Source organism: Rhipicephalus microplus, chromosome 8 (assembly GCF_043290135.1).
Source record: "Rhipicephalus microplus isolate Deutch F79 chromosome 8, USDA_Rmic, whole genome shotgun sequence".
In the NCBI taxonomy this organism is placed as follows: Eukaryota; Metazoa; Arthropoda; class Arachnida; order Ixodida; family Ixodidae; genus Rhipicephalus; species Rhipicephalus microplus.
In genome coordinates, this window is record NC_134707.1 from 73,279,482 (window position 1) to 73,423,660 (window position 144,179).

At 45.8% G+C, this 144,179-nt stretch overlaps 2 protein-coding genes and 1 long non-coding RNA gene across 4 annotated transcripts; 1 reads left to right on the forward strand and 2 right to left on the reverse strand.

The window, feature by feature from the left end:
* Nucleotides 1-19,926: 19,926 nt before the first annotated feature.
* LOC142768607 (uncharacterized) lies at nucleotides 19,927-45,258 on the reverse strand. The gene is made up of 4 exons (XR_012885356.1): nucleotides 45,141-45,258; nucleotides 24,536-24,583; nucleotides 24,251-24,429; nucleotides 19,927-20,380 (listed from the first exon to the last, which is right to left on the reverse strand). It is a non-coding gene; the product is annotated as an uncharacterized LOC142768607 (long non-coding RNA).
* On the forward strand, nucleotides 23,291-44,768 carry LOC119186260 (uncharacterized). The gene is made up of 6 exons (XM_075870620.1): nucleotides 23,291-23,438; nucleotides 24,236-24,342; nucleotides 33,713-33,863; nucleotides 37,732-37,911; nucleotides 41,017-41,145; nucleotides 44,501-44,768. The coding sequence occupies exons 1-6, from the start codon at nucleotides 23,310-23,312 to the stop codon at nucleotides 44,720-44,722; spliced, it is 918 nt and encodes a 305-aa protein (XP_075726735.1). The 5' UTR covers nucleotides 23,291-23,309; the 3' UTR covers nucleotides 44,723-44,768.
* Nucleotides 45,259-78,969: 33,711 nt separating the features above from the next.
* Nucleotides 78,970-96,908, reverse strand: LOC119164550 (BTB/POZ domain-containing protein 3). 2 transcript variants are annotated; one of them, XM_037416759.2, is made up of 4 exons: nucleotides 96,696-96,906; nucleotides 84,390-84,466; nucleotides 80,732-80,952; nucleotides 78,970-79,943 (listed from the first exon to the last, which is right to left on the reverse strand). In XM_037416759.2, the coding sequence occupies exons 1-4, from the start codon at nucleotides 96,700-96,702 to the stop codon at nucleotides 79,358-79,360; spliced, it is 891 nt and encodes a 296-aa protein (XP_037272656.2). In that variant the 5' UTR covers nucleotides 96,703-96,906; the 3' UTR covers nucleotides 78,970-79,357. The 2 variants fall into 2 exon arrangements, with proteins under 2 accessions (XP_037272656.2, XP_075726736.1); XM_075870621.1 differs by lacking the exon at nucleotides 84,390-84,466 and having other exon boundaries at nucleotides 96,696-96,908.
* Between the last annotated feature and the right edge of the window lie 47,271 nt (nucleotides 96,909-144,179).

Here is a 144,179-nt window from a genome sequence, read left to right on the forward strand (position 1 = left end):
TCTTGGGACGTCAAACCCCACATATCATTCAATAGTACCCCTGAAATAGTATCGCGATACTATTGTACTTCGATACTGTTTAGACTAAGCACGTACTGCACAGCCACCTACGGAGGCCTGGGCTTGGCGATGGCGTCAGCGTACGTAATTGAGCTGTTGCTCGAACTGGCTGATAAGCAAGTGGTACCATGTCCGCAACTTGTTCGTGCATGATCTGACGGACATAAAGAAAGGACGATCGGTGCAATGGTAGCAATGCTTCCTCAATAAGGTTGTTTTGGTTCATGAATGGGTAATGCCAAAAACATCATGGTTTGTTTGTTTGTTTGTAGCCTGATTCTTTATCATATACCCACTCTGGTGGATTGGCAAAGAAACATATAATATCCTAGAGACGATAACTACACTGTTGCTTACAAAAAAAAAAGAAAAAAAACAAGTGGAAGGAAGACTCTATATTAAAGAAAACAAAAATTGAAGAAGTGAGAAAAAACAACAAGAAAATATTCACTAAAGTAATAAATACACCTTGACTCTTGGAGTAGACGAGACATCTTGGTAGTAGATCAAGAATCACTTCATTTTCTTCTCTTCATGATGAAGCATCCGCATACGTGATGTATCATTGAAACGATTGGACGCGTCGCTCCAAAAAGCAGCGCCTAGGCTCCCTTTAAATCTGTATTTATACAGGTCTGATCTGATGATATCACCTATGTGCTAATACTGCCCAAAGCTTAAAAATATTGGTGGATTTTCGGCAAGGTGTCACTATTTTACTCGTCAAAAAAAGGACTTCAAAAAGTTAAAACCTAAAGATTACTTAACTTAACCTAAAATTACTTAAAAACTTAAATTTACTTTGAATTCTCAAAATAGTCTTTCCCTTCGGGCGTCTTGTTGGAGAATCAGCAACGTACACGTCTGCTCAGCCGTATGCAAATTTATTGTGGACAGAATAGCCGGTTAGCAATACTCGCTGCGAAATTTTAGTACTTCGGAATTCCTTTCAGTTTTCAATTGGTTTACATATTATTGTGATATGCTATGTAGATGGGTAATTCTCAAACTATTATTTAGCCCCGTGGTGGCTGTTTTTTTTTCTCATGTGTTTTTAAATTAGGAGAGACACTCTTATTTTAACTTGATTTCCTGACATTGAAGTCGCTGCTGCAATCTATGGCACATCCCGCAGAACCTGAATAAAGTTCTTCCAACAAACCAGCCAGCCTACAGCTTTCGTAGCTCCGTAGTGGGTAGGAGCTTTAGATCAAAGAAAAATCAAGCGTACAATCTCCGCTTAAAGCTGCATTTATTGGATATACTACCAAGTAGTCTTTTTATGTCACTTTTCGTTATCATTTAATGTTGTTCAATGCATCTACTAAACTTAAAAATACAAAATCTCGACTACTCCCCTAAAGTGGGTACGTGTCATATCCTGTAAGGGTCAAACAAACAAACGATTTTGCGCTGCAACCGCCAACAAACCTTTCTCCCCGTCGCCATTTTCAGACAACGCGTCTATTGCCTGAGTGACAGGTCGACTCAGCAGCTCGCCTCCAATCATGGGTAAGCGCACTGCACTTTTCTGTCCAATACCGTGAGGGTGACTACTTTTGTTCGAACTTGTTATTCTGCGAACAGTCAAGTGAAGAACCGCCAGTCCTATTAGCGCCACAAACTACAATCCTTAAATTTTCGGTGGCTTAGTGCACAGATAACGGCCGTTTGGGAGCCACAGTTGAGCTGAATGCGAAGTGTAACACAGAAAGAGACATAGCCAGCAACTCTTTGCTATTTTGTCGGTGCGCCTGATGTAACGTTTTGTGCAGGCAAGTGCAACGTGCTTTTGTTCACTCTACGTTCGGTATGACTACTCTGTTTGGAAGAAACAGTGTCAACAATCTCAGCTACAGGTTGCGAACCTACTAACATTTAATCGATTCCATATGCATTATACTTACTACGGTGCCGTGTTGCCAGAGTTTAACGCACTCAGTTGTTTTAATTTGGATTAGCGTACAAACTTTATGTCAAAATGTGATCTGATCTTCACAGTCTGCGTGTCTCGCCATGTCTGTAGTGGTGTCAGCGTTTGCGAGGCTCTACGTGAGGCTTAATGATGAAAGATGACTGAAACTAGCCTAAGTTGGTTTATGTGGTGTGTACTCCGATTCGTTATTTGAGTATTATACGTTTAAAGCACGTGTAGTCTCTGCAGCTCTCTTAAATAAAAAACAGCACAGGCAACGTTCATGGTGGAGCCGCTTTTACACGGCTGCAGGCAGGACTAACGCTTAGCGTGGCAGCTCGAGATGCGGCACGAGTATATTTTTTTCGCTGGGCTCCCAACAAACAGAGTATTGCTCAGTACGCAGAAGCGCACCACCTCTATGCACTTCTTTATTAAGTGCCTGGCTGATAGTGTGTTAGGTGTGTAAAACACTTTCCACTGTATGCATACCACCGATTTTATTCACCGCAATATTCTTATCCCTCAAATACTGGTTCAGAACTTCTCTAGCACGAAAAGGCAACTCTTTATGCTAAAATTGCTTAGGCTACTTGAACAACGAATTTCGGCAATCTTCATACCTCTCATTTGTTGCTCTTTCCGAAATATTGTTTTATTTGTCCCTAATTACGGTTTATCTACCATTTCTCAGCAGTGCAGATGCCCCAATTATAGTTTTTCTGGCAATGACAAACGAAGTATACTTTTTATACGATAATGACATGACGAAAATGGGCAACCAGTCCATTCCTGTATGAATGCAAATTATTGAGAATAAAGGTAAGTACTTTAGCCGAAGACATAACTACATCGTAGGTACCATTGTAATAAGGTCTTGCAGCATCAACTCCATTATACAGTAGAATATCGTGGAATTTTCTTAAATATAATGGACACTGAGTCAATCAGGGCTGCAACTTCAACGGTTCTCTGTTTTAAGCAGCAAATATAGTAGGTCACCTACCACGTTTGCGCTTCTATTTTGTTTGCAGAATGTTTCTTGCGCTTATTTAGAGTGGAATTGCTTCGCAGTGCTGAAGGGGTAAACACATATCTGAATACCTACAGATTAAGCACCAAATCTATAAAGCTTAAAAAAAGTAGCGCAGAGAGTTCACCCGTACTACTCTCTTTAAGTAACCATATTGCAAGTTGCATTACAAAACAAGCAGAAGGCGGAAATCATACCTACTCTTCAATATGGGGAAACAGTTCAGTCTGGATTCGATCAAGTAACTAAAACGTCGCGATGTACCCTTATTGGTCTGTGTGCATGAATGCTGAGCACAAATATTTCAAAGAAATGAAATAAATCTTTCATTTTACGTATAGCTGTTGTGTCCTTCGCTTCGTATAATGAGTGTCCTTATTTAGTTATTTAGGTATTTGTTGACTGTTTCTGGTTAACGATCTCCATTCGTAATTTTACAGTGATTGATGAGCGGTCGGAGAGCTCTTCAACTATGGCGTAAAATATAGGGCAATGGTTTGCTTTTCGAATAGCTTATTTATTGCTTGTATAGAATGTTGCGATGTGCTGACATGTCTGTGATATTGTGGAGCTATCTAGACAGCTTTATTTCCCAGGCCCTCCTGGTCAGTATTTCGTCTATATAGAACAGAACTTTTTTTGGCAAGCGATTAATTACTAATAGCACAAAAATACGAAAAAGTGCAGCAAAAATAAGGCGCAACAACGATATTGATCGACTATGCGTCAATCCCTTAGTGTTTTCTTATCTTCTTGTTCTGCAAACTAGCAATCTTTACAAGAATTTTTTTCGCCTAGAGGGTGATTTAAGAAAATTACCTTGCTGTGTTTGTTTTGTTTTTCCCGTAACGCAGACTCAACAATCTCATCTGCCATAGAAAGCTCTACGGGTAAGATATTTCTTTGGTTATTTGTTACACGTTGTTAATATATGTGTTTGCGTGACTTCATTATTGTGTGCCACACATCAAATGCTCACAAAAGCCGCCGTGTTCGGCAGCCGCTTGTTTTGCTCGACTGTCATTAAGTTGAATCATGAAATAAAAGTTAGCATGTAAAATCTTTTATTGCTATAGTGAAAATCATTCTCATTTACTTTTGTGTGTGTACCTTGATACCGACAAAGCAAGGCAGTATTCTGAAAAAGCAATTGAGTGTTTTTTTTTCTAATTTTCTCAGTCATGTATTAGTGTATGCTTGCCTGGAATAAATACTACCCACTACATAGCTCCAGTGGATAAGGCACACGGCTGCTGACCCGTAGGTCGCCCAATAAATTGTGGCCGTGGCGGCCATACTTCTGATGGAGGTGAAAATGTTTGAGACGCCTGTGGTTAACATTTGGGGCACGTTAAGGAACTCCAGCTGGTTGAAATTTCCGGAGCCCCCCACTACGACGTTAAACGTAAGAAATATTGTTATTATGAATAATACTCAGAATACTGCTATTCCTATTGCGGTGCTGTTGATGTTTTCTGAGAGATTTATGCGATGGCCTGAACAGCCGGAGTGTTTGCAATTGTCGACACGCCTCAAACAATTGTGCATGATACGTTTTGCCGAGACTTCCCCTTTCGAATCTTGCCCAGCTCTAATGTACCACTTGATGCACGATTTGGCAGGCGCGTGCCCACAGTAACATGTGTCGACGAGTTGACGCACGTAAATGCTCAAAACTGCCTCCGAGATTCCCCGACACAATCTCGTAGGCTACGACCACTCAATCCCACTCCAGTGTAACAATGGTGTTTTTTTAAGCCGCGATTCCCACAAGATGGCAGCATGGTGCAGATGGGTTTGGATCAGCGCACTCGCAGGTGCTTGTCACGTTTTTCGTGAAAACACAGGACACGGGGTCTTGGCCGGAGCGAAAGAAAAATTCGTATAACAAGGATATACCCTTGCGAGTCATCAATGTTTCACAGAAATTATACTGTGCACACTGTGCAGAAGAGCACTGCCTCGTTTTTGAACACGAATTTTCACTACGAAGGGGGTTGTAGTTAAGACAGTACTCGCATTCGCGAAAATTGACTCGCGTCTTACACATAATATGTTTACGTTTATTTTCAGTTAAGTCGGATATTTCAACAGTTTGTAAGTATTTTGGCAGACTTCGCTGCTTTTATCGGGCATGACAATGTTACCGAGGCTTTTTTTATTTGCAGCTGAGTCAGAGTAAGTATGCGTATTTAAGTACTAAATTGTGAATTCTCGTTAATACTTACTAGACTTATAATGCAGTGAACGTTTTTTTAACTTTAATTCACTACCTGACTAATATCTTGTGCGTCCAACATCGGCCACACGCACTAACAGCATGCATTGATGAAGTTCACATAAAACAAACACGCATGATTGAAGGAAACTCATAAACTTAAGCAAAGGCTAACGTCCTACAGTAACGTTACCGAGCCTAGCGTTTAAAAAGTAAGCCTATAAGAGATGTGTGTGGGTCAACTGAGCAATATGTATTTCGCAAACGGGAAGGTAGCGGAGTACGCAACATATCAATTGAAAGTTCTTTGCTTCTACTTTGTCCCTCTATCAAGCTACTTTGCAGAACTGCTTACTCTAAAATATTTTTCGGCAAAAGCTGTTTTGAAAAGGTTGTCTCCTGAGAAACATTACAATGTAAACAAGATAGGTTGTTTGGTTTGTTTCTCTGAATTGATCATAAACTTCATATATTGTTCATATGCGAGCAAAATAAAGCCTAGCTTTTACAAATCATATCGCAATGTAGAACTCATATCAAATAATTAGGAGCCTCTGTTAGGCAATACGGCCTTTAGCTCTTACTCCTCTTTCTGTATCAGAAAGAAATAAACTTCAGTTCAATTCAATTCAATTCAATAATGTGAGGTTTAACGTCCGAAATTATAAGAGGTGCCATGTACGAGCATAAAAAATTTTCGATCATCTGTGATTCTTGAACGTGCCCCCAAACTTGAGCACATGGACCCACAGCATTTTCACCTTCACTGAAAATGCAGCCACCGCACGCAGGCTATGATCCAACGTCGCACTCAACAGAATATAGGAATAAAATTCATTTATTACTTGTGCCCCCTTTAACGCGATATTGTGAAAGAGCTTGTTTTGATGAAATTCCGACATCTGCATTAGCGTGAGCATCGTTGGTTCTCAGCGAAAAATCAGCTTTGCCTGCCTGAAAAGTCAAGAAATATCTGAATAAAATAAATGGCAGAAAATTCTGTGCCTGATCGGGGATAAAACGTGGGTCGTTTGCGCGGCAAGGGGTGTTTCTACCACGTATCCACGACCCTGCGTGTGAATGCAGTGAACATAGCTTCCTCTGCTCGTAAATTCAGTAAAAGTAACTTTCATGCTCTACAAACACACGCGCCCTGTATACATGCTTCACAATACAATACAAATTATTGCTCCGATAATGTGTCATACAGGTGTACAATGCCATTGAACGTGAGAACTCGGGATTATCATTTCTACTTCAGAGTTCAAAGCCAGTCACACACTAAGAAAGGCCCACACGCTACTGCACCTTTAAGGTCAAGTAGTGGGTGCATATCAAGTTTGAAAAGAATACACAGACTAGGTATACTAAGTATGCGCTAGTAACAGAGTATCGCTATCGTGTTCAACTCCTAAAGGCGAAGATTGAGGGTCCCCCAATTTTTCAATTGCTAATCCTTCCACGTTTGTGTGTTTAGAAAAAGTGATTAACGGTATACAGTGTTACTGTACTATGGAAGAGCTCAACGCCGTCCCGTTATAAGGGAGTTGCACTTAATGGTTCCAGAAATTTTCCTTCCACGTTTAATGGCACATATATACCTCATATGTTGAACGCAAGCATGGGCGCCAGCGTAGCTTTTTTTGGTAGGGCATCGGGCGTATTTTTCGAAGATTCGCAGGTTAGATCCCTGCCTGCGTGAAGTTGTCTTTTTTGTCAATTTCATGTAATAACTCCCGCTAAAATTTTTTATGTTATAAGTTACTGTTAGTTTTCATTGACATTCAGTCTAACAAAGAAAAATGAGCTGTCATAACTGATCAGCTCATTACGCACAAAAGCGAACGAAATATGTTGTCTTCGATTTCCTTTTTTAGGGACTAATTATTTCTTCGGTAATATCATTTGATGTATCTAGTTTTCTTTTAAAAAAACGTGCGTTTGGTCAAAAAATTAAAACACACCGCTTCACTATGATGAACGTAGATGTTATTTCATGCAAATTGGCAACGTGTTCTAAGATGACGCTAACTAGTAATCAACTAAATAATGGCTTTCAGGAGTACCCTTCAGTTTAGCACCATCCCAGTGATGAAATAAATTTTGTTACAGGGCTCAAACTTCATCCCAGCGGATGCTCGCGGTCACCATCACACTTTTTTGTCTCATCGCCTGCATTTGTTTTGGGATATTTATCTTCGTTATGACAATATCAGGTAAGAAGGAGTTGTAGATATTGTGTTTATAAATGTACGCCCAATGTGCAATGTGTCAGGAATCAATAAAAATAACACACATACGTGAATGCGAAAGGTAGAACGATAATAAAAGGCGCTATTTATGGCGTTTTCATGCAAGACTAACTAAAATAAGATATAAGCCTAAAGAAAATGTAAATGGCCATTTCGGAGTTATATATTGTGATTATATATTATGTTTATATATTATGGTTTGGCGAATACTACTACACTCGGGGACAACTTTCTGTGGTGCCCTCCGCGACGGTCTGGTGCCTAAGGTACTCGCCTGCTGACCCGCAGGTCGCATATCAAACTCTGGCTGGCGCGGCTGCATTTCCGATGGAGGCAGAATTGCTCTAGCCCCGTGTGCTCAGATTTGGGTGCACGTTAATAGACCCCAGAAGGTCGAAATTTCCAGAGCCCTGCACTACGGTGTATTCATATGGTAGTTTGGGGACGTTAAACCCCACATATAAATCAATCAATCAATCAATCAATCAATCAATGTTCTGTGGCAGTGACAGGAAGGCTACATGGGCGCAGCTGCTGCTTCTTTGCTCCTCAGTGAACTAGTCTGAGTCGGCTAGCGTTTCGAATGATAGCCACGTAACAATATAATTCCACTGCACACAATTTGATACGCCTGATTACACAGCCATTCGTGAGAGAAATTCGACACAAGCTCCTTCGGCGAGTCGTCAGAATAACTGGATGGCGACACGCACTCGCCTAAAGACGAAGACACCATTATCACTTTGAGGTGCACCTAAAACATGCGACGTTTGCAGACGCGCAAAAACGTAAACTCTAGTAATCTAGAAAAAAAATACATCTAGTAGAAATTAATGTTGTTATTTTTCATTACTTTTACGTGGGAAACATGAATGAATTCATGGCACTATATTCTACAGTGGTAGAACATGTCCACTTTGGCTACACTGTCTTTCCTTCATTGCCACACATAGCTGTTTCCGAGTATAACATCGTGGCTCAGGCGCAACAAAGCCAAAAGGGATGTATTAGAAAGGAAGTTCTCTGCATAAAGAACATAATGGGAACTACGTGCTGCGTAGATAGATTGGAAAATAAATATATGCTGAACTACCGTGAACTTCAGATTCGACGTTGATTGATATGTGGCGTTTAACGTGACAAAACCATCATAACATTATGAGAGACGTCGTAGGGAAGAGTTCCGCAAAGTTCGACCGCCTGGGTTTTCGTAACGTGCACCCAGATCTGAGCACATGGACCTGCAGCGTTTCCGCCTCTATCGAATATGCAGCCGCCGCAGCCGAGATTCCGTCCCACGACCTGCGGGTCAGCAGACGAGTAACTTAGCCGCCAGACCACCGCGGTGGGGCTTCATACTAAGAATGTGGCCACAATATGAAGTCAAAAGTAGAGATTACTATTGGAAAAAGATGGTTGATGGTTTCATTATACGATTCTGTGAACATAAGAATAAAACGTGTGCTAACAAAAATAGTTTAGTGTTTACTGTTCATAGATATAAGAGAGCTTGTAGCTGTAGCACCGCTTACCGTGAATGCATTCCCGTTAACGCTTAACCATACATCTCTATGCTAACAACTAACGTTCATCATTAATGTTCAGACAAACCCTTGTTCTCATAGATCTTTGTGGTGCCTGTAATAGTTAATAGTGAGAGTGGAACCAGAAAAAGTGATGTGAAAGCGACAACAGCATGACTCATTCAATGTCGAACTAGGAATAAGGTCGCTTACTCGCGGCATGTTGATGTTCTTGAACAACGCCACCAGGCCAGGTTGCGGCGATGGCGTAGTGGTTAGAGCATCCGCCTCGCATGCAAGAGGTCCGTGGTTCAAATCCCGGTACCGCGCAGTTCCCAACCGGATTAAAAAAAAAAATCCGCGTGTTGATGGAACTGCATTAAGAGGCCTGGGGTGCGGCCTCACCGGCAAACACCGCCGAGAACGCACTCCCTCACCAGAGAAGGATTGGCCACCCTGGTGCAGTATCTGGCCACTACCTCCCACATGCTTACGTCAAATAACTCACGGCCCTCAGTCCCCAGCAGCTGCGAAGCAACTGACCATGGCGGCGGTCAGATCTGCAACGCAGCAGAGGGTGCTAAGAATCTCTGGATCCGGACAGGCCGCCATTGGAACCTGAACTTGGCAACGTTTAATGCTAGAACCTTATCTAGTGAGGGAAGTCTAGCTGTACTATTCGAGGAGCTAGAGGGTGTTAAATGGGATATAATAGGGCTCAGTGAGGTTAGGAGGACAGATGAGGCCTATACGGTGCTACAGAATGGGCACGTCCTTTGCTACAGGGGCTTGGCAGACAGAAGAGAACTGGGAGTGGGGTTCCTAATTCACAGAAACATAGCTGGCAACATAGAGGAATACTATAGCATTAATGAAAGGGTGGTAGGTATCGTAATTAAACTGAATAAAAGATACAAGATGAAGGTAGTACAGGCTTACGCGCCTACATCTAGCCATGATGACGCTTCAGTTGAAAGCTTCTATGAAGACGTGGAATCGGCAATGAGTAAGGTAAAAACACAGTATACTATAGTGATGGGCGACTTTAATGCAAAGGTAGGGAAGAAGCAGGCTGGAGACCAGGCAGTAGGAGATTATGGCATCGGTACTAGAAACGCCAGAGGAGAGCTACTAGTAGAATTCGCAGAACGCAATAATTTACGGATTTTGAATACCTTCTACCGAAAACGAGAAAACCGCAAGTGGACATGGAGGAGCCCTAATGGCGAAAATAAGAACGAAATAGACTTTATAATGAGTGCACAACCTGGAATCGTGCAGGATGTGGAAGTGATTGGCAAGGTACGATGCAGTGACCATAGAATAGTACGGTCTCGAATTCGCCTAGACTTGAAGAAGGAACGACAGAAACTGATACGCAAGAAGCCAATCAATCAGCTAGCACTGAGAGGGAAAGTACAGGAATTCAGAGTGTCGCTGCAGAACAGGTACTCGGCTCTTAGTGAGGAAACGAACCTTAGCGTAGATACAATGAATGATAATCTAACGAGTATCATTACGGAGTGTGCAGTGGAAGTTGGAGGCAGGGTAGTTAGACAGGACACTGGCAAGCTTTCCCAGGAAACGAAGAACCTAATTAAGAAGCGTCAAATCATGAAAGTGTCAAGTACAACAGACAAAATAGAACTGGCAGAGCTTTCGAAGTTGATTAATAGACGTAAGGTATGCGATGTAAGAAGGTATAACATGGAGAGAATTGAACACGCTCTGAAAAACGGAGGAAGTGTCAAAGCATTGAAGAGGAAACTTGGGATAGGCAAAAGTCGGATGTATGCACTAAGGGACAAAGAAGGCAAAATAACTACCAATATGGATAGGATAGTTAAAATAGCAGAGGAGTTTTACAGAGATCTGTACAGTAGCCGTGACAACCACGGCCTTAATACTATAAGAACTAGCAGTAACCCAGATTACACCCCACCAGTAATGATAGAAGAAGTCAGGAAAGCTTTGAAGAGCATGCAAAGGGGCAAAGCTGCTGGTGAGGATCAGGTAACATCAGATCTGCTGAAAGATGGAGGACAGATTGTGTTAGAAAAACTAGCCACCCTGTTTACGAGGTGTCTCCTGACGGGAAGAGTACCAGAGTCTTGGAAGAACGCTAACATCATCTTAATACATAAGAAAGGAGATGACAAGGACTTGAAGAATTACAGGCCGATCAGCTTGCTCTCTGTAGTATACAAGCTATTTACAAAGGTAATTGCTAACAGAGTAAAGAAAACATTAGAATTCAATCAACCAAAGGAACAAGCAGGATTTCGAACAGGCTACTCAACAATTGACCACATTCATACTATCAATCAGGTAATAGAGAAATGCTCAGAGTATAACCAACCCCTATACATAGCCTTCATAGATTACGAGAAAGCGTTTGATTCAGTAGAAATATCAGCCGTCATGCAAACACTGCGGAATCAGCGCGTAGATGAAGTATATATAAACATTCTGGAAGAAATCTACAGGGGATCAACTGCTACCATAGTGCTTCATAAAGAAAGCAACAGAATACCAATCAAGAAGGGTGTAAGGCAGGGGGACACAATTTCCCCAATGCTATTTACCGCGTGCTTACAGGAGGTTTTCAGAAGCCTAGAATGGGAACAGTTAGGGATAAGAGTCAATGGAGAATACCTTAGTAACCTGCGCTTCGCCGATGACATTGCATTGCTGAGTAACTCGGGGGACGAATTGCAACTCATGATTACGGAGCTAGACAAGGAGAGCAGAAAGGTGGGTCTTAAAATTAATCTGCAGAAAACGAAAGTAATGTACAACAACCTCGGCAAGGAGCAGCGCTTCGAGATAGGTAATAGTGCACTTGAAGTTGTAAAAGACTATGTCTACTTAGGGCAGGTAATAACCGCAGAGCCGAACCACGAGACTGAAGTAACTAGAAGAATAAGAATGGGGTGGAGCACATTTGGCAAGCACTCTCAAATTATGACAGGTAGTTTGCCACTATCCCTCAAGAGGAAGGTATATAACAGCTGTATCTTGCCGGTACTTAGCTACGGAGCAGAAACCTGGAGACTTACAAAGAGGGTTCAGCTTAAATTGAGGACGACGCAGCGAGCAATGGAAAGAAAAATGGTAGGTGTAACCTTAAGAGACAAGAAGAGAGCAGAGTGGATTAGGGAACAAACGGGGGTTAAGGATATCATAGCTGAAATCAAGAAGAAGAAATGGACATGGGCAGGGCATGTAGCGCGTAGACAGGATAACCGCTGGTCATTAAGGGTAACTGACTGGATTCCCAGAGAAGGGAAGCGGGTTAGGGGGAGACAGAAGGTTAGGTGGGCAGATGAGATTAAGAAGTTTGCGGGTATAAATTGGCAGCAGCAAGCACAGGACCGGGTTAACTGGCGGAACATGGGAGAGGCCTTTGTCCTGCAGTGGACGTAGTCAGGCTGATGATGATGATGATGATGACCAGGCCAGAAGGAAACACTACATGCGTCTCGTCTTCTCTTTGGCCGGACACAATTGTTCGCGGGGCGAGCATAAGTGGGGAACGTGAAGTTAAAGGGAGACGACGTGGGTTGGCGTTCCGCTATCTTTTTTGGATGAGTGGATGCTATGAGCTATTCCGACGCTTCTGATGAGTCGCCATCTTGGGGTGTGTTAAGCCATTGACAAAATTACACTTCTATTGTATACAGCGCGATTGGGACAGACGCTTAGCAACGATGTGGTGAAGTAACTAATTGCGGGTGCCACAGTAATGATGCGTTTTCCCACTTAACCAAGAATGATGCGAGAGAACACTGGTAGACAGAAAAGGCGTATTTTCAAGACTTGCACACCATGTTTATACGAAGCAGTGGAGAACGTGCCCGGCAGCAGTTGTCACTAATCCCGAGATCATGTGTACAACTCCCACTAACGAAACGTTTTGTCTTATGATCGTTCGTGTTTTTTAACGACCTTTCCGTGACGGATATACGTCACTGCAGTCTTGGTAGACCCAGGCTTAAAACATTGTCGTAGTTGTATTGTAGTAACAGTCCGACAACTGTAGGCAGAAACAGAATAGACGGAAAAGTGCGCTGGATGTCAACTGAATTTTTTTGATGGTTAATTTTAATAAAAGAAACTTTTTGAAAACAAATTGAGAACAAAAATTGAAATAGAGATTTTAGAAGCATTCTTTATTAGGAAGGCCGTGGAATAATGCATAGATACACCATTACTTCTCAATTGCACGAGAGAGCATTCTTTTCTCAGTCAAGAATATTGTTTCATGGTCCCACTTGTGTCATCGCACATGAGCACTGTTCTTGCCCTCTGTATGAAAGTGTTAGCAAGAACTTCAATAGGATAACGTTGACAGTCAGTGCTCTTCCCAATCAATTTTGTCCCCTCTTCTAGTTGTTGCGCTGTTATTAAAATACAACCACAATGAACCTACTCACCCAAATGAAGCTCTTGTTGAAAATACTTTCGTGTAAAATAATGTTTTCTTAATAGCAATTATCAACGTGTAATTTCGCTTACGTTGCGCGGATGACACTAAGGTGCTGCATGTATTTAAATAGGTAATGACCATCAATCTAAGCAATTAAACCCCCCCCCCCCATAAAGTACTTCTACAATTCCGGCATGAGGTCAATACGAGCATAATACGATGCTCCTGAAAGCAAATTTGAGTGCTGACACCACCACCAAGGCAACATATCTTGAATAGACAGAGAGGAAGAGAGAGAGAGAAAACTTTATTCGATATGGCAAGTTTTACAGGAATTATATTCTCTCCCCTAGACGGCAGCTAAGAATTCTTGGGCCCTACTAGCATCTTCGGCTTGCCCGATCACTTCGAAATAATATATTTTCATGGGTCTTTTTCTTGTAGAGAGTTTCCTCGCTAAGCACTGTCACCCTCTTTTGTATTTGTATTCAGATGAGCATGAGACGACAGTGCTAGACGAAAATCTCGAAATAAGTGGTGGGAATGAAGACACGGTAACGACAACCGAAACTGAGAAAATCCCCGCGGATTCTACCAAGAAATCGCCCACGAGTAAGAAACCCGTGGTGACTACGGCAGTCCTTAAACCCACATCGACGCTTCCGCCAGTCACTACTACTCCTGCGACCACAACAACACCAGAGACCACAAGTACCCGCAGAACCACCGTAACCCCGGTGACCACGACTACCCGGAGAACTAGTACAACGGCGACCACGAGTACACTGAGGACAACGAGGACCTCGAGGACCACACGTACCCCGAGGACAACACGTACCCCGAGGACCACAAGTACTCCTTCTACCACAACTACTTTCACTACCAGAACTACACCGAGGACAACTACAATCGCGACCACAACTACCCGTGCGACCACAACTACCCGTCCGACCACAAGTACCCGTGCGACCACAACTACTCATGCGACCACAACAACTCGTGCGACCACAACTACCCGTACGGCCACCACAACACTGCCGACTACGAGGACATCGACTACCACCAGAACTCGGGCCACCACTAGGGCCCTGAACACCAGGTCAAAATCGACGACGACCTCGACTACCACCAGAACTCGGGCCACCACTAGGGCCCTGAGCACCAAGTCAAAATCGACGACGACCTCGACTACCACCAGAACTCGGGCCACCACTAGAGCACTGAGCACCAAGTCAAAACCGACGACGACAGGCACCCCTGCTCCAGGTAGGCCAACAGCATCTAGTGAAACCAATAACTATAAAAAAAGGCAAAACAAGCTTCCACTTTCTGCCATGTTTTCTGCATGTAACTACACTTGTCAATGTGATCAAGTCGACTCGTTTTAATTATGAAAAAAGCGTGGCCGGCATTTACCTAAAAATATTTGTTTTATTTACTGAGCATTTTGCCTGTCCTGAAAAAGCTAATGCTGTCGCATAACAATAGTTCCGCATTTGATGGCCGTATTTTTGATACCCGTGAGTCAATTAGCTTCATTATAAAGATATGTATTCCTCGTTTTTCACAGAGCGTTGTAGAAACCAGCTGTTGTGCCCGTAGTCCTTTCACCTGTTTTAAGCAAGTATTCTTATTAACCATTATAGAAACACAGCCAGCCTTTAGAACCCATATTCTACCGTTAAAAGTGCTTGCTTTGTCTTCTTTTGTTTTGGTGTTCTTATATCTTGTAGTTTGGGCCGTCTTGAGGTGGTCGGGCGTCACTCCTTGCTCAGTATGTAATGGCAAAAAAGAAAAAAAAAATGGGAGAGGGGGGATGGTGGTGCACGGGCTTGTTGTGCCTTTCTAAAGCTACGCAACTGAACTCAAACTGATTCCACTCCAAGCTTTCGGTAGGAGGCGCCTATACTAAACTGGAGCTTCGCAAAATTGTGAAGGGACCTGAATGTAAACATTCGACAGATATTTGTCTGGTTGGGTATGAAAACTGGTAAACTGGAAAACTGGGAAACTTGGAAATGAACTGCAAGTTACGGTGAATTATCTTTGGCGCTGTGTCACGCTAGCTACTTTCCAAGATGGATAAAATCGCACATGATTGATTTCTTTAAGACTGCGGTCGTGCTATTTCCAAATAACTGTTTATTTCACGTGTGGGGGCATTGAGCTGCCTACAAAAAACACTCTCACGATTTCGACCCAAAGTTCATTACTGTTTTGCCTTTGAAATGCGGAGACTGCGATGCAAGGATATCACCACAATTTCGCCATTGAAACATGCACACTGCAATGCAAGGATGTCACGAGCGTTCCATTCATAACGGGAAGTATTCTTTGCAATGCGCCACCATTCCCTCTCAGGGATCGTCGAAAAACCAGATTCACCACACACTCTCACATAAAAATGTGCTTTTCAACTGGGCAAAAAAAACGTCCATATATCTAAGTAGTTAAGGGTGGTATTGTATTCCAAAGGGTAATAATTACCCATTCTTATTACTATGCATACCCCTCACATGAGCGGCCCTTTTTCATAGTGACGTGTAAAGAAGAATGCCCGCTTTTGGCGACTTCTTTTCCGCGATTAGACGACATTGGCTGAAAAGTGAGTGGAAACCTTGGTCGCTGCCACAAGAATTTTGAGCTCAAGTCTCAGCGAACAGCCACTGCTGCACAGGTGCGAAGAGCCGAGAAACACAAACCAGCCTGCGCCTCGCCAAGTGATGACTCAGTGAGCAGGTGTAAAATGTAGGCGGCGAAAACAGAAGCCCAACATCGTTAAAGCTCAGACCACTGTGACTGTGTTAGCATCATCAAGTCAATCCTAAACTCAACGCAATACGTAGCGAAACAATGCGAAAGGACACGACAGTAAAGAGCCATACACATCATGTAGCGCTGTCGGCAATAGGTGTTTATTGCGTCGACGAACGTAAATACGTGTTCATCTGCGCAACAGCCCTCGTTTATGTATAATCAAGAATAGAAAAAAACGAAGCAAAACATACAATTGGACAACAACGCAACAAGCTTTGGGCACACGGCGATAAAGGGTAACTGGTGTAACAGCAGAAAGGTACGCAACATACTTGTTCGGTAATAAAACAGAAGGAGTGATTACACATCTGTCGTTTGATAGGGCAATCTTGTGTGTGCCTTTAATGTCTCGGTTTTTTGCACTGCGTCCCTGCAAGATGTTCAAGCAGCTAGCCAACAAGTGTATTGACTCCACGGAAAGCAAGCGCTAGCGGCGCGAAAAATTGGGCTAATCGGTATAGGTCCTGCTGATGGTATTGTGCCTATACTTGGTAGTGTTGGCTAGTTAACGCTATCCAGTCAACTTTGCGTGACTAATCTAACCATTGTGCGTGAGGAGGCAGCTGTCGCGAATCGTAAACAGCACCAAAATAACTTAACCACCTCTTCCGTGCTCGAAAATCCAATCACAGTATAACAGCATCTAATCGTCATTATATTTTACCGCACACCGCATGCCATTAAAACTACACAATGCAACACTTCCCACATTGTAATAACAGAAATCATAGCAGCAGCAGCAGCAACAGCAACATAATAATAACGTTACCACGTTAATCGATGTGGGTGGGCGCGCTACGCACTTCCCGCGGTTTCACTTTTCACTTTAGTTCTCGTATTTAAACGCGAAAATCTTGGTCTTTTTGTTGGTGTCTGTTCAACGATTCAGCCACACGGCGAAGCCTACCCATATTGATTTTGTGGCTTTGTTGATACTTGTGAACATTGTCCATCAGAAAGTAAATATTATGAATTTTTAGGCCCAACATCAACACGTAAGTGTCAAGCAGTGTGTCACTTTATTTATAAAATGCATATTATGCAATTCTACAGCCCGAAGTGTTGACAATGCTGTCCTGGTAATGCGGCGCTGTGAAAGAAACTGCAGGCATTTTTTACGTTACGCTGAAAAAACATGGCTGATAACCCTATATACAATAAGGTATAACACTATAGTTGAACATGTCTTCACAGAGGTAGTTGAGCGTTTATTGTTCCCTTTTTCAACAATAGGTTAGAGTAGCGAATTGCAAGGTCATGTTAAGAACAGCAGGCAGCTTGAAACTTGCAGCGCACAACTGAAGCAGAAAGCACACACGAAATCGACAGACACTAAAAGAGCGCGGACCAACAACTTTATTAGCTCGACGCTTAAAGCGCGTTCTTCAAAGAGAAAGACAGATGCACGAAACTGCAGCACTAGTATACAGAGAACAAGCTCAAGCAACTGTCACGATTCTTCTATTGTCGTGGGGCAGCAAGGCGCTCCCTTCGTAAACGCGGCAGTGGCACCAAGCGAAGTGAACTTTGTCCTCTTCAGAATTACGAATCTGATAAGCTGCCATGCAGGAGAGACCCCACTCCGCGGAAGCAGCGCTTCGTAAAGCCAACGACGTTGAGAGCGCGCCCAACGCTGCCCAACGTTAAAGTTCCAGTGACTTTGCCCAATGTGAGCCTATCGCGCCATTTCGCGGCTGATGACAAAAACGCACTAAAGTTTCAAAGCTCTGAGGGCCACTGCACGGTGTATGGTGTATTTATACTTTTTGCCTTTAGCACTCCCAACGTACGCTCTGTGACGTAGTGGTTAGCGCCGGGCGTAGCAAACAGACAGGTACCAGGTTCGTGTCCACGCGACAAGTTCTTTCCTTCTAATTTTCTTTCTTTGCAGTCTGTTAGTGTGAATTTTACAATGTCATGTCCGTCACGGAAATACGTCAGTAGAAATACGTCAGTAAAGATTTTTGACATGAAACAGTTACGTGCGGTAATTGAGAGGTTCTACCATAAACGACCCGGTGCTAGCTCCTACCAGTGCATCTGCGCTCTAAAAGCGCTCCTTTTTTCATATTACTGGCACATGGCGCGCCGTTTCACTCGTCGCCTCTAGGCAGAAGGCTGTCGTTTTTTGGTGTCTTATGCACCGAAGCATGAATGTACGCGGCCACTTTTTTTACTTGCCGGAAAGGCCTTTGAAGTAGTTCCGTAAGATATCGCGTTGGTACTATTTTCCATTAGGCATTACGATCCAAAATATCCAAGTTTTGTTATTTCACAGAGGCGGCACCAGCGCCTCCAGGTACCATGGTCTGTGTAGTCTCCTCCAAGATACGCGCGGAGGTGTCTTCATACCCGCCTGACGGCCTGTGTGGCCTACTCTTCTTCGAGTCCTTCTACAAAGACAAACGTAACATCCTTGCTGAAGGCTTCAGGAGACTTCAGCCGAACGCACGCTTCTTCCTGGGTCAGGCGCAGATAGCAAGGAGGACGAAGTACGGTGCCTCTTTCGCCTTTCCGTAAGTGCGCACTTGCGCCGGTTATTGTTGCGTAAGCGTGTGAAGTAAAACTGAATAGCGAATGAGATAGAACCATTCAAACTCAAGGGAACAGGACACGCGCTAGTATAACAAGTGCAATTTATTGGAAAGAATGCGTGTACACACAAAAAAACATGTGTCATGCAAGATTAATTTTGCGTGGCGCCTGGTTTTTGTGCGTATAGGCATTCCTTCCAATACATTTTCATTGTATGAACCAGCGCGTGTAATTTCTCTTCTTTTGTGTTATTAATGTGTGCTACCCAATGATGAATTCTTTCGTGTGGTCTTCGGGAAAATAGCCCCCGTATTCACAAACACTCCTCGACTCGACTTTCACCCTTCACTTGACGCCCCGCCGCGGTGGTCTAGTGGCTAAGGTACTCGGCTGCTGACCCGCAGGTCGCGGGTTCAAATCCCGGCTGCGGCGGCTGCGTTTCCGATGGAGGCGGAAATGGTGAGGCCCGTGTGCTCAGATTTGGGTGCACGTTAAAGAACCCCAGGTGGTCAAAATTTCCGGAGCCCTCCACTACGGCGTCTCTCATAATCATATGGTGGTTTTGGGACGTTAAACCCCACAAATCAATCAATCAATCAATCAATCAACCCTTCACATGACAGAGTTGAGCACTGCGCCACCACTCGGCTGAAAATAACACTGCGCTACTGAAGAATCGCAGCATATCATCGGTGGTATGCAGTTAGTTGCTGTGCCTAGAGAAGGCGCTCCCATCGGCTTTCTCAAGTGAAGGTGAAGCGTTGAGTGAAGAGACGTTCGAGAATACGGGGGTAGGTCTCTACTTGCGGGGATTCGTGCATAGCTGGAGTGGCCCGAGAGAGTAGTCATACAAAAAAATAATAAACACATCTCAACGAAGTGAAAAATGACGAGTGGGCGAAGCTCAATATATCGTATAGGTTGGTGAACGTACGTTGACTCATTGTTGCCCCGTATAATGTACTGAGCGACATCAGGCGGCAGAGTGTCGAGGGCATAGCTAAGTTCTAAGGTGCATAATGTTTACGTTGATGTCGCCGACTAGCGTGAAAAGCTTGTGCTTGCAGAAGTTTTGTATAGTTTTGTCAATTACAATATAGTCACGTAGTCTTGCGACCAGCGCACCAGAAAGCAGAAGACGATCTGGGAAGCAACCACTTTATTCTGTCTCGAAATCCCCGATGGTAACGTCGACAAGTGTTACTGCTGGTCGGCGCAACAGGAATACCATCACTACGTGTTGCGTGCTCTTCCTATAGATAACATGAACAATGTGAACCTTCTTATCGATACGTCACACGAAAAGTTATACAGAAAAACAGGCAGTAGCATAATGCGTGCAACGAAACGAACAGATGCAGCAAATGATAGCGCGTCTGCAGTGACCAACTGCAGACATCACGGGATGTTTATTCATTGATAAACACCTTTTTTGATTTACATAAACACACTTTTCAGCTGCAGAAACGGTGTTTTTTGTATACCGTAACAGCGGAAAGTAAAAGTGTGTGACAAAGCTTGATTTTAAGGTATAGCCGTCAAAATCTTTAGCGGTTGTGCATGAGCGGCAATTTCTTCTCTGTATCTTTGTCATTGGACTGAAACAATTAAAAAAAATCAGGGTAAGTGTATGCGCACAAAGTACATGTTCACGAAGCAATTTTTTGTAACTTCATTCGACAAGATTGCATTGACGGACAAAAAAGTGGCCTCTGTGCACAATACCTAAAGTTTTGGCCAATATACACATTGTGTATATTGACGTCACTGACTAATGTAAAGAGTTTATGCTTCGAAGTGTTTTAAATTTTTTTCTTAATTACGATTGATATTACTCTATTGTGAAACTGTTTTTTGGTTTCTCGTTTATGCTGTAGTGCCATCATCACCATCGTCATTTTTTCCATCACCGCGCCGCGTCTCTCGCGCAGCTGGCGCGAGCTCGAGCTGCGCGAGAATTAGAACGAGCTGACACGCCTGGCGTGGCGGACGCTGGTAGCCGACGTGGCTCCGCCTCAGGCCTGGAATAAAGTGGCGAGATCGGCACGGCCCCATCGGCCGCCTTCGACGTCATCTCACGTCTCTCCTTCTCTCGCCGCTACAATGCTTTCACTATCCATGACAAAAGACACCATAGAAGAAGCCTCGCTATAATATGCTTAAGCACTAAAAACGAAGACACCACAATGTTAAATTATAATGGCAAATGCAGGTCAACTTTTTCTACTCTGAGTGGAGCAATCATATTCGAATGGCAGACTGAGAGTGCGAACTGTGTTATCCAGTGACATGTTGAGAGCAACCGCAGACCACGTATTGCTCCTAGTATTAAGAATTCTTTACCCACAGAAATCGGCGGACCTTACCATAAGTTCGGGTAGTGTGTGCGCCCGCATTTCACCATATCACGACCGGATGTTTGAAGTTGCTGGCAGCCATGAACGGGCACGAAAACGCTGCGCGTCCCTCTACCTCACGCTCTCTCATGTCTTCTCGAAGATTTCCGAGTACCAACAGCATCCGTTGGTTCACAAGCGTTCTGACCACAGATTTCCAGATAGCAATCCTGCTCGGATTTACACGCTTCGTTTACAATCCAGTCGAACGCTCGTGATGAGTAATTGGAATTGAACATAAGGAATACGTAGCAATACTTACGAGAAGCAAAGCTGTGCAAAACTATTGGCCCAGTTTGGCTTTGCCAGAATAATACGTAAGTGATTGCCTTATAAGTAATAACACTTCGAATGTGATGTTTACTACATACAACACGATTCAACATGAGACAAAACGTAACCGACATTTTCCGCTACTAGAATACAACAAGTTAAGGACAAAGATATGTGAATTGTTTTCCCCTTTCTAGAACATTTCGAAGCAGTTTAAAACACCATTTGAAGAGAAGCCAGGCAGTTTCCAAGGGCTGACGTACCAACCCCCTTAGGCGCACCGTGAGGAGCATCAAAGTACCAGCAAACACTGGTTGTGGTAAAAGGACCGAGTTAGAGTAAACCGTTTACCACACAAACATAAATAGTTAGAGTGACAATAAAGAAAAAAACCATGTTTTGGCTATTAGTCAAGTACGTGTTCACAATCCCGATAACACCACTCCTAGCGCGAGATGATGCCTGTTCAGGGAAACAACATGGAAAACAAAACGTGGGTCGCAACGGAATCGTCACATTCCCGCAACAAAAGCCGTGACGTTGTGGATTTCAAAGGTGTCTTCTGGGTCCTACGTGCCTTCGAATCGCAAAAACGCACACTGCTATCCGTGTGTGCCATCACCCTAGCATACGAATTTTCAGAAAAATTTCAATGGGTCAATATCATAAAGTTAAGAAATATACATTCTTGTATTGATGACATGACGTCCGCAGCGCTCGGAATAAAATTTCAGCCTTGAGTTTATTCGCAAGTATTAAACTTATGATAGTAAAACTTATTACATTAGAGTTCTTAGAGAGCAGTTTATTATTCTAAACAATGTAAGTGTTTTTTTATTGTCCCCTTGAGGCTGTATTTAAAGCATAAGATGAAAATGTATTCTTGGCTGGATCATAACAATAATTCATCATCATAACCGTCATCATCTGCCTTACTGTGCCCACGGCAGTGCATAGGCCTCTCGCATGATCCGACAATCAATCGAGTCTTGTACTTTCTGCTGCCACGTTATACCTGCGAACTATTTATTCTCATCAGCCCACCTAGGTTTCTGTCTTCCCTTCATGCATTTGCCTTCTCTGAAAATTTGGTCAGTTACCCTTAATGACCAACGGTTATCCTGCCTAAGTGCTAAGTGCTTAGCCTAAGTTCATTTCTTCTTGATTTCAGCTGCGATTTCTATAGCCCCATTTTGTTACCTGACCTACTCCCCTCTGTTCTTTTATCCTGAAGTTACACCTATCAGTCTTTCCTTCTATCGGTCGGTGCGTCACCCTCAATTTAAGCTGAATTCTCTTTGTTAGCCTCCAGGTTTTTGCTCCGTAGGTAAGTACTGGCAAGGTGCACCAAAACAACTCACACGATTCTAATAAACCACGGAGAACAATAATTGGCATGCAATAAAGTCCGATTCTCGACTAAAACAATGACCGGCTTTACTAGTTCCTTCATGCAGGGAGTTTCTGTTGATGCAGTGGTTCGCAATATTTCTAAATAAGGGACAAACGTGCTAAAACTTCTTGTTCCAAATGAAGTATTCTCACGTTCGTTCATTATATTAAACGATAGATAAATAGATAGATAGATAGATAGATAGATAGATAGATAGATAGATAGATAGATAGATAGATAGATAGATAGATAGATAGATAGATAGATAGATAGATAGATAGACAGATAGATAGATAGATAGATAGATAGATAGATAGATAGATAGATAGATAGATAGATAGATAGATAGATAGATAGATAGATAGATAGATAGATAGATAGATAGATAGATAGATAGATAGATAAGAATACTGGCATGCACGTGCTGCATGTTTGTGCAGGACCAACGGCTCAGCAGCAGACTTCATGACGCTGCAGTTCGACGTGGGAATTCGTATGGCCACGCGGTACAACATGCGCCAGTTTGGATTCCTCAACTTGTACCGTGAATTCTCCACACCAACAGTCGTGACGAATGCGCTGCTTGTGCTTAAGGTGATTTTCGCGCCATATTACGCTCTCCAATCCACTTGACATTGAGACCTCTAAGGACGTGGACATTGGGAAGTCGCTATGCCGCTGAACGTCAAAAATGAATACGTTGATTAGTTTAAAGAGACGCTAATTTAAGTTGTCCCCGTAAATCAGATTGTTTTTATTTGATTAGGAGTTTATCAGGAAATCTATCGCTTTTGTTCATTTTCCTTTGTCTTGTATTTATACCACTCCAGCAAGAAACAAGTGACGCTCCTCATACAATCCTGTATGGTACTGCCGTCTGGTTTCTGATGTACACCAGTGTCCTTTACGAAAGGGAACACTCGAGCACGTCGCCTACGCTCAGCGACGGCTGAAGAAATCGCGTCTGCTTTTGCTGGCACCACCTGTTATGAGGCCGGAGTGGGAGTGTTATCTAGCAGCACTTGTCTAACGGCCATGATTTGTTACATTGTTTGCCAATACATAAAACCAACAGCCGACGTGCTTTTCTCGGCTTTATGATGCTGCAGTCGGCCGCAGCAGAGTGCTGGCCAAGCGCTTGTGTGTTTCCTTTTATGAAGGACGACAGCGTACTTGACCAGAAGCGCTTGCAATGGAGACGTGAGGAGGAAAGCGACTACAAAAGACTAGCGCATACTGAAATGCTATATAAATCCATTGACAGCAATCACAACCTTCAAGTTGATACTCAACCAATAAGAAAGATATTAAATGAGCACCTGTATTTATTCGTACTAACCTGTCGAGTCAAACGGTGCAAGGGTAAACAGAATGCTGAATTGGATTTTCAGCGAATCAATACTTACATCAAGAGGCGGCGTGAGGGGTGGAGCCCCTTGCTTGTACTTGGCCTGTCCATCGACTTCTTCGACGATTACGATACAGTCGATGTGATGAGGTGAGTGGCCCGTTGGCTCAGCTTCGTGCTTAGGTTCTTCGTGACCCCCTTTGCAAGTTGAGCTTCCAAAGTATAGCGATTTGAAGACTGTATGGTGAAGCGGTGGGATAATGTGCGGCACATTAATTGACAAACGTTCCAGTTTCTTTCCCTTGTTTTCTGCTGAGTAGAAATGTAATTAATGCTAACTTACCTAGACTTCTGGTGACCCTGTAGTCGACTCTTTAGACCCTCACCACGACTGAAAAGGTTTAAATAATATATTACATTAGAAGTTACGGTTGCAAGCATGCAACGCGAAAAAATAGCGACATTTCTAATGAAAGTTCAATTTCAAGTTGCTATTACTTGAGAGGTCCGCTGTGCATCTTATTCACGAATATCATGCTACGTGATCACTCTCGAAATAAAAGGTTCCATTCAGGCCTAAAACCAACTGAAACTCTCAACATGTGAATAAAAAAAACAATGTCTAAAATAATATGAACAATTGAAATACAAAAGTTATCAGCACAATTCACTTCAAATCACCAATAACAATTGGCAAGTGTGCGGTTTACGCCGCGCTAAAAACGGCGCCATTGCTTCTCTGAGCAAGCGGTTGCTCCTTCCATGGGTTCTTCGGTGCTACGGCTTAAGGGGCAAACAACCAGATGATTCTCAGATCAGACTACAACACGTACCTAAACCGCCGTACAGGCAGAAAGTTGATAGCGAGGGGTTCCAGCCGGCTACTTGTAAGAGAACAGATAGGTGACACAGCACTTCAGTAGCAAATAACGTTTATCGAACAATTTCTAGCCTATACATAGCAGTTGCTGCTCAATGCAACGCTCACTCACTGCCAGGTCATTTGTCACATAATTATTTCCTGTTAGTAGTATGAAAGGTGCGCTGATGCATGTTTGCCCCTTGCTAAATGGCCAAGACTCCTAAAATTCCATGCGTTACCTTGTTATCACTTCTTGCTGAGATCTTCATGTCATGCAGTTTGACTGTGCATTTACAGTGGTGATTGTGGAAGTCGAGATGTAAAACAGGGATTCTTTCAAATAACCCAACATGCTCGCTTCTGGTGTAATCAGTGCATCTGCCCGTCTGTCCTCTGTATCATTGGTCGCGTGATGATGTGACGTCCAAAATGACTCTAGTTTAGCACGCATTGCACATTTCTTTGTTGCCTTTGCTCGACTGGTTCCACGTACGACTATTGTTTTCTTGCCGGCACGTTTATAAGCCTTGTTCGGGGCCGACCATACTACTCTGTATACCATACTATTGTGTATAGACCATACTAGTACTTTTCCGGCTATTTTCTTCACCTTGTGCGCCGTGCCACGCCAATAGGGACATGTGGCGACCATATTTCTCTTTTTCTGTTCATACCTTCTTTTTTACCTGGGCTTTTGCTGCTTGAACATTCTTCAATAGCCTATCGGCAAATGCTTTGAATAGGCTACTTGGGTAGTCTGCATCAATTAGGCGCGTTACTGGGTGCACAAAACTCTTTTGCTTACTATGGTGGCACGGCTTTCTTTAGGGAAGGGTTGAGATCCATATTCACGATAGTCCGATGAATATTTCACACACCAAGCGTCTCTTCATGCACGAAGCTTCACGTGATTGCCACTGAATGTGCGCGTGTTCGCTCGCACTCAAAACTGTGCGACACGTGAAGGCAACCCACGCATTGCATTATAAAAAAACGCGTGGTACGAAGTAAGAGAGAGCAGGTGAAGGCACCAGGCTGGTGCTAGCGGGTGCACCCACCACAACGACGCGATACGGAAAATACGCGATCCAAGCCCTGCATAGGCCGAGCCCGCCCCGAAAAACACCATGCCTGAGCATGACCCGGTGCTTTCAATTATGGCCCATACCCGGCTCGGGTTCCGGATGTTAGCGCCCGGCCGGGCCTGGCCCATTTAATCGAAGTATGCCTTCATTGTAAACGAGGTAATGTCCGATCTTTGGTTACTGTGAAGACTCCTGCCTTAAACAAAATATTTTTATATTGTTTTGAGAATTCTTTGAGTGTCACGACTCACTATGGTACTATGTATACTTTCATTTTAATGCAGTCGTAACATTTTTGCAGAATCACTGTACGGGATTATAAACTATATATGCAGACATACTCCTATTTGGCTGTCCCATTCATCCAGTGGAAGCTATGAAGCTATACTTTGAAATTTAAAAAAACGACTACAAGCTGTATAGCACCATAAAGTGAAACAAAATAAAATACATTTATAGTTTGAATGTACATGATAACAATATCTGGGGTTTCACACCCTAAAACTGCAAAATCATTATGAGACACGCTGCAGTGAAGGGTTCCGGAAATAATGATCATCTGGCGTTCTTTATGCACAGTGACTTCGCACAGTATACGGGGCTTTGGCATTATGTTTTCATCAAAATAAAGCCGCGGCCGAGATTGAACCCACGTACTTTGGCTGAGGTTGCTCAAGAATAGGCAGGTACAGAAGGAACTGACTAACCACTTGATGTTGAAGGCTGCGCCTCTGTTCAGAGGTCAGTGAACCAAAATTCGCAAGACCCCAGCCATTGATGCTAGGAATAAGAACCGCCTTTAATGCACGACCCAAAGCGATCCCAACCAGCCTTCTGAACCAGCTCAACCCAGCAGAAACGGACGCATGAGGACCAAAACCCGGAACGAACAATCTCTCCAGACTGGCGGTCATTGGAACATACGGTGTGAAACATCACAGCCTGGCGCGAAATATACCAGCAGGAAAGCGCACTCGCGCGCAACTCGTCGTAGAATACAAACCATAGACTTTCCTTGCCCGATGCCCAAAATCAGCGTTGACTCTGTAACATGCACGGAGGAAAGAGCCATCGCGCGTAGCCTAACTGACGCCGCATCTCATCGCTCTCCTGGCACCTCAAATTTTCCCGGGCTCGTCGCACTTCCCTGCTTACCGGTAGCCACTTTTTCACCCACTGTGGCTTTTTTGGACGCTGACGCTTGTCTCACGCATGGGCAATGTGCGTGTGTTCTCCTCGGCCTGCTTCCACCGAGTGTGCTGCAGATAAGGGCCTTTCGGCCCAACAAGTTCTGCCTGCTTCATATTTGTTTAATACCAACGGGCCCCTTTGCGCAGCAGATGATGAAGTGTTCCTGCTAAATCGGCGCAGTGAAGAATGAAGTGGCGGTAGAAGCCCACCATGCCAAAAAACTGTTGCAGGCTCTTGACAATCTTTGGTGGTGGATAATGCGGGATTGCTTGAAGTTTCTGGTCATCTGGTCGTATTGTGCCTTGCTCTTCAACAAAAAGTAAGATGTTTATTTTGTTTGAGACCAATGGAACATTCGGGGGGTTGCCGGGGTTGCCTGCATTTGTTGTAATACAGTGATTACTTGAATGAGGCGCTACACGAATGTTTGAGAAAAACCAACACGTTGTTCATGTGCGCCAATGCATATTTGGATTTCGCATATCGAAGCACAAAGATCACGACGCAGTAAAAGGTAGCCGGTGCATCGCACGACTCAATGCGCAACGTCGAAAACTCCAACAATTCCCTGGGCATTCAAATGTTCTTTTCTCAGCCTCGCACTCTGCTAACGGTATTTGCCAGAAATCTCTGCTACAGTCAAGGGTAGTGAATAAGCTGGCGGCCCAAAGGAATGACGTATCAGAGTCAATTGCTGGAAAGAGGTACAAGTATCAAACCATGACGGCCTTAAGCGACGCAAAACCACGCTGTACTATTGTTCTTTGGAGCTAAAACAATCAGGGAGTGTTAGACACTATTACAGTACCCGTGGCAAGCATTTATTTGAGGGTAGCGTTCAGATGTTTACGCTTGAGTGCGCTTATTGAGGGTGAATTGAAACAGTTAGGGCGGACATTACCTGTGTCGGTCCTGCGTTTCAATACATAATTTTGCTATGAGCCTCTGTGAATTTTGCCACAAAGGGCGTTAGGGAAGTTTCGATTGTGGCTTTCAACTCTGATGGCCCATTTCAAGAGTGTATAAAATAAAGAATCCGCTCTGGTCTTAAAAAACAGCAGCACATTTTCTGCAACCACATCAGACTGAGGTTGAGGTGAAGCTAACACATACGGGTGAGGGTGAGCCTTCATGCTATAGCGTTAAGTGCCCGTGTGAACATAAAGCACGGTTTCCGACGTCGTTCTAGCTTTAGTCGCAAAGTTACTCGACAGGAAAATCTGGGTAGGTGTAGAAAACGTTAGCGACGTTGTCACCCATCAAATGTGAGCACTAGACGAGCTGCAAACGTACCAGTGACGACATGAGCAGAGGCCAGGCGCAGATGAGCGTTTACACTTCGCAAAGCTGAGCCTTTAATCGGGAGAGCATTCTTGATGCGATCCAAGAAAATAAAAAAACTGATCCAGTACCTAAAACAGCCGGGACCTGTACTCCTTCCACGAAAACCATCATCACTGGTGCTTTATCAGCGTGGACAACGAGAGACGGAAGGTCACCAACCGTATTCAAGAGTACAACGTGGCTGTGATGGGGCGGGGAGCACAGTGCAAGAACGTTGGTTGGTGCCTTGTTCTCTGGTAGTTGTCTGAGCTGGAGGAAATGGGGCATTGTTATTTTGGGCATGCGCTGCTTTGACGAAGGATTGCCGCGGTTGTGCTTCCTGGCATCTGGATGATGTCGAGACCTGGCGTCGAGTGTTCTGCGACACATATGGCTGCTCTTGAATATGAGCCACAGTTCACAGAGAAGCCGCAGTTAGTTTTCCAGCAGCTGAGTAAAGTGAGAGGACCCCGGGGGGTGGTGCAGTGTTGGCGAGCTATTGACATGCACTCACAATCGCAAGCCTCGGTCATTTCTCCGTTGGCAAAGCCACGGTCTGCTTGGGCACTGGTCTCTGTAGTGACCCCAACTACAACGGCAGCATACCGGATGGTATCTGCTTGTGCCTCCTGCACCATAATAGGTGGTAACCTTTACGAGTCGACCTTGGTTCAGGGCACGGGGTCGGGGTGTCCGACGTTCTTGGGCTGTTAACGGGAAGGCGGACAGTGCAGACAGATTGTAGTGACTGAATGGGTCTAGAGGCCTTGATGGGGCCATCGGAGAGAAAATTGGCTCAGACTGAGAGGGCCGCGCACAGGATGGCTCAAGGATGGATTCAGGTGGAGCGCCTCTGGAAGGTATGTGAGCCCCGCCAACGTTGTTGCCTGGATATCACCCACTGCTTCAGCGAAGACGCCGAGTGAGCAAAATAAGTGACCCCAGAAAAGGCGTATGTCATTGGCTAACTGCTCGAATCACTTGTTCCGCTTCGGTTGCCGAAAGGTCCGCGGGGTCGTAAATATTTTGGAAGGAACCTATATATTCCAGTAGGCTTTCATCTTCAGTCTGTGTTCACCACAGTTGATCTTCCATGCGAATGGCGTAGTCGTGGGGAAAAAGTTCGCCACGGAATATATAGCTTCTCAGTGTGGAACGAACTACTGAAAGACTAGTTACGACACTAATAGGCGTCCAAAGTAGACAGAGGGACGGGCATAACGTGTAGCAAAAGCGTCTACTCTGAGGACTTGCGTGTCGCGATGATTACAAAAAAATGGCAGATCGCACGTACAGTGAGACTCGATGATATGAAATTAACGAATAAGGAAGCTTGATTTCCCACATAGAAATGAGCGCAACGTTACGAGGTGGATGTAAGTTATGCCTTACATGACTTCCATTTCATTATTATTATGTTTGCGCCTAGCGTTTGGCTTCGTCGTTCATTCATGTCACGTAATACCTAATTTCATACTTGTGAAGCTAGCGAAACGGCCGCAAGAGTGCTGAGAGCATAGTATGTTGTGTTTTACATAACACACATGTCATGATTTTCGTGTTTGGACGTGTCATTTACCTTCGTCGTCTATTTACGTCACATATTACCGAATTCGGTATATATTGAAGCTTGCGAAACGGCTGCGAGGGTGCTATAAACGTAGCATGTAGTCATGTTTCACATGACACCCTTATTTTTATTATCACGTTTGCACCAGTCATACGCCTCCGTGATCCATTCACTTCGCGTAATACCAATTCTGCTTTATGTGAACCTAGCTAAATGAACGCGAGCACATCATGAGCGTGACATTTAGTCCTGTTCTTACATAACATGCATGCCATATTTATCATGTTCGCACCACTCATATACTTCCGTCATCCATTCACGTCATGTATTACCAAATTTGGTGTATGTGAAGGTAACAAAACGACCACGACCGCACCATGAACGTGGTGTTTCGTAATGGCTTCCATGACATGCACGTCATAATTTACACGTGAATGCCGGTCCTTAATGTTTACCATGCAGTCATGGCATGCTATACCAATTTTTATTTACGTCACGCGAATGAAATGACCGCAAGAACAGGAAGACCTTGACATGAACTTCATGACATTCATGGCATACATGTCATGATTTACATGTCTTGATTTCATGTTAAGAGTAGTCATTTATGATTGCCATACAGTCATGTCATACAATGCCAATTTTAGTATAGATCTCATTGTTGGAACAGCCAGGAGAACTAGAGGTCGCAGGAGGCTAGATTGATAAATCGACACGGTCAAACTCCCTGAAGTTCACTAAAAAGTGCTTTGCAATAGTATCTGCAGCAGATGTTTTGTCCGTGTGTCATTCGTATGTAGGCATGGCCAGCAGTAATCGAAAACTGTCGGCTGTTGTAGCTTGGCGTGTTGAGGTCCTCGACGATACGAGACTTACCTTGCGCGGCCGCGTCCTATCTCGCCTTGTCGGGCGCTATATGACACTTTTGGTTCGTAGGGTTTTCACCCTAATGAGCGATAGTTGTACCGCAACTGAAGAGAACTGGAATGCGCGAGAATATGGCGTCCAAGATAGGCCGACTGGACGGATGTCTTATGCGTGTCATTCTCGCGGTACGAAAGGTAACTGCAACGAAAAGAATGAAAATTGAGGAAAACACGTTGGAAGGAATGAAAGAAAGTACAATTACATGCAAAAACCACGTTGGTGGCCTAATGAAGGCCCCGCCTTTGCTCAGGCGTGTCAGTTAGCCGAAATTCGCAAGACTCGAGCCAGGAACGCTGCGAACAAGAACCGCCTTTTGTGAATGGTTTAAAAGAGTCATAACCAGTTTTGCGGACCAGCTCAACCCGGCACTAACGCACACATGAGGACCAAAACCCAAGAATGAACAATCGCTGCCAGCTGGTGGTCAATAAAACATACGCCGCGAAACATAACAGCTAGAAAGCACATTAACATGTCACTCGCCATAGAATACGTGCCAACGACTCGCCTTAGCCGACGCCCCAAAACGGCGTGGCCTCTGCTTTGTAGCACGCACGTATTAAAAACCCACCACGCCTAGCATGACCGACACCGCATCTAATCGTTCGCCTGCCATTCAAATGCTCCGTGGCTCGTCTCAGCTACCTTGTTATCGGCTAGGCACTTTTCCGCCCCCTGTTGCTTTTTTTTAAAAACACTGACGCTGGTCTCGCGCATGGACAATGCGTGCGTGTTCTCGCCTGCTTCCGCCGTGCGTGCTGTAGATAAGGGCTTATCGGTCCGACAAGCTGCAGGAACGTTTCGCGGCAAGGACAGATGGGGGGGGGGGGGAGGCAGGGGTCGACGCAATCGATCGAGAAGAAAAATACAGAATTTGGGTTCTAATCGTATCATACGAATGCACAAGAGCGCTTGCGAGTGTTCGAACCTGAATTTCAAAATTCGACCACTCCTGACGGCACAAAGATGATATTATTCTCTTCTATTGTAGCTGCTCGAGGCAGCGACTATCAACGACAATGAGATGTTTGGCAGAAAGCAAACAGCGGCGACCACTATGTGGAATATAAAGTGCGAGATAAAGAGAAGCCTGCTTACAACAGGGTTGCCACCCGCATGGAAGGTATGAATTAAGCGCATTCCAATACTACAGTAGGCTTCATTCCAGAAGGTATCAGCTTTTCAGTTGACAAAGAATTTTATTACTAAGTTCGAAAAACAAAGCCAAACGTCGTGGCCATGTCACTATAGTGATATGTTGGAGATCGGGGGCTCCCGACTCGATACTGAAGCCCACGGGTCCAAGCCCGTTACAACAATGTCGAACCCGGCCCGTGGGCCAGGCTTGGGTTCGTGCTCCACGGACGTTCTGTATGATGTATATGATGGGGCCTTCATCATGGAAGCCAATCTAAACGCACTTCAAGTATTTGCTCCAACTCCTTCAGAAATGCCAATTGCCTTTTTTTCTGCGTGCACCTTACAAAAGGGGTCAAGCGAATATTCCAGAGGCATGGCATCATGACCCTCGTTTGATTCTCTTTTATTGCGATAACAAATATATGGACACTCTCGGCTGGATTTTACCGCTGGTGTCAGCGTCGGCGTCACCGTCACCTAGAACGATTCTTCTGTAGTTATTAGGTGCACAAAGGTCACTACAATCATCTCAGTGTCCATTCGCGAAAAGCGCGCGCTCCTCAGACACAACGAAGTAACAACTGAGATGCTTATTCGAGTGTATCTGTACCTCTAGGTGTGTTTTATGAGTCATTTGTGCGTCAGCAACGTGGGTTCTCGATCCGCTTTCCATTCTGCGCGTGACCTTCAAAGTTGTTGCTATCGCGTTCGTTGCTTCACCTTTGCGGCAAAGCTGTGACTTTTTCGAGTGCACAAAATTTTCAGTGTTAAATTTTGTTAGGTTGGTCTAACATAATTGGTCCTATCTGTATGTAGTTCCCTCGGGTCGCACAGTGTAAGTTCCGCTCTACAAGACGCCCATTGATTGATTGATATGGGGGGTAAAACGTCCCGAAACCACCATACGTATATAAAATTGATTTGTCGGGTTTAACGTCCCAAAACCACCATATGATTATGAGAGACGCCGTAGTGAAGGGCTCCGGAAATTTAGACCACCTGGGGTTGTTTAACCTGCACCCAAATCTGAGCACACGGGCCTACAACATTTCCGCCTCCATCAGAAATGCAGCCGCCGCAGCCGGGATTTGAACCTGCGACCTGCGGGTCAGCAGCCGAGTACCTTAGCCACTAGACCACCGCGGCGGGGCATACATATATAAGAGATGGCATAGTGGAGGGCTCTGAAAATTTCGACTACATGGGGTTCTTTAACGTGCACCCAAATGTGCGCACAAGGGCCTACAAGATTTACGCTGCCATCGAGAATGCTGCCGCCGCAACCGAGATTCGATCACGTGACCTACGGGTCAGCAGCCGAGTAACTTTGCCACTAGACCACCGCGGTGGAGAAGGCACCCGTTGCTGACAATATTCTGTATTGTAGACGTGTTTTTTTTTGTGGTTGTTGCATTGTTACAGGACTATATTCGTGCCGTCCCTTTTCATCGCCATTGGTCACATCTCGTATTCGGACGCAAGCTTTCCAGACTGCACTATACTGCCACCAAACATTCTAGTGTATCCGAATTCACGCAGCAGCCGGACCAACAGGACCTACGGACATACTCTGGTACGAACATCTATCGACTGCTACGCATCGTATCGAAGTGTTTTTTAAAGAAATCTCATATAAGACAGTTGCTCTTACTGTGGTTTTGGATCCTGTGCGCTTGCAAAGCTTAGAGATAAGACAAAACCCTAAGTCGAGGCCACACATATTAGTAGTATTCATAAAAAATAAACGCCAAATTTGGCAGTCCTGCAGAGCCTTCCTAATTTAAACAAACTGTATTGTAAGAAGTTGAATACTATTGAACCACGTTTTTAGAAACCTATCTTGTATCACAGCGCCCATCCCAAGCGTGTAAAAGACGGCTCGCCGTGTGTAAGTTGCACAACAATTCTTGCGTGAACTGTAAGTGTGATACCTCAAGGCGCAGGTGACAAGATCGCTATGAGCTAATTGTCCATATGACATGCTAGCCTCTTTATCACAAGATAAATTTAAAGGAAATTTATTTTCGCAAGTCCACGGAATGTGGAAAAACACTCTTCATAGGCAAGTTGAAGGTTGATAGATATGTGGGGTTGAACGTCCCAAAACCACCATATGATTAAGAGAGACGCAAAGTTGGAGGTCGGAGATTCAGTGTATTGCTACACTTGCATACAGTGTCGCATAATTAAGCAGATTGACCAGCGTGCCCTTATCAGAGTTCGTTTAAGCGCGCCACTTAAGCCGTCGAAATTATGTAACCGCTTCAATAAACCTCTAGTAAAGGTATGACTTGTAGTAATCAAAACAAGCCGTCATTCGTGTCTTGTGCCGGAAGGGTCGCCCTGCACACCTGCTTGCCATGCGAAAAAGGGGACATCATTCAGAAACAATGATATGTATATGACGGTCTCATCAGCACAATTGTCACTCAACCGTTAGTGGTGAATATGGCTGTCAACCTAAACTTTAAAAGTGTCTCTGGCTAGCAAGGAGCCCCAATCAAGTGGGGAGAGAAACAATCAATTCGTGTATTATTGCATTTGAAAGAAAATGGATTCAGTATGAGTCATTGATTTCATTATCTGGCGAACAACTTTTGTAGGTGTCAGCTAGCTTGTCTTCATGATTCGCTGACGCCATGCACAGGAAGCATTATGTGATGGTGACCCTCTCATTATCCCTTTTTGTATCTCTGCTACTCCGGTTGGGACAGTGTATGCATTAACTCAATGTGCTATAGAGCCTTTCACTGTTTACAAACACAGGCCTTTGATGACATCTTCTTTGGTCCACCGATGTGTCTTAAAGGCATTGGTCGGCACGAAGTACTTTTGAAAATAGCCTGCTAATTTCATACGCTTTCTTTACCTTGTTTTTCCTTGTTAGACGAAATATATTTTATTAAATATTTTTTTGAGCTACATAAACATATTAAAAATTTTTTTTGAACGATGCGGTTGTTTTTTTTATCTAAAAACTAAAGAGAGACTTTCCTTAACCTTGAAAGAAACTTCAAGACGTGCTTTCAGTTTGACGTTAAGAGCTTTACCAGCTTTTAACCTCTTAATGAGGCGACCGGAAGCTTTTGAAAAACAACGCTTGAGGTCTTTAAGCCGTCTAATACCGCAGTCACAACCCATGATGCTTCCCTTTATCTCTTTCTTTTTCTTTCTGCCTTACCCCCGTGAAAAGCAGCCGGCTAGAAACCCGCTTTCCAGGCCGACGGCTCCTTTTCTTTCTCCTAAAAATTCATCTTCTGCACTTTTGTGTGGCTTGTTTGTATGTAAATTTTTACAATATGCTCCTACGTGATTATCACTATAGGTTTTTGGAAAAAGTTGATTTCAGTTGATAGTCAGTGCTTCATATGGTGGATTGTTCATTTTTCTAATTTGTTTTAGATGTGCTTTTACCTCTCCGCTTTTTTAATGCTTCTGGTACTGTGGGGTATAAGAAAATACAATAAAAAATTGAAACATGCTCTGTCTTCACTTTATTGCATCGTTTTTCGATTCAAGCACTAAGTGAACATGCTGTCCTCTAACCTGAACCTTGCGGCAAAATTGGTTGCAGTGAAATGCACCGTATTTTATTACGTAGGCCTTGGGTGCGAATGCTTTCTGTAAAGAAGTACACGAGCATTTGTAATGCCTTGTGCGCGAATATTGATATCTCACGCAATATCAAAACTTGCTCTTCCTTGTGAGCGCTGTCTTGTCAGTGGATTGTTTTGCCTAATTACAGCTAATCTTTTCCTATCTATAATTAGGACTAGTGTTTTTAGCATTGTCATTGAAGGTTACACAATGCAATTACATTGGAAAGGACAACCGGCAGCATTCACTGTATTTTAATACGACCACGTCTGTTCAAATTAAGCTACATTTTTATTTTTAAAAAGACACGAAATAATATTAGACGTTGTAAAAACTGCGGTCTCGTTTGAAAGAATCTCGAAAACAAAAACACGTGAAAGCGCTGGTCTTTATGACAGACGAAGTGCCAGTCGTTGATGTAAAGACTACGTTGTGAACAGAAACACATTTTTTCCCATAACTGGTCAATGAGCTCTAGAAAGTCTGAAATAAGAGCAAGGCATTCTATTGTGAGAAACGTTAGGTGTAAGGTTGCCCCACAGAGAATACCAGAAATATGTTCGGATTCTGAATGGAATGCTGAAAGCGGCAGTAGTTGTTGATAACTAACTCTATGTCCATGCTTTTTGCAGAAAGTAGGAGGTATTATGACCCACAGAAATTTCGAAAGCCCCCCGCGCCCATTCATCACTGATCAAGTAAATTACAATTGTATATTCGCAGTCAAAAATACATTTGCCGAAGCTGGTACTATATATTAAAAAATATAATCACGAACCACCATGCCCTTTGATGCCTAATGCCCCATACCTTGGTTTATGTCACCGCCTCCCAAGAATTTATCTTTAATAGTGACACATTGCCACCATAAATGAAAAGTTGCGTATTTTCACGTTGTGGAGAAGGGGCAAAAGATTTTTTGAAGTATGAAAGAAAACAAAATATGTGACTTGGTAAAACTTTTGGAAGGCCACGACTCGGTGGTCTAGTGGCTAAGGTAGTCGGCTACTGACCCGCAGGTTGTGGGATTGGATCCCGGCTGCGGTGGCTGCATATTCACTGGAGGTGAACATGCAGCAGGCCGACGTGCTCATATTTGGTTGCACGTCAAAAATCCCAGGAGGTCAAAATTTCCGGAGCTCTCCATTACGGCATATCTCATAATTGTATGATGGGTTTGCGACGTTAAACCACACATATCAATCAATGCATCAAATAATTTTAAAAACTACCTGCACAACCTTCATAAAATGGCGTAGTTTATGTCAGAAACTAGTCTCCAACAGGCCCCTTTGTAAAATGCTAAAAAACAAAAACCTAATTCATGTGAAAACTACTGCATTTATTTTGCTTCTAAAAAATGGGGTGTAACATCCAAGAACCATGAGGGGATGCTATGGTGGAGGGCTGTGGAAAATTCTACCACCTTGGTTTTTAGCCTAACGGTACAAGATGGTTAGTGCATGCGGTTCAAGCTGCAGCACCTCGACGAGGAGCGCGGCCACCCAGACCGGGATTTGATCCTGCTACCTCGGAGGCAGCATACGGGCAACCTATCTGCCAGACCACCTAGGCAGGTATTATTGGTGATGCGTCATAATCAGTCTTACGTAACACGGGCCATTTTGAAACTTACTATTTACCTAGACTTACTGCACTTTTATGTGTAAAGCGCTAGTATTTATCAAATATACGAAAAAGTGGTGTCAACCATAAGCCAGTGCAGCGTGTGTGAATATTCCTACGATGATTAAGAAACACATTCTATTTAATAACATCACACAAGTGCTCTTTGGCGACTATCCTACGTTTTTACCAACTTGTTTTTCTTTTTCACACCGCAGAATGACACGCTGCCTATACTTGAAAGGGTGCGGAAGTCGCACCCACAGCTGCCTCTGTCCATCTCGGTGGCACTCAGCGGGCGATACTACACACCGAAGCGAACGGATACTTTCGAGCGCTATCTTCCCTTCGAGAAATGCGTAGAGGGACGCGGTCCGCGTTTTGACGATCCAGCCCAAGTGAGTGCTTGCATATCGGACAAGTGAAGCATTATTTCAGAAAATTGCTTCTTGAAAGTGAGTGTACCTACCTAATGTGCTATCGCAAGGTGTCGACAGACGCAGGTGCGAGCTCTTTGTAAATCGTTAATTCATTATCCTGAGTGAAAAATGTAGGCCCGTTACACAACAAATTCGCCAAAGAAGACGGCAACACTATAGGGGGGGGGGGCAGTACGTAAACATTCCGGTAGTTGAGCAGAAGAGCTATTTGGTTAATTCAGTAAAACATAAATTGTCGCTTATGGGTGGTTTTTACGTTCTTATGGACGTTAATGGTTGTGCCTCACCAATGATTTGAAAAAGGGGTTGAATACAAAGGCTGTTCGGCGGGATTCACCAATAAGTACCTTCATAGACAAATAGCGTCACTGGTATGTCGTTTCCAATATCAGAATGACGTTACTGTTTAGCCCATTACTGATATTAAAGCAGGCGTGGAATATATTTGTAGTTTTGATGAATACCTTACTACACGTTGTAACCTCTATCGGTTTCTCTATCGTAGTTGAGGTTGGGTAAGATACCAAAAGAAGAGGCTTTTGATATTGTTTACCACTGCACATTTTTTAATTTGCACCATCTGCAGCCCGTGTGACATAAGTTATACGTAAGTTCTCGAACAAAATTTGTGGCCAGCAAACAGTATCCGCATCGAGCCAGAGCCGCAAGGTAGGCTTGTTTGTAAGTCATTAGGGCTCTTTTTCTTTTGCAGCGCGAACTCTACTCAAGGGCAGATCAATTAAAGCACGAAGAAGACCGCTCGTAGCGCTGGTGCTGTTCTCTTCGTGCCTTTTTCTTTTCTCCTTTTGCCGAAATCTCGCTGCAAAAAGGAAGTGCCCTAATGTGCGTCAACATAGCTCTTGAGCACTGTGCTGTAATCAAAAGGAAGATTGAACGCAAAATCGGTTCAAAATGCATGGTAATTTAGCAATACTACGCTAAAATATCAGTACGTTGCTGGAACGAGTGACCTACTCAGGAACTTCCATCTTGAAGAGGTTTGATGTTCGTAGCCCAGTGGCGCAGATATACCAGCAGAAGGAAAGGTGTAACACTCGCAAATAATTCACGCTGCTATCAGGATCGTCATGGCTTCCGTGGTAACGCCTGCATGGTAACTGGTCACCTTGCCTCTCCATCGCGTGCCTGACCACATAGCGAATTTTCTCACGCATAACCCTCACCCTCACGAATGGTTCGCGTAAAGTCAAGTTTTATAAAAACGACTTCCACGGACATCCACGAAGCTAGCTTCCTAGCATGTATACATATATAGCTGTGGTAAAGCGCACTGAAGTAAGTTACGTTTTCTGTCTTTATCTTAGTTCCAAATTTTTTGAAGTCCTGTATTTTCTATATATGAAAAATATGCATCCGGCCTCCTTTTAAATAGTAGATAATGTTTGCACGGCAGGTTTTTTTTTTTTTTTTGGAAATCGATAGCATCCAGACGTATCCAAAAGGGGACTAAGTGAACGACACATAACACACATACGCAGTGCTGGGCACTTTTGTTACGGCTCTATCGCTTTAGAGAAATATAACGACTTTATTGGCTAAATTCGCCTTCAAATGCGTACAAATAAAGAATAATCGCTTTTTCTCTAAATTTAGGTATTCAAGTAGCGTGCAGTATGCCACAAATCAATCCTCATAATTCATGAAACGATCTTATTATGTACTTGCTGACGGCCTATTGTGATGTGCAGTAATTCCCAGCATTATGAACTGCATTGATACGTTGCTTTTGGTTTTCTTTAGAGAGAAGCCTAGTTATTTTCATTCATTACTTAAAGTAGTTACGAAATGTCAAGGAGGAAATATGCCGGAGCATTTACTGCTAGCATAACGGCAGATCTTCCGTCGTGACGAAATTTCACCACAGAAATGGCCTATATAAAAACGCTGAAAAATCACCTTGCGGATTGGAAGTAAAACGCTTGTATTTTTATACCTACAACAACGTAAAATGCGCTCACCTGTTTACCTACTCGTTTGCAATCTGCTTCATTCTGGATAGTCGTGGAGCTGGCTTGTTATTGATTTATCTTTAGCAGCAAATGGTTGCAGCGCTTACTCGACACAATCACACAAGAAGGCCCAGAAGAGCCACCTAGGCTAAAGTACTGGCAAAGACGATCTTTTTAGAGGCCCACCTACTCTATATATACCGCCAACACATCAGAGAACATATCAAGTAGTGGCACCAAGAAAAATTTCCCAAGGCTTCAAGCTTTTGAACAGCGTCTCGACAAGTTGTAGTCAAATTTAAACAGATCATCAGCTTGTACACAGCAAAAACATTTCTTTAATTCACAATGATATGGGCGGTTTATTATGCAAGGTATCATGTTTTCCTAACTGCACCCACACACAAGCGTAAACACACAATTCAAGTTGTTTCAGCCATTTTTCATGACTGACACACAATACGAAACCAACGACTGAGAACATAGTAGAACCCCACATTTAGAAGAAGAGTGATATACGAAAGAATAGCGTATCCTTGAGCAAATGCGATTTCTTGTTCTTTCCGGTTTCATGCTTCTCACTATGTTCTTCAGTTGTATACACATTATGGTAAGGAAACGCTTCATCTTGTACTCGCTACCACTCTAATTGAACTGTACGAAAAGAATGTGGTCAATCTTATTCATTCAAAATAACGTTATTAAATTCGTGGTTACAAATGTGTGGGGACTACTTATGTCCTGATGTGCAGTACCTTTTGACGTACGTGTTCCTGCAAGTGCTTTGATTTTGCTAAAGAGGTTTAAAATAAAAGCACAAAGCTGATTTCTTTCCACTTCAACGTTGCTCATTACATAACTATTTTACTGAGAACTCTGCATAGACCATGAATAGATTTTCTGAGTGTTTTCGTCGTGTCACTGTCATTGTGTGGGCGACGAGAGCTGCGATAGCGAAGCTTTTTTCTCTGTTCCCTGATTTTGTCAAAACAATGCACTGTTTTGTCTCTAGCAAAAGAAAATTTTGGAATGTATGATTGATTGCTTGACAGATATTATGTTAAAATTTGCCACCGTTTTTCCGTTTCTTCAGATATGTCCAAACGTTGTTGCAGCCCAGTGGAAATTGCAGAAGAACGACAGTTACTTCTACGAGTCTCTTGTGAATGAGAGGTTGAGACTGACGTTTACGTTCGACTCACTAGAATGGTTGAAAGCGAAGGTAAGTGGCAGCCTATGTGTCTGCCCAAGCTGTTGTGATGAGCTAAGCCGTTGTGGTCATGAAGCGTCGAAGCTGTATAGCGGTAAGGCATGAGCAGTAAATAACTAACTCGCAATGCTTCCCCAGCAAAGCTAAATAAATTATCAAATTAGCTCAACAACGTTATAATATAATACAGTAGAGTTGCTTAAGCAAAGTTAGTGAGTGACTCGTACTCGAACTACCCATCATCAAAATCTTCAGTGCAGTGCACTGTAAATTGGAATGCAATATAGCACCACGACCACTTGATGAAAAACACCCACCATGTATTTTGCATCGAGAGGGTTGGTATCATGTACATTTCTGTGTAGTCGATAGGAAAATATGACGCCACACTTCAGAACAACGTGTCTTTACGTTAATTATACCAGTGTCATTTTTTCTGAATAGAGTGCATGAGAGCAGTAGTTATCAATCAAGGCTATAACACTACGCAGCCTACCCGGCAGATAATTGCAAGATACGGGAGCACCACGGGGACCCTCGCTTCACTGTTAAAACAGCAACGACAAGCATTCCTCTTTTTTTTTTTGGCGTTCACCATGGGTAGTGGCCAAATAATGGTAGATGAACGAAGTGCTTAACATCGCAAACGACAGGAGGAGATAGAAGAGTCGAGAACGGAGCACTGAACAAACAACGTTCTGATATCTTCTATCCCCTCTTGTCGTTTGCGCTGCTAACCACTTTCTTCGGCTACCATGCAGCACCAACCAGACCAATCAAGCACTTTGCGAAGTAATGGTTTATAGCGGGACGTCAGTTTAATGTTTACAATACCACATTCTAAATGGGCCGTGGTGGCCTGGGGTTCCTGCTGCTCATTCGCCAACCCGACGTTTGCTGAACCGAGTCTTGGCTGTGGTTGCAGTATTTCGATGGAGACAAAATATGAGAGGTCCTTGAGCTTTGGTGTATAGATGCAGTCTAAAGAATCCCCGGTGGCGGAGCTTTGCGGAGCACACCGTAAAGCTATGGCGTCTCACATAATCATACCTTTGTTTTTAGAAATAGAAGCACCAACAACTATTACTTAAAAAAAACAGACTCTTCGTTTTGACGAATATCACAATGACATTTTCACCTCAAATTGCAACTTTCGCCATGTAGATACGTCAGCATTTTAATTACGGGATATAAAACATTTTGCGTGCTACAAGCACACAGTAACGACGAAAAAAGAACGATACGGGAACAAACAAGCACGCTTGTGTTGGACCGTATAGACGTCAGAGTCTCCCATGCGACGACGCAAGAAAAAAAAAACGCCACTAGTGTCCTTATCGCCGTGCAAGCGATAGCAGGGTAGTGCGAAGAGAGACATCCGCAAGCGAGCGTACAGAAGCCCTTCCCTTTCGTTGGTGCTGAGGTACCTTTCCCTGAAACTAAAGGGCCTAGAAAATTCCCATCAATTATTTTTGCTCCAGAACAATAAAAAGCTTGGCAAAGTAAGAACAGGTTCAATGCAAAGCATGTGTCAGTTATTTCGCCGTGGTGCAACTCGCAATTTAACTGCACGCGAGCACCTCATGACAACGAGTTCGACACAAGCACTTCCACGTGCGTTCTTTAACACCCAAATGCCTAAATCTGGACGTACACACGTTGCCAAAGCGATGAAGGGCATACACAAGCAATGTATTGTATAATCAGTAATACGAAGCTCCCTTTATCTGGAACAATTGGCCTTGGCGACTTTTGTCTTACCTGGTGCATTCTCAATCCATCTCTCGCCCACTCTACGTTCAACTGCTTTATTACGCGTTCTAGAATGTCCTGGTGACGATCGTTTTCCCTTTGTATATACTACAAATGGGAATACATGCGTGACTACTCTCTCGGTGCACACCGAAAGTCAAAATTGAATCCTGGGAAATAGCCCGGGCAATCGGGGAAACCAACGCTAAGAGAAACACGATTGTGATCACGACCCACAATTTTAGCGATTTACGAGTAACCGTTTGGTTTGGCTAGTTGAAGCCAGAGCTTAGAACCTTCGAGCCTGCGCGCGCTATGCTGTGTGATGCAACCACGTCGGATTATAGGCGGTCGTGGCATGTGCGATGTTCATCGCGCGCGTCTCGAGTGTCCTGTTCCACGGCGCACACTATGGTGAGAGGCATTGTTGAGCTTCATAATAAAAGTTGCCATGGTTCTTCGTCAGGGCTACGTGTAGCAATAACAAGAAACGTTCAATATCACACTTTCTCATGCGACACGCTGGAGAGAAATCGAGTTATACACTTACCAAGGACGCTCGCAACGGCCCGCGTTTCCAGGGCTCTCACTGTTCTGCTTCGCGAAAGCTACGGAAAACGGTAACACTGAATTCTTTTAGGTTTGTCGCAATTCACAACGTAACATTTGCGTCGACTGAGGTCTTTCTTCGTAGAGCGCGGAACTATTGCGTATGCTCTTGTTTTCGCCGCCCGTCGCACTGGCGAGTGAACCAGCAAGCATGACGTGGTGGTTCGGTGACGAGTTCATGTCGAAGAAAAATTTGTAGCACTGTTTCTGAGTGTTAAATGCGCAAACATACCTACTATTTAGCTAAATCATTGTTTAGCATGCGCTGATTACATACGGTTGTGCAGCAAACTGTGCAGAGGAGGCGGGCTTTGCGCTTCTGAAAACTGCGCCGACAGGTGGCGCTACTTGTCTAAACAGTTCCACAATCTAATGTCTACTGTTCCTTCTTTGTTGTTTTTGTTTCTCCGTAGCACAAAAAATATTTACATTATATACATTATCACTCACTGTTAAGGGGAACGCTTGAATAAACACCGTTGATATTGGTGGCCCTCTAAGAGGTAGTGGACACGGAGACAATCTTAACGTACTATCAACAGAAATGTTTACGGGACTCCAATAGTTTGATACAGAATCCTCTTTGCATGACAATGTAATTTAGAAAGAAATGTTCCATACTGCAATTTACTATCCAACCTGTAGTGTCACCATCTTGATTTCAAGCATTAAGCACTGATACACAGAAATTGGCCTTTGTTGTGAATCGAACGTCGAGCGAAATTTTGCTGATCATAGAATGTCGCTAGACTGTCAAGCAGAGTCTGACCTACGAACCACAAGAAGTCCTTTCAAAACCTAAGTCGATAGGCTTCAGTAACATAGCGAAAACCAAACATGTTGTGCACGCAGCTATTTCCTTTAGCAGTGCAAACATTTGTGCAAGGAACAAGCACTTAACCGGGCTCTTATTTACGGCTCATCGTTGTTGAGTTGCCGCAGTTTCAAAAGCTACGTTTCAGGACAGTTTTGACGCTCAACCTGATCCTCCGCGCGTTCCCTGCAGCTGTGCGAGGTCAAACGCTTCTTGACGACTGTTTCGTTTGGCGTGGCTGCATACGACGTCGAGTATGACTCATTGCGACAAGGCTGCCCGGAGACCGGCATCAAGCCTGGCGCCTTCAACCGTCTCTCCGGAGTTAAACGGCTGAATAACTTCCTGTTCAAAGACTACAATGGATATCCTGGTTGCGTGGGCCTGAACTTCAGTACCAGTCGAGTGACATGAGCTCCTAATAAATGAACACTGCATGATGCGGGTTTTAGACAGATGAGCCATTTGATCTCTTCGTTGCGCATTGTAGTGTTCGCTAAAACCTGGCCTGCCATAGGATATCCTAAATATTACAAAGATAGCAACATATACCACGTGATCGCCAATTGATAGCATCTAAATAGCTATTGTACAAGGAATATACTTGAAAAATATACTTAATATTAGAGTATATAAGAATAAGAATAAGCGTATGAATAAAACAAGTACATAAGAATAAGAATATACTTATTGACTAGATATTCAACTTCATCTGTAAACATATCTCAGTTATACTGCACTGAACGGGTATCAAAACTGCTTAGAATCGGGTCTAGGAAAGTCGCTAATTCAGTGTTATTCATGTCAAACTATACCAAAGATTCTTACTCACTGTCATGATTAGGTGAGAGTACAACCCCGGTAGTCATCACGAGCTGGTTCCGGGTGCTAGAATGGAAACTGAGAGGGCGAAATCAGCACCCCGGTTCTCTAATGACAACGACTTGTGCAACGTGTGCCAAGTGTCTCCTCTGCTTGTGCCACCGTCGTCAAACGACAGCAGAAGATAGCGATGTTGGCTCCAGGTCAGTAGATAGGGCTGTGTGTTGTGTCATGCTACAGCCCTTCTGATGATAGACTGGCGCTCCGAACATTTTAATAGATTTTTATGTAATATCAATGTGTCGGTTTGGTGCAAGGCTATTCTTTAAATTTAGTAAAATAAGTTATGTAAGTGTTTGACGCTTACAAGTGAGTTTTAGTGCGACGCACATAGTGTCCGTAAAGAAGTGCAGTTGCGATAAAGCGCATGCGCAAGACCTTCGTCTCTTGCGCTGTGTACCAAATTCTGCATTCTGGTATACGTAACACTATTTTAATTCGCAATGTGTTCATTAGTGTCGAAACAGCGGACCAGAGAGAGATTTTGCTAACGCTCTCTCTGGTAGAGTGACGTCTTCTGAAAGATGCCACCTGAGAGGCCAACAAGAGCCCTCGTGCGCGATACACTGGGTAACTGTAGATTTCAGACTTCTTTATTCATCTTTCTTGACATGCTTCTTTCTTAGAAAAGTTGTTTCTATTTCGATCGCAGCCCCCATAATTAATTGGTTTGGAAATGGTATGGTTGTAGCCAAAATACCACCGAGCTATGAGAGCCCTGCATGGTTCCTCCTTTGGTCCACTGTACACCTCTTTCCTGTTGGGTTTTATCGTCTGGTTTCGTGCTGCGCAAAAAATGAGAAACATCACAGCATATCCAAAGAATGAATGATGATGAGTGAGGCGAAGTGCTGGGGGCTTTCATTGCTAAACTGTGAACCATCTCCGAATATCGCCCACTACATATTCAAAGACGTGACAAACACAGTATTTAATTATGCAAGAAATTGTATTATTCGTAAGTAGTAATAAACAAAGCTTCTGTTCCCCATTCATTATAACGGCTTTATACTCGGTGAAATCGTGGATCATTGATGGGACGTGGTGGGATGTTTCAAGGACGAAGTAGTGCGCAGTTCGCAAAGGCGGTCACGTACAAACAAGAGATGGCCACAGTGAGACAATGCATGGTCATTTAACATGCGCCTGGATACAAGTACACGACCATCTTGCATTTTATAATGGCTACTTCTCAACGGTATTTTCTATATGGTCGGTCAAGTTGTGGATCGGTGATGGGGCGTAGTGGGATGTTTGCAAGGACAAAGTAGTAGGCAGTTTGCGAAGGTGGAACTACAGGCGGTCACGCACGTACATACAAGGAATGGGCAAACGCATGCCTTTAGGAACTTCGCCCCTAAAACAGCGATGTGTATTAGACCATATTTATACCGTCATATTGTCTTTCACGACGTATCAAAGACAAGTAAGTGTGCTAGACGTGAGCGACTCGGGCACAGCATACTAGTAAAAAAGGTACCTCAAAAACATCTTAATCGTATGTCGGAAATTGTACCAAGCTTGGCCATGCCAGGGGCAGCACATGGAGCGGTGAATGTGGTTTGCGAGGGGCTCTCAATGACTCTGCATAAGAACCCGCCAGTGCAACTTCTACCTTGCAGCTAGTCGTGGCACAACCATTTCAATGACACTTGTGTTGGCGCAAAAATTGCCCGAATTTCGCGTGCTTTTTCTCGCCTACTTTCATCAAAGAAGAAGCGTACTTTGCATAGTTACTGAACATTCAATGAAAGTGATCAAGATACTTGGCACTTTTAAATCTGGCCTGACGCTTTTGCTGATTGTTCAACAAAATGCTTTCAAGTTGATCCTGCCTCTAAAAATGAGGTCTAAATGAAGTTCCAGTCTACAAGGCACTGGTCTACAACATCAACTTGTCAGAAAAACCAAAGGTAAAGTGAAAGATTTGAGCTTCCCCTAGCGCGATTAAGGCATGATGCAGAGAACTCGCCGCCTCCATGAACCGTAAATCACGTGCAATTTTTCGGCACAGAGGTACACTAAGCAGGTAGACTGCTTGATTAAGATGTGGAGCATCTAACGGTCGTGTTCAGTCTGGAGTTCAATCTCCTCTCTCGCCTTGCGAATCCGACGCAGGTAGTGTCTGTTATCGAGCTAGTTGAAAAAACGGACTGCTCAAGCTGGAAAACTATTCACTGGCCCCAACCTAAATATATTGTTACGGAAAAGAAGAGACGCCGTTTCGACGAGGCTGGGGATCTGATGTATTCAAAACCAGCGGCAATGGCATGACTGGTTAACCAGCGATCGAGCGGAGACAACCAGATCGGTGGCAGGCACCTGATATGGTCGCCGATGAATGGAACGAGAATCACCTGTGTTAATGCGGTGCTTGACGAATGAAGTGTGGCCGAGAAGACGGCTGTCGATGTCGAATATGTCGCGGTGTGAAGCCAGAAGGCGGCATAGCGCGGCTGACTTCTCAGGTTTGGGGTCCGGGGCGATCATAGAGCGTGAGGTCGCATCGAGGCAAGTGGCATCCTGCAGGTGATAGGGGGGATCAGGACATACGTCTGCCATTAAACAGGTGACGCGGTCGTCCATTAAGGGTCTTAGCGTGGACACCGAAATTTGTTGGGGTGGCACTTGTTTGATGAAACCGAAATTGATAACAGGTAAATATGTTCGGTTAGAGGCCATGGTTACGACGGAGTGTGGGACAGTAATGTCACGCACCAGGAGAACATCAGTAATCGGCGTCACGATATAATCACCATCGAGCACGGGAGAAGGTGTTGCCATTTCAACAAATGAGAGAGCTTTAGGCGGTATCCGGAAGAAGTCAGTGGTGCACAGGCTGTCCGGGAGTTCAGGGTGAGAATTCGGGAGAAGAGGAAGTTCTAGGCAGAGAGTACTGGCGGCACAATCGATAAGGGCAGAATGCCTCGATGGGAAGTCCATGCCGAAGATTAGAACGGGAGGGCAATTTTAAAGCACCATAAAGAAAACAGGGACATGGCGGCCGGCAATGCTAACACAAGCGGTGCACATTCCAGTGATGGCCACAGTTCTACCATCAGCTACACGGAGGGCTTTATTCGCTGCAGACGTGAGGACTTTTTTGAGTAGGCGGCACAGGTGAGCCCTCATTATGCACACTTGAGCTCCGGTATCAACTAACGGCGTCAAAAAATACCGTACACATACACCTCAATCAAGTTCGTATTAGTGGGGAGCGTCAACGGAGGATTTGGAGCAATCGCAATTGATGCAGCACTACCTCCCGGATTCGCATGGTTTAGTTTTCCGTCTGAGAGGATCCATAGATGACCGGCGACGAATATCGGCGTGGTTGGGGCAATGGGGAACGGCGGTGTTGAGGTGATGGTGAACGAGCGGTGGAGCGGCGGTTAGGGACGTCGGAAGAAGGGTACACACGACTGGACGAATACCGACGGGAGTCCTCGTATGGGCGTGAAAAAGAAAACGGGCTCCAGTTAGAGGGCGTCCAAGTGCGGTTTATCGTCTGCAGTTCCCCATTCCGTCTGACTGCGGGATCGTGGAAGAAAATGTGACTCATGGCGTGGTACATTTGTTGTCATTGGTCTGGAGATGGATCGGGAGACATGGCAGGCCACAGGAAAACCGAGATTTGCAATTTCCTGCCTAATGGTGGCTGGAATAATGGAGACTGCCAGAGGCGTTTGTGTGGCGCCATGGTCGAGCGAATGTGGAGGAAACGGTGCCGGACTTGACGCCTCAAGCTCCTGTCGACCTATTCGTGTCACGCTGTCCTGCATGGGTGGTGCGGCACCAAGATCGGTGCAGGTTGATGTAAAAGCCGTGTTTGGTGGCCACGTAAATTGAGGTAGAACATGGCGGGTTTCGGCCATTTAGAAGCAGCGGCTTTCCTTGATAATCATATCTACGGTCGTGACGTTGTTGTACACGAGCAAGTTGAAGGCGTCGTTCGCGATGCCCTTGAGTATGTGGCCCACCGTGTCACTCTCTGGCATTTGCTCGTCCACTTTTTGGCGCAACGCGAGCACGTCCTGTATGTACGAGACATTCAACTCAGTTGAGGACTGCACACGAGTGGCGAGTTCTTCTCTCGCTTCCATTTGGCGACCGGACGGGTCCCCAAAGATGTTGCGTAGTCTCTTCTTGAAGATATCTCAGCTGGTGAGCTTGGTCTCATGGGCGTCAAACCAGACACGTGGGGTCCCATCCAAGTAAAATGTTACGTTGGCAAGCATCATGGTAGGGTCCTATTGATGTGTCTGGCTAACACGCTCGTACATACGAAGCCGGTAGTCAACGCCAAGCCCAGGTTATGCGGGAAATGTACCGGGATCACGGGGGGTGGGCATCGTCAGGTATGTATTGGTTGGAGCTACAGATGGAGACGCTGACGGGTTGCAATTGGTAGCCATGGCCGGAGACTGAATGGTGCGACCACTGCGAAGCTTCGTGGTGAAGACGGGGAACTTTCCACCTCCACCAAATATGTTACGGAAAAGAAGAGACGTCGTATCGAGGAGGCTGGAAATAGATGTATTCAAAACCAGTGGTAATGGTGTGACCGTTGGTTGGTTGGTTGGTTCCTCAACACCTTGGCACAATCCACCTAGGGGGATAGGCCATGATTGGGACGGTGCCTTGCTATTTAAATATTTCACTTCTTGAAAAAGAGGGTTGGAATAATTAGGTAATATAGGTATTAATAAAAAGCTGTTAAATTTCTAAACAAAAAAACCTTGAAGAGAAAACATAATAAACACACAAAAACGAAACAAATAAAATAAAACAACGTAAGTTATTTATTTGTAGCAATCCATTCTTTTAGTATTTCGTAAGAAATTTGTAACCGGTTCACCAGTGGTCGAGCGGAGACAACCCTTCGTCTTCCTCGTCAGGCACACACACGCGTAGCCCCTTAGAATATCAATATACATGCATGTAGAAATATGATGGCAATATTCTGGATATTGACCTCTCGGTAGTACCGGTGGGGAATTCCTCTTGTGCATTGTTGAACAACTAAAATTCGCAGTTTGCACATTAACAAAATCGGATTGCGGGTCTCTGTGTCTTCGGTTCCTCATTGCCCATTAGCATCGACTGAAAGTTCCAGTAGTAAACACCGGTCTACCACTGCGTGCTCTGCTCCTCTCCAGGTTTCTCTTCTGAGTAGCGCCACGATGAATGCCCGCGTCAACGCCCTCGACATTTTAATTGTTTGCTTCAGCTGCTTGGAATATACAAGTGGTTCTCTTAAGCGGGAGCTGCTTCAATTTCAAATAGTTTTGTGTTTATACTGAGTGGATTTTTGATAAAACATTCTTTAAAGGACTGAACGCGACACTTGGGAAAACAAATTGCCCGAATGACCTGTCAAGCGGCGGATATTCGGAATCCTTTAAAAGCTGCAGTGTAAGCTGGTGCTTCTACATGGTATTTCAAGAATTTCCTGCAGGGCGTTTACAGTTGTTTGTGGAAGTACACAAGCATGATTACTACCTTTATTTGAATTGTGAATCCATTTAGGCCGCTCATTTGCTTGGGGTTTTTTTCCCAGGTTGCAGTATCGGCCATAAAATATTTGTATTTCACTCCCACCGCGACCACGAACAATATAGGCCCAAAGTGGTAGTCACCTAAACAAAAAAAAAATGGCAGCATATCCACGGAGTGAATGATGGAGAGTGGGGTGAAGCATCTGTCCGTCCATTCGTTCTTTCTTCCATCCGTCCATGCGTGCGTCTGTGTGGCCGCCCATGTTTCCATCCGCCCGTCCGTGCGTGCGTCTGTTCGTGCGTCCGCACGTCCATCTGTGCGTCCGTCCTTGCTTTCGTCCAAGCATCCACTCCTGCGTCCGTCTGTGAGTCCATCCGTCCGTGCAGCCATCCATGCATCCGTCCATGCATCTGTCTGTGTGTCCGTTCGTCCACCTATTCAACACTCCAAGTACCACCATCTCGCACCTTTTCATCATATATTCCTCATATAGAAGCACCGCCATCCAGCGGACATTCCAAGGACTGAATGAGAGGACGCACACGCACACTTTCTTACGGCTTGCCCTTGTGTCTACTTCCCACCTTTAACCACATCGAGTTTATGGTGTATACTAGTTCACTGTATTCATGGCACTGCGGCCCAACGCTCGCTAAACCTTCCTAAACCAAGGATGTTACGCCCAGCGAGTATAACGTAGCAACCCTTTCTTGTCAGATAGTGCTCAATGTACATGCGAATGGCTTCTAAGGAGAAATGAGAGACAGGACAATTCGGCTTTTAGTTAACGCACATTCTGAAAATTTTTTATTGTTCAACAACGACAGAAGAAATCTCCCACAAGCACCACCTCGGAGGTCAAAATGTAAGACTGGTTACACACTACGATGTCTACTACTACTACGAGAGACGAACGGGTGCCGCTTTACGGAGCTTCGCCTCTAAAACACGGTTCAGCTTGCTGCTCTGATGCATAGTGCTATGTAGGATATATATTCACAGCATTCTTCTATTCGGGTATAAATGTGCCTTCGATGAATCTGAGAGCCGCGGTGGTTCCACTGCGAAAGAGGTGAATTGATTGAGGTCCCTGTACTATGCGATGTTTATGGGCGTTTTAGAACAGCAGATGGTCAAACCTTCCTGAACCCTCTACTACGGCGTTCGTCATAAACATGTCATAGTTTCTGGGTGTAATTAATTCAAAATTCCTATTTTAAACTGGTTGCTTTTGACATTCGTGCTAATTGAAAACATGTTCTCTTTTTTTCTCGCGAATATATGTTGCTCATTTTTATATAACTATCAAAGCGCCAATTATTTTCGTGTGTACCTTGTTTACTTATCGGTTTATCTTAGTGTATAGTGATGCGGTACCTTGTCAAACACAATATTTTTCCTCTGGCTACTGTTATTCACAGTGTTGTTCGTCCATCCCGTGTCGATCACTTGCTTCTCTGTATTTTCGATGAATATTGTGCCTGATTCCTGTGTCCGACACTACAGAAACAACTGAACACTTATAATAGTACCTGTAACGGGTCCTCTATTAATTATCATGAAAAAATTCTACCGGCTGAAGAGTCAAAACAGAAAGAAAGGGAAACCTCATGTTTTCTAAGTATGCTTCATATATATATATATATATATATATATATATATATATATATATATATATATATCACTTGCAAGAATAGTAACAACAGAAGCGTTTATTCTGATAGTTTCAGCGCTCGAAATGGACAGTAAACAACGACGATGTGCGAACCAACGGCCTCGTGAAAAGGGACACTGACCATAGAAGAAGACGTGCTTTTGTTGATGCCTTCGAAGCGGAGCTCGTGGCGATTATTTTAGTTCTTCGCAAACTTCCATCAAATCAAAACAACGCAGTCATAATGACGGATTCTCTTTCAGTTTGTGCAGCTCTGACAGCTTCAGAGAACTCTAGAATTCTAAGCAGATTCAAAACATTAGTACTTCCGCAGTTGAGACTTCTGAGGTTACTATGGGTTCCGCGACACTGTGGAGTAAGATTAAATGAATTGGCTGATTCCTTAGCACGAACCGCACTTGATGGGCCAGTTTTATCTATACTGCCAGATGTTGAATATATTACGGCAATAAGATATCGAAAATCAGCAATCTCCACTGATACGATAGAAAAAGTAACTACATAGTTAGAATATAACCACCTCATGTTTCCATGGCAACCCCACTGGAGTCAGTCCAAAAAGCTTGAAGTTTTAATTACTAAATTTCGATGTCGTGTCCCCCCACTAAACCTGTATCTACACAGAGCTGGTCAAACAACGTCATCCCTCTGTTCAATCTGCGGAGAAACGAAATCACTAGAACATTAATTTTTGTATTGTCACTGCTACGCTATACTTAGAAAAAGGTTACTAGTTATTCCATTTCGGAAAATCGGCGTTAGATTGATGGTGGAAACGGCGCTAAGCTTTGGTGCCTCAGTTTTGGGACATTGCCACAGGGATGCTTTCAATGCCGTTTGCGATTATATTGAGGCAACCAAGCGTATACCTTTGTGATCTTCAATCAAAAAATTATTTTTTTTACTCCCCAGGGCAAAGTAAACACAGCTGAGTGGTAATCATAACACCTCAAATTTCAAAATTGCTCAATTTCACTTTTCTATCTTTTTTCTTTCTCGTTTGCTCTTTTTTAGGTTGTTTTCTTTACATTAGTCTTATTATATTACAAATTCAATACACATAGTTAAAATGATCACAGAAAAACTGCACTACATTTTCTTGGCCAATATCCCTGAGTGGGTATGAGCCATCATCCCAGGGAAACAAACAAACAAGATGCTTTCGCCATTAGCTGCTGCATAGAAACAAGCCCTTGGTTCACAGACTCAGCGTCTCAGCGGTCTGCTTATGGTGAACCACTACACTGGTGGAAGTTCTGGGCTGCAAACCTGCCGATGCTCCACACTCCATGTGGGAGCCGTCCATCGAGTGATCTGTTACGCATTCACCTGTTACGACTGCAGTGCACCACTTCAGTCGGTGGTCGCTGGGCATCTCTCCTGGGCTGACCTCCTTGGACGAACATTCTACCAGGTATTCCATGCCTCTGCCAATGGCCTCCACCAGCCATCCCAGGTATTACTTCTTTAGGCACTTGTATATGATGGTCTCAGTAGTGCTCCACATGATGATGTTAAAGATTGGCTTGAGCTTTACGAACGCGCTGCCGACATCAACCAGTGAAAAGCTGAACAGAAGCTCGCCTGCACATACTTCACTCTCGATGACAGCGCTCGCACGTGGCTTGACAATCGTAAAGGCCGTATACTTACATGGGATGAGTTTCGTCAGCAGCCGATTGACACCATTGCTAGCTTCGACCGTCATGAGTGGGCTCAGGAGTTGCTTTAGTTAAGGCTTCACAAGCCACACGAAACTGTGGTAATTTTCGCTGAAGACGTGACGCACCTATGTCGTCGGGCTGATCCTAATATGCTCGAGGAAAAGAAGTTGCGCTGTAATATGCGCGCCGTGAAAAAACAGCTGCTCGCGGGACTTATGCGCAATGCTCCAACTACCATGACCGATTTTATACGAGAAGCCACTGCCATTGAGCGCACTCTGCACCGAAAATTGAGGCAGTATGATCGATCATCTACTACCGCCCCAATAAACACCGCTTCAGTGAATCTGGACAATCAGGGCTCCCTACGTGACCGTATCAGAGGTATTGTTCGAGAAAAAATTCAAGCTTTGGACTCCGCCCGTAGATACACCACTGACCACCATTGCCGCAGTCATTCGTGACGAACTTAGAAACGCTTTCTCAGCAGCTGATTTAGGTCATGAGCACCGTGAAATTAGTAACGCGAACGCTACCCGCCGTCCACCACCCGTACGCCTATCACGCCATACTACCAGCCACCTACAGCCAGATCTTCGTCGCAACATTTACAGGAGGCTTTCAGACGTCGGCCCATGACTCTGATTTCTTCATGTCACCATTCATCACTTTCCGCGCATTACTCATTACCACAAGAGGACACGAGACGCCCACAATTTTGCAGAACGGACGCTTAGCGCACTGTCGATTGGCGCCCCCTCGGCTTCAATCGTGGTGGTGCCGGCCATATAGCGCGCTATTGCTGGTACCGTGACACATCATTTTGCCCGTCTCGGCTAGTGTACGATGGTCGCCGTACCATCGGTGACTACAATGCTCGCCATGAGGAGCCTGGTTTTCGAGGACCTTCAACAACGTGGTCTCCCTACAACGAGTCACTTCCCCATCGCCAGCCCAACTCCGCCCACCGGTATTGTTCTCCATCTCCTGCACATACATTGTCGCCGAATCGACATACTTTCGCTAACCCTCGAGGAACAAGGTTGCTCAGCCCTTACTGGAAAAATTAAAAGTGGCAACCTCTCGGGCTAATGTCGCCGGACGACTGCAAAACGATAAAAAATCCCCAATACCACCGCTACAAAATGATGTCGTGCCCACGAATAACAACTTCGACAAAATGGTGAGCGCCGACCTCATTTTACCTCTTGATGGAAAGCAAGTGACGGCCTTAGTCAATACGGGTGCTGATTTATTTTATAATAAGTCATGAGCTAGCCAATCGTCTTAGAAAAGTAAATTGCCGTCGGTAGGGCCGCCTATAAGAAAAGCGGGTGGTCAATTGCTGCTCCCTACAGAAAGATGCACAGAAAGAATCAGCATGGGAGATTCCTCTTTCGTTGCCACTTTCATCGTTCTCCCAGAGTGCTGCAAAGATTTAATTATAGGAATGGACTTTCTCAGGGAGCATGGTGCAGTAATCAACGTCCTAGACCGCGTGGTTTCGTTCTACGAGAGTGCTCGTCTGACTGATTTTTCATTACTAGAGCACGAATTCTTTCGTCTGAAAGACCATGATATAGTTGTGCCACTTCGATCATTTACCCTAGTTGTAGTAGCCTGTGACGTACCATTCATCGGTGAAGGAGTCACTGACCAACTAACATCGCTGATTTTCGATCACGGGAGTTCAGTAGCACGAGGAATAGTACATGTAACCGACGGCCGTACCATCTTGCTGTTGACTGATTTCACCTTCAAATGAGGGTGCCTTCCAAAAGGCACAACTTTGGCACATTTTGACAAGATATAAGATGTTCGTGACTGCTTCTCAGCACTCGAAGCAACGCCTACACAAGGCTCGCATGGCCTAGCACCTAACCATGATGTGAGCCCTACTTAACTCAGAAACAGCGGGAACGCTTCCTTGAGCTGCTAGCCGAGCTCTACGAGTGTTTTGCATTAGCCTCAAAAGTTGGCCGGACATCCTTTACGAAGCACCGAATCATCACAGACAACACGGCAAGACCGATTCATCAAAATCTATGCCGTGTGGCTCCAAAAGAACCAGAAGTGATAAAACAGCAGGTAACAAAAATGCTTGAAGACGACGTGATGCAACAGTCAAAGAGCCTTCGGGCGTCGCCTGTTGTTCTGGTCAAGACAGACGGAGCCTGCGTTTCCGTGTGGACTATCGAAAGGTAAGTGAGGGGACAAAAAGACCCGCTTCCCCGCATAGTTGATTCGATCGGCAGGTTTCGAATTGCACGTTATTTCTCTTCCGTGGACTTAAAAACTGGATATTGGCAAACTGAAGTCGATCCCAGGGATCATGGAAGAAGTGCTTTCGTGACGTCAAAAGGACTGCACAAATTTAAGGTTTTACCATTTGGCCTGTTCTTCGCGCCTGCTACTTTCCAGTGTCTCATGAATATTGTGCTCTCTGGGCTTAAATAGAGAATCCGCATAGTATACCTAGACGACATCATTGTGTTTTTGCGACGTTCGACGAACAGTGTTACGAAACGACTGGCTTCGAAACCATAAAAGAAAACGCAACTTTATTCTGCGGTCATGGCGAACTACCTGTTTTGCCGTCCCTCGCGAGCTCTGTGTCCTCGGCTTTCTCTTCTTCCTTCCCGGTGTCGCAAGATCAGGTTGTTCGATTCTGGTTCATTTTTCAACAGCAGCCGGGGCGGGTCAAGGTGAATCGGAGGCTTCGAGCAAGCACATCTTTCGCACAGGGCGATTCACAACTGAACCGTTATCGAGACGGATGGAGCAAGCGCGCACACTGTTATCTTTCCCTAACAATAGCTCAAGCACTCCGCCCAGTTTCTATGACGTCGCTGGTGTCGCGTCTTCTTGCAAGAGCACTACATCACCAACTCGGAGCTTTGCTGTTGGGCATGTGGAGCAATCATGTGCCGACCGCAGCAATAGCAGTTACGCTCGTTTGCACCTCTTTCAATGTTCCCCTTTTTGACGTTGACGATGATGAGCCTTCAGTTTCACATCAACAGAATACGTGAGGATCTGACGGGCACTGTTGTGGCAATGGCGTGCTGCGTTTACCCAGACGGAAATGGGATGGAGAAAATGGCTGTACCTCGTTAGGCTTACTTCCACGGTAGGTGAACGGCCTGCTGTTGATCGCAGCTTCAACCTCACACAGCACCGTTGTGAGGCCTTCCACGTTAAGACTACTGCGTCCAAGTGAATTCTTGAGCGCGGTTTTTGTCGTAGGAATGAGGTGCTCATACAATCCACCCCACCATGAAGCGCGTTCTGAGATAAACTTCCATTGTATTCTGATCACGGCGTACTCGCGAAGAGCAGTTAGCTCAGATACAAACCATCTAGCACAACTCCAAAACAGCAGGGCGTTGTCAGAGTACACAATCGAGGGTACACCACAGCGTGCGACGAAACGACGAACGCAAGCAAATTGTGACAGTGGTCATGTCTCATGTTAGGTCAAGGTGGGTGGCACGTGTGACGGCGCACCAAAACAAAACTAAGTCCTACTTGGACCGCTTGCTGATTTCGCGTACAGCGGCCCACAGTAATCAAGCCAAATGAGCGTGAAGGGGCTGGTCTCCGCAATTTTTTCGTGAGGAAGTTAGGCTACGGGTGCTGTGTTTGCTGTAGTTTTCCAACTTTTGTACATTATAAACTGACAAATAATTGTCTTCATGATTTGGCACCCTCTAACCAGAAACGCTCTCGAAGCTCAGTGAGGGTTCATTAAGCACGACCATAGATCGTATGCATATGTGCTACCGATACAAGCAAGCTGGTGAGCTTATGGTCGCTTGATAATAACATGGGGTGATCAATGCCCTGTTCAGCGTGCAGCTCTTGCAGTCGCCCACCGATGCGAAGTAGGCCATCCTCATTCAAAAACGGGCACAAACGAAGTACAGGGGATGCTTAAGGTAACGACAGACCGTCCTGCAGCACTTGGACCTCGCTTGGGAACGAGTCTTCCTCACTCTAAAAAAAAAAGGAAGCGAGAATGGAGAAACGGGCTCCGTTCCTCCTTCGGCGCAGCGACTTCCTCCCTTTCGGACGCTTTACCCATCGCGCCCTCTCGCAGCAAGGACCAAAGGAGCAACGTTCCTCCTTCAGCGTTCAAGTTTCTCCTCAATCACGGGGGTCTTGCTCACGCGCATGCGCACGCCAAGCCTATAGCCGCCCGCGGCCAGTCGCGAGCGATTGCTTTCACCTAAGATTGTTGTAAGCAATGCAGAAATGACGTTTTCTTTTGTTTTATTAGTATAGAGTAAAAGCCTCTTTTTTTTTATCGCCAGGCACTCGCACGATGCTCCGCACACTTCCATGTGTGTCTCGTGTTGTTTCATACTACCAATTTGTCACGAATACAAGGAGCTCTGCTTCCCAACCAGTCTTGCTTTATCGATTACCTTAGAGTGTAAAAAAAATAATGATTTTTTTCGGTGTCGACCTACTTGGTAAGCCCACGCATTTTTAATTTCGCACGGCACCAACACCACTCATGAATTCAACGAGGCGCGCAAAAAAGCATCACACTTATTTTTTCATTAGTGTAGGAAACCTGATACCACTCTACATTCCATGCGTGAAAGTACGATCATATACAATTGATAGAGTTATACGTGCCACTACCACCATATGGATGTTCTTTGCAGTTTACCCCCATTCGAATACGGCCGCCGTGGCCGGAAGTCGAACCTGCGTCCATCAGCATAGTCACACGACACCCAATAAGGCTATGCTACCCCGGCAGGTGAAAGCACAAAGGGAAACAGGCTGCGAAGTTTCACCGAGCGTTTATTCGCCAGACTAGATTACAACCATCAGAAACTTTTTAAACATCATCATAACTAAACTTTTGTGAAAAGTGAACCAATGACTTCTGTAGGTTAAACCAAATTCTCAATCGCATTCGTTTTGAATTGCCCATGCCAGCACTGAGAATTAGGAAGGAATTATGCACGCGAGCAGTATGTCTTTCTCGTCCATGATTCTCCTTTGTCGTGAGAAACTCAACACAAAATGCACTTCTAGTAGCAGCTGTACACAGCAAGTAAGTACTAACGCTCACTCACCTTTGTGAAAAGAGTATTCCGAATCCAGAGTAATAACCACCACAGCCACAGCGCTAACAACAAAATTGTGGCGCGCACTATGATTGCAAGTTGACACGCGAGGCGAATCGCGAGAGGCATCTGAAGCAGATAAGTATGCTGGCACAACATTCTATAAAGTTCTAGTAAACTTGCGCACTGCAGCGATAGTTCCTCCACTCAAGTATGAGAGCTACCGCGAGGCCAACAGCCACTGTCATGGCTCACGAAAAAATACCGTCGGATGCGAGGTCATCGCTTATTTATCTCGCAAGACCCGCGTTGTAACGTACGTATACACTGCTAGGACGGCCGTTACCGCATCAAAAACATTGTTGATTGATATGTGGGGTTTAACGTCCCAAAACCACTATATGATTACGAGAGACGCCGTAGTGGAGGGCTCCGGAAATTTAGACCACCTGGGGTTCTTTAACGTGCACCCAAATCTGAGCACACGGGCCTACAACATTTCCGCCTCCATCGGAAATGCAGCCGCCGCAGCCGGGATTCGAACCCGCGCCCTGCGGGTCAGCAGCCGAGTACCTTAGCCACTAGACCACCGCGGCGGGGCAATCAAAAACATTGTCATTGAAGGGCTAGTGGTGTACTATATCCATGGCTAACGGCCACACTTGTGGTACGCACGTAAAAAGAATATAAGCAAACGTTAAGACGAAACAACTAAACGATGTCGACGTGACCACAGACCACCTACCACGACGGAAACGAAGTTTGGTCTGCATGCTGCGCCCTCTCCAAGTAAGAAGAAGAAAAAAAAACGTGACCTCGGAAATGGCTAACGCGCGGCAAGTGTTTGCACTCTCAGAGGCTTCAAGAAAAAAAAAACGTAACTGTGGCAGTGGTGGACAGATGGCGCAGAATTCGAATTGCCGTGGGCATTCTAAGCACGGCTTGGGGCATCCGCCTTCGTGAAAACCTGATAAGCTCTAGTAATTATTCTGTTCATTATTGTGCAACCATTGATTAACTAAGGTTTGCCTAAGCATCAGATACAATATATTTACGTGTGCGCATGTTGTGGTATTGATAAAAAACGTAAAAAAAGTGTAAGAAAACCTACTTGTAACCTGTGCCACTCAGGTCAGTTGAAATTCATCGCTATATAAGCTGGCGCGCTTTCATAGTAGAGTGTGAGTAAACACGTCGAGGTCATTCTGCTTCTGGACGCCGGTTGGTGCGGACGCAGGATGGAAAGCTCGTCCCGAGCAGCGACAGCGGCTGACGCCGGCCGCGGTACAGCGTCTCCCCTCGTTCCAAAGGACTACAGGATTATTCTGCCTTCGTTGCCATCAGGTGAAGCGATGCGTCGACCAGTAGCTCTACACTGCGACGTCAGCGGCCGACCGTACCGCATCGACGACTTCAGGAAACCTCTCAAAGATTTAAACGTCATACAGCAAGTAAGTGGCATCGGAGCATATCAGATGTCGCACGTGTCGCTATTGAACATGAAGACCGTGGAAGCAAAGAAAGCGCTGACAGACGCAATTGTTCTTAAAGTTAAATACCGGGCATGTCTCGTCATTGACTCGACGCGGCAAGAGGTTAAAATGAAATTGCACTGGCTAGCGTTCGATGTTACAAAAGACGCCATTCGACGTGCCTTTTATGAATACGGCGACGTCAAGGAGGTGACCGATGACCGATGGAGAGTCGAGGATTTCGAAGGAGTTGAATCGACCACTCGTGTAATACGCATGCAACTACGAGATGGCGTTTCTGTGGATCAACGGCCCCATCAGGTGCGTATTGGCAGCAGTACGGCACTGGTCGTGGTGCCGGGAAGACCGCCTTTGTTCTTGCGGTGCCGAAGTACGGGGCATATGCGACGCGATTGTAAGGTCCCAAAGTGCAGCGAATGCCACTCTTTCGGTCATGAGCAGGACGAGTGTAACCGTTCATATGCACGAGCTGCAAGGCGACGACCAGAGACTCAACAGAGTGAACTTCTCATGGATGAGGAGGAATCGGAACAAGCGTCTTTGCCTGCGACGCCACAGAAGCAGACGACATCGGACGACACGCCGGTGCTGTGGAAAAGCAAGCAAGTTTCTTCAGCCCCGGATACGAACGCCGAACGAAAGATGGGAAGTCAAGCGGCCCCAACGACTAGCGAACAGACGCGTCCTGCGTCTGCGATGCACGCCGCGTCGCAGCTGCAAGCAACGCGCCCTGAAACGCCGGCGTCCCAGGCCAACGCTGCTTCGACTCCTCTAAACTCGGCTTCACAGTACTCTTTGGCGAACAAAACACACGAAAATGAGGATTTGCCTAGTGATCTGGATACCTTAAGCATGGAATTAGAATCGGCGTCTACAAAACGCCGTCGCGATTCAGACGACGGTGCTCAAGTAGACGAAACGCAAGTAAAGTCGGAAGTGCAGTGGAAGGTGGTCAGTGGAGGCAAGAAACGAAACGCTGCCCGACAACGGTCGTCATCGCTCAAACGCGACGATGGCCGCTCAAACTAAAGGTGAACAACATGGATCCACCCTGGACGACGAGAGCCCAATAAGTGAACGTGCAGGGCTCTCAGCTTGGACCCGCTCACCGATCACGTCGCTGAGCGGGTTCGTGAAAGCAGCGACGCTCAATGTACGAGGACTGGCTTCCAGGAAGAAACAGACTCAGCTCTACAGACTAGCCATGGACCAAGACCTGTACATTATTGCAGTTCAGGAAACCAAAGTGGAGAGCGTGGACGCCACCGAGAGCCTACTGCAACGTTTCACCGGACGCTACACCGCCAGCGTCAGTCATGCAGTTAGTAGGTCGTCAGGGTGTGTGATCTTTGTGCGGAATAGTTTAGGTGCCAGTGTCCAAAACGTCACGTCTGACTCATCCGGAAGGTTTGTTGTATGGGATTTGACCTTCTTTTCTCTTAATTGGCGAGTGATTTGTTTATATGCACCTCTTAAAGTTGATGAACGGTGTGTAACATTCGACGAAATTTGTACTTATTGTGAATGCGATCGCATAGTCATCCTTATGGGAGATTTTAATTGTGTGATCAGTGCCGATGATAAAACAAGTACATCCAATTTCAACGACTCAAGCACAGTCGCGTTAACGAATCTAATTTCTGACTTAGACCTTGAGGATGTTGCAGAGTGTATTGGTAAAGGACCGACACTGTATACGCATTTCCAAGGCTCCAGTCATGCGTGCCTAGATAGGGCCTACGTATCACTGGATTTAATTCCGATTATCAGTGAGTACAATGTCCTCCCTATTTCATTTAGTGATCATTGCTTAGTATCATTTGTAATAGGTAAAAGAAATAGACGTAGACCAGTATTTAACTGGGACACGTGGAAGCTGAATTCTAATCTCTTGGAAGATGAAAAATTTATGGACACTGTTTGAGAGGCGTTGGCAAACATAGATAGTGGAGACCAAAAATACGGAGTGAAGTGGGAACAATTTAAACAGAATATAAAGTTGATAGCTATAGAACGCTCATGTGTAATAAAACACAGAAAGAGTGAAGAAGAAAGAACCCTACGTTTAAATCTCAAAGAACTGCTAGCAGAGGACAGCAACACGCCAGGCTTATTCACAAATGATATAAGGTCAGTAAAGTTCAAATTGGAACAAATTGATGAGGAGAAGTATCGTGATGCACAAATAAGGGCAAGGGCAGAGAAAATGACCGTAGGAGAGAAACCGACCAAAAGAATGCTTGGTCTCGAAAAACGAAACGCTCAGCGGAATGTTATACATCAGATTGAATACATGGGTAACGTTACAAGTGAACAAAGATATATAGAGGATGCTTTCAACGAGTACTACACCACTTTATTTGATAAATGTAAAGTAAATGTAGATGAATTCAAGAATGAATTTTTAGAAATAATGCCAAAGGTTGAGGACTGCAGGAAAGACAGCCTAGAATGTCCTATTTCTGAACCGGAAGTAACAAAAGCAATCATTGCCCTCCATTTGGGAAAGTCCCCAGGACCTGATGGCTTAACAGCCGCATTTTATAAGGAATTCAAACACGAACTAGCACCGATCCTGGCAGCGGTTTTTAACGAAGCCTTAGACATAAAGACTCTGCCACCTTCTTTTCTGCTATCTCATACTATTTTAATTCCAAAAACTGAGGACGCAGTTAAATTACGTGAAGTGAAATTGTACAGGCCAATCAGTCTCTCAAATATCGACTACAAGATTTTGATGAAAGTGCTAGCAAGGAGACTGCAGACAGTTATTAATAACATTGTAGGCGACCACCAGACATGTGAGATTAAAAGGCGCACTATATTCACAAACATTCACAAGGCACGAAGTGTATTGGAGTGCTGCGATGTCACAAATGATCACATCGCGATGATCCAGATAGATTTAGAAAAAGCATTTGACCGAGTACCGCACGAAATTCTTTTTCTTTTGTTAGACAATGTCAATGTTGGCAAAGTAATTCGAGATACAGTTCGAATGGCATATACTGGATGTAAAACTCGGCTAATCATCAACAAAGTTCTTGGGAAACGAATTAATGTCAGACGTTCTGTACGACAAGGCTGCCCTTTGTCTTCCCTCCTATTTTCAATTTATATAGAGTCATTTTGCCAAAAAGTCATGAAAAGCAATAACATAGTGGGGTACAAACTACAAGAAGCTGAAGTACGGGTACTGGCATACGCAGATGATATAGCTGTGTTTTGTAAAGATTATGATGGTATCGCTGAAACCATAAAAATTGTGAACCTTTATTGTAATGCAAGTGGTAGTTTGGTAAACTGGAGCAAGTGCCTGGGTTACTGGCACGGCGAATGGCCTGTGACTCCACAATTTGTGGCTGGTATTTCATGGACTATACTCCGGTACGATACCTAGGTGTGCCATTAGAATATTATTGTGACAGTGAACCGTACTGGCGGCGTCAGGCCGTCGAGCTACGAGAAAAAGCTGAACAACTCAATGGTTTCCAGCTATCAATTTTCGCCAGAGCGACATTTTGTAACGTATTTTTAGTCAGTAAGCTCTGGTATGTCCTTCAGGTGATGCATTGTTCACGTGTGAATCTACAGAAGCTTCATCGAATATTTGCTGTTTTCTTGTGGGGTTCTTCTTGGGAGCGAACAAGTAGAACTAACTTATTCAGACGGGTTCGCTCTGGAGGACTTGGTCTGTGTCATTTGTACCTTCGTCAGTTAGTTAATCGGTTTATGTTTTTCCGAAATAATCGAGACCCATTCATACGTACTGTTATACAGCTTAGGCTTGGAAGACGGTTGCCAGAATTTGTGGTAGCATCTGTTCACATGAAGGCAAGTATTAGAGGTTTCTTAAAAGAAGTTGTTGATTCATGTCTCTTTCTAAAAACGCGTTTTTAATTGGAATACCTCAGTACGGTTTCGCGTAAAAAGCTATACAAAGATTTAGTAGAAACAGTTCTTCCTGTTCCCCTATATAGAGCATTATACCGTGTAGGCCCAGGCCAAAATGTCTTAAGCCGTGTAAAAAAAATGGAGGTAACACCTGGAGCGAAATCCTTTTTCTTTAAGTTACACACTGGGACCTTGCCCGTGAAAACATGGATGCAAGAAAAAGGCTTATTCGTTCCTTGGGGTGTTGATTGCCTTCTCTGCAAAAAGCCGGAAACAATTGAACAAGTTTTTCTGGACTGCTGGGATGCAGTCTTTTTCTGGGATGTTCTCCAAAGGACATTGAAAAAGGATCTGCCTCTCGATGCCTATGGCATCAGATTTCTACCAGTATCAAATGAAGAAGGAATACCTTTCGACCTAGTTATGTTACTGGGCCTGCACGGTATGTGGCAATCTAGAATGGCGGTGCGCCATGCTGATGTTAATGCACGTCCGGTTAGGCAATATTTCTTTCAATCTGTCTGTTCGTTCGTGGAAGCACAAAAGGTTCAACAAGAGGTGCCCGAATGGCTTCATCAAGTAGAAAGCCTTCTACAGATGAAGGAATTTTAAAGAGCCTGTTAAATATGATGCTTTTTACCTCTTTTTTTGTTTCATGTTTCTACTTTGTTTGATGTATATATGTTTGTGAATGTTGTATGTAAACAGGCAGTAAAGAAAAAAAAAGTAAATACGTCGAGGTGTGAGCCGTTGGTTTTGAATGGTTGAGTGTGCTCTTGTTGCGTACTTGTTAGCGTATACGCTAGTGTACTTATTGCGTACTATTTGTGTGCTATGTGACCATGTGTGCATGTGTAGCTATATGGATTGCATCAGCACATAATAGGCTTCGGTGTCCGTAAGTGGTCTTGAATGGGTTGATGCGTAAACAATCCGCAAGGGTGCCGTGATAGTGGGTAATAACAAGAAACGTCGCGACAGTCAACTTTTTTTTTGTTCAATCCCTTTGTTCAATCCTCACTTTGTTCAATCCCTTTGTTCAATCCCTCAAGATGGCGCCACCTACCACCTACTTCATTGCTATGACGCTCTCACACCTCCAGCCATATTTATACATCGTTGAACATCTATCTATCAAAGCTGCACTATACGGATTCGGAATGATTTCGCTGCGATCGAGTGTACGGTTTGAAGGCACATCTCGTGACCTGCGGACCCGTAAGCGCATGGATAACGTCGCTACACTATGTGAATCTGCGAGAAATAAATACAGCAAGCTTAGCATGCACTCTTCAGGTGAGGGCTCTGCAGAAACCGTGTCTTTCGGAGTGAACGTGGCTTCGCTGACCGAACAAAACGTACTTGCTCTGTCGTTCTCTTTCGCGATGTGTTCACCGCCACAGGTTCGTCTGCTTGTTTTTATAATAATTTCGTTCAATATCAAGCTCAGCGGGACCGTTTTTTGTAACTTTCAGTGCCGTGTACTCCTTACCAGTCGAGAATCGTTTCATTTGCTAAGCCTACTCGCTTCGCCGGGGGGCAGCCATGTTGATTTTCATAAGGAGGAACGTGTTTCTCCGTGGATGAGGGAGCAACGTTTCTCTATTTGAAGACGAACATTGGGGACATCGCCGTTCCTCCCTAAATGGAGAGTACGTCACTCCATTTTTTTAAGAGTGCTGCATTATATGCAACCAATGGTGCTTAGCTTTTTATTTTATTTATTTATTTGATGATACTGTCAACCCTCGCTTGAAGGTGATAACAGGGAGGGAGTACAAAAGTACGTACAAACAGAAAACTAAAACAACTGGCACTCAAATAGCAATGCACACAAGAAACCAAAACTGGCAGTACTTCAATTCAACCATGACCAAAATAAGCATCGATGTCTCTGTCAAAAGATTGCACATCGGTACTATTAACAACATGATGGGGTAAACGATTCCATTGTTCTATAGCATCCGGAAAAAATTGCCACCGAAAGATGTCAGTGCGAGCGTTGAAAGGTTTAATGGGGGAATCAGGATTCAATCTAGCGCTACGTATTCCGGGAAGGCGTATGTACTCGTCTTTAGGTAATTTTAATATCCCTTGTGATATACGATATAACATTTTAAGTTTTTGTTTTTGTCTTCGGATTACCAGTGGTTCTAAATTGCATGAATTGAGCATGTCAGTTACTGAATCCCGCCTTCTATATCTAGAGCACACAAACCGTACGGCACGCCTCTGAATACGTTCTAATTTGGCAAATTAGTGTTTTTAGTGAGGGCTCCAAACCACGGAGGCGTACGCCAGTATAGTTCTAATATGTGTTTAGTATGCAAGCAGCTTAACGTGTTTGGTGTTTTATGCAACTTTGCTCGAAGATAACAAACTTTTGGAACGACTCAGAACAAAGTGATTCAATATGATGGTGCCAAGTTAAGTTGTTTGTAATTGTCACTCCTAAGTATTTAAAATATGTTGTTTCACAGAGGGTGTTGCTCCCGATGCTGTATTGAAATTTGAAAACATTTTTCTTATTGGTAATGTGTACATAAGTTGTTTTTGTGGTTAATTTGCAAATCCCATTTGTGACACCAGAATTCCAAATCTTCGAGGCACTTGTTCAACTCAAGCTTATTATCAGTACAGCTTACAGTCATATAAATCAAACAATCATCAGCATAAAGTTTCATCTTTATAGGGGGCTTTATTATAGTACTTATAACTTCGACGTACAATAATAACAACAGCGGGCCAAGAACGGACCCTTGAGGCACCTCGAAAACACATCTAGCGTCGTTGAAAGACAACCATCAATCTTCACTGCTGGCTTTCGGTTACTCAAGTATGCACCAATTTAATTTACAGTTTCATCACTGAATCCCATTTTTCTCAGTTTAAAAAGCAGCTTAGTGTGGTTGAGAACATCAAAAGGTTTAGCAAAATCAATGCAAATTACATCAACCTGTTTGCGTTCGTCTATAGCTAAACTAAAATCATGAATCGTTTGAAGCAAGTGTGTCACTGTGGTCTTGTCACTTCTAAATCCATGCTGACAGCCAATAAGTAATTGATTGACCTCCAAGTGAACCATGATATGCTTTGCTATAATATTCTCTATAACCTTGCAGCAAACCGACGTAAGTGACACAGGACGATAGTTGCTAATAACTATTCGGTTGCTGGCTTTAAACAAAGGTATGATAATTGCACAGAGCCAATCTTGTGGAAGAAAGTGAGTTTTCAAAGATTTCTAAATTTTTCAATTATTTTAAAAAAATAATTATTCTGCTGTCAGAGGACTAGACGTTGATGGAAATCATCTAGCGCGGCGGCTGAAACGCTGGTTCTATGCAGTTACTCTTAGCAGTCTTGCTAAAGAGCTGTAGTTTTCCAGGGGCACGACACCGTGGCGAACGTCATTGGCGGATGAACAAACAGATCTAATTTCTGCGAAAAATTGTCGATCATTCTTTGGTTGCTGCGGTTCAGTGAACAGTATTTTTTTAGATTCGTTCACGTCTATACCTTCGTGAGACCTGGTTCTGTCACACAGCCAGGTTGGGCCATGCCACCACTTGGACAATTTTGTAAACTCCGAAAGTGATAATCCTCGACTGATGAAATAGGTGGGATTTTCCCTGCTGCTACAGTGAAACCATTGGGAAGGTCTGGTATGCTGCTGGATTTGGTTGACACGGTATGCTACAAATGGACCCAACATGGTCACTAAACTCTTTATCCAGTTTAGCGCCACAAGCGAGCTCGTCCAGAAGGCAACAGTGGCATGTTGGAAAAAAGGGACCTTTTGCACGTAGCGTATGAGCCACACCGCGATTGTGCATGCCAGGAACCCCAGGCGTGAAAGCGATACTGTTTTCAAAGAAGCAAGCACGCCCTTGCTGATCAAGAGTCATGTGAAGCACTTTTCGGGGGGCGAGTTCAATCGTACGTAAATGCAAGCACCCTATGCTTTAGGACTGGCATCTCCGAAGATGTGCAGCTCAAATAAAAAGGGCTTATTTTTGCCCCACGAAAATATGTATCTTGGAATGTTGACGGACGAGTCGGACAGCTCAGAACACCAACTATTCCGTTCATCCAGTTCACCTTCAGGCATACTGGTGTCCCAAACAAGATTTTTCTTCTATAGATTCTCGAATATCATTTTAGCCTTTATGCTGACTGAAGTGAGGTAACCCAGTGGGTCGTATACTCTTGCCAAAGCTTTCAGTGCTGCACGTTTGGTAGCCGCTTTCCGGTGGCTAACATAGCTGCGTGCTCAGTGCTCAGGACAAGGTGATCGTCTGAAATTTCCCAAGAAACACCGAAAACATTCATCATTAGATTGTCCCCAGCTCCATTTTCGATGGCGCAGCTGTCACACACGAATATTTCTTTGTACTTGTCGCAATTCGAGGCCCCCTTGCGAATTTACGAGCTTGCCTCGTAGAATATTTATTTTGTTTCTTCATATACCTTCATTGCTGCCTGCATGCTTGGTAACCCGATGATAAGATCATACATGTAGAGCGCGTGCTACAATAAGGCTACGGTTTTTGGATACTTCTGTGGACAAGTTAACAGGTGATGACAAATTGTAGCCGCCAAAAGAAACGGGCTTGATGCAGCTGCAAACGTAACTTTGGTCATCCTCCAAGTTGTAATCGGTTTCGTGGGCTCTTCTTTAGTTGCCCGCCGTTCCAGCCACAAAAACCTTTGAAGGTCGCGTTGTTCGGGTCGAATAAACACCTGAGGTTATGCCCTCTTTAAGTCAGCTGCAAAAACGACAGTGTGGCAGCGAAAGTTCAGTAGTAGCTGGACAATGTCCACACCGACTTTGATGCCCTTCGATAGGACATTGTTAAGGCAAGGACGAATAGCTTCGTGTGATGATGTATCAAAAACCACTTGAAGCTTCTTTGTGGCGGCCTCTCGATGAACTACTGCGTGATGATGCATATAGTATACATTATCTCCGACTGGCTGCTCTTCTTGCACCTTGTCAGCATGTGTGTCATCGAAATATGTGGTATTAGCCAGGTTGTAGTTCTCTAGTAACGTTGGCTGCTCACAGAAACGGTTGATTTGATGTTGTAGTCGCTGTTCTGCCAGTCCGAGACTACTGTTTCCGGCTGGTAGTCCTGGCTGTTCCACCATGAGCGAAACCTGATAACTTCTACCTTGCTTCGTTATGTAACGCTCAAATGTGGAAAGGTGCACGTCGATCTCCAACGGTTGTGAATAGTTTCTATCGATTCCCATAGCATCAAGACGCCCCATCGACGATACGTCTGTGTCTGGTGGAGAAGAATAGCGGCTTGATATGAACAGTGCGCCTGACGGGTACAGGATGTCCGACGATAAAGGTCCTTGTACCATCCATTCAAAACGTTGTCTCAATCGCTGTTAGCCTCTCGTTGATGCGGTCAATTTAGCCAGTGGTCACTTTCCAATAGGCGTCAGATCCTGTCAGCTGTTGATTTCGCCTTCTTGCCACGTATTCGATTGACATGCGTCAGTCACATGGTATTGCTTTTCGAGGAGTGTCTGCAAGATATGCTGCTCTAGTTGTGGACACGTTACGAGCAGATCTCCTGAATATTCAAGGCTTCTAACTTCACTTCAGCATCGCTAAATAGACTGCGCAGCTGCGCGGAAAACATGGTCAGCGCAGAGTCGCTTCTGAGCCTCGGAGCTTCCAAATGTCATTATTGAAATTTTCACCTTCCAATGACAGAACAGTGAAGGACTCTGGCCGCTTCTGGGCGAATACAGCTGCGCTGGCTACCGCTGTTCAACAGAACCCGAACGAGGAGGCATCGATTTCCGGACCTTGCCCATATGCACCCCGTCTGCAATAGTACAGCCACGCTTCCGACGTGCGTGCTTTGGGAGGTTGTAATGGTTCGAAGCATTGGTGAAGGGGGTCTTCCCCATGCTACGGATTCCCCAGCAGGCACTGGGTTCTGGACAGCAGGTCTGGATAGGTCGCACAGAATGGTCAGGTGGTGACAATTGCAGAAACCAAATAGGAGACTGATGGCCTTTTTGCATGCCCTTGCGATGTGATTGCGAGTACCGCAGCGGAAACAGCAATTGTTATTCCGTAGCTGCACTCGATTTTCGTCCGCCGGCAGATTAGCAGTGCAAGACAAAATGCTGTGCTCTTGGCTGTTGCAAAGTGGGCAGAATTGATTGATCAATGCAGTGGAACCCTTAAAAGATGCAGCCAATGGAATGAATTCTGTGCCATCTGGGCTTTCTGTCGCCATGCTGTCTTCACCTTCATAGGGGCGGTGACGTGGTTGCAGGCGACCGTCCTCCCGCACTTGTACTTGGATGCGAATAAATGTCAGCAGGTGCTTCGCTCGGCGCAGTCTTTGGAAGTCTCCGTCCCACTATTGTCGCGGTCATCCTCTTTCATCTTTTGTCGGTACATAATAGCCAGATCGTCTGGCAAGCAGCGCATCATGACCCGATTCAGTACCACGATGTAATAATGCGGGAACACGCCGAGGCCTTCGAAGCGCTCACTCGGAACAGGACATTGTCGTGAAGTGTGCGAAGTTTCGCAACTTCTGATGAGCTCTTCACAGTAGTCAACGCCAAAAGATGATTCACGTGCTCATTGATGAGGAGATCTCGCCGTCCGAACCGATGCGTGAGCGTTTTGATAGTGATGTTGTAATTCTTCTCGGCTAACCAGGTTCTTTCGATTAACCGTTTAGCGCTGCCATTTAAGTACGTAAGCAAACGCTTGGATTTTTCGATGCATGGTAGGTCTGTGTTCTGGTGGATTGTAGCGTCGTAATGATCCCAAAAGGCCTGCCAGTCACGCAGGTTTCTGTTGAAGGTAGGCATCTGTAGCCTGGGCTCTACAACTGATCTTTGACGTGGCTCTCCCACATGGTCCGGAGTATCGAAAGATAACGGGAGGTCTGCGTTGCTTGATCCTGATCCGGAGTCCTCAGCATGCGTCGTGGCAGCTTTCTGGCGGCCTTGCAACCAGTACTTCGCTCACGTGATGGCGTAGCTGATCTTGTTGATATACTCCTGTGCCGTTTCGACTTCACCTGTTAGCGGAAGAATTTCGTCGTCCAGTCTCGACAATGTAAGCTCCTTGTTCTTGAGATAGTTAAGGCACACGTGAACTTCCTAGAGGTCAGGATCCGCTTGCTGCAGATGATCCGTGAGCTGGGTTAGGGCTCACATGACGCCAGTCCTGAGTGCACCACGCTTCCTCCGCAGATGGTCTGAGTTTGCCATGGCCGGGACGTAAAGGCGTCTCTCGAGAGGCAGTCCCGGGTTTCGCGGCACGAAATGTTACGAAAGGACTGGCTTCCAAACCATGAGAGAACACGTGGCTTTATTCTGTGGTCTTGGCAAACTATCTGTTTTGCCGTGCCTCGCGAGCTCTATGTCCTTGGCTTTCTCTTCAGTGTCGCACGTTCTAGTTACTCCGCTCGGGTTCATTCTTCAACAAACAGCTTGAACAATTACAGGTGTTCTCGCAGGCCATACGGGTTGCATTTCTGACGCTAAAGCCTGAGAAGTGTCACTTCTACTTTGAGGAACAACAGTTTCTTGGCCATTTCGGCAGTAACGCAGGAGTTCATCCAGATCCCGAGAAAGTGGCCGCCATCGCACAGTTTCAAACACCGTCAGATAGAAAGGCGGGCATTTTCTGGGTCTCTGCGCATATTATCTGTGGTTTATTCCAGATTTTGCGCAAATTGCATGGCCTTTAACTTGTATCATGAGGAATGGCGTCGCATTTGTGTGGGACAATGAACAGGAATCTACTTTCAATGACTTGCGGTAACGTTTACACACGACCCCCGTGCTTTCCCATTTTTATGAGACAGCCGCTTCAATGCTCCATACTCACGGCAGCCATGTTGGGCTCGGAGCTGTGCTTGTTCAGTGTCAGGACAACGGCAAAAGAGTGATCGTTTACGCAAGCAGAACTCTGTCACGCACAGACGCGAATCAGTGGACAACTGAAAAAGAATGCCTCGCCGTAATGTGGGCAGTTAAGAAATGTTACCCATACTTGTACGGCCACCCATTCATGGTTAGCAGCGACCACCATTCGTTGTGTAGGTTAGAAAGTGTGAAAGATCCTTCCGGGCAATTGGCACGCTGCCTTTGATATAACAATCGTTTACAAGTCGGGAAAACGACACACGTACGCCGACTGCCTGTCTCAATCAGCGATAGAGTTAGTTCGACATGACAACCATGGCAGATCACCAGCATGACAATCTTTAGCTGCTTCACTAGAAATATTATTTGTAAGGATGAATCCAGGACGCGCCCAAAGCCTTTGCCAGGTGACTATCGTCGTTCTGTCTGCGAAAGAATGTCTTTTATAAAAGGAACTTTTCATCAGACGGGTCCACCTATTTGCTTGTCATCCCTACCGCTATTCGTTCTGAGGTATTGCTAGCTGCCACAACCAGGACGCATCTGGACATCTAGGCTACACGCGAACAGTAGACAGAGATCGGAAGAGGCATGAGTGGGCTAGACTCACCACTCCCGTGAAACATCATGTTCGGACCTGCTTTAGTTGCCAGCGGCGCAAGTCACCTCCGACGAAACCAGCTGGTTTGTTACACCCAGTCCAGATCCAGCCAACGTCATTTGACCAGGTCGGAATGGACCTTTTGGGTCCACTTTTTACCTCTAGTGCTGGTAACCACTCAGTTTTTGTGGTGACCGACTACCTTATTCGCTACGCCACGACAAAAGCCATCCGGAGAGGCAGAGCAGAGGAGGTGGCCCGATTCTTTATTGAGAACATTGTGCTAAGACATGGTGCGTCGTCGATCGTTATTACAGATCGCAGAACCGCATTTCCGGCCGCGCTTTTAGATCTTGTGTTGGTTCTCAGCGGTACTATTCATAGTAAGTCGACAGCCTATCATCCACAAACCAGCGGATTGACCAAGCGGCTCAACAAATCTTTGAAATACATACTTTCAATGTATGTGGACATCGAGCACAAAATTCGGAAGGGAATTCTCCCTTACTTAACGTTTGCTTATAGTACTGCCAAACTGGAAACCACACAGATGACCCCTTTCAGCCTTTTTCGTGGACGAGAAGTAAGAAAGATGTGAGTTCTTACTCACAGACGTGAGTAAGAACTCACGTCTGTGAGTGACTCTGCGAAGGATCATTGCTTGTACAGCGTGAATTTTCGCGCGAATGACTGGCTCAGGTATAGCATCGAGGGGATGCTCTTTTAAGAGGAGGCAAATGCCGCGCTCGAAATTAACAGTAAACGAAGACAATGTGCTCACCAACAGTCTTGTGGAAAGGGACACTGACCGAAAAGGTCGTGCTTTTGTTTATGCGTTTGCTTTTGGCTGCTGCATAAAAACAAGCCACTAGTTCTCAGACTTAACGTCTCAGTGGTCTGCTTACAGTGAACTGTTATATATATATATATATATATATATATATATATATATATATATATATATATATGTGTGTGTGTGTGTGTGCGTATGCGACGTAAGAAGGCTGAAATAGTAAAGAGACGTGGATGAGGAAGAGTTGAGATTGAATAAACCAGAAAAACTGCACTACACTTTCTTGGCCAATCCCCCTGAGTGAGTATGAGCCATCATCCCAGGGAAACAAACAAACAAACTAAACATGACGTATGAGCCAAGCCACGTCTCCCAGTGATCGTAGCGTCTCACAAGTTGACAGGATGGAGACCTGCCTGCCCTTTCATCAGTCGTTCAGCATCGACGCAGTTTTCCGCAAGACACTCTGATCATACATGAACTACCGTACAAGCGCCTAGCATTACGTATCGACCAGCATCATGCCAGAACCATGTGCTGGCCTTGCCATCCCCTAGTACACCGAAACAGTGGAGGACGGCCCCGTAGAACACTGGTTCAACGTCTTTGAGCTCCATGCCACAGCTGCATCCTGGTCGGAAAGGGAGATGGTCATCAACTTTACCGACTACGTCACCCGAGAGGCTTTTAAATTCTAGCTCACAAATATTTTTCTAAACGACGAATATTGCAAAAAATAAAGAATTATGATTGTTCAATTTAAAGATTACGATAAAGACTTGCTTACAATACGCTATCTGAATGCAATCGAACTCAGTTGTCGCAAACCAAATCAGTATACACGCATTGAAAATGTCAGAATAAGTCGTCCACTCCCATTCCGACAAGAAAAATTGAACCATACGCTCGCTGAAAGGCAGCCAGATCTGTTATCTGGAATAATATACCTTTCACTGCGTTTTGAGACTGCCCGAAAACCAACCTTTACGTCATCACTGCACCGTAGGACTGTTGTTAGGGAGCCCCTTGCGCACTGTACTCCTCGTCTCGCACGCTTAGACCACCTTCTGGTTTCCTGTCGCTTGGCTCTCCAGTTGCTCACAACGCTCACCTCGCATGTCACATGCTCACTACGGTCGAGATAGAGCCACAGTAATCAGAAAATACACAGCCAGGCCTTGGGTCTTTCGTTTAGATTCACGCGTCAGAGCAACTCAGTTTCGTAGTTGCGCAGAGAGAAAGGTGTTGCCAAGTAAAATTCAGCCGAACCACAGCTCTCATGGTGTCGCTACCCAGTGTCCAGATACCTTAGAGTCCTAACAACACAGGAGACTTAGAAGCATCAAATCTCACACGTTGCCGAGAGCCAGAAGCATTCATTAGGAACAGCACCCCAAGAGCCTATAAAAATCTTGCAGTCAATTCTAGCGCACAACCTTCATTACCCAAAATGCAGCATAACAGCCCACAGACTACCATTTCCTAACTTCACACCACATCAAGTGGTCCAGAAAATCAGTGCGATGGTCAAAAAGGGCTGCCACCTCAGCTCTTTCCGCAGCAACACCACCTGTGCCAGCAAAATCAAGCCCAAAAAGTACAAAGTCTCTGAGGGCTACACCAACAAGGACGACGACGAATGGAATTGTCTTCGAAAGAACACACATGGTTTATAGAAAGACGTGTACATACGAGTCAACCAAACTGATGACATAATCAGGATGTCTCTTTCAAAACAAAGAAAGCATCGAATCATTGTGGTGCCAAACGCGCTCTTATGAGCACTTTTTTTAGAAAAAAAACCTAAAAAAAGGGGGGCCTCTGTGATGGAGTGCGTGGAATCGAAAGCGGGTGGAGTGCGCGAAACTTGGAAGTGAGGTGAGCGGAATTTAACGTGCACGCCATGAATCAATTTTGAAGTCAGCAAGGAAGAAGGAGATGGCACAGATGTTAATAACAATAGTTAGTACCGAAAAACGTAAAACAAACTGCATTTGCTATGGGTACCGGGCCACCGCGGATTATAGTTGAACAAAATGGCGGACTCTTTAGCAGCAGTATTCCTGAGTGGGCCCACCATCCCAGTTTTGCCAGATACGGCTTACGCGACAGCGCTAAGGTTCCCAAATTCTTGTCTGCAATGAGGAATAATAAATTTAGATAAAATAAAGATTTCGAGCATTTGAGATATTGCCGGAATAAACAGTGGTGTGTATCACGCCAGTTAGAGGTCACTTATACCAGATTGCGCTGTGCAGTTCCACAACTAAATTATTACCTTAACAAAGCTCGACTCAAGGCGTCACCGCTGTGCATTTTTCCAACGAAATTGAAACAATTGAACATTTCTTTTTATTCTGTAATCAATACTCTTCTCATAGAAAAAGATTTCGTGTAGCCGCATTACGAAAGCTAGGAATACAAGTAAATCTAAAAATACTTTTATCACTTGGTGGCCCTTAATTAGGTTACTGCCACAGAGATATATGCTTCACTGTGATTGCATCAACACAACTAAAAGATTACCGTGCTAGCGAACCCTAACTTTTTCAGATCTTTAGTTTATAATTCGTAGCGATGTCTGTCAAAAACAAGAGATGGTTTGACCGCTTGCTCAGCAAACATTTATGTTTATTAGTAATAATATCTCTAAACTAATTTTTCAGATTTGCTTTAATTTCATTTTAGTTTCATTTAGGTACCCTGCCGCCCATATCTTAGCCCATCCCCCTCGGTGGGTGAGCGCTATTCGTCTTGGGTCATCAGCATCAGCATCAGCAAGAAGAAACGACTGAAGCGCCAATTCAATGCAGATGCAGCTTTATTCAAAGCACGTACGAGAAAGAAAAAAAGAAGAGTCGCAGCGGTAGGCCGAGGATGACGAGCCACGCATCAGGGTGGTCGGGCTTCAGACCCGAGCCAAGGCTACTACCTTCATCGTCTGGTGACCTGAGGGGCTCCAGGAGTGACAGGCTCCACTGACGTTCCCATGCCCGTGGGCAGGTCTGAGCTGTCGACCTTCGGGCTCGAGCTCAGGCGAGGCTGTCCGGACGAGGCCCTACCTCGAGGCCATTGCATAAAATGCAGCGTCAGCTGGTGCAGTGTCAACTTGTGCAGCGTCAGTTGGTGCAGCATCCACCGCCAGCCTAGGAAGGCTGCCTCTCCTGCGGTTCGTATAGCTGCCCAACGCCGACGCCAACTACGGCGCCGACGTCAACCCCCATGCTTCGTAAAGGCTTCCACTCAACAAAGTGGGTGAGACCCGCTCCTTCGCAATTCTCTGAGACGAAATCTCCACAGTAACTGAGTGGTAAGACTTGATGATGAGTGACTAACTTATAGCATTGAGATTTCTTTGTAACTGTATCTGAGGCGTAGGACCAGTTATATTTGGGTAAATTGTTTTCAAGCTATTGTTTACGTCAAACGGACTCGTCCTTCAGGAAGTGTCGTGAGGTGGCTCTTCGGACCTCCCAAATCGAACCTGCGCGTTTGAACTTGGTTCATGGTTGCCGACTTCGAACTTGGTTCATGGTGCGCCCTTCAGATTCTGCTCGCCCCGTTGCAAGCTCCACGTACTCCACCCGCTTTAAGTTCCGCGCATTCCATCACAGTTTACAAACGTCTGTGACGAAAAGAACCTCGGCGTCATCGCCTACATTCAGCGCTTAGAAGCAGCTCATCAACTCGCCCGCCTACGCATCAACAATCGGCAAACGACCGACAACCACCGTTACAATCTTCGACATAGCTTCGTTGAGTACCAGCCCGGAAACCGTCTCTGGGTAGGGACACCGATACGCCGACGTGGGCTCAGTGAAAAACTTCTGCGAGGGTACTTCGGACCGTACACAATAGTTCGCCGTCTCAGCCCACTCGACTACGAGGTTGTTCTTGACGGCATTACGAACTCTCATCGGCGCCGTGCTTGACCTGAAGTCATCCATGTCGTGTGCCTCAAGCCATTCTATGCGCGAATCATGAGGACTCTGTTTTGTTGTTGTTGCTGGAGTTTATTTCTTAATAATCATTTCAAAATACCTTGCGGGCCGAAAGTATTAGTTATTGTTTATTGTCTTTATTGTTGTACCTTCGCCTTTTGTTGAAACCTCCGGACGATGCCTTTTTCAGAGGGGGGCAGAGCCACGTTCTTTTCCTCAAGTTTTGTTATCACCCTGTTACACTACGTTCCGCGCAAACTATGCCTACGATGTTCGAGAAGCTTCGAGGCTTAAGTAGATCGTTTTGTTAAGACTGCGCCCACTTTGGGAGCGTCACAGATTATTCGGGAACATACGTCACCGCTAGCGATAATGCTAGAATATTGAATGTCAAAGGTATATAAATGCTGACATGCTTCGCCGCTTGTCAGTTCATCAATGACCGACGCTCTGCCCGCCACTATCAGTTCCAGTGCCTTGCTGTAATTTTAATTTTCATTTGCTGACAACAAGGTCGGCCCGAATAAACAGTTTCATCTTCGATCTGTAGTCGACTCCTTTAGGCCACGTCACGACTCCATGACAATAGTTTACGTAGCACCTATCAAAGGCTACTATTTTCACAAGTACAGGCGCTACTTGTCAGCTTACCGCATCTAGTGTTGGTAATGACCATGCCTGATGTTGGCATCGTTTCAACTAGTTGTACTAAACATATGTGACTGCTTAGCATATGTTTTTGCGTACAACGTTAATGCATAGCTTTAGCACCATGTGTTCACAATTCGCTTAATGAACATTAAAAGCTAGTCAATTTGCCTCGGCTTGCTTCGCATAGCAGTGATAACCATGGTACTTGGGATCTGCCGAATTCTTACTTGATGTCAAAACAACTCAAATATATAAGAAAACGCGAACGTGCTCACACACTAATTTGAATTATCTGCCTTAATAAAGCACCTTAGATCAAGAACATGTTTCTTGGCAGTGAGTTTTATGTTTTTTACCTGTTGGAAATTTAATTACCACTTAGCATTGAGGGAGAGATCGCATTCATCTGGCTTTGGTGCTTTACTTGTCTGTTCAACTGATGGTTCATAAGTCAGCCAAGTTACGGCTTTCTTCGTTCTCTCCGTATCAACATGCTAATGTTTTGAAACAACAAACCGAAGCAAGGAATACCGTGCAGCGTATGTCCATATAAAAGCAAAGAAGTAGGTCAACTACACATGTAACTTTATTTCACAGTGAAACGCAAGACCTGTAATACAACAAAAAGAATAAAACATCGTATTAGGTGTGTTTCACCCTCAATTACTGCCCGAAAATAAACTGATAAAGCTTAGCCTGATCAAATGAAGTAAGCTGATGAAATAAAAATAATATTCTAAAGCACGCACATGAAAATACAGTAAGGACTCTCCTATACTAACTACTATTCTTCACGAGAAACTGAACCCGGCAAGCTTGCGGGAAGTACGCTGTGAAATTAAAATGAGGGATATATGAGCTAGAAGACGCGTAAACAAACATAGCGCCTAAACGATGTGATCTCTCCAGGTTTTTACTTGCCCATTATTGCAGCGCAATTCCACCTGGGCAATCAGACGCGGTTCTTCCTCATCTTACAAAAACCATGTGGAACAGCAGCAGACTCGGAATCGATAATGGTGCTCAATAGCGCCAGCGCCTCTTTTTCATTCAATATGCCCCAGGTGTTTATTCCTCGTACAAAGTCACTCGGAGTCAAAGCAAGGAAGCGGAGCTTAGTGAAGCAAGGCTGCATGAATTTGCGTATGTTGGGCACTCCCTCCTCATCTGGGTGTTCTAAAAGTACCTGCTCCTGCGCCCACTCGTACACAGCTTCAATTACCGTCAGTTCAGGCACGCTTTTGATGTGTTCCAGAATATAGCTAACTGTGCTTTCCAAGCAGGACTTAAAACCGCTTGATGACAGAACGTCAGCGCCATTAGTATGCAACAAATTTCTGACTGGCTCATCGGTGTCTTGTTCACCCATAATAAGCATGTTGTCTAAAAACGCGCAGACGTCATCTGGCTTGAGTTGAACGGCCAAATAATCGGAGCACAGCCCTTTTAGTTCAGGCATCAAGTACTTCGTCGCTGCTGTTCTTGTGTAGAAGGCCTGGCGCACGTTGTCTACTTTCAAAACACCACTGTACAGGTACCTGCGACGCAAAAATGCAAAAAAATGTACTCAAACCACGGCGAAAACTGATTGATATGTAGGGTTTAACGTTCCAAAATCACCATATGAGTATGAGAGACGCCGTAATGGGGGGATCCGGAAATTTCAACTACCTAGGGTTCTTGAACGTGCACCGAAATCTGAGCACACGGGCCTACAACATTTCCGCCTTCATCGGAAATGCAGCCGCCGCAGCCTGGATTCAATACTGCGATCTGTGGGTCAGCAGCCGAGTACCTTAGCCACTACACAACCATGGCGGGGCCACTAGGGTTAAGTTTAAAGACCTTATGGGTTGTTTTACGTGCACCTAAATGTAAGTTAATGGGGATTTTACATTTTGCATTCAGTGCAATGCAGCAACAAACATCTCCTTGCATTCAGGCCTTAAATGAAAAATTATTGTTTAGCCTAAAGCGATACTGGTACTACTCCATTCAGTAAGTATTATTACACACAATTTTCTGCCATCAAGAAAAGCTTATACCACTTTAATAGCTTGGTATATTTGGTACCATCGATAATTTGAGCTTGTGTTATCATAGAGGATATTAGGTAAACGTCTTTCCTAACACTAAGCATTGTACGTTTATTATCAAAAACACTTCCTAACATTAGTAATGTATTTAAAATATCAACGAATGTGAATACATTGCTTTTAGTTTTACTGCATTCAACGAGACAGAGTGCGGAACCATCGCACATGCAGGTTTCATTGTATGCGTTCCATATGCTAATTTTTCGTGCAGAGAGAACGGGCCTTCATACCTAAGCATTCCCAGAAATCCGTCTGGGTGCAGGTCAGTTATAGCAATGCGATCTTGCTTCGCAAAATCTCCGTAGAACATGACCTTGAAAGCATCGTTTTGAAGGGCCAAAATCAGGCGGTGGGCCTTGAACGATGCTTTCTTGCCGGGGTAGTGCTTTGAATCCACAACAAACTCTACGTCGGTCAGCACTTCAGACTCGAAATATGGCATGAAGGAAAACTGAAAAAAAAGAATACACAAAAGTAAGTTGAGATGCATCACTGGGCAGTGCTTTAGATGTATATTTGTTCAATGACGACTGCCTCGTACAATGGTAGTCAAAATTTTGCGGACCACGGAATCACGTGTCGAAGAGCACCGCGGCGCCTTTTGACCGCTGTCTGGGAAGCTCAGAAGCATGATGCGCGCCCTTTTTTACCTACCAGCCTTTTCATTCGCTTAACAGCGTGCGCACCGGAACGCTAGAAGAATCGCAAGGTGTCACTCCGGCTGTCAGCGTACGAACCTGATCACAAAGGTTGATTTTAGAAAAACTGACGCCGTATGCACGTTTTCGACAGGCCGAAGCGTCGGGGACTAACGCACAGAATGTGTCGTGCACAGAGTACTGCCAATAAAAATTACGTGCTTTCGTCACGATGCAATCGCTCGGTGTTTCGGTGGTGACAGGAGGAGTGATACCTTGCTCCTCTTTTGACGTTCTCGTGCGCGCGCAGTCGAAGAGAGTGAACAAGTGGGTGGCAGGCAAAAAAGGGCGCGCCTGCACTGTGCGCGCTCTTTAGTTCTGCAGGAAGCCCTCAGAAGTCACCTTGATGCTGTTTGACACAGGATCCCGTGGTGCGCAATATTTTGACCACCACTGCACGTGCTCACAGCTTGTGTTCAAGAGAGTTAAACGTAACGTCCCCACCTGTCTTATGAGGCGTACAATAATACCGATTATTTATAATGCCTTAAAACAGGGAATTCAGAAAAATGGGCATGCAATTGATCTTTTTTACGACAGGGAGGGTGCCTTTAACGGCGAGATCCAAAAGCAAATGTCTTTCCGCTCAGCGCGATAGCGTAGGAGCTTGTGCCTTCCCTTGCACATATCGCCTCCGAGATGGCGCGCTGATAGGTTTCGGGGGCCACGAGCCACCAAATATGTTTCGGGGTGCCACCTTTGAAACGTTACCGGTGCTCATGCGAAGACGGCGCCAGTGAAAAAGGTCTATTAGGTGTATACGACTCACCCCCCCCCCCCCCCCCCTAAATACGCGGTTTGCATGTTGCATCATTTACACCACCTATCGTAAGAAATGTGCGAATAGTGTAATATAGGGCCGTATGGAATATGAATTGAATAATGATGACACCGAATCACACAAAATTACATGAATGAAATACTGCTTCAATCGTGTCTAAATAGTAAAGCTACAAATCATCACATGCATCAATAAAGGAGCACTACGATTACTTTTAATCTACAAGAACTTGGGAAGTGTTCAAACTGAGCAACACCTATAGTTTTTTATATATTTGGGAACAGGAGGCTGAAGTAAGCAGTGACCACAGAGGTACTTTGTCGACAGCTTCTAAATAAACCGGATACCTAAATATCAAGTAGGTCTCATCAATTGGCATCACAAATTTGATAGTTACGATAGTTTATTGCTGAAACTGTTGCTTCGGCAACGCCGAACGTTTTACAAACCGCCTTCATCCTCTGATGAACACGGCGTCAATTGCTTCATAAGTGCATAGGCTACTTCTGCCTGGTAAATCAATGATCAATAGGAAGTAACTTCTCCATGTTGTCACATTTCAGTGCTTCCAGTATTTTTATACTTTCTAATTATTCGAAAGCAATTGGGAAACGATTCCGTATACAAGCGCTCTTCGGCTGGAGAAGCCAACGAATAAAATGCTGTCATTCGTATTTGAAAATTTTCAGTTATTAGTTCACCCCTACAAACTAACCGATTTGATGAAATTCGGTTATAGCAATAGAAAGACATTTCTGTCAGTGTTTTAGACCCGTTATTGCTAAAGTAATAGATGGGAGTGAAATCGACGAGCTCCACAGTCTGAAGACGTAGGGTAAGCGCAGAGCGGAGATATCGAAACGGATGAAAACAGGCACGCACAGCTTATAAACGCAGTGCTGATTTTTTTTTTATAATCCGGTAGATGCCAAGCATTTTTGTAGTAATCGTAACGCGAGCAATGAACTATATACATTGCCTTGTTTGTGCTTGGAGCAAATGAAGGTATCCATACGATGACGTCCAATTCACTATTTATAGCAAGTTCGTTTTTTCTGCATGTAGGTTACAATCTATAAGCACCATTCTAATGCAATGCGTATTCTGTCTAGAATACACACTGCATGCCCATGGATGTCCGTCACGAACGTATGTGGTACAAATTTTGTTACATTTACTGTTAACAAAACAGGAAATCCCTCTACGCAGACTCATGCAACGAGTGCTGTGCATGCCATGATTTATATGTGAGGAACTGTCATATACGTTGGTCGTATGGAAATGACATGCAATGGGCATTTCGGTGTTTAATAAAGCCAGCGAACTGCTCCTGAGTGTATCATAAGTGGGGTATTTAAACCATGACGTACATAACGTGGATGTCAATATTTTCACGTGGACGCCTGTCCATGATATTCGACATAAAGCCACATCACGCGATGCCAATTAGGGTGGATATCAAGCAAGCGAACCGACCGTGAGCGCAACGTGAGCTTGACACGTAAGTCATGAAGAAATGTCATCGTTATAAAAGCAAAGCTATCCTTGCATGGTTATCGTTGCGCCTGCTTGTGCCTAGAAGAATTATCATCATTATCAACCATTACGCACCCGCTTCATTTTCTTCAACTTCTGCTTTGCTCCCAAATGTGCGACAAATTAGCAGGCCTGCAAATGCAATATCTATGATGGTCGAGTCTGTTACGTGATTAAAAATCACCAAACATTACGTAACCAGTCAGGGGAATAAAACCACGTACCATCGAGTAACAACTAATCAAGACACTTCAATCACGTACCATCGAGAAACAACTAATTGCGACACTTAAATCACATAACTATAAACTTAGATAACATCACAAGACAAGTTACATGACTAAAATCACAAATCCTGAAAGAACACTAATGACGGAAATAAAAACAATCACGTAAATTTAAGTAACTACACACGTGTCTGAAAAATACCCCAACATTACAACGAGGCCATTTTTGTGACTGAAAATGAAGTAACATCATGTAGGTGCTACGCTATTAAAGTAACGTCACATTACGTACCAACTAGTTAAGCCACAAAAATAACTCAACATCACCAACATCTAGTAATGTAACATGTTTTCGACGTGAATCAAGCAACTTCTCACGTTACTAAAATCCACATCACGTTTAATGCCTATTAGAAGGCCATTCTTCGGCGAAAACGAAGTAATAGCTAGTCATGTTATCCGAGTCTCACGTGTCGGCTAGAAAGTTCGCAAACGCCAGTCACATGACAAATCTGTGATTGGCTTTGGCGGAGGACTGCGCAGTGAAGGTGTTTCATTTTATAAGATACCATGCTAAATTTGAAGGACATCTGGCCTTCTCAAAAACTAACATTAATTACAACTTGTCCTTTTGCGTTCGACCTACCTGTGTCAATGCGGTCATTGTAGTCTGAGTGCTTCGAGCACAATTTGACACGCAGCTGTTGCTACACCGTCTGCAATCTAAAAAAAAATATGCACTGAGTCACCACGTTATCAATGACCTTGGCATGCAGTAAATGAGACTCACAAGCAACAAAGAGTAACAAATCTAAGATGATGATGATGAGTAGTTTTTAGTGGCGCAAGGGCCAATTGATGGCCAAAGAGCGCCATTTCAATTGACTACAGATATGAACAATGGTATGGAGCGTGGCTGTAAAGGGGCCTTAAAATTCCTCGCTCTAACGCGGGTTAAAACATGAAAGTAATAAAATCATGACAGTGGCGTGACATATGTGTGGTGATAGCTGATGGCAAAATGTCATGATAATAAAACCATGACGAAGATGTAGTCACCGCAGCCACAACCACTCTATAGAGGTCGTGCTACGGATGACCTCGAAATATCGGGTGAAAGCTTTGCACATCTTTTAAAAACGTAAAAAGTGTTTGCAGTTTAAAAAGTGGATCCCTACCAATGAGCATCCCAGGGTGTAGAGGGAGCTGCTGTCGGTAGGGCAGTAAAAAGTGCTTTTTTCTTAGAGAATCTAGCTCATTGCACTGGACGAGAATGTGGAGAACCATAAGGGGCTCTCCACATCTCTCACAATATGGTGGATCACCGGTAGACAGAAGAAATGAATGTGTGGAATGTGTGTGTCCTGTTCTAAGCCTTGTTAGTATTACTTCTGTGTGTCGTGATTTTGATAGTGGCGGCCAATAACCTAGTTGCGGCTTAATAGCATGGAGTTTATTATTTGTGTGTTTATCCCACATGCTCTGCCAATACCCCCTGAGCTTTCGTTTTATAAAAGGTTTTAGGTCAAGTGCAGGGACTGATGTAAATGCATTGGCAGTAGTGAGATTGGCGCAAGCAGCCAGATTGTCGGCCAAAACGTTCCCTTGTATTTCACGGTGCCGTGGAACCCAGCAGACAACGACATGCTGTTTTAATGTGTAGAGTGTGCACAGAAGTGAGTAGAGTGACACCAGCACGGGGTTCTTGTGTTTTTTAGGAGTTTTCAGGGCTTTGACCACGCTTAGGGAGTCTGTGTATATTACCGCCTTTTGTAATTTTATCTGTTTAATATGTTTTACGACCGCCAGTCTTGCGTAAGCTTCTCCTGTGAATATGCTTGCATTAGGATGAAGAACGCCGTACTCAGTAAAGGATTGGCCTACCGCTGCATATGACACAGAAGTGTTTGACTTTGACGCATCAGTAAAGAACTCAGGGCATGTGTATTTATGTTGTAGTTCTAAAAAGTATGTATGTATGTGTGCAAGTGGTGCGTGCTTTGTGACATCAACAAAAGAAACATCACAGTCTATAAGCTGCCACTGCCACGGTGGCAGATATGTTGCAGGAGCCATCAAACTGGGTTCAAGAAGAGGCACACCTGTTTTTTCGGCCAGGCTCCTTACACGCAGCGCATAGGGCTGCCTAAACGAACGACGGTTCTCGAACAAGCCAGAACAAGACAAATCATTAATTGTGAAATGGGAGGGATGTTTCTTGTCTGCCTTCACCTTCAAAAAGTACAGAAAGGACAAGGAACATCTTTGTAGGTGGAGCGACCATTCATTCGAATCCACGTACAGGCTCTCCACAGGGCTGGTGCGGAAAGCACCCGTAGAGAGGCGAATGCCTAGATGGTGGACAGGGTCGAGAATTTTCAAGGCTGATGGTGTTGCCGACTGATAGATTATAGCACCATAATCTAGGCGTGTGCGTACGAGGCTTTTATATAGGTTAATTAAAGATTTCCTGTCACTACCCCATGTAGTGTGTGACAACACTTTCAAAATGTTCATTGTTTTTAAGCACCTGTCCCTTAAATACTTGATGTGTGGGGTGAAGGTTAGCTTAGTGTCTAATATGAGACCAAGAAACTTGTGCTCGGTCTTCACTGACAGAGGTTGACCATGCAGGTCAATGTCGGGGTCAGGATGGAGGCCCCTCTTTCGGCTGAACAAGACACAAGTGCTCTTTTGCGCGTTGAGTATAAAACCATTCTCGTTTGCCCATTGAGATACCTTGTTCAACCCTAGTTGAACTTGACGTTGGCAAATTGAGATGTTGCACGATTTGTAACCAATCTGCACATCATCGACATATATGCAGTAAAAAATATTTCGTGGGAGAGACAGGTGCAAGGAATTCATTTTAACTATGAAAAGTGTGCAGCTCAATACACCTCCTTGTGGCACTCCTGTTTCTTTGACAAATACTCGAGATAAGACATTGCCAACTTGGACACGGAATGTACGGTTGGACAGGTAGCTTTCGATAACTGTCAGCATTCTACCCCGCACACCTAAATGTGAGAGGTCTCGCAATATGCCGAAGCGCCATGCAGTGTCATAAGCCTTTTCCATATCGAGGAACACAGAAAGAAAAAACTGCTTATGAACAAAAGCGTCGCGAATTTGTGCTTCGATACGGACAAGGTGGTCAGTGGTGGACCGAGCCTCTCGAAACCCACACTGGTATGGGTCAAGTAGGCCACTAATTTCAAGAAAGTGCATCAGGCGCCTGTTATTCATTTTTTCAAACACTTTGCAAATACAGCTGGTTAATGCTATTGGCCTGTAGCTGGAAACTGAGGCCGGGTCCTTGCCTTGTTTTAGGATTGGGATAATGATAGCTTCCTTCCAGGCTGAGGGTAGCTCGCCAGAAGACCATATCGCAATATACAGAGAGAGGAGAGCTTTCTGGGTTTCAGTGGGCAGGTGTTTTAACATTTCATATGCCACACGGTCCGGGCCTGGGGCAGATTTATTGCAGCCGGCAAGTGAGGCATCCAGTTCAGCCAAACAGAAAGGTTCGTTGTATGCCTCATGTGTTCTGGGCTTGCGCTCCAATCTCTGTTTTTCTATTGCGGTTTTGTATCGTCGGAACACTTCACTATAGTGTGTTGAGCTGGAGACCTGTTCAAAGTGCGCTCCGAGAGTGTTTGCCTGGTCTTCCAAACTCTCCCCTTGTGTGTTGACTAGAGGAAGCGAATGTGCTCCTCGTCCTGCCACCTTACCAACCATGCTCCAGACTCTCGACTCATCTGTGTATGAGTTAATGCCCGATACAAATTTGTGCCAACTTTCTCTTCTCGCCTGTCGGCGCGTCCTCCTTGCTTGCGACTTGACGTTCTTAAAGTTTAAAAGATTCTCGGCTGTGGGCGAGTCTCTAAGCAACCTCCATGCCTTATTTTGTTTTTTCCGAGCCTCACGGCACTCATTATTCCACCATGGTACTCGTCGTTTGCTTGACGGTACACATGTTTGGGGAATACATTTTGTTGCTGCATCAACTAGGAAAGCTGTAAAGTAGCATACAGCATCCTCTATGCTCAATGCTGCCATGTCAGTCCAAGATAATAAAGTCATTTTTTGAAACTTTTCCCAATCAGCTTTGTCGGTGAGCCATTTGAGAACTTGTGCAGGACATGTTTTTGTTATTGATGTGCTGATAACGATAGTAAAATGGTCACTACCATATGGATCATTAATGACTTCCCATTTAAGTAGAGGCAGGAGTGATGGGGATATTATGCTGAGGTCTATTGCTGAGTACGTATTGTTAGCGATGTTGTAATATGTTGGCTCTTCCCGATTCAGCAGGCACGCACCGGAAGAAAACAGGAGCTGTTCAATCAGGCGACCTCGAGCATCGCAGCGAGAGTCACCCCATAGATTGCTATGTGCATTGAAATCTCCCAGGAAAATATAAGGTTCTGGAAGTTCCTCTATGAGGGACTCGAATTCATGCTTTTCAAGACGGTGTTGTGGAGGTATGTAGACAGAGCAGATGGGGACGAGCTTATTCAAAAGAACTGCTCGAACAGCCACCGCCTCAAGGGATGTTTGTAGTGGTAGGTGTGTGCATGCAATCCCTTGATTGACTATAATGGCAACACCACCGGATGGCACAATGGCATCATTCCGGTCTTTCCGAAAGATAACGTAATGACGTAAAAAGTTGGTGTGTTTAGGTTTCAGGTGTGTCTCTTGTACGCACAGCACCTTAGGTGTATGTTTATGTAAAAGTTCTTGGATATCGTCGAGGTTTCTCAACAGTCCTCTGACGTTCCACTGTAGAAGTTGTGTCATCTTAATGTAGTGTTGTGCTGTGTGTACAGAGGTGTTGCGTTAGTTTACAGGGCCTTTTGAGGGCCCCGTGATTCGAGGTTTTTCTTTTTTGGCGCGCTCCAAGGAGTTGCGCCTATCCTTCGGCGTCTGAGGCGCCGGAGGAGTGGGACTTGTATCCATCACCTCTTGTGAGGTGGTGGATGGTGCCTGCTGGGCAGGCACATTCACTGAACTTTTGGACCTAACTGCGCCTGCAGTGGTCCCAGGTTCGGCAGACACCGGGGTCTGCCGGTCCTGTTTGTCAGGTGGCGGAGCAGTATAGGCTGCTCCAGCCGGGGGCGCTGGCGGCACGACCGCGGGCACACATGTGTGACATTCGCGGGTGCCGAGGCATGTGACGCGGCGCCCCGGCGCGTCACATCTGCAAAAGAGGGATAAGATGGGTTGTGTATTGCAAAACGTTGGCGTGCTTCTTGGAATGTGAGATTGAATTAACCTTGAGTTCTACTATTTGTTTCTCTTTTTTCCATGCGGGGCATGATCGTGAGTAGGCAGCGTGATCTCCTTCACAGTTCGAACAATGAGTTGTTTCTGAGGTGCAGTTGTCCGATATACGTTGAATGGATGCGCACTTTGCGCAAGTGGCACGCCCTCTGCAACTCTGCGATCCATGACCGAAACGTTGGCACTTGAAACATCGACGAGGGTTGGGAATGTATGGTCTTACACGAAACTTACAATAGCCGGTTTCGATTGATTCTGGTAGGTCACTTGTTCCGAAGGTAATTATTACGTGTTTTGTAGGGGTCAGTTTGTTGTTGCGCCTTATTGTTATTCGTTGGACTTTGACCACGTTCTGGTCCTGCCAACCTTCGAGCAGCTCACTTTCAGAAAGCTCAGTAAGATCATCATCAGAAATTACGCCACGGACAGTGTTCATGGGCCTGTGTGGGCCCACCGAAATTCCCCAAAGGCTACAAGCTTAGACAGCTTTTCATACTGAGCTTTGTCACGAACCTCCAAAAGAAGATCGCCACTTCCCATCTTTGTCACTTTATAACCTGGGCCTATTGCTTCTGTGAGAGTTTTGGAAACGAGGAAAGGTGAAATGGCTCGGACTGTCTTGTTTTCGTTTTGACTGTGGATTACATGGTACTTTGGGAATGTCGGCTTTCGTGTGTTAAGCAGGAAAGTATCATCGGTGCGCCACCTTTTTAGGGAGCGATCAGGAAGGAGGGGAAAAGCTTTTGCCATAAAAATACTATAAAGTTCGGTGGCGATGGTGGCCACCCATCACCGAGCCCAACAAGGGGACGCTACAAGGTTGACTAGTGAACACTTGGAGACGCCAGCCATGCATCGCCGCTATAACCGAATATAACTACCCAAGGTTGGGTAACTACACAGGGTTAACCCTCGCCGCCAGGAAATTCGGAAGTAAACGAAAAAAATAAGATGACAGGACAGACAAAAAGAGAGAGATAAAGAAGATGTAGGAAGAGAGTGATAGGAAAAGGCGACTGCCGATTTCCCCCGGGTGGGTCAGCCCAGGGGTGCCGTCTACGTGAAGCCGGAACCAAAGGGGTGTGTTGCCTCTGCCGGGGGGCCTTAAGGGTCCAATCACCCAGCGTCAGCTCAACCCCCAGGATCCCCTTTTCCCCGGACACGGCAAAGCCACGCACGGCTAGGCGTGGGAGGGAGCCGAAACTCCCCCGTTAGCTCGGGTCCGTGGTGTCGCTACACACCAAACGCCTACTTGCGCAGGCGCCCCTGCGGGGAGTAACAAATCTAAGTAACCATTCGGAATTTTAAATAGATGCATTCTTGTGTTCTTCGTCGATTTCATCAGCACAAGATTGTCCATGCAATATTTCCACGACAAAACTATCAATGTCTATCTTAAAGGATTGGTTGCGGTTAATAGTTTAAGTAATCATTCGGAATTTTAAATAGATGCATTCTTGTGTTCTTGGTCGATTTCATTAGCACAAGATAATCCATCCAATATTTTAATGACAAAATTATCAATGTCTATCTGAAAGGATTGGTTGCTGTTAATGGTTGCGCAAAAACAAACCGCTCCATTAGTTTATACCGAACAGAAAACCAGAAGAGACCACAGTAGCGCATATATTCAGTTATGTCCAAAACAAAGCACCCGAAATAAAAAAAGATATTCATTACAGCCGTATTTGAGCTTTCCGTTATATCTCTAAATAACTGGATAATTATATCTCTAAATAACTCTAAATAAATGGAGCCTTACGGCTCCATTTGTGCTTGTAAATTTGAAACTGCATTTTTTCCCGCCTGCATTGTCCTTTGTGACCACAGTATACTTTAAATAAATAAATAAAATAAATAACTGGGTGTGACAGTTCGAGCGCACATCGGCTTCAACTTCTGGAATGGCAGGAGGTAGCGCAAATGAGCCCCTTTTGGCTAGCTTTCTTATTTGCATGCGACGCTTCGCTACAATGTAAACACCTTAGCCGCTGCGCGAGAACATGAAAAACTATGCGTTAAGCATGGGCAGTTTTGAAGTATCCAGAAATGCCAATTGCAAGTGCAGTTGCGAAGCGCGCTCTACCACATCCACCATTTTCCAAAATGATGAAGTATCCACAACGCACCCGTAAGACACAACGCTCACATCGCTGAAGGCCAATTTTGAAGACTAATTATAGTTTCATTGATTGATTGATACGTTGTGTTTAACGTCCCAAACCACCATACGACTATAGGAGACGCCGTAGTGGAGAGCTCCGGAAATGTTTGACCACCTGGGGTTATATAACGTGCACCCAAAGCTGAGCCCACGGGCCTACAGCATTTCCGCCTCCATCGCAAATGCAGCCTCCGCCGCCGGGATTTGATCCCTGACCTGCGGGTCAGCATCCGAGTACCTTAGACCATCATGGTTGGGCCTATTTATGATTTAAACGCCCAGTAATGAATGGCCCATTAATGCACCCACTCTATTCGTGATTTACATAGCGTGACATCAGGTGCAATTCTTCGCTTATCCCTGCAGGTTTCACCAGAAAACGCGCCATACGTTTAGAAACAAGCCTTTCTAATTATTCTAAAAGACAGAGCGTGAAGATGCCGACATACGTAAGAAGTCAGGAAATCTCATACGCCTACTAACAACTGAAAATATGCGCAGTGGCAGAAAAAGAATTTGCAGATCCCACGTACGGTGGGAATTGGTGATATGCGAAGCACGAATGTGAAATGTTGATATGTCACTTTAAAATCAACACAACGTTACGACGTGGAGCAAGGTTATGCCGTACAAGACTTCACTGTCATGATCATATTGTTTGGATGTGTCGTTTACCTTCGTCATCTATTCACGTCACGTGATACAAAATTTAGTATATGAGAAGCTAGCTAAACGGCCGCTAGCATGCTATGAGCGTAGTATGTTATCATGTTCTTACATTACACGCGTGTCCGGATTATCATGTTTGCACCAGTCATATATATATATATATCCTCATGCAACAACGTCCTGTAACACCAAATTTGGTATATGTGGAGCTAGCAAAACGGCTACAAGCGCATAATGAAAGGCCCAATATATTCTAATGTAGCGTTGACGCGCGCGCACGCTGAGCACAGCGACGCTACGTTAGCGAAACGTGAGCACTCTATAGTCTGACGCCACGCGCGACCAGCGTCCGTCAGCGTGGCCCGAAGGCAAACGGCGCGAAAGAGAACACTGCGTCTCCCTCCTTTCGTGACGGAGGAACGCTGGACGCGCTGAAACGCGCATGCGTCACAGCAATGGAGCGCGGCGTGCCCCTGCGAGTATATGGCAGGACCAGCGCATGGCGTCGCAACGCCGGCGCGACGCGAGGAAATGAACGCCGGCGAGCACGCATACCACGTGAAGTTGACATGTATTGGCGCTTTGACTGTGGCATGTAGACATGTTCTCACATGACACGCATCTCGTGATTATCATTTTTGCACCAGTCACATAGTTTCTTCATCCATTGGCGTCACGTAATACCAAATTTGGCATATCTGAAGCTAGCAAAACGGCCACGAGCGCATCAAGAGTGTGGTATGTAGTCATGTTACATGACACGCATGTCAAGATTATCATGTTTGGATGGTTCATTCACCTATGTCATCCATTCGCGTCCCATAATAGCGAGTTTTGTACATGTGTAGCCAGCGAAACGGCCACGAGGGCATCATGAGCGTAGCATGTATTCAAGTTGTTACACGAAACGCATCTCATGTTTCTCATGCTTGCACCAGTATGATACATTCGTCCTCCATTAACGTCCCGTACCGCCAACTTTGGTATACGTGAAGCTAGCGAAATGGCTGTGAGCGCATCATGAGCATGGCATGTGGTCATGTTACATAACACGCATCTCATGATTATCATATTAGGGTCTGTCGCTTTTGTTCGCAATGCAATCATGTCATACCATACCGGTTTTACAACATGAACGAAACCACAGCAAGAGCTACAGGTGTATGGAATGTAAATCATGACATGGATGACATACATACGATTTTCATGTCATGACTAGTCAAATATGTTTTTCATAGAGTCATGTTATGGCATGCAAAGTTTGGTATTGATACCATTATCGAAACGCCCAGGAGAGCTAAAAACTCCCAAGCATTTCCCCGAGGGGGAACATGGTTAACTGCGAATACACGGGGTGATGCTATGAGGGGTATTTATTAATTCTCACTAATGTATTTATTATTCACAGTATGGTGCCTTTATGGTGTAATGATTCCTGGGAATCGCAATTTGACCACACGGGGGAGTTTACGTTAACTCACTGGCGAATGCCAACGGATTTTAACTTTACTCCCCCTCATGACCCGCTCTCGACGGGAGACAGAGAGAAGGCGGGCGCGCGAGAGAGAGGGGTGCGTGCGCAACTGCCGAGAGCGAGGAGAGCGGAGGAGTGAGCGAAGGGGGAGGAGATAAGGCGCGTTACTGACACCGATATCAGCGTCGCGTCCGTGGCTTATTCGGTAGAGCGTCGCGCTGCGGCCCGCCAAGTCCTCTTTCTTTTAAAGATAGAGAAAAGACTGCGGCCACCGCCGACGGCGGTGGATGGTTTGGGGTCGCTTATAAAGTGTATTCACACTTATAAGTCGTAGGCGGTTAGATAGATAGATACGCGCAAAGTGGCCGAAGTTCGCTAAGAAATGCTTCACTTTTAAAAGAACACACGGAAACTTATCTGTGCCTGTCCATCCAAAATGTGAACTTACCAATCTAGCACGCAATCTGGTCTACGTGAAAGGTAAGCACGCGTCACGGATTGATAAGGTCACGTATTGCATGGCCACATGGGGACAAGTTTTCGTTTCTCCCTTCTTTTTCGTCATTGTGTCCATTTTCAGTTGTTAGTAGCAACGCCGACTAAATTGAAAGGCCGAAAGGCTGCCGCAGTGACGTCAGAGGGTGGGGGCCTAGTTACGCCACGAACGCGGCGGAAAGCCTGCGTTTCGTTCACGTTTTAGGAGAACCAACGCTCCCGCTCTCGCAGCTGCTGGGGCTTGAATGGGCCGAATAAAAGATGTGGAAAAAAAAGTCTTACTGAGCATGCTCAGTTGGGCAACTGGTCCCCAAGCTCTGACGTCACTGCGGCAGCCTTTCGGCCTTGAAATTTAGTAGGCGTTGTTAGTAGGCGTATGAGATGTCCTGACGTCTTTCCTACGTCCGCATCTTGACGCTCTCTCTTTTAGAATGAACACGCACCGACTACCACAGCTCTCTTTCATTCTGAGCCTTAGTAATGTCAGAACATGCCCAGGAGTCTCCAAGGGCGCTTTCGTGTGCTCGGCAAGTACTGGCAAATTGTTGCGTGATGACTAAGTGTAAAGAAGGGATGCACATTTGTCCTTGCCGGAAAAAAAAATTTCCAAGCTCAGTAAATCAATAATGACCGAGTTGCAGTGCCACGCTTACCTGCCCTGCTGTTATTTCTGACTTTGGTGATTATTATAAAAAAAAAGCCCTTCGTACTTGCAATTTTCAGCTAAATATATGCGTATTTGTGCTTACGTTCAGTTTTTCGCTTCACTTGGTAGGTCTGATGCTTTTTTGTTAAAAAGTCTGAAAATCTACCCGAAAAATGTTATTGCCTGGTAGGCAGACCATGTCGAAGAGGGCTTGAGACAGAATGGTGATAACTCCGCACTATTTTCTCAGCATGCTTATTCAAAAAACCATGGAAGCTAATATTAATACGATTCCTAAATAAAATATATATTCGCACTAAATTCAAGAAATGAGCATGCAAGTGAAATTTCTGAATGCTATTATGAAATAAGCTTATAGGAGATATTTCTTAACCTTTTGTCACTTATTCTCTTGCACATTAGCTTTCCTAATCAATAAAGACATGTTACATAATATGGTTTCAATTGCAGTTATGGCCCGTCCGAAATTCTATTGCGCCGCGATAGGCTATTGCAGATCGGGCTTCCTGCCTGATAAGTAGGGAATGCAGGCCTACACTTTGGTTTCTTATAAGGCAAGGCTGCACTGAATTAGCTGTCAATTGCCCCGATACCGCCAATTTATAAATAATTTGGTGACGGGAGTGGCCATGAGTGCTGGATGAACGATCAAGCGAGCGTGCGCAGCCCAGCGCGCTCCGGTGCAAACAGGACTCGTTTTCGTGACTTAACGTAGCTTCAATATATTTTGTCGAACTCATTCTCAAAGTCGAAAAAAAAGAAAAGCAGGGCAGCTAAGCATGCCACTTGGTTTACTGTGCTTCAAAAAAAGAATTGTTCTTTTTTTCAGGAAAACCAATTGCGGATCTCTCCTTTCCACTTAGCAGGCAACCATGTATAAATTTTTTAAGGAATTGTAAGAGGTTGACCAGCCATGCTTTCTTTGATATTACCTTTCCATCAAATAATAATAATAATAATAATAATAATAATAATAATAATAATATTACTATAATAAAACAAATTTAATAGTAAGATCCACACTAAAGCGACCATATTTCTTATAAGTCAAAGCGGGCTGAACAGGAGGGGGGCAGTGTGGCATGCCGGAAAGAAGCACATGTCATATAGCTTAAACGAAAAATGGCACTTATAATAGCGTAAATTGCGTTAGTATAGAAGTGCTTGGAGTGAACCCAGCAACTCAAATACGTGGGGGCCTCACGAATCAGATGAGCTCCACTACCGCGTACAACAGGTAGCAGCAGACGTGAAAGAAAACGACATTAGAGCGAAAGGGCGGGATGTAAACAAAAAGATTGAGGTTGAGTGGCGAAAAAAGAGGTTGGAGCTGCGGTGCACCATGGCCTGAGGTACCGACTGAATCGAGAATAAGGAGGGAGGCATGAGGTCATTAAAACATCCCCTCAATGGAGTGAAGGTTTCCAGGCGAATAAATTATGAAAACGCCTTGAAATTTCCAGGCGCAATTCTTAGGCAGCGTATCCACGCTTGAAGGTGAGCGTCTTAACCACATCGATATCCGGGCGAGATGGCTGAAGAACCATTTATGGAAGCCATGTGATTGCGTTACTAGGGACGAGGGAGCGAGACCAACACAAAGTGCACAATAGAGAAAGCATGAAATACAGCAGGCGGAAGAGGGTAAGAACTCAAGTTAGAAAGAGATAGAGTATCATAACCAGATAGGGCTTTTGACTGATATGTAGAGTTTAACGTCTAAAAACCACAATATGATCTTGTGAGACGCGGTAGTAGAGGGTTCTCGAAATTTATACCACCTGTGATTATTTAAGGTGCTCTCATACTCTCACATCTGAGCACACGGGTCTACAGCGTTTACGCCTCCATCAGAAATGCAGCGGTTGGAGCCGGAATTAAATGCCGCGACCTCCAGGTCAACAGCCGAGTACCTTAGGTACTAGACCACCGCGGCAGGGCATAAAAGGTTGCCGGGCAAACTGACAGCCACTGCAAGTTGGAATTCACTAAAAACCGCCACAAAACAGCGTCCCGAAAGCAGTCAAGTAGGCGCGAAAGTGGGACCACCGCTGCAAAACTGAGACGCGTCTCACGTAAATCGAAACATCTGGTCACTCTATGCCATGCAAGTTGGAACGTTTCACTAAAACAATATCCACGAAAGCAAGCCTGCAGTCTCAAAAATAAAGACAATAAAGTCCATACTTACATGACATGGCGAGTTGAAAAGCTTCGTGGACAAAATGGAGTCTGGAGAAAAGCACCTGCGTTTCTTCGGGAGCGTCGCAGTTTCAACCACGAAATAAAACCCACGTTGTTGTTGACAAGAGCACTGGTTCATGCGGTGACGAACGATATGACAACGTACTTGAACTGGTATAGCGCATTACGGGGAAGAAGAAACGGCCGAGCAGACCGACACAAGAGGACAGAGCGCTAACTCAGGAAGTTAGCGCTCTGTCCTCTTGTGTCGGTCTGCTCGGCCGTTTCTTCTTCCCCGTAATGCGCTATACCAGTTCAAGTACGACGAACCAACTCGCCCAATCTTCAACACTCGTGGATATGACAACGACGATGGAGAAAGCGGTTATGGCAAGCGTAAGCCACAAAAAATGTAATACAAATCGTGAAGAAAAAAAGTTTGAACCTAAGCACCAGAACAGAGACTGCAGACTGCGCAAGTGTGCCAGACAACACTGGGAGACAGAGAAACAATGCCAACCAGTGTGGCGCCGCCTAGAGTCAGCACCTCGAGTTATACAGGAATAGCCGGATCGCACGCGCTGCCTCTGGTATGACGTCATCGTGTACTCGGGCTTGTCAGTCTCTGCTTCTGCTGAGATACGACGTGCTTCAGTGCTTTTTTTAAAGATGATAGTTTTTCTTTGGGAACTTCAACAGAAAAATTTTGGGTTATCTGTCTGTCTGCCTGTCTCTCTGTCTGTCTGTCTGTCTGTCTGTCTGTCTGTCTGTCTGTCTGTCTGTCTGTCTGTCTGTATATTTGTCTGTTTGTCCGCCTTAACGATACCTTAAACGGCACCAAGCGGCCAACCCTATCCACAGCGCCCACCAATATTGCTCAAGGTTTGGCGTTCATAGCTGTGCGATTATCAATTGAAAAGCAATTATTGCGCATATCTGAGGCGCCACAACAACGCTTCGATGTTTCCTATGTCTGCCTTTTTACTAGAAGAGGCACACACAAATGACTCTAAGGAATGTAGCGTTTATTCGCGCTGCGCTGACAGTGCAACGCGATGCTCAAAAAAAATGCCGCCATATCCACGAAGTGAATGATGATGAGTGGGCGAAGCTCCAGAGGTAAACCTGGTAAACCATGAATCCTCCGTACATTTTGCCCACACGATTTTATTGCAATGCTCCCCCTAGCGTACGTCGCCGCACTATATGGAACAATGACACGCGCCATATGTGGCATCATTCCTATTTTATAACACCTCGCATCTTTCATAATCAACTACACGTACCGCCGTCTAGTTTATAACATCTTGCATCTTTTGGACGGACGGACGGACGGACGGACGGACGGACGGACGGACGGACGGATGGATGGATGGATGGATGGATGGATGGATGGATGGATGGATGGATGGATGAATGGATGGATGGATGGATGGACGGACGGATGGACGGATGGATATGGCTGTACCCTTTAGATCGGGCGGTGGCTAGCGTAATACTTAGAACTAAACGAGAGGTGGCTACATAATGGGGACGCACAGCCCACGCCTTAAGGAGCTTCGCTCCTAAAAGGTGTTTCCAATGCTTTGCTACGACGTCATGGTGGTGGCACCTGCCTGCCGCTTTGCTTTCTACACCTTGTCACCTCCGAGACTGGCGCGCATCTTTCTCCGCGGGCTGCACGCCTTTGTTTCCGAAGATAACTGCCAGTTGGCCCTTGTGTCTAACGTGCCTAGATGCGCTCGTTCGCCTCCACCACACGCTCGAGGCACTCTAACGTAGTGCCTGCAGAATACCAATCACCGCTTTTCTTGCGCACAACATCAAATAAACGTTTTGTTCACTCTCTCTAGACGCAGGACTATCGTCTTTTGACGACATCTACAGTGTAACATGTGGATTCGGGCCAATTTTTTTTGGATAGAGGACGCATAGATTTGATTGTTTTATGCATTCTCATGTAATTCTGGTCGATCACTGAACTCGGTGAGGTGGCGCGCATAAGGCGTTAGAGGGCCACATTTCGAAGGAGACAAAGTGCAAGCACACGTGTTTACCGCAATATTGTGCAAGTTCGAGAATTGGAAATCGTCAACAATTTAACGGACGCTTCACTCTGCGGTACAACGCGGCATCACATCGCAGTTTCGGCCCGTTCTATTCCTAAAACAGAGTATATTTATCATTAGGTCGACTGTATTGCGAAATACCCCTGTTTCTGTGCGCACCGTAAGTGGGAATATTGGACGCGCTAGGTATTCCAAGAAGTTAACAGTTACTCAAAAAACAGGTTCAATAAATGAGTTTTACTCAGTATTACACAGTTGTATGCTGAAGTAAAATGAAAATTCATATTCTCTCAGCACACTATATATATATATATAGTGTGAGCGCAGTCACCGACTGTTCTTTATCAATTGGACGTTTCGTCATCATTTGTATAATTTCCTCATCTGTAGATATCATCATCAGTGTGTGCCAGCTCGATCTCGCCTCGAATAAAGTTCTTCCTCATAAGTGGTGGAGGTGCTGGGCGCAGTCACCATATATATATATATAAGTACGTGTGCGTAGTGAATTCCTCCCTACACATAGCACGGGGTTTGTCATTCTGCTTTTGCTACCTTGTGGCAGGATAGCCCCGCAACTATTCGAGATGGCTGTACAACACTCGTGTATTTATCAGAACACGCTGCGGGGCAGAGTGGCTGCCCCTGTGCCTGAAATGAAACGGCGCTTTTTACCGTAGTATAATAGAAGATATTAAAAAAGAATACCCAAAGTACAAAAAGTGAATGTATTTCATTCGAAAGAAGAAAGGTTAAACTTAGTAGCTGGAAAATGTCACATAGATAATTTCAGACCTGCTCACTGTTTCAGGCGTCAGTTCGGACGCCACTCCGTTTAGAACGGTGTGTTTCACTGCCCAGAGGTGCCGACGCTTGCTCTCGTCGTTACACAGACATGGATTGCCAAGCCCGCTGAACGTTTTCAAGAAGACCATCTTTTTCGGTGCCAGTGAACTGCAGCTTAGATATGTGATGCGTTTTGTGCACTGGATATTTTCAATCTGTACCGCTACCAATCCCAACGGTTGGGCGATGTTGCGTGGCGAATGTTTGCGGCAAAGAGACCGAAGTTGCGGATGTTCTCATTTCTCAAGGACAACCGAACAACGACGTGGAAGCGTGTCGTTTGTCAACCTGACGGCGACATTCATTTTCTTTGTGACACTGAGGTACGTGTGTCCGTACTGCATATTTCTAGGTCGTTCCGATGGCCCCATCGCCACGATGTTCCGTTCTTGCTATAAAATAAAGGTGTAATGTGTGCTTATAAATTCTTGGTGTACGCCTTGGCATTAAAATATAGAACGCGCGTAGCAGCATGTTTCAGAATAGGCATTTTTCTTTCAGCGGCGGTAAACATTTTGCTTTTGGCGATTAGCATCGTGTACTGCTTGCGTAGCCACCGTTTACTTGGTTGATAAAAAGGAAAGGAATGCTGTTGCATTGCATTAGCGCATCGGTTTTGTGCATCGTATTTTCTTGCCGGTGTTCTATCTACTTTATTGTGGTATTATAATTTAGCCCCTGTCTCGTCCGCACCTTAAATATGTCTTTAAATATGTTTCCTTGGAATGTGGATGCCTGCAAACAATTACGGTAATACGCTTTCTTAAATGATTCTCGTGTGTGTGAGCTCTACTTAAAGCTCAAATAGTTAAGAACCACTGCCAAAAGTATACTGATCTATTAATCGGCCGTGCAGTAGAAGCACCCACCGAACTTCGCGTTTTAACAGATACCCAGTACTAGCACTTTTCTCAAGTCGTAAGTTACGTGACCGACTTCGCACCAATGCCAGAGGGGCCAGAGCAAAAGAGGAAACGCCACTCTTTGAGCTGGTCCCGAGAAATTTTTGTGAAACAATGAATATTCTTTTCCCTTGCAATGATGATCACCCTGATAGTACGATGAAAAACATACTCTAAGCGGCAGCACACACTCTCCTCATTACCTACGTGTGTATGAAGGCAGATGTTCGAAAGAGTAGAAACGAAACGGTTGAAATTTCTTAAATGAGTAAGAACAATTTTTCTACGTGTTCTAGATAGTGTGCGTGCGTGTGTGAGTGCGTGCGTGAGTGAAGTGAAGACTGGATAAAATTTATCTAATTTGTTTCGTCACTTTGTTGGTCCATGAAATTTAGCTCTTAAGGATCCACATCGCGTATGATAGGGCACAATTTTTGACAGTGTGTGTAAAAAATGGCTCACAAGTGAATCTCCAAACGCTTTCAAGGGCAGCACATTACTTAAAGCAGTGCCTTTTTTTTTACCCAAAAGGCAGAATAAAGCTATTAGGCATCTAAAACTCGGCACGAACGCTTTAAATTTAATGGGAGACGATGATGGGTGGCAATAGGCTAACAGCCTCATGTAGTAAGCGTGCTCGTACGGGCAAAACAAGTATGTCACATGGTCGCGATGGCAGTGAGCAGGCCTGATATTATTTTTTTGTGTCATTGAGCTGGCACATGGTATTATTCGCGCCTGCCTTATCTCGTTGCTGCGTTCACCTAGGAAACCAGCGGGCAGGCGTCGCGACTTAGCGCGCCGCCTCACCCGCGCACGCAAGCACTGTTGATCGGCAGCGGCGCGTGTTTGAAAGAGCATCGAAAAGGGGGAGATCAGTAATGCAAAAACAAGAAGCAGCCCTTCACAACAGGAAGCAATGTATGCCGCCAGTGTAGTTCGGGAAGGTTCGCTTACGGACAGGCGATGTAAAATGCAATTTCTATTGCACTGACCTCTGAAATAATGTTGCGTTGTTTGACTAAGGAAACTACATCCGAATATTAAAACAAGCTATGATGTACTCGTAGTCGGGTAGTTTTATAAGTAAGGCATACTTTATTTGTTCCTACTGTGCTTTTAGCAAAATTCGGGAGGGATGAAAAACACAATGAAGAGATTTTTTCACCAACAGAACCACCTAATTGCATTAGGCAGTGCTAAATTCAGACGAAATTCTTTTTGGCAGTCTAGGTACGCCCGAAGGATCGGTATTTTCGCTGTTTCTATTTAACATAGTCGTAACAGGCTTACAATTTAAGTACCCGATCTGAAAAGAAAATGAAGCACTATTGTAGCCTTTCGTTACCAGCTGTACCTGCAGGTAGAATAAGGAATTAATTTCACAACAGTCAGTTTCTCAGAGACAGCTAGTATTAGCGCTATGCGTAACCGCGAAACATATTTAGATGATGCTTGACTAACAGCCACAATACAGCCAATGAAAAAAAAAACAATCGGGCGTGTAAAAGATACTCAGAATTTCAAGACCATGAGGGTTGTTTATTGTGCCAATGTTAAAGGAGGGGAGGGAGGTGCCGGAACCTTTTTTTTTGTTTTTTTATGGTGCGTTTAAGACAAGCACCGAGAACCGAAGCAGTTTTTTAGCTCAGAATACAATCCGCACATTGACCTATTACGCAATCACATCCCACTCCTCAAGGCGAAGCTTAGGCGCTAGCCGAGTTTTATTTGGTATTACGCTTAGAAACAATGCGCCACATAAAACACAAGAACTAAAGTGATTTCGTGTATCGGGCGGACACTATTATTCCTTAAAGGGTGGCCTTGTGTCAGTGCTCCTTCTAACCAATTATTAATAACAATTGTAGAGAAAACCACCATATTATTATGAGAGCCAAAGTAGGAGAGGGTCTGGAAAGCTTCGAGCACCCGCGGTTCTTTAACGTGCATCTAAACCTAAGCGCACGGGCATCGAGCATTTTCGCCTTCATCTAAAATGCGACGTTCAGGATTCAATCTCGGGACCTTCTGGTCAGAAGTCGATTGCCTTAGCCACTAGACCACCGTGGCAGGTTTCCTATAACCTAGCACCAAACAGTTCAGAGCGCCAAAGCGGACAAAATTTTGTTTCCACGCTTGTTAAAAAGGTGCAAGTTCATTGGGTGGACGCCGTTATCGCCCCATTCTATCCCTTTTTCGTGAACACATAAAAGGAATGGACATCACTTCGCTTGAATTTTAGTATATGTTTTTTTCGTACGGTTTTGTCGGTATGATACCCCACGTGGGCAAAAAGGCAACATTGTGTAGATGCGAAAAAGCACGCGATAATTTTTTCACCGTTGACGGCGTTGACACTGGCGCTCGTCGCGGCTTTGCGCAGGATACAAATCTGCGGAGGCACTAAGCACGCAATGATGAACCGGTTTTTCCTACTGGAACAAACCAATCACTGATAATGGTGAATAAGAGGCAGAATACTCTGATTCGACACACAGACTTGTAGTATAACAGCTGTTAACGCGCAGGCTGCCAATTTTTATTGTTACACAACGCACAGAATAAACCTCCCACCGGCAATACCATGAAAATCAAGTTCCAGTGCTATATATACGGTGTGGCCAGCGAAAGTATGTGCAGCGTGAGCAGTCGTTTCTTCAGCCAAAAAACTCGCTAGCAGATGCTGCCTGGGTCAGCATTGTGAGATTGAAGTCCGAAAAGTGTAGGAGAGGGAACACGCATGCGCAGTTGAATGTGGACTCCACCGGATCAAGCTTGCTCATAAGATGCTTCACATCTAAAGGTTTTCACTTTCAGATGTTATTCGTTCAGGGTGATACACCAACGGAAGCTGCATAATATATACATCGACTCTGGCCGCTGCAGTAGTGACTAGCTCTAGCTGGGCAAAAGAAAAATTGATGTTTCTTAAGACCAATGTGATGCTTCAGCACCAATCACCGTATTCTCGTTAATACTCAAAATTGACCATTTCAAGAGTACTTCTATGAAAACGCTGAGAGTTTCGTCAAGCAGCAAATGGAGTTTGTGATTTCTTCGAAGGTAATCACCACCGAATCCCCGACAGGGTTTTTGAGTGAGCTGAAGAAAGTTTATGCCATGTGGCTCAAATATATGTATATGTTTATATGTTGCGTACCTACTCTTACTACTGTTTCGGCCTCAATAGAGGAATCGCGATTCCAAATAGCGATTCCTCTATTGAGGCCGAAGCAATAGTAAAAGTAGGTACGTAAATAGCAGTAACAAGACAACACGACAAGAAAACAACTTTCTAGCTTCCACTAGTGCCCCAAGGCTAAAATCATCAGCAGAGGTATACATTCAATTTAGAGAAGTTTTGCGACTTGTACCAAGTATGGCTAGACTTCACTTTACTTGGCTAGACATTCTACGTGATGACCTGCTACGCGATGAGTTTTGAGTCGCGTGACTAGCTGTTACATGAATGTTACGTGGTTTAAATGTATAACTATTAGACTTGCCCGTCATAATTTTGGTATTCCACGTTCGATAATTTGGCGCACGTGTTGTGAGCGAGAAGTCAAAGTTGAGGTTGAAACAATAATGTGCGTGCTGGTTTATGATGACGAAAGTCTTGTCGAACTACTCGACGCAACAAAAGCGTTAGAGAGTTCGACTCGCAAAATAAGTATACGCAGCTTGCACCAGCGACCGAAGTCTCAAACCATAAGGGGTGTTTGCGTTTGACGCAGCTGTGTTTTTCTAGTAATGCCAAGCGTTTGCTAGAGATCCGTAGTCTTTGCTAACAGATCTAATTACGGCTGGACTTGGCTGCTCGCCAGTTCCGTTCGTGTCCCCACACTACACAGGTGTCACAAGATTGTGGTGGGAACATGCCACGTGAGTATCTGCTTCATGTTGCGTAATTTTTTTCGCTATTTGTGTAGGGGTGACACGGTATTTTTTCGCGTACAAATAGTTTATTTGATGTTAGGTAGTTTTCGTGACGTTACTTAACCACCTAACCCCACACGACTAGTGTTTACGTGTTGATGACGCGAACTTGCCACGTAACTAGCTGTTGATGTGTTTTAGGCGAATCGCTACTCGGTTGCGTAACGTTAGGCCATTTTCGTCGCGAGAGTAATAGCGCGATGTTGCAAAATTTTCTCTCGCGATAAATTACGATTTTTGCCGCGACGGTAGTGCATTGTGTGGTGCTACGTGACTTTATTGTGAGAAAAATTATGTAGACGCTCTCGACGAATTTTTACCGCAAGCGTTACCATCGTGTTCTATACGAAGTTACACTCAGTATAATACACCCTCTCTCCCCACCCTTTCCACATCGCGTTTTTTACGCGCTAGTAAAATGGCTCGGGGTGGCGCAAAACTGATGAAACGAGCTGTCCAATCTCTGTCGCACGAAGGTGGCATGCGACAACATCAACCCACGTGCTATGCACGCCATTCATTACTACTCAGATAAAAAACGCTCCCTTCTCTTCCTCCCTTTTGCAGGAGCTCAACAAACTACACTGTCTCCAGCTAAAAGAAGACTTGTGTGGATGCCAAGTAGCGAGGAGATGGTGAACGACAACCAGAGAAACTAGACTAGGTCGCTTTAAGAAGGTGTACCAACATGCAGAACCTCAATCCGATTAACGGTGCCGGTGACTACTGCCGTGAACGCTGCCGGTGACCATGACTATAGCACTGGTGAACAGCTTAGCCCTCAACGCACAGGCCAGAGATATCCAAACGTGATGCCGTGTTAGCCAAGCGGACGCTTCCGTCTCACGGAAACGTGCAATGCCGCAATACCGACAATCAACGACTACAAGGAGATTGTGCATGCTAAGAAAATCGTAAATAACCTAAAGGTAGGTAAGTGGTTCAAGAAAACGAAAAAAAGAACCTAACTTCTATCTGCCCAATTGGCCGCACAGCGCAGCACCTTGTAGAGGTTGGGGAAGGAAATAAAATGAAAATAGTAGAAAGAGAACGATAAATAAAATGAAGCACTCACCATGCACGATCGAAGAACGAGAGAATAGATGGAAAAGAATGGAGACATGGTCGAAAAATCCGAGGCTGGGGCACCGTTCGGCGAGAGCTTCATGGCGTCAGGAGACCACGGATGGCAGGCCAATTGACGAGTACTACGCTGGCGTCGGAGATCGCAGACGACGCAATTGTTCCGAAATGAATCCACTAAGGGAGTCCTGTATGAGGAAGCGTTTTGTTGCCTTCGCCGCTGACTCGGGAGAGAGATCTAGAACGTAAGAGAGGGTAAAAAAGGAAGAGGGGTTGCGCATGTGTAGTGCAAGTGTGAATGCCGCGGCAGGGAGTGAGGGACGGACTAAGCCCCCCGATAAGCTGTTTCAAATCTAAAAACGACGAGGAGGATTGGGTCCCTCAAGCGTCTGTTGTGACCTTTGATGATTGGAACGCTCTCTCGACCACACATCAGCCAACATAGATGTGACAGTCTAATTGGGTCGTGTGGACAATGTAATATACATTCCTTTATCGTGATGACGCTATTGCATTCAGCACGCGTACAGTGAGTGCTAGGTCACCGGCAAATAGCATGTTAGCACATTCATGTTCCTGCTACTACGTGCTACTCTTCACTCTTCACTCGTTGTTCAGTGCTGGTGAGGTAGCCGCAACAGAGAAGGCACTAAACTTATGAAGCATTAGTTATCGTTAAGAAGGCAGTCGTTTGCGCGAAAGGGTCGTCTGAATCATTTCTTAAACATAGGTTTTGAGCTGGTGGAACTATCTTACGCAGTTTTGGTAGAAGGCGTTTGTCATTTTTGGGCCTCCCTTTTTCATTGTTTGGCCCTCCCGCTGTGGTCTAGTGGCTAAGGTACTCGGCTGCTGACCCGCAGGTCGTGTGATCGAATTCCAGCTGCGGCGGCTGCATTTGTTATGGAGGCGGAAATGTTGTAGGCCCGTGTGCTCAGATTTGGGTGCCCGTTAAAGAACCCCAGGTGGTCGAATTTTCAGGAACCCTCCACTACGGCTTCTCTCATAATCATATGGTGGTTTTGGGACGGTAAACCCCATGTAGCAATAAATTTTTCATTGTTGGGTAATCAGTCATGTGCTTTCTTCGCTTTTTCATGTTTTATGTATTTCTCTCTAACTAGCTGTGCTCAGTTGTTTCCACAAGCACGCATCGTGTGACTGTTCCTGTGTGTAGCTATCGTTTCTCTTCATGGAAAAAAAGTCGTCAGGACTTTCAAATATTATTCGCATCAGAGAGAACAAACTGAGAGAAAGGCGCTGACTTTCCGAATAAGCAATATCCTCAGACAATATTACTCAACAGCGGCATGCCTAAAGCGCCTCAAATACCTTTCATGAAGTATAACGTGTCGTTGACTTCAGGAATAGAAAAAAATAAGACATGTTACTACCTCAAAACGTGAGACCCATTTTTCTGCCCCATTTTTTTCCCCAGATTCAGGACTTCGTACTTCTTTTTCTAAATTTAAAGGGGAACTCGAATGACTTTTCGGCAAGCACCGATATAAAAGAAATTGGCTTCGTATGCGTGTGCTTCGCTGAAAATCTCGTCGAAAGACAAAAAAATGCGGTACCCTTAAGCTTCGCCTTTAGGAGTTGAACGCGACAGCAAAACGCGGCCCCTAGTGAACCTTTCAACCGCTAAGTGCATACCTATTCATATGTTTTGTTACATACACACGCACACAGAGTAAATTGGAATAGCGCGCGCTACTATCACCGAATGGACTCGTTTTCGTCGTGGCACCTGTCGAACAAAAATGCATCAAAGGGGCCCTCAAACACTTTTTCAAGTAACCATGAACTGAATTCACTAGAAGAGCTTATTGCCTTACGAATTCAACGCCGCTAAAGTTTTAAGAATCTGTCTAGTGCGAGTGGGGTTACGAAGGTTTGTCGCATGCTGCAGTTGCATTAGCTCTTCTTTCGTCCCGACGAAAGCGCTGGAAGCTAAGCAGAGAGGAGTGACAAGGCAAAGAAACTCCCGCTCCTCTTGACCTTGAGCACTTTTTTTTTCCAAATGCGCGGCTTTTTCAGTGTGGTCATGCGCGCACACGTGAACAAATAGCGGCCTCCCGCGGATATCTTGGTAACTTGACTTTTGGTCCCAGACGCCCTGACGATTTTTGCTCACAACCAATGGGGCCGACGCCCAAGGCGGGTTTTCTGCGACACGAGCTCTTTAAAGCATCCGCGTTATTAGGCTTGTGTCGGCTGTACTAGATGAGTCCTGGTCTCATCGATGCCCAATGGTGATGTTGTTCTTTTACCATTTCCATCCTGCTTTGATAAATGCAATAGAGATTTGTTTGAACATATTTCATTTGGCCCCATTGTAACTGATGTCATGCCACATGTTCGTTCCTTCAAGACATTTCCGCAATGTTTTGGTCAGGTGTGGTACTGTGTAGCTTATTAGTATTGATAATGTAAAAGAACAATTGGTATTTAAAGGCGAATAATTCGACAGAGATATGTCTTGCTAGGTAAAAGTTGGTACAAATGCAGCAAACTATCCAGCCACATTTAGTCCGACGTTTTTACGTTAAATTAAAAACTAAAAAATTCCCGCATATGCACGAAGTGAATGATGATGAAGGAGTTTGCTCCAGAGGGTAAATCTTCTAAATGGTGAATCCTCTGTACATATACTCAATCATCCTCATATAAAGACGCCACACGAGAGTTGTTGTAGTGTGATTGTTTACACAATGTTTATTATATTGTCATGGGGTCGGGATATGACTGAAGGCAGAAGAACTGATGGTCAGAGCAGACTGTTTATGTCGGCGAACCTGTGCCCGGTAAACAAAAAGTCGGTTTACAGTAGCACACTTGCACTGATAGGGGCGAATGCAGCGTCGGCTGTTGATGATTTGACAAGCGGCGAAGCGCGTCGGCATTTTAAACTTGCCATCGAATCTTCTAGCGTTATCACTAGCGGAGACGTAGTTTCCATTGATTGATATGTGGGGTTTAATGTCCCAAAACCACCATATGATTATGAGACACGCCGTAGTGGAGGGCTCCGGAAATTTCGACCAGCTGGGGTTCTTTAACGTGCACCCAAACTTGAGCACACGGGCCTACAACATTTTCGCCTCCATCAGAAATGCAGCCGCCGCAGCCGGGATTCGAACCCGCGACCTGCGGGTCAGGAGCTTAGTACCTTAGCCACTAGACCACCGTGGCGGGGCGAGACGTAGTTTCCAGAATACTCTGTAATGTTGACGAAGTGGGCGTAACCAGAACAATACGATCTACTACAGCCTCAAAGCTTTTAGAACATTGTAGGCGTGCTGGGCGTTCAACGTACTGTAACGAGGTGATAAGAAAACTTGAGGAAAGGATCGTAGCAGTGCCCCCCTCTGAAGAAGGCATCGTCCTGATGCTTTAACAAATGTCGAAGGTAGAATATTAGAGACAATAAACAATAAGCACAAGGAATGAAGTACAGTAGCAACAACAAAATACAGCCCTCAGATTCGCGCATAGAATGGCTTGAGGCGCATGACATGGACGACTTCAGGTCGAGCACGGCACCTTTGAGAGTTCTTAATGCCATCGGGAACAACCTCGACGTCGAGTGGAACTACTCTGTACGGTCCGAAGTACCGTCGTAGAAGTTTTTCACTGAGTCCACGTTGGCGCATCGGCGTCCATATCCAGACACAGTCACCGGGCTGGTACTCCACGAAGCTTTGTCGAATATTGTAACGGCGGCTGTCGGCCGCCTCCTGACTCTTGATGCGCAGGCGGGTGAGTTGACGAGCTTCTTCTGCGCGCTGAAGGTTGACGGTGACATCGATGTTTTCTTCATCAGCGACGTTTGGCAGCATGGCGTCAAGCATGGTTGTCGGGTTGCTTCCATAGACCAACTTGTACGGCGTCATCTACGTCGTTTCTTGTACGGTGGTAAAGTATGCGAAGGTTATGTAGGGAAGGATGGCATTCCACGTCCTGTGTTCGACCCCGACATACATGTCCAGCCTGTCAGTGGCACTCATGTTTAGGCGCTCTGTAACACCATTGGTATGTGGGTGGTACGCTGTTGTACGGCTGTAACTTCTCTGGCTCTATGCCAAAATCACTTGAGTTAGCTCAGCAGTAATTGCCGTACCTCGCTCGGTGATGATGACCTCCGGGGCGCCGTGACGCAATATTGCCACAGGAAATTACCATTGCTCCACGCAACGCGGACGTTGGGAACCAAAGAAACGCTAACGGCACGACTACGAGCGACGAAGCCAGCCGCAATGCACGAGCCGGTGCTGCATGCGCGCGGTACTCCACCGAACAGCCAACGCGCATGAAGAAGAAGAAAACGAGAGTGCTCGAGGCAGAGGCTAACGAGGACTGCTGACCTTCGAATCTTCTTGATTGCTTCCTGATTGTTTGGGCACATGTTCGCCCTTAAGAAACCGTGTAAATAGAACATCCTTGTTGTGAGGCTGCTACACTCTCTACATTTTCTGGTGGAGGTGCTGGGTAGATAATTCCAAACCCCACGAGAGAGTGAAGTCCAAGCCCTGACCATCCGCAATCCGTGGAGCTTACGCCGGTGCACCAGCGGACCAGTTGCCGTATTTGAGGGGATTCACCAGAATTTGGACCACTTCCCCCTGTGCCAAGGGCATCAGCGACGGAGACAAGAAACGCCAACACCATGACTAGCCAAGTTGTACCATCACAGCTCATTGTCAGCCAACCCGTCATACCGAAGGTGTTCATGGTGACCCGTACGAGGACGCCGAAGACTGGCTGGTTCATTTCGAGAGGGTGGCGAACATAAACCAAAGCAACGAAGCAGTCAAGTTGCGCAACGTGTACGTCTTTTTCGAAGACGCCGCGCGAGTGTGGTACTAAAACCACGACGCATCTTTGATGTTCTGGGAAGAGTTCCGGCGGCACCTACTGTGTAGGTTTGGCAACAATGGTCGCCGGGAAAACGCAAACGCAGCTCTTCGTGCACGGAATCAACGCACAAACGAGACTGTCAATATGTACATAGAAGACATGTCCCGCCTGTTCAAGCGAGCTGATCTCAACATGACTGAAGACAAGAAGGTGCGTCATCTCATGCATGGGGTAAAACAAGAGCGGGACTCATTCGCAAACCGCCGCGCACTGTTGCTGAGTTTCGGTCAGAAGCAACAACAGAAACGACGCTGCAGCAGAGAGCCCGGCAATACAATCGTGACGTAGCCTGTACATCAGCAGGGGTCTTCTCGGCAAACGTTGTCGATAATCTTGACACTCTGCGGGAACTCGTCCGGTCAGTTGTCAGGGAGGAACTACGCAAGCTGCAGCCACCCGCTTCACCGGAACTGTCTATTGCGGATGTTATCGAAAAGAAATTCGGCAGGCTATACGGGAGCCGCAGAGGGATGCACCACCGACACGACGCCCGGTAACTTATTCTGAGGTGCTCAGGCGGCCTGCTGTCCACTATGCGCCTATTGAGACACCTGGTACTTACGCACCGACAACACGTAGCCCGCGCCATATCGTAGAGGCAACCCGCAGCGCACCTCTTTCGACAGAGACAAGACCTCGGAAAAGCGATGTATGGCGAGATGCGGAACGTAGGCCCCTGTGCTTCCACTGTGGAAAGGCTGGCCATCTGTACCGGTTTTGCCGATATCGTCAAGCTGGTCTTCGAGGATTCGCGGTCAACGCACCGTGTCCGCGAAACGACGGAAGGCCGTCTGACATCAAGGAATACCTGTGCTCACGTCAGAGCTTCGACCTGCATCGTCGTCGTCAACCGCGGTCACCATCCCCTCTACGTCAGCGCTCGCCAAGCCCACGTTCCTTTCCAAACGCACCTAGGCATCGTTCACCTATTCCAAACCCGGGAAACTGAAGTGGGCGACCTGTGGAGGCGAGGCCGCTGGTGATTCAAAGCACGAGTATCCTTCACTGCGACACCAGCGTGACGACGACGACGACTGTCTCCAGGTAAAGAAGTGCAGTAATGAGAAGATAACTTCAGACATGCCGTTGGTAATTTACGGGCTAGAACTCATGGCTTTCATCGATACCGGTGTGGATCACTCTATGATAAGCTATGATTTAGCGATGTGCCTCAGGAAAGTTTTGAGCGAATGGAGTGGACCTCAAGTACGTACGGCAGGCGGTCACTTTATTACGCCTCTCGGAAGATGCGCCGCAAAAGTTGAGATACGAGGTTTCACTTGCGTTGGTGACTTTGTTGTCCTGCCCGTATGTTCGAGAGAAGTTATACTCGGAATAGATTTCCTGCAAGCAAATGTTGCCATTATTAATTTGCAGAGGTCCAGCGTATTATTTTCGACGGAACAAGCTATGAAGGAAGCTCGAGCCGACGTGCAATACATCACTCCACTGCGCATCGTCGATGATGATGTGGCTGTACCGCCGCAGAGCAGTGTAATGGTTCTAGTCAGAAATGATACGTTTGTTGAGTACAAAGCTGTGGCAGACAGCAACATGAATGTTTTCCTAAAAAGAGGTGTTTGTGTGGCACGAGGGATTATCCAGCTACGAAACAGGTACGCAGACATCCTCCTGACAAATGTCGGGAACGAATTCCAGCACATCGCAAAGAGGACAGCCATAGCCTTTCTTCATGACGTTTGTGAATCCACAGAAATATGCAGCCTGGAAACAATGTCAGCTGATATGAAACCAATATCTGATGTCTGCGACGTAATATTCGTAAATCCTAACCTTTCAGTGATCCAACGTAAACAGCTATACGACGTTCTGCGGGAATTTGGCAGCTGGTTCTCCAATAGTTCAAAGGTATGACGCATGACCATTGCAAAACACAGGATCGTAACAGACGAGACAACCAGGCCGGTACGCCAGCACCCGTACTGCGTTTCACCAAAAGAAAGGGAAGTTATCAGGAATCAAGTACAGGAGATGCTTGAAGATAATGTTATTCAACCTTCTAGCAGTCCGTGGGCATCTCCTGTAGTACTTGTCAAGAAGAAGGATAACACGCTAAGGTTTTGCGTCGACTACCGGAAATAACTGCTGTGACGAAACGGGATGTATATCCCCTCCAGCGTATTGGCCACACATTCGACAGACTTCGGTGTGCCAAGTTCTTCTCATCACTGGATCTGAAAAGTCGATACTGGCAGATCGAAGTTGATGAACGTGATCGCGAGAAGACTGCTTTTGTTACCCCGGATGGACTCTATGAATTCAAGGCTCTCCCTTTTGGTCTCTGTTGTGCGCCGAGAACTTTCCAACGCATGATGGAAACTGTACTTTTTGGATTGAAGTGGCAGTGTTGCTTAGTGTACCTTGACGACGTGGTCATCTTTGCCGCTACATTCGAGGAGCATATCAAGCGCCTGCGAACAGTGTTAGAAGCAATCTGTTCGGCAGATTTAGCCATCAAGCTAGAGAAGTAGAGAAGTGCCAATTCGGTTTCGAAGAGCTTCGACTCTTTGGGCATGTTGTCAGCGCCCATGGTGTGCACACTGATCTCGAAAAGACAGCCGCCATTGCAAGGTTCCCTGTGCCAGCAGACAAAAAGTCAGCACGGAGATTCTTAGGTATCTGTGCTTACTATAGAAGATTTGTCAGAAATTTCTCGCAGATTGCAAAACCCTTGACGAAACTTACAAGAGAAGATGTACCTTTCCAGTCGGAAACCGAGCAACAAAGCGCCTTCAATGAATTAAGAAAACGGTTGCAAGAGCCCCCAATCCTTTCTCATCTCGATGAAAAAGCTGACACGGAAATACACACAGATGCCAGGAACATCGGCCTAGGATGCATCCTACTACAGTGGCAGAATGGCGAAGAAAAGGTGATAGCATACGCCAGCAGGACTCTAACAAAGGCGGAGACCAATTATTCGGCCACAGAGAACGAATGCCTTGCCGCCGTCTGGGCCATCAGTAAGTTTCGGCCTTACTTTTATGATAGACCATTCAAGGCAGTCAGCGATCACCATGCCCTCTGCTGGCTCGCCAACCTCAAGGACCAGTCCGGACGACAAGGAAGGTGGAGCTTCAGACTGCAAGAATTTGACAAAACTGTTGTATACCGATCTGGTAGGAAGCATACCGACGCCGACTGTTTGTCACGGGCACCTGCAGACACTGCACTACCAGATTAAGAGGACGTTTTATTCGTGGCTGTTGTCGAGCCTTCTCAGATAGCTGAATTTCAACAAGCGGACGAAGAATTGCTCCCGCTCATCAAACACCTGAAAGGAGCGGACGTACAAGTACCTCGTATATTTTCTCCAAGCCTCGCATCGTTATGCCTCCTAGGAAATGTCCTCTACAAAAGAAACTTTAAGCCCGACCGTGAAAAGTTTCTGCTTGTCGTTCCCGATTACGCGGCAAGAAATACTTCAAGCGTGCCACGATGAGCCTACGTCTTGACATTTGGGGGTCACTCGAACGCTTGCACGAATCAGTCTGCACTATTATTAGCCCAAGCTATGGTCTTCAATACAGCGCTATGTTAGAACATGCCGCGAATGCCAAAGACGGAAAGCACCTCGTGCTAAGCATGCAAGCGGGCCTTCTGCACCCGATAGACCCACCGAAAGCACCTTTCCAACAAGTTGCAATGGACCTTCTTAGACCCTTCCCGACATCTTTACTTGGCAAGAAGTGGATCGTTGTAGCGACTGAATATTTAACGAGATACCCGGAAACAGACTCCTTGCATCGAGGAACGGCCGATGAGGTCGCCAAATTCTTTGTACAGAGCTTAGTGCTACGGCATGGCGCTCTGACTGTTGTAATTACCAATTGCGGACCAGCTTTCACGGCAGATTTCATGGAATGCCTGCTGAACATGACCCACACTGTTCACAGGAAAACTACCGCATATCACCCTCAAAGGAACGGCCTGACTCAACGCCTTAACAGACATGATATCTATGTATGTGGACGTCGAACACAAAAAGTGGCATGAAATTTTACCGTACGTCACCTTCCCCTAATCACACCGCCGTACAAGAGACTACCAAGATTACCCCGTTTCAACTAGTTTACGGTCATGTAGTTACCACAACACTGGACGCTATGTTACCTATAGATCAAGATGACTACCCTTCTGATCTCGATGACTATATAGAGAAAGCGGAAGAGGCCCGCCAATTAGCAAGGTACCGAATATGTCTACAATAACGAATCGATGCAGACCGCTACAACCGAGGAAGACGTGAAACATGGTATGAAGTTGGTGACAAAGTGTGGATATGAACCCCAGTACGATGACGAGGCCTGTCTGAAAAACTCATTTGTCGATATTTCGGTCCTTACGAGGTAGTATACAACGACTCAGCGGCCTCGTTTATGAAGTCAAGCCTAGAAGACATGGGCATTCCAAACAACGCAACCCCACCGAGCGTGTACACATTTTGCGCATGAAACCGTACTACGACCGACACGAAGACTAGCCCCCCACTTGCATGCTGTACAACCATTTCCCTCTTACAAACCTTCAGAGACGGAAACGCGGCATACATTATCATCGAAAGCATCGGGGTGATGCGTCTTGAGAGGGGAGATAATGCCACAGGAAATTACCATTTCTCCGCGCAACGCGGACGTTGGGAACCAGAGGAAACGCTAACGGCACGACTAAGAGCGATGAAGCCAGCCGCAATGCACGAGCCGGCCTTGCATGCGCGCAGTACTCCACCGAACAGCCAACGCGCGTGAAAAAGAAGAAGAGAACGAGGGTGCTCGAGGCAGAGGCTCACGAGGACAACCGACCTTCGAATCTTCTTGATTGCTGTGCGTCGTTCACTTTGGGCACAAGTTCGCCCTTGATAAGCCGTGTAAATAGATCATCCTTGTTGTAAGGCTGCTCCATTCGTTACAATATGATGTTTTCGACGAAAAGTTTGGCTACCTTAGATGTGCTACCTTTCGGCAGGGTTTTCGTGTAGGCGAAGCGGGTGATGTAGTCGGTTGCTATGACGCTCCGTTTGTTTTCGACATCTGGCGTTGGCAACGGCCCAAGTAAGTCCATACTGATTTGCTGCAACGGATGGCAAAGTGGCTCGATGGGCAGCAGAAGTCCTGCTGTCTTTGTCGACGGTATCTTGCGTCACTGACAGTCACGGCAGGTCCTAACGTAACGAGTGACGTCAGTGGCAAGTCGTGCCCTGTAGTACTTTTCTTGTGTTCTTTCCAGCGTACTGGAAACGCCGAGGTGTCCAGCCGTCGGGTTGTCGCGTAGGGCCTCAAGTACGTCTGGTCTCACTGCTGAAAGAACTACGAGAAGGTGGTCAGGTTGGAGAGGTGGGGAGGTCTTCTTTAAGAGAACTTCGTTTCGCAGGAAAAACAATTCCAGTCCTCTCTTGAAAACATTCGGAGCAGACGTTCTGTTACCCTTGAGGTACTCCACAAGGCTTCTGAGTTATGGATAAGTTCGCTGTCCCTCGGCGAAGTCGTCCGCAGTTGTTCCTAAGAAGCTGTTTTATGGTTAAAGGACGTTCGTCACTATGCTTGTCGATAGCGGACGAAAAAGGATTAACATCAACAATTGATGCGAACAAAAGAAGCTTTATATTGCACACTAGAGAGGAAATGGCAGGTGAAAATAAAACTATATATACAACCCTACACGCCAAGCATCACGCCACCTGCAGGAGAGTCAGACCTCTATTATAGGGAGAGCTCGCGGCTACGCTTACTCAGTGTTCAGCGCGTATATTTCTCAGTTCGCAAGCAGAAACCGCTGCCTCACAGTTTGGGTCCCCGTCGTCCCGACATGATGCGGTCGTCGACGTGCGCGAGGGCAAAGGTGGCACGGCTGGAACGGCTGACGGCACACGGATGCGCTACCGTGTGCAGCGCCGTTTAGTCGGATGTCGCGACCAACCCAGCAGCCTGGGTCGCAACTCCCGAGGTCCACGGTCAGGCCCCGGCTCCCGAGGACCACGCCCGGTAGGCCTCGCCCACGAACCTGCTCCCGGCCACTGCACCCAGGCAGGAGCCGTTCAACAGGCCCCGTCCTTGCACCTTGTACAGGCCGGCGGACTCGACCCCGAATGAACACACCGGAGCTCGACCTGGCCGACACGTAGGGGTCCCACGTCCGGCTCAGGAACGCTCCGAGGAACTCGTCCTCTGGAGCGGCGCACTGCTTCGTCTGCCTTCGTGGCCTCCACCCTCGAGCTCGCTTTCACACGTTCCTTCTTCTTCTCCTCTTCTTTTTCATTTCTTGTTATCGCCTTCGTGCCACCTGCCCTCCACTCGTCTTCTTCAGTTTCGGTTTCACGTTCCTCGGTGCTTTTAAGTCCTTTTAGCCACAAATCGTACCTAAACACAGCACTTTTGTGTCCTTTCCTTACAGATATCCCCCTGCTCAAGAAAGTTGTTTAGAGGGAAAACAACTTTTCACAAGCGCGCGAGGTGAAGTACCCAAAAGCGAAAACATAGCAAAGAAAAAATTATTTACAGAAGTTCATTTCGTTAGGGAAAGGGTGAATTAACATGAAAAGAAATTGTGCCACCACTAAACGCTAACCAGCGGAGAAGTCAAATGCGGCTGAGGTAGTCGGCACCTATGTTGTCGGAGCCCTTAATGTACTCAACCACAAAGTCATACTCAGTAAGCAGTAGGCTCCAGCGGAGTACTCGCCTGTTGATGTGTTTTGCAGAATTTATGTAAGCAAGAGGCTGGTGGTCAGTTTGCAGCACGAATTGGTTTCCGAAGAGGTACATATGAAACTTTTGGATAGCCCACACAAGAGCCAGCGCCTCTCTTTCGATTGTTGAGTACCGTGACTCCCGTTCGAGCAGTTTACGGCTTGCGCAGGCTACCGGATGAAACATGCCGTCGTGACGCTGCATTAAAACGGCTCCAATGCTGGATGAAGATGCATCCGCGCGCAATATGAATGGCTCTTGTAAGTCCGGTGATCGCAGTACCGGACCAGATGATAGTATACGCTGTAGTGCTACAAACGCTTGTTCATGGCATTCTTCCCAGATGACCTTATTTGGACCTCGCTTCCTAGTGAGTTCCGTTAGAGGTGATACTACAGTGGAGTAATTGGGGACGAAATCCCGATAATAACCGGTTAAACATAGAAAGGAGTGAACTTCTTTCTTAGTCTTCGGTCTCTTTGCGGCCTGAATCTTCTCCATTGTCTCAATCTGGGGTCGGAGAAGATTGTTTCCGAGAATGTGTCCCAAGAATTTCAGTTCGGCAAAAGCCACCTCACTTTTCGATGGCTTTATTGTGAGATGAGCTGCCCTGACACGTTGCAGAAACCTGGTGAGAGTTATGTGCTCGTCCCAAGTTTGTGTGGCTATGAGCACATCGTCAAAATAGTGATAGACGTTCGGTATTACATCTACCACTCGTCTCATTAGTCGGGTGAACACAGCAGGCGCTGTTTTGATGCCGAAAGGCATGAATCTGAATTGGTAAAGGCCAGAAGAGGACTGAAAAGCGGTGAAGACCTTCGATGCTTCGTGCATCGGCACCTGCCAGTACCCTTTGGTGAAGTCGAACTTCGAAAAGTAGCGGCTCTGACCTAGTTTGGCAAAGATCAGGTCCACTTGCGGTATCGGTTCGTTGTCTGTAACGACGACTCGATTCAGCTGTCTGAAATCAATGCAAAGTCGATTGTTCCCGTCTTTCTTCTTGACCGCGACGATGGGAGCTTGATACGGGGACTCCGAGGGCTCAATGATACCTTGTGATAGCATGTCCTGTACTTCTTTTTCTACAGTTTCTTGGATGGCGAATGGTATAGGGTACGGGCGTACCTTTACCGGTGTTTCAGTGGTAAGGCGTAACTTGCACTCGACGAGGTCCATCTTCCCTGGCACGTCAGAAAATACATCATGGAACTCTCTCAGGAGTTCCTTATTTGGTCTGTCTGCGGGCTGTTCAAGTTAGTCGCTACTAACACATTTTTATATGTTTCCCTTTGGTGCAGGGCAACAAAGGGAATTTCTCGCTCGTCCACAGTGTCTGACTGCACAGAAACTGCAGCTTGTTATGCTTCATTTTTGGGCTCCCTTTCGTGGTATTTCTTGAGAAGGTTAATGTGAAAAAGACTTCTCCGTGTTCTGAGATCTATCTCGTAGTCATATTCACTGCGTTTTTCAAGCACTGTGAAGGGTCCCTTCTATGTCAAGATCAATTTATTCTTATCTGATGGTAGCAACAGCAATACTTTGTCTCCGGGTGATAGTTGTCGAACTCTTGCTTTCCTATCGTAATATTTCTTCTGTGTCATTTTCGCCTTCAGGAATTCTTCGTGTGCTACCTTGCAGGTGTCTTGCAGTCGCTCCTGGAAGTCTATAACATACTCGTTTGTTGTTTTCGTTTCAGGATCGATGTTGGCCCCTGTCCACAGTTCCTTAAGGATCGACATTGGCCCGCGTACAAATCTTTCATAGAGGAGATCGAACGGCGCGAATCCAAGGCTCGTTTGGGGAACTTCACGGTATGCAAAGAGCAGGGGAGCCAAGTATCTGTCCCAATGTTGCGGCCGATCTTGACACATGCGGCGAACCATTTGTTTGAGAGTGCCAATAAATCTCTCCACAAGTCCGTTGGCCATGGGGTGATAAGGCGTTGTGGGTAGCTGACGAAATGAAAGTAGCCGACCGAGTTCCTGCATGAGACTCGAGGTGAACGACTTTCCACGGTCGCTCACTATCTCACGGGGCACTCCAACGCGAGAGAACATCTCTACTAGTGCTTCTGCTATGCGCTCTGTCTCGATGCTCGGTAGTGCCACCGCATCCGGGTAACGCGTAGCGAAGTCTACCATCGTTAAGAAATACTTGTTGCCCTTGGATGACGTTGGTGACAAAGGGCCAATAATATCGATGACAACCCGCTGAAAAGGTGTGTCTATGATAGGCATATTTCCCAATGGAACTTGTCCGACGAGGTGTTTAGGCACGGTCCTCTGACATATGTCACACGACTTCACGAACCATATCACATCAGCCCGTACACCCGACCAATAAAACTCTGTAAGGACATGGTATGTTGTCCTTCTTTGCCCTTGGTGACCAGACAGAAGGCTTAATGAGCCATCTTCATTACGGTGTTCCGAAGATCCTTGGGTACTACAAGTTGCTCCAAGTCTCGCCTTTCTGCCGTGTGGTGGCGCATGTCGCGTACCAGCACAAACTCAGTGACTGCTGGCTTCTTAGATATGATCTTCTCCAACGCGGCGAAGCAGGTTTCCAGCGTGGGATCTGTGTGCTGTAAATTCTTTAGCGCTTCCCGGCTGATATCCAGGGGTTGGATCCGAGGAACAATCAGTTCACGGGGCTTTTTCCTTTCTTTTCCTGCAGCCGCCGACATGTCATCTTGTCGACTTCTATCTGATGAGGTTGCATCTTCAGGTTCTTCTTCAGTGCATACTGGATCACGGTGAATCTGTGCTAGTTTTGGACGTCCTGCTGGCTGCTTCGGGGCTGGTTGGGCAGCTGACAGTACACCCGCAATGTTGCCAAGCACGACTTCATACAATGGATTCTTCAAACAAACAGCAAGCACCTGACCTCTGAAAAACGGAGAATCTATGTACACCTCTGCTTCTGGTAAGACTTTTGCAGATCGGTCCAATAAGCGAATGGTACGGGTGTTGTCAGTCAAGTTGCAGTCAGGAACTAGTAATCGTTTCACCACTACTGTATTGCAATCGGTATCCCGCAATACGGTAACCAGCTTCCCTTCGAGATAGCCCTTTACAGTCGGCATTTGTTTTGACCCGTTGTCGCAAGTTGCGTTGCTTTGGGTCCCATCACAAATGTCATGACAATGTTTCTCATCCTGATTGTCAGGCGCATCTTCCATTGATTTCTCATGCTGCGCTTTCTGGTATCCCAAGACGGAACATGATGCCTCTCTACGTTTTGCCGAGTTTGAGGGACAACTATCGAATTCGTGCCCTGACTTCATACAGATCCAGCACGACGTCGCCTTGGGCGCTCGAGACTTTGTCCAGCAATCGGAAGCTCGATGACCCGGCTTGTTGCACAGAAAACAAAGCGGTTTTCCTTTGCTTTCGCTGACAGTGTCAACTTTAGCTGTAGCCATCGGTTTCCCTTTTTCGTCTTTTCCTCTAGCGAGATTCACTATTCCCTGAGCTTCCAAATATTGATCAGACGTCGTTGCCAACGTGTCCAGGTTATGACATCCTCGCTCCTTCAGGAAGACAGCCAACTTCTCGTCGCACCGCCTGAGGAATCGCTCGGACACCATCTTGTCTCGCAGTGCATCATATGTTTTGGGAATCTTTGCCAGCTCCTGCCAATGGTCGAAGTATCCACAGAGACGTCCCGCGAACTGTCGACCTGTCTCAGTATTCTCGGGCTGGGCATCCCTAAACTTTGTGCGGTATCCCTGCTCTGTATAACGGAACCGCTGGAGGAGCGTCTGCTTGAGCTTTGCGTAGTCCGTAGGGTCTTCTGCAGACATCCGTCCTACCACGGTCAAGGCTTCTCCCGTTAGACACAAGCTCAGTGACAGGGCCCACTTGTCGGTTGGCCAGCCTTGGCTCATGGCAACCCTCTCAAATCTCTGGATGTACGCATCCAGTTCGTCCCTACTCTCATTGTAGGGCAGAATAATTTTGTGTGGGCTGCGAAAACTCTGACCACCACCCATACTATCGTCCGCAGAACTCGTGCTCGGCCGCTGCGCTTCTGCGACACGACGTCGCTCCTCGAGCAGGAGCCTTTCATCCTCCATGCGAGCTATTTCACGCTCATGCTCCACCTGTGCTGCTAGCCGTGCCTCCTCTCGATTTTTCGCTCTCTGGTCCCTCATTTCTTTTTCCTCAGCGCTCACCCATGCCAGCAAAGCCTCACCACTCAGCCCCATCTCCTTCCCTAGCTCAACTAGCTTTTCTTGTCGTCCATCCTCGTCCGCCACACACAAACAACGTGAGGCTCTCAGATGTAAGGCGAGAGCTTAGTCCTGTCTCGCGGACGCCAGAAATTGTGATGGTTGAAGGACGTTCGTCACTATGCTTGTCGATAGCGGACAAAAAAGGATTAACATCAACAATTGATGCGAGCAAAAGAAGCTTTATATTGCACACTAGAGAGTAAATGGCAGGTGAAAATAAAACTATATATACAACCCTACACGCCAAGCATGACGCCACCTGCAGGAGAGTCAGACCTCTATTATGCGGAGAGCTCGCGGCTACGCTTACTCATTGTTCAGCGCGTATAATTCTCAGTTCGCAAGCAGAAACCACTGCCTCACAGTTTGGGTCCCCGTCGTCCCGACATGATGCGGTTGTCGACGTGCGCGAGGGCAAAGGTGGCACGGCTGGAACGGCTGACGGCACACGGATGCGCTACCGTGTGCAGCGCCGTTTAGTGGGACGTCGCGACCAACCCAGCAGCCTGGGTCGCAACTCCCGAGGTTCAGGGTCAGGCCCCTGCTCCCGAGGACCACGCCCGGTAGGCCTCGCCCACGAACCTGCTCCCGGCCACTGCACCCAGGCAGGAGCCGTTCAGCAGGCCCCGTCCTTGCACCTTGTACAGGCCGGCGGACTCAACCCCGAACGAACACACCGGAGCTCGACCTGGCCGACACGTACGGGTCCCACGTCCGGCTCAGGAACGCTCCCAGAAACTCGTCCTCTCGAGCGGCGCACTGCTTCGTCTGCCTTCGTGGCCTCCACCCTCGAGCTCGCTTTCGCACGTTCCTTCTTCTTCTCCTCTTCTTTTTCATTTCTTGTTATCGCCTTCGTGCCACCTGCCCTCCGCTCGTCTTCTTCAGTTTCGGTTTGACGTTCCTCGGCGCTTTTAAGTCGTTTTAGCCACAAATCGTACATAAACACAGCACTTTTGTGTCCTTTCTTTACACTGTTTTCATCCAAACCGTCGGGCAGCGGTGGTTCGACGGGGGCGCGAGACAAGCAGTCAGTGTCACAGTGTTTTCTTCCAGACTTCCAAACGACGGTCTCGTCGAATTCTTGAAGTCTGAGGCTCCATTGTGCGAAGATACTCGCAGGCTCTTTCAAGTTAGCCAGCTAACCCAATGCGTGGTGGTCGCTCACAAATTTGAAAGGCCTGCCATGGAGGTAGAGGTGAAACTTTGACGCTGTCCAGATGATGGCAAGGCACTCCTTTTCTATTGTGAAATAGTTAGCCTCGGTCTCAGATAGCGACTGTCTAGCATAACCTTTTCTACGCCGCCATTCCTTTGCACAAGGATGACGCCGAGTCCCACGTTGCTTGAGTTGGTGTGTACTTCTGTTTTGTTGTATTCATCGGAATGCGCAAGTATGTGTGGTGTATGGAGGCATTGTTCAAGTTGCTGAAATGCTTCCTCCTGTGGGGCTTCCCGCCTGAATTCGACGTTGCTCTTTGTAAGGCGAGTTAGTGGCTTGGCGATCTGTGAAAAACGTTTGACGAAACGTCTGCAATGGGTGCACAATCCGCGCAATTGGCATACACTCTTCTCGTCAATTGGCAGCGAGAAATCAGCGATGGCGGCTGTTTTCCTTGGGTAAGAACGGGCTCCAGACTTGCTAATGGCATTTCCCAGGAAAAACAGCTTTTTATGCGCGAAGCGGCATTTTTCTGGCAACACGGATGGTCCCGAGATGTCGATAGCTTGAAGCACCGCTTGAAGGCGCCGGAAATTCTTGTCGCAGCTCGAGGAAAACACGACGACGTCATCTAAGCACATGAGGCAAGTCTGCCATTTCAATCCAGCCAGGACGGTGTCGATAACGCACTGGAACGTCACTGGCGCCGAGCAAAGACTAAATGGCATGACCTTAAACCCAAAAAGGCCGTCTGGTATTATAAAGGCCATCTTCTCTTGATTCTCTCGTCAACATCAATTCGCCAAGAGCCCGTTTTGAGGTACATCGAAGAAAAGTATTTGGTGCTGTGAAGTCATTCCAGGACTTCGTCTATACACTAGAACACAGCGATCTCAGTGCGCGCTGTCATATTGAAAACTGCGTTGCGCCATCTGTTGCAAGCACGGCGAAACAATACCCATGCACTGCCACGTGAGCAGATTCTCCGCGAATCAAACGCAAATCTGCACAACCTTAGTGCGGTTGTGAGCATGTCTCGTGCTCTTTAACTCCTGGAATTTTGAGCTGACTTCGGGTGAAATGTCAAGGAGACTTTCATTGGTAGTCCAGAATATCTAGAGAACGTGCACTGCAGACTAAGAAAGCAACTTCAGGTACGTACTAATGCGATTGAAAGAAACGCGAACAGCGGAAAGCGTTCTTCTAAGTCGCACTGTGGCGTTCTTCTAAGTCGCACTGGAAAGCTTTCTTCTAAGTCGCACTAAGTCGCACTGTGGCGTGCCTTGGCTGTGCCACGGCAGCATATGTGCTGTAATGGCGTCAACGTAGCACTAGATAGTCTCGCTCCAACTTGTGCACATCCATGCATGTGTTTAACATTTGCCCCTTATGTCGGGCACTCTGAACACACACTTGCGTTGCAAAAATGCCAACCAGAACAAGATTTGATAATGATATGGTGACGCCTACCAAAATCACAGATTCACCTAGTGAGTTAAGGCATGCCGCAGTTCTGCTGAGCCGAAAGCTATGCTTTTCGCATCATTCACATCTCTTTGCGTCGCCTTAGTACGCCGTTACAGTTGTATAAGTGCGTGGTGCTTGTATCCACGCGTGAGTTGTAATATATCCTATTACTGGCATGCGTCCTGCGAAAGAGTACGGCCATGATTTGGTGCCCCACACTGTACAAGCGTACTGCATGTAAATCGCTGCTGTAAAGCGGAACAGCTGGCGTCACGCTTCAGTAAACGCAATAAATATATTTACTCGTGCACTTTTGCTAGACTCGTAGTGTTTCCTGACGATTGCGATTATATCCACTGGCTGCGGAGCGCGGCATTTTTTCTTGTAGATGAAAGTCTGTGCAATCAGAAAACAAGGCACGTGCATGATTGCCACATCTTGTAGGGATCTTCACAGACAGTGTTGAGTAACATGTTACTGTTGTGCTGGTTGTTTTCGCATCCTAAGACGGCGCAGTGGTACACATGTGACTTCTTATAAGCTGGTGCAGTGTGAACAGCCGCTTTTCTCCCATAATAAAGTCCCAGAGCCACTGCTTGCTATGCTAGTGGGCACCCCCTTGGTAGTTCAAAACGAATTCTGGCCTCTGTGGGAGCGAGGGTATACCACCGAACGCACCTGGGTGCTAGATAGGCATGCTCGCATCCCTACGTGTGAGAGGGTACACATCCTTCTTTGTGATTTTGTTCAGGCGCCGGTTATTGACGAAAAAACGTAGGTCCCATCCTTTTCTTCCCCAATACCAGGGGTGGTGCCCACGGACTCTTAGACAACTGATTGATGTCGTCACGTAGCATTTCACCGACTTGTTTCTTCATAGCGTCGCGCTAGCGCGTCGAGACTCGGTGAGTTCATTGTCGAACTGGTCGGGCCCTTTCTTCTGTTAGGATGCAATTTTTTGCGACTGGGGTTTGTCGAAGTCGCGATGATGACGAGAAGGAGACCTTGATTTGCTACAGCAGAGACTCAAGCTGGTCTTGCTTGCACTTCGAAAGGCTTAGATTAACGTCGAAATCTCGTTCGAGACCTCAATTTGTCGAAGCAGAATAGGCAGCATCAAAGAGAGCGAATGAATTACTGGCTTCCACGAATTCGTCAATGTAGGCGACTGTCGTACCACGGTTGAGGCGCCTGTATTCAGGACTGAAATTTGTCAGCACCACCTTTGCCTTGCCGTCACGCAGCAGAGCTGTGGCTCTGGCGACGCAAATTAGACGGTTTAGAAGCAAGTGCTGATCGCCCTCGACGACGTTTTCAAGGTTTCCGGCTTTGTCAGTGCCAACAAGAATGACGACGCTGTAGAAAGGCGGCGCGGTGATCTGCTCTTCCAGCACTATCTATGCATGAATTCTTGGAGTCGTAGGGTGTCGTGATAAGTGCTGGCGCGCAGTTATCGCGTCTAATCTGTGCTCACTCAAGTCACGGGATTTGACGTAGGTGGGCCTAGAAATACGAGTGGAAATAAACGCTGTGAGCTTTTCGGTTGGTGGCTCCCGGGAACTGAATTTCAGCAATTTGATCCTTGACCGGCGAGGTGCGTTGGTTGCTGGGTTACTGAAACCCGCACAAACACGACGTGGTGTCAAGAAAGTGAACCAGTCGAGACACCCACGTTTGAAAACGAGACGTCATCAAGCGCGAAGCGCCAAGGCTTCTGCAGCGCACGGCTTGTTTCAGCCTCCGCAGCTCGACTCCAACAACGCCTCGGAGTGGACAGCGTAGATACAGACGTTCGACGACTATCGCTTCGCATGTGGCCTGAACGAGCCCTAGGAGGAGGCGTTAGTGCGCACCTTGCTCCACACCATGAGCCGACAAGCACGAGGCATCTTTTCAACGTTTAACCTGTTGGAGGACGATGCAGACAAAGTTTGACGTCGTCAAAAAGATGTTCAAAGAGTACTTCGTGAAAGACTGAAATTTGGTGCATGAGAGCGCTCGCTTCCACAGAAGGCAGCAAATGTCCGGAGAAACCTTCGATTATTTCATGACTGCGCTACATGTTTTGGTGGACCGGTGTGACTTCGGCGACTGCAAGGAACGCCTAGTGTAGGACAGATTCGTTGTCGGTTTTTGAGATGCGAAGCTCTCAGAGTCTCTTCAAATGAACGGCAAGTTGACTCTGGCAATGGCTTTAGTGAAAGCGTGACTCAAGGAAGCGGTGCAGAAGCAGCAGGAAGAGCTTCGGGGCACGGGGAGTGCCGGCAATGCTACGTCATTCCAGCAGTGCGACGAGGCAGGCATCAACGCCGTCGGGCATCAGAGGAGCCAGCCGAAAATAGCTTACTGAATTCGAGGTTCACGCTGCAAATTCTGTGGGGGCCGCGGCCATGTGAGGACTGTTTGCGCATCAAGGGCACACAAGTGCAACAACTGCGGCATCAAAGTGAATTTCAGCCAGGTGTGTCTCAAGAAGACTTCACAATGACGACAGGTATGAGTCGCCTCAATAGAAACTGACTCTAGTAATGTTTTTTGGGGAAATGTCAATGCATCTAGCGCTGGGTACGATTTGTTCTAGTAAGAGTTGATGGTGTGCCCGTCTTTGCCAAGGTGGATACGGGCGCTGGAGTTTCGGTAGTACTCAGTTTTTTCAGGTTTACCCACGAAACTGGGTAAGGCAGACGGGGGGCTCACGAGAGCCAGTGGGGCCCGTCTTGATGTATTAAACAAGTACGAGGCAGAAGTTCAATGGAAAAGGAAAACTTCTCGCCAGGTATTTTATGTTGTTAATGCTTTGCGCAACGTTCTGCTCTGTTTGCCTGCTCTCGAAGCATTAGGCGTAGTTAATTTCATGAAGCCTGTGAGCAAACATACTATGAGGCCTTCCTTGCACGTTCTTTTATTAGTTTTAGCACGATTCCAGGTGAATAGTGTATAACGCTGAAGCCGGAAGCCGCCTCTTTTTTTATATGCGTGTCACGCAGGATACCGATTTCACTAAGAGAACAGGTCAAAACAGGTATTGAGAAAATGCAGCGCATGGGTGTCATTCGCTTTTTGACAATATTATCCAGAACTTCCTCATCCGTTCATTTACTCGTAGTTTTGCGGAGGGTCTTGGCTAGTACTCCTCATTCGACTCGGTTACGGTCTCGTGAGGAGCTACTTCACAAGATTTCACTTCCCTGTATTCGCACCTGACCATCGATCGAATTCCAGATGTCATCCCACCATTGCCTAGATAGGAATTCGACACTGTTCATCCATGATGTTCTTTAGCTCACAAGATTTCTTTCAGAGACTGTGATTAAGGTGCTGGCCCTTCCATCTCTCGAAGACCAACTGCTTCGCTCGAGTTAGTGCGCACGTTGGCTGTCCATCTTCTACATCCGCAAGTCTGTCTGCACTACATTGGTGCACTCCCGCAAATCCCGCATAACTGATTAAGTTTATTGTTCTTTGCCTTCCGGCTTTCCTTCCTGTGCGAGTAATTCTTGGCGAATTTTTCAGAGCCTGTCTTAGTCGGTAAATGAGAAGGCCCAAAGCTTTTACTGCAATACCTCAAAGCTGGTCGTATTTATATAGGTGTTGCTGCCAAGATCAACCATGAGGTTGGACCATCTGACCGAGTCGATGTTCTTGAAAAAGGTGAGCTATGCTACAGAGCCTCAAACTATAGATGTGCCCTGTTTGGGAGCGCCTGGTCTGGTACTAAAGAGAAGCCGAAGTCACTTGTTTCCGACCTCTGGCAGGAAACGAGTTAACGACTGAACAGTACTTCTGAAAAAGGAACCAAATCTGTCCCGAAACGTCGTGTCATTTTTAAGAGCCTACTTCTTTTGCTGGGCGGTAGTCTGTCGTCATTGTGCCGGTGTGTACGCTGCTGGTCATTGCTCCCGCTAGAGGCGCAGCTGTGCTCTTTGTTACAAGAGCGCTCACTAGATGGCGCGCCACCGCTCAGGCGACGCTCGCTCCACTCTCGGCACGTGCTCTGCTTTGGTAGGAGACCACTAGGTGGCCGCGCCTATGTAGAGGACTCGCTCTGGGCGCACTTCCTTTCTCTTTCACCGGAAATCACTGACTCCGCATTCATACCGCTACCTACTATGAACATGGCAGAAGCTATGGTGGAGGCGTGGAGGGCTTTGACTGTGGCTGCAGCTCGCTCTCGTGGTCAGGACCTTTTTCGAACTTTTCACTGCAATATACAAATGAAGAACCTCTGTCTTTATACGTTACAAATAAAAAATAAAGCCATTACACTAAAACGGTCTTCCAAGCTTATGTGACTCGTAAATAAGCTCTTGAACAAAATTTAAATACTGCATCAGTATGGTATTGTTGGTATTGAGTACAATAAAAATGTATATTGCCACGTTCCTTTCTTCAAGTTTTGTTACCACCCCGTTACACTACATTGACCGCAAAACGCACATTCCATGTTCAAAAAGCTTCGAGGCTGTAGTAGATCGTTTTGTTCAGATTACGCCCACTTCGCCAACATTATAGATTATTCTGGAACCTACGTCTCCGCAAGTGATAACCCTAGAATATTCGATGGCAAGTGTACAAATGCCGACGCGCTTCGCTGCTTGTCAGTTGATCGACGGCCGACGCTGCATTCGCTGCTATCAGTACAAGTGTGTTACTGTTACCAGACTTTCTGCTTACCGGGCACAAGTTCGCCCAAATAAACAGTCTGATCTGACCATACATTCTTCTGCCTTCAGCCATGTCACGACCAGGTAGCATCTGGTGGAGGTGCTTCTTTTATGTAGTGGCTGCCCCCTTCAAGCCGTGAAGCGTTCCTGCGTCGTGGAAAAAACCCCGATGCCAGCCACGAGCAGCTAGTTAGCCACAGGAAACAACACCTGCCACCGGGGTACGGCCTTCTACCTGACCAGATTGTGAAGACTTAACTGTTGACGTCGATTATGGTAACATCGCCTGTGCCACCTACTCCGCTGCTGCTCCGGCAAGCCAAGGAGCCGCGAACTTTCCGTGCTTCGCCACTCGAAGACAATGAAAGCAGGCTTGAAATGTTATACCGTGTAGCCGTCTTCAAGGACTGGATTGACGATGACAAGCTTCGGCATGACTATTTCGCTTTCGAAGGCGCTGCTTGGACCTGATTCGAGAATCAGGACCGAAGCCTCACGACGTGGGACGTCTTTAGGGCCAAGTTCTTTGACACTTTTGCAAGTGTGGTTCGCAAGGAAGCCCTCATAGAAACTCGCATACAGCTTTCAAATGATTACGTGGTTCTGTTCACGAAAGAGATGACCTAACTGTTCCGTCACGATGACCACGAAATACCTGAGGACAAGAAAGTGTGCCTCCTCATGAGAGGAGTTGAGCTGGAGCTTTCTGCGGGACCAATGCGGACCCTTACGAACGGCGATCAAGAATTCGTCTCGGAAGTAACGACTATCGAAAGGACCTTTGAAATTCACACACGAAAATTCAACCACCGCTCGACGCCAGGCTGTGCAGATAACGTTCCCGTCATGCCAGCCACAAGTTGCTTCAATCGCAGACATAGTCAGAGAAGAAACTCAGCAATTGCTGGGCACGGCTGAGTGAGTGCAGCAGCAACTTCAAGCTATGAGTCAAGCTACTGCAGCCTGCCGTCAGCCCCTCCTCCACGCCCATGCCAAGACGCCTCCCTGTCGCGCTTCCGTCGCCAGACGCCACCGCCAACACCACCACCACCGATGTCCTACCGTTCGCTAGCCCGACAACGCAGCGCGCCAAGGAAAACCAACGTTTGGCGTGCACCCGACAGCCGCCCGCTCTGCTGCCACTGCAGTTAGGCCGGGTGTATACCTACCGCCGTTGCCAGTATCGATGGATGGGTCTACGGGGCTTCAACATCGACGCGCCATGCCCACAATGGGGTGGACGACCTCATGCCACCGCCGACTGCCTCGCGGGAGCACAGTTTACACCCCGACGAGCTTATCGTTCGCCGTCGCCCGGCCGCTACGCCTCACCGTACCGCAGGGAGTACACCAGCCCTGCTCGGGGCCGATCTCCGCGCCTTTACTCGGAAAACTAAAGGCAGTAACCGATGGAAGTGTGGTTGCTGTACGAGGAACTACCGAAGATCCCCCGTCGCCGCCAACGACGATGACGCCACATCGAAATCGAAAGTACCCACTGAAAGAAGAAAACGGTCTTGACGTCGAGTCTTCGCAGCCTCAAGAAGACGTCACGATGCAACGTGCAAGCAGCGCAGCAAATAGACGTAGCCGTGATCCAACACCACGACCCAACCGCAACGCACGACGATGAACCAGCGACCTTGACGTAGTATTTGACGGCCACCTCGTCACTGCTCTCGTCGATACTGGAGCCGTTAATTACATTGTCAGTGGACTTTTCACGATGAAGTTGGAAAAAGTGTGGACTGCATCGCAAGGCCCCAAAATTCGGATCGCTGAAGGTCACTTATTAATGCCGACAATTCGGAGGGGCACGCGGGCCCTTCGGTGTGCAGGATAGCTAGTAACGAGGAAAACAACCAGGGAAAAACAACCAAATACCGCGGGAGACCTAACTCCACTTTTGAAGAACAATTTATTGTTGGAGAGATTCGCAGAGCTCTGCGTGGCCTTAATAGTAATTTCACGCCAGACCCAGATGGTGTAACAAACAAAGCACTCAGAAACCTCGAGCACGAGTCAGTAGAGTTTCTCGCAGACGAAAGCAACCACATATACAAGTAGGGTGCAGTCCTTGAGCAGTGGAAGAATGCGCCGGTCATCATCATTTCTAAGCCAGGAGAGCCACGAAGCTTGGAAAGTCGATACGCCGATCTTACATCCCGTTCGGGAAAAGTGGCAAACAGTGGCATCCACAAAAGACTCACTAGGTTTATTGAAGAAAAACAGCAGTTTCCTCACAACATGGTGTGATTTAGGCCTGGTGTTTCAACTAGGGAAGCCGCGAGGCTCGTCAGGAATCAGATACTCGACAGTAACACTCAGGACACGAGGGTCATTCTTTGTTTCGACCTGGAGAAGCTGTTTGCTACACTTAATCACTCATTCTTTCTCGACGCAATTTCAAACCTAAGCCAGGGCATGGCCTTTCATGCTTTCGTTTGATCTTTCCTCGAGGATCGCAGTGCCCTGCTCAAGGTCGGCGATATAGAAACGGACAAAATGAAACAGCAATATGCGTTCCCCGCAAAGGTCTGTGATTTTACCCACTCTTGTTCAACATTGCCATGACTTGACTATCGAAGGGTCTGTGCAATACACAAGGCCTTAGACATACCATTTACGCAGACGACATAACAATCTGATGTGCAGGAGGCAGCGACGGTTACATTAAATCTGCCCGCCAGGAAGCCATTGACTACTGCGACTCTTTTCTGCAAACCAAGGGCCGCAGGTGCTCCCCGAGTAATTCGCAGCTGCTTTTGTATAGACCCTTCAGGTGAAGGCACAAGTCAAGACATTGGAAGTCGCTAGCAGAGGTTGGCATCAATCTGCACACAAAGTGTGGTGGCACAATACCTAGGGTCGCGTCACTGCGCATCCTCGGTATGGTTGTGAAGTCTTCGTGCACCAATAACCAAACGATTCTCCGGCTCGCGAAAAAAGACCGAAGAAAACATAATCAGGAGAAGAGCCTTATCAGCCCCTTGTTCAGCTACAAGGAAATGCCCCAGAAGATGAGAAAATATGCGTTAAAGTTGCTATTAGGATTCAGCTAGGAAAAAAGACCGAAGAAAACAATCAGGAGAAGAGCCTTATCAGCTCTTGTTCAGCTACAAGGAAATGCCCCAGAAAATGGGAAAATATGCGTTAAAGTTTCTATTAGGATCCAGCTAGGATCCCGACTTGATGCATGCTTAGCTTTGACTATTGCAGATTTGCCCACCGAGTCAGATCACTGGGTATTGCCAATAAAAAGCAGCTTGTACATGTGGAACTATGGTATTGGAGAAAAGTGAACAACGGGGCGAGTGAAGTCTATATCAGCATTGTGAAAATCCAAACTCGAATTCTCTGCTGAAGCGTGACATGAACATGAAGTGTGCCCTCGACGCTAATCGCAGTTGCCAGCATCCCCAGGCTTAGCACCATCGTCACTGCCTAGTATATTTATGCGTCCTCAAGAATCGTCGGGGTCCATCACCGCAAGCTCCAGGCTGCATCTTCAAGTGATCACCGGCGCAAGCCTTAACGACCGTCGGGTGACAACCGTGCTACAGGTTTGCCTTACAAAACCGGCTACTTGTAGCTCAGAGCAAGTGCTTGAGCGTTCTATCAAGCGGTGCAAAGCAGAATAACGGTTCAATAGTTAACAAGAAAGAAATCTTAGGAACACTGTTCTGCCACTTTGATTTCTCCTTTCTCCATGGCGTGTTTCTGCCGATGAATAAAGCGGCAGTTGTTCCTAGGTGAAGATTCAAAATGGGATTACAGAACGCAGTAAACGATCCTTTTTCTAGACTATGGTTGTCGGCCTATGCTTGCCGTTACTGAGCTGCCAGTAATCTAAGAGAAATATATCAGTTTATACCATAACTCTTGGTGTTCAGCAGTTATTGGATCATTTGACATAGATACTCCCGCGAGGTCTCGTAAGACGCGTCGTGGCACACCTCCACTGAGACTACTCCTCGTCATTTAAACGTTTTTGTGGCTTAAGCTGGAGACACAGCTTAGCGTGAACCCACTCAAAGATGTTACCATGAACGTCATAATAAACACCCACACCGAATATTGTTACAAAGACCGACACGCAGGCACAAAACAGGGCGTTTACTTTAGTAACTAAAGGCCAAAAGCACGAACACAAAAGCACGCGCCACAGGACTACATCATTATTCTCGTCAGAGGCTGGCCACAATTAGTTGCCAGCCTACCTTGAATCAATTCACCGCTTTCAAAAGCGACCATCCCGGTCGATTGACTAAGATGCTAGAGATGGCCGTGGAAAAAGATGGTCACGTCAATGAAAAAAAATAAGCCTGCGCTGTTGTGGATAATAAGTAAAAAGTTCCAAGTATTCATAGCTCGCGGGTGTGGTACGGTTTCATACGTACTACATGGACTACTTCTGTACGTGGATGTCTACGGTTTAAAATGGTATCAGAGCTTCAAGGAACTACCTCGTAATTCACGTCACTGAGGCAATACACAACTTCGTAAGGGCCAAAGTAGCGTCGCAATAGCGTCTCCGAAAGCCCACGATGTCGAACTGGGGTTCACACCCATACATAGTCACCTGGTTGATAGTGGACGTTCCTTCGGCCTTGGTTGTAACGGTGAGCGTCGGTATCTTGCTGCGTGCGAATGCGGTTCCGTGCAAGCTGGCGCGCTTCCTCGGCTTTCTCAACGAAGTCGTCAACGCAGTCATTTCCGCTGGTGCCCTGGTCTACGGGGAGCATAGCGTCTAAGGGTGTTGTAACGCGACAGTCATAAACAAGCTCGAATGGTGTTAGGTCTGTGGTCTCTTGCACAGCGGTAATATAAGCAAACGTGACGTACGGCAAAATTTCATACCACGTTTTGTGCTCTACATCAACATACATAGATAACGTGTCGGCCAGTGTTTTGTTTAACCGCTCCGTCAAGCCGTTCGTTTGGGGATGATAAGCTGTTGTTTCCCGGTGGTTGGTGTGCGTCAGCTTGGCGCTTTGTTGCAATAACTCTGCCGTAAATGCTGCTTCGCGATCGGCTATAAGAACAGCAGGTCACCATGACGCAAAACAATGTCGTCGACGAAGAATCTGGCGACTTCAACTGCAGTTCCCCTAGACACAGCTTTAGTTTCTGCATAGCAAGTCAGATAGTCGGTTGCGACGATTATCCACTTATTTTCTGAGGACGACGTAGGGAATGGACCAAGAAGATCCATTCACACTTGCTGAAACGGTGCTCGAGGTATATCTAAAGGCTGGAGGAAGCCGGTGGGCTTTGCGGGTGGAACTTTACGCCTCTGACAGTCACGGCAGGTGCGGACTTGGCGCTGAACGGAAGAACGGAGGACTGTGACCAGTAGTACTATTGTCGAATGCGCGCTAATGTCCTAGAAAAGCCTAAGTGACCGGCAGAAGGATCGTCGTGGCACGCTTGCAAAACTTCCACACTCAGTGCTGTTGGAACGGCGAGGAGAAAAGTTTCGTGGCTGCTCTCAAGATTTCTCTTGTAAAGAACATTGTTCCGCAGGGAATACGTTGTTAATCCACGTCAGAGCCGGCGTGGGAAGATAACGTCTTCTCCTTGAAGATGCTGGATGAGAGGAATAGCTTAGTGTCCTCACGTTGAAGCTCAGCCATCCGCATCACATCGACGACGCCAAGAAACGGTAAATCTTGTCCAGTGTCAGATGACGTCGGGGAAACAGGAGCATGAGACAGGCAGTCAGCATCTGTATGCTTATGTTAGACCACCGTTATGTGGTACTCTTGAAGGCGGAGGCTCCAGCGGGCGAGGCGGCATGAAGGATCTTGTAGATCGGCAAGTCAACAGAGCAAACGGTGGTCACTGACCGCTAGAAATGGCCGGCCGTATAGGTAGGGTTGAAACTTGCTAATAGCCCAAACCACTGCTAGGTATTCTTTTTCGGTGGTAAAGTAGTTAGCTTCTGCTTTTGTGAGACTGCGGCTCACGTAAGTGATCACACGCTTTGCGCCGTCCTGCTATTGAACAAGAATGGCTTCGATTCCTACATTGCTAGCGTCAGTGTTAATTTCAGTGTCGGCAGTGTCGTCAAAATGTGGCAGCACTGGAGCTGTCTGCAGTCGATTGCGCAGCTATACGAAGGCTTGTTGTTCTTCCGTCCATACGAAGGGCACATCTGGCCGTGTGAGTCTTGTAAGAGGTTCCCCAAGTTTCGAAAGTCCTTCGACAAAACGGCGGCAGTAGGCACAGTGTCCGAAGAATCGTTGAACAGCCTTCTTGTCTCCAGGACGAGGTAACTCGGCAACGGCAGCCAACTTGTCTAGATCTGGTCGAACACGCCCCGGGCTCACCACGTGGCCGAGAAACGTGACTTTCTGATAGCCGAAGCAGAACTTTTCGGGCTTGATAGTAAGGTTTGCTCTCTTTATTGCAGTGAGGACACTTTTTAGCCTTGAAAGATGTTCGTCAAACGTGCTTTAAACAAAACGACATCATCAAAGTATACAAGACATATCTTGCACTTTAGTCCAGCAAGCACAGTGTCCATCATGCGTTGGAATGTGACGTGAGCGGAACGGCGACCGAAAGGCAGCATTTTAAATTCGTAGAGCCCGTCGGAAGTCCCGAACGCGGTTTTCTCACGGTTTCCCTCGTCAACTTCAGTTTGCCAGTACCCTGACTTGAGATCTAATGATGTAAATACTTGGGCATGGCGTAGACGGTCTAAGGCATCATCAATCCGTGCAAGGGGGTAAACGTCGCGTTTTGTGACTTTGTTAAGCTGTCGGTAGTCGACGCAAAAGCATAGTGTGTTGTCTTTTTTTTACTAGGACAGCAGGTGACGCCAACGGCCTTGTCGAGGGTTGAATGACGTCATCATTCAGCATTTCTTGTGCTTGACGCTTAATTACCTTTCTTTCCTTTAGAGATACACGGTATAGATGTTGGAAAAGAGGCCGCGCCGACTCCTCGGTAACAATGCGATGTTTTGTAACGGTAGTACGTTGAACTTTCGATGCTGTGGAGCAGTCAGAGAATTCCGTCACAAGGTTCAGCAGGCGCTCTTTTCGTAAGTCTGGCAAGTCTGGATTAATGTGAATGCGGCTGCCCAGGTTAACACAAGCTTTTGCATGCGGCATAGTCGTATTAAGTGTGGAGACATCGGAAAAGTCGGCGATTTCACCGAGGAAAGCGACATTGGTGCCTCTAGGCACGTGCTAAAACTCATTGTTGAAGTTGGTCAGCAGAACTCGGGAGCGTTTATTCTCTAACCGAAGAAGACATCGGCTATGCAGATGTTTCGTTCGAGCAGCAGCGGGATATTTGTCTCTGAAAAATCTTCAGTGTCATTGAATTCGTCGAAAACGTCACATGTGACCAAGGTCAACAGGCTACTCTTCGGCGGTAATGTGACGTCATCGTGAACAATTCTCAAAGCTTTGACGTAACTGTCGTGAGGGTGGCGCGCTAAAGCATGTGACATATAAAACGTCATTTGCGACTCTTGCAAGTCAATCACGGCTTCGTTATCATGGAGAAAGTCCAGTCCGAGAATTAGGCCCCTGGAGCAACTCGGCTGTATTACAAAATGTCCGAGATACGTAAATCCGTGAATACTGATTCGCGCTGTGCATCATCCCACTGGAGTGAGAAGATGGCCTCCTGTCGTACGTATCTGTGACCCACCCCACTGGGTAGAAACCTTCTTCAGCCTGCAGGCAAGACCCATGGTCATAACGGAAGTGTCTGCTCCAGTGTCGATTAGCGCCATTACTTCTTCGTCGTCCACGGTTACCGCAATGTTTGATGTCACCACTCTTCGTACCACGTTTGACGGCGTCTGTACATCTTTTTGCTGCCGTCGCTGTCATCGTAGTAGAGGATCTTCCGTAGAGTCAGCGTCAGCGGCCTCACCTCCGGAGGTCGCTGAACTCAGTTCTCCCGACGTGCAGTGTTGACGGCGTTTCCAAGCGCTGCGTGGATAGGCTGGGCTCGGTGACCTGTAGCGAGCAGGCGACGACGAGCGGAGCTCGTGTGACCGATGTTCGACCATGCGACGTTTAGAGATGAAAATATCTATTTCCAGTGGTCGCTCACCAGGTCGCAGACGAGGGGCATTATGCGAAAATCCACGGAGACCCACACGGCAGTATAGACATGTTCGGTAGACGTGTCCAGCTTCCCCACAGTGGAAAAAAAGGGGCCTGTGGTCGGGTGTACGCCAGATGCCACTCTTTCTCGGTCGTGCTTCGGCGACCAACGGTGGGCTGCGAGGACGAAAGCCTACCTCCATTTGCTGAGCGCGTCGCACATTGGGGTAAAACGCGCTGGGTGAACTGCACGATGGGGGATATCGCACTGCTTCCGCGTAGCTCATTTCGACGCAGTGTCTCTGTTGTGGCGCCTCGGACTGTGGGGAGTGCGAACGGCTTGCAGTAGCTCGGCGCGCACGATCTCTGCAACGAAGAGCTGCTCTACAGGTGAAGCAGTCACCTGCATCTTTTGTAGCTCCTCCTTAATGAGCCCTCTGATGAGCTCTCGCAACGCGCGGATGTCATTGCCGAGAGTGACAGAAGTGGCCTCACTTGGATGTACACCACGGTTATACTGCCTTGCACACGCTGTTGAAGGGCCTTCTGCATGGCAGTGGCTTCCTCATGAAACTCCGCAAGTGTCGCAGGCACGTTTCGAATCAGGTCAGCAAAAATCACTTCTTTAAGACCACACATTAAGTGGCGAACTTTCTTGAATTGGGTCATAGAGATCTCCGCACGCCTGAAAAGCCGATCCATGTCCTCTATGTAAGTCTTCACCCTTTCGTTGGGGTCTTGAACCTTTGCCTCTATAGCACGCTCCGCTGTCTCTTTCCTGTCCTCTCGGGCAAGGGCCTTGAGGAACTGTTCGTGAAACTCATCACATGACATAAGCATGCTTCATGGTTCTCAAACCGCGTTTTCGCGGAGTCCTCGAGAAAGCAGTACACATAGGGTAGCTTACGCTCTGGGGTCCAATCGTTGATGACGGCGACCCGGTCGAAATGCTCGAGTCAGTGATCGGCATCTTCAAAAGCAGCTCTGTGAAATGTCTTAGGCTCCTTGGGCTCGTTGACAACCAGGTGCGCTGGTGCTGGCGTGGTGACGTTAGCCGGTGTTTGGTTCATAGTCCTCTGACGTTCAGGCAGAAAACCGTGCTGTGTCTCGAGTCCCTGGGGACGACGGTTGGAACGTACGTGCCCAGGGGTAAGCTCGGCTGAGCTACTCGATGGGCTTGCTTAAGGAGTGCTCTCATGGGGACCATTTCATCTACCATACCACGCACTTTCACCAGAAAATGTCACAAGGACACATGAACGCAGGCACAAAACAGGTCATTTACTTTCGTAACCAAAGTCCAAAAGCACTAACACACAAGCACGAGCACACAGGACTACTCCGTTATCCTCCTCAGAGGCGTGCCACTGTAGTTGCCATCCTGCCTTGCGTCAATATGCACCTGTTTAAACGTCGTTATTTATTGAGAAGAGAAACGTCACGATGTGTGCTACCAGGTAAACTACGCCTACGCTCATGCATACACTACCACACTACGCTTCGCTGAACGGGAGGAATATATTTTATTAACGCTTAAAAGTTCATTACACAGGAATTCTGGAGTTGGAGTCATTGGTCGTGAGCACAACTTCATCGACTACGCGACCAAAAAGTTTCGAATGGTACCAATGAAAGAACTAACCTAGATTCTGTGTGCAAACGAAAATACAACCCAGACTGGCTGCGTGGAAAGGAGATGTTCTACCACAGAACAACTATACTTAATGTAAACGCTCTGGAAAAAAAAAGCTTTTTGATTCTCACGTTGAGAAATCAGTTTTTTAACGCATCGTATTGCGTGAGAGAAGCGTAGAATCCCGCCAGGCGTCAAAAGATTTGAATGAAGAAATAAGTGGGTGTTTTAAACGCACCCATTACAAAGACCTCCGACATATTTATTTACCATCAACAGCAGAATCATCAACAAATTGAACAGGTGTGCGTGCTTCCGTGTTGCCTTAGAGACGCGTAGTTGGTCCTTTACTGGTTCGCAAAAGAAATAGTAAGGATGTAGTGGGCACTTAACGCTGCGCTTGTATTAGGCGTTGAATGATACTTTCAAGAGCGAATGTAACGCACTCAATCACTCGTTTACTTACGGAGCGATTGATGCAGGCACAAGGAACAGAGAAGGCTATGCTAGGAGTTCAATAGGTGACGTACACGAGGCCCGATTTCGTGATTGCGATCTTTTCTGGAAGGCAAAGCTCGAAATTCCTCCGATTTCTCTGACGTTTCTTTGATGGTTTCAAAAGCAAAAGCTTAAACCGGAAATGACTGCGCAGCCAAAATTGACTGCAGTTGTTGAGCAGACAAAAACGAAATAAAAAAGAGTGACAAGTTGTTTCTCACTAGAACGTCACTGTAAAACTGAAATAAATGACCTTTTGTGCGGCCAATCACGTCGCATTAACAATACAAATGTCATCATGTACGCAGTATTCATATGTACTTTGGGCGTTGTTCATTAGCTAAAAAATACAAAATTTTCTCGCTGAGGAGGGGGCTAAAATTAAACTACTCAAGCTCTCTCAAGTTGCTTTCATGGTTTATTAGTCACGTTTAGAAAAGCAATAATTTCCTTGCCAGAGCCACTGATGAGCACAAATCCTCCCTTATCGATCTAGATAGTTCCATTGGTCTGGTGTTGAAGTTTGTTGTCACCTTTGTTTAAAACGGAGAGAATCCTGGAGGTCGCTTGCCAGCATTCGGAAGGTCTGCAATAAAAAAAACAAAGAAGAGAATAGCGAAAATGTGGTAAGCGTTATGGTTGTTTAGCACACAGCTTAAGCCTCAAAACATGCTAGAACAGAACTGACACTTCTTTGTATGAGAAAAGTAAAAAAAAAGAAACAGCTAAGTGGAGTTGAGTTTCATGTAGGACAGAGAAATTTCATGTATATGGCTACACGAAAAAACTTTCTCTAGCGATCTTGTCCATACATCGTTTATTACATGTTTGAAATATCGGCGGAGTGTTCGAAGTCGGTCTTCACAAATTCTGTTCTGGACAGCATCCTTTGGGCCCTTTGTTGAGCCAAGAACGCCACACTTTCAAAAGCTCGTTCTCAAGCCCTGGGCGTGCGAACGAAATCACTCATGCCGCAAGATAATTATACTAAAACTTCATCACCTTAGTCCTACTGCATAAAGTCGGTCAGCCTGTTGTAGTCGTGCAAATATACGGGTATTCAAAATAGAGTTTGTCTTCAAGCCGGTAACTATCATCAAACGTTGCAGAAGAAAATGCTAAGAAAACCCTAGGAAACGGCTAAGGTCAAATTTTTCCAGCCATGAGCCAAAGCTTCAATAGACGGCACATAAGTATTGGAGGTACTAAGTGGTTCCCTAGCTTCTTTACCAAATCAGGAATAATGACATAGTGATTCTTTTCTGCTTTACGAAGTTATGATGATGTGTAGCATAGTCAGTACCTTACGAAATAATTATAGCAGTTGGTTAACAATAGTTGCGATGGGTTCTGGGTAGCTTTTAAATCCAAAATGAGGCCAATCATCATCGTCGGTATGAGTCAGGGTTTATTAGGTGACCAAAAACGACAGGTCGTATTGATTATGTTCATATTTTTTTGTGTGGTTGTTGGTTTTTTCCCCACCTTGATCCTGCTTGGAGCTGTATAAAGTCCAAAGTTTTAAATAAAGAGGGATAAAGAAAAGAAACGCTTGAAAGACCACTTGAAAAAGAACTTTTCAAGTGGTCGCACTAATCATTCTGTCTGTTCCTCGCAGATCTGGTGCTATTTTCAATTACCATTCAGTATGTGAGAACATCACGGAAATATAAGAACTAACGAAGGAACAAGGCAGAAGGAAATCGTTTCACTAGCCCGAACCCGTAGAAGTCCTGAAACCACTCCACAAGTTTTTCTGACAGTTTAAGTGACATAGGCCTAATTCGAATCTTTTTTACCAATATTAGTTGATATGAAACAAAATTAAGCCCATAAACTTGTAAAAACGTTCTTGCGGTGCAAGCCTGATGCAAAAACCTCAAGATAACACCACCGATGCACCATCATTTGATATTGTGCAGTGACAGTTTTCTGATACACTGCACTTGGCGTAACTACATGAATATAATCTGGTGAAGTTTGCTCTCTTCAGCAATTATGATCTTTACTATGATGACAGTTTTATTTGTGACCCAAACGGCGTATGGTTTTCATGCACCAACTAATAACAAGCAGAATGTAATTATTTTGGCAATTCTGCCAATAATGACGTTTATGTCTACCATGGACAACAAGTTATAATAATGCGTGAACACATCTGAGTTGTTTTATTAAAAGTATTCTGAAAATATCAGATGGAAGTTTTTTGCTAATACCAAGACATGAAAGCGTAAATGCATCTTGAGTTCGTTTTCCAACTGTAAATATAAGACAGTGGAATGTATATATTATGAAATAAAAATTTAATCATCGCTAAAGATTTAGCAATAGTCGTACGTAAGTATTACTACTTATTGTTCACTAATGTAAACATTACGTCATCAAATTTACCCTCATATGATACTTGTTGACGCAATCTCATTTATATTGGAGTATTACAGTAAGTACTCCATGGACAAAAATCCTAAACGAAGGTATCTGGATCAATTTGTCCACTGCAAATTTTTCAACAAACAAGCAATAATATTACGGGTAGTATTCTGCATGCAAAAAAAAAAGCTCTGAGAAAAATGACGACTATTTCGTTTGAAAGCCAGCATCACACTCCAGATGGTTTATTGCAAGAAGACTTGAAGAGCATCAAAACAATGTAGTTATTGCTACAGATGCATCACAGAGTGACGAAAAGTCAGCTGTTGGTGTATTCAGCCCGAACTTAGATTGGTCCTATTCACTCCTACTACCTGATTTCATACCCTTTTTTATGGCTGCGTTTCTGTCAGTGGCACTGGCCCTACGAAAGTTAAACGTGGAAATTTCATCGGCTGTTATAATTAAAGATTCTCTGTCTCTTTGCGCTGCACTTTCGGTTGGTGCTGAATCGCACACAATGAAGACGTTTCGTGCATAATTACCCCCCTCCCCCATTTGAAAAAAGCTAGATTAGCTTGGGTGCCGGGCCATAAAGGGTTGCTATTAAACGAAATGGCCAGTTCTTTAGCGAAGTCAGCAATAAGTTGGCCAATTTTACCGTGTTTTCCACCATTTGCTTATGTAACGGCAGCGCGATTTCACAGACGTATCAGTATGAAAAGCTCCACAGGTACATCACTCACAAATTCGACTGAATATCAGCACTTATGATATCCCTGGCGCCGATCTTCTGGTGACACACGTATAATAGAAGTCGCAATTACCAGGCTGCGCTGTAGGGTGCCCAAACTAAATTTCTATCAACACAGGTCTGGTCAGGCTCTTTCTCCAATGTGCGTTTTATGTGGTGAGCCAGAAACTATGGATCATTACTTTTTGACATGTAGACGATTCACTAAAGCTCGTAGATCCAAGTTAGAAAATCCTTCACGCGCTATTGGAATGAATTCATCCATGCCCGTGATTCTGTCCTTTGGAGCCTCTATTTCTGGGCTTGCCAGTGCGAAAATTTGCGAGGCAGTGTGGAATTATCTGAAACTAAACTGCTAATAAACTAGTATTATTCTTCTGTGTCTACATACGCATAACTTCTCCCTCTTTATTTCTTTTTTTAAGCTAGGTTCTGATCTAGGCTAATATTCATTACTAATACAAAAACTTTATTGTAACTGCAGATCAGTGATCATCGAAATTTCATTCTTAAAGTTGTAACGTATTCACTTTGTAAGTTCCTTTACTCTAAAATAAAATATTACTTTAAAGACCACTCAATAATTGGCCGATACCCCACAGTGGGTATGAGCCACAAGTGAAGGGCAACAAGAACAAGAACAAGAACAAAAAGCCAGCAGAAGGTGATTGTAGGTCGACTCATTTGTCTTGTATGCGAGATTCTGAAAGCCCCTAAAATGAACACTAAAAGCACAGATTTGGTCAATGTCGATTGTTAAAATACAGGTTCAGAAACCACGCAGTGCTTTTTTTGTGCCAAGGGAGTGCTTCTTTTGAAATAAAATCACGTTTTAATGGTCCGCATCGCGTTAGCACACTTTAAATTACCCGCGCCAAAGTGTAAGCTGTCACGTAAATGTTATTGTGCACAATATTGCCTGCTTTATTGCGCGGCCTTGTAGCAGTAGTGCGAAAGTAGTGGGAGCCGCAGGAGCAACCACGTTCGTTGAACGATTTCTTGCCATGGCCTCCGAGATGACAAGTGTTTATTTCAACATGGTCCCACGAGATGGCATGGCCTGCACAGTGTAACGATGCGAAAATTAGTGGGAGTCGCAGCAGCCACCACGTTCGTTGAATGATTCCTCGCCATGGCCTTCGAGATCACAGATGTGCTTGTTCTTACTGAGCCGCATGAGATGGCATGAGCTGTCCAGTTTAACTATGCGAAAGTTGAACTTATTGACTACTCGCGCTTCTGAGAAGGAGCCGAACTTCACTTCCTTACATATGTGTGGTATGGTGCACGGGGCACGAGGAGCTCGAAGCAAGTTAGGTGCCCCACGCCGTGGCCTACGGTCACGTCAATTGGGCCTTCCTCAGCGCCTCGCTCGTCCTGCGATTAGCCAGCGCTGCAGCAGAAGTGGAGGTTATACCACCGACATACAACGCTATCCTACAACGCTATCGTCTAGCTCCCAGGGTGTACCTGCCACCTTACCTCAAGCTGACTAAAGAAGAGGCCATAGCATTTCGGAAACTCCAAACTAACACTTATACACACGCCACCCTACTGCATAGAACCTAGCCGACGATATACGCCTACAACTGCCCAATATGTGACGTGCCGGACGCACTGGCACACCTACTACTCGTGTGCCCATGACACCACGAAGATATCAATACCAAGCCCGCAAAGACTGCACGTATCGGTCCCCTAGCCGATACGTGCGAGGTGAAGATTGCCGCTCGCGACCTGGACGACTAACTAGGACTTCTCGCCAGGGCCCGGGAGGCGATTGCGGCCAGAGGATTCCTTGAATATAGAATCCTCCCACATAGTGTGAACCCGAGCTTACGAGCTCCAAAACACTGTTTCGGAAAATAAATGTTTATTTTATCATCAGCAAACACTCGCGCCAATCCTTACAGTGACGTGCGGTGTTTTTTTTTTTACTAATCAAAGAGAAACGAACAAGCACCATTTTATTACGCTTCTTGATGCACCAAAGGTTAATAATTTGGTGGCGATATTTAATTATTAGCCATTAGGCGTAGGCGGTAAATCTGGCATCATCGGGAACAATTTGCCAATGTCCTTCTCGTGGCGCATATGTTCTCGTGCGTTTACCCTAATTTCTCTGTAAGTAGGGCACTGCGGTTGATATTATTGTCATTTTAGACGTC

Bases quoted from the DNA above. Each gene is read 5' to 3' on its own strand.
- LOC119186260 (XM_075870620.1), top strand. From the start codon at position 23,310: ATGACGCTGCAGTTCGACGTGGGAATTCGTATGGCCACGCGGTACAAC. The intron at 37,912-41,016 runs GTGAGTGCTTGC...CCGTTTCTTCAG, and splicing joins GTTTTGACGATCCAGCCCAA to ATATGTCCAAACGTTGTTGC. The intron at 41,146-44,500 runs GTAAGTGGCAGC...CGTTCCCTGCAG, and splicing joins TAGAATGGTTGAAAGCGAAG to CTGTGCGAGGTCAAACGCTT.
- LOC119164550 (XM_075870621.1), bottom strand. From the start codon at position 96,827: ATGAACCAGTGCTCTTGTCAACAACAACGTGGGTTTTATTTCGTGGTT. The intron at 80,953-96,695 runs GTAAGTATGGAC...CTTTTTTTTCAG, and splicing joins TTTTCAACTCGCCATGTCAT to TTTTCCTTCATGCCATATTT. The intron at 79,944-80,731 runs GTATGAAGGCCC...TTTGCGTCGCAG, and splicing joins GGATTTCTGGGAATGCTTAG to GTACCTGTACAGTGGTGTTT.